The 144,179-nt window shown below is 41.0% G+C and overlaps 1 protein-coding gene across 4 annotated transcripts; it reads right to left on the reverse strand.

Annotated features, from left to right (window-relative positions):
• Positions 1 to 3,367: 3,367 nt before the first annotated feature.
• On the reverse strand, positions 3,368 to 92,198 carry LOC125453645 (beta-galactoside alpha-2,6-sialyltransferase 2-like). Of its 4 annotated transcripts, XM_048533468.2 has the most exons (9): positions 74,421 to 74,723; positions 68,743 to 68,877; positions 52,777 to 52,880; positions 51,237 to 51,468; positions 46,624 to 47,616; positions 26,891 to 26,988; positions 17,488 to 17,589; positions 14,023 to 14,197; positions 3,368 to 9,813 (listed from the first exon to the last, which is right to left on the reverse strand). In XM_048533468.2, exons 5-9 carry the CDS (start codon positions 47,555 to 47,557, stop codon positions 9,563 to 9,565), a joined length of 1,560 nt encoding a protein of 519 aa, XP_048389425.1. In that variant the 5' UTR covers positions 47,558 to 47,616; positions 51,237 to 51,468; positions 52,777 to 52,880; positions 68,743 to 68,877; positions 74,421 to 74,723; the 3' UTR covers positions 3,368 to 9,562. The 4 variants fall into 4 exon arrangements, with proteins under 4 accessions (XP_048389425.1, XP_048389423.1, XP_048389426.1 ...); XM_048533466.2 differs by lacking the exons at positions 68,743 to 68,877; positions 74,421 to 74,723 and adding an exon at positions 91,944 to 92,198; XM_048533469.2 differs by lacking the exon at positions 68,743 to 68,877 and having other exon boundaries at positions 46,624 to 47,277.
• Between the last annotated feature and the right edge of the window lie 51,981 nt (positions 92,199 to 144,179).

Below are 144,179 nucleotides of genomic sequence, written 5' to 3' on the forward strand. Positions count from 1 at the left end.
TTAAAGTTTAAAAATTAATAATATTTTGTATAAGCCTTGTAGCTGGTCCTTGCCTGGTCAAAGGTCCTCAAAGCCACTAATGATATTCCTACAGTCTTGGGGTATATTGCAATTGTCCATTCATTGAACATGGCCATTACGGTATAGACATGGGTGGCTTAGCAATCAGTGAGTGCAGATGGAACTGGCATGCTCAGAACTCAGAGTAAGCTTGTCTTGTTAAGAGATGCCTTGGAAATTGTTCAGCATTTTCGCTAGATGAGTTGAATGCAAGAAACCAGTTTTGAAAAAGGAACACCAATTCTCACCACATGAGGAGTTTCTGCTGATTAGTTGGGCCAATTTTGGAATGGAAATGTAGCAGGAGTAGTTAACTGATAATCTTAGTTGTCAGCTAAGACTGATTTCTTGCATCTTCATTCTGATGACTGCAAGATGAAAAGCTTTGACATTTTGTTTCATTTTAGCAATGCTTAAGTTCTTTGCTGCTAATTAATCATTCTAATCTTGTGTTGGGAATACAGTTTCGGTGGTGATGAGATCTAGCTGGTGTCAGTCTTAGTCCTGACTTTGGCTCTCTCCTGGGCATTTTGTGCTATAGTTTGCTCTGAAAGAAGATGCTGGTTACACAAAGCTCAGGCAGCAGCTAAGCTCAAATAGACTCTGCCTGAGGCAGGAAGGCCATTTCTCATAGCTTACACCCAATCTTGTGGTGAAACATCCCAGTAAGTAAGGATGTTATGACTTCAGGATTTCGTTAACGGCAGTATCTACTCCTCTTGGGCTGGTCTTTGCCCTCTGTGTTTGAACATAGATGCTCACGAGGTTAACTAGTCAGATTTGAGTTGAGAGGTGGATGTAAAAGAAACAGACTAAACCATTTCTAGGATTTCTAACATTGACAGTAGCACTTTCCTTAAAGCAAAGCCTATATATTGCTCACATCTTTTTATTTAAACTTTTCCCATGCTAGATCAGGGTGAAATGTTTATTTATTCAGGGACCTACAAGGTATCTTGTAGAGAAGTTATGATAATGTTCAGCCTATCAGGTCCCATGTTGATCAAGGCTGTCTTGTACATATTATCAGCTGTTATAAGCCCTCTGTGCATAGAGTCCTGATGTTCCAGTTAGTCAGTTAAAGGCATCTTCCCTTGACTTTTATTTTGTTTACTTGGTGCATGAATTCTGCCCACTTATTGAACAGAGACTGTAAGCTCCAATAGCCAGTGTGACAGATCTAACCTGGCAAGGCAGCAATTTTACGACCAAACAGCTGCCTGATTTGAAGTTGACGATGGCTGACCAATGGGATACAAATGTCTCTCCCAGTATCCACGATAGCCGCAACACTACAGAATTTGCATTTATCATTCATAACAGCTGTCTCTTGTGTTGCATTAATAGTCTTCAATGAGCTGGAATATCTTCCCAAGACTACAAGCCTGGACTGAATGTTTGTAATCTTTGGACTGCCCAAACATCCAAATCTGCTCTCAGTGTTCTGGTTGAGTCTAAAGAGAATGCAAAGCACTATGTTTGCCATTGGTTTGGTTGCAAGAGTTGCCACAAAGATGACATAGATGGACATTAGGATGTCTTTGGGATCCACTCCCATGGAGCTATAATCATTTGTTGTAAAACCCATCCTGTTTTCTAATGTTTTTAGGGAAGAATGGCTGTCCATCTGGCCTGCTGTAGCCTACAACTGACTTCAAACCCTCGCCATTTGATTGACTTTTAATGTTGGTGGGCCTGCATGTTGCACATCTAGTGGTCAAATTTGCTCTGGGTTCTTCTGAAGCTTTGGACTGGCTCTGTCAGAAACCAAGTTTCTGTGTGACACTACGAGGGGATATAGATGAGGACAAATTGATATTGCAGGGATTGTAAGGTTGAGAGGAGATCTGTTGAAAGCTTTCAAAATTATCGGAGGTTTGGATAGAGCAGATAGGGAGAAACTGTTTTAGCCCGTAAAAGGGACAAAGTGATCTACAAAAATGTGAAGTGACGAATACATTTTCATCCAGCGAGTAGTTATGGTATGGAATGCGTTGTCTAGAAAAGTGATGGAGGGAGGCATTAAAGAGGGTATTAGATGATTATTTCTCTGAAAATAACATGCAACAGCATAACGAAGAAGTGGGAGATCAGCACGAGGTAATAATGCTCATTTTACAAGCCTGTATAGGCATGTTGGGCCAAATGGCCTCCTTTTGTGACAAGACACTACATTTCTGTGATTCTGTGATTTCAATTATTGCATCATTAAAAATCTAATTACATATCACTTAACAAAGTGTGACTTTTAAAAAGTGTTTTTCAAATATTGTTAAGGGCAAGTGGGTGTGACTGGTGAGGCAACAGTTAAAGGTAAACCCATTTGCTGTGATTCTGTAATCACATTTTGACCAGACTAGCTAAATATGTCAGATTTCCTTCCTTAATGATCATTCGTGTACAAGATGCAGTGTTTTTGTGCACTATAACTGATGATAATTAATTGTCAGCACTACTGAGCCTGATTTTCCATTCTAGATTTTATTAATTGAATTTAAATTCCAATAACTGCTACTGGAGATTTTAATTTAGACTAACAGTACAGAGGTACATAGTGTCATCTGTTGATTCTTTTCCATTGGTTACAGTCAGGGCTGCCTCAACAATGCAGTTTAGACAGAAGTGTGAATCCACTGACACTAATTCTTGATTACTGGGAAATCCTGTGCATGTACCAACTCTAGAAATGGCTATCAGTTTCAATGGTGTAATAAAGGCAACATTTTTCAGTTTTTCTGTCACTTCCATTGCAAATTCCTTATGTATGTTTTGTGTCAAAGACTAGTGTTGACTCTTTGAAGTATTAAAGTGAAATAACTGCACAGAGGTCAGTATGCTAGACACCAAGTCACCCTTTATTTACATGTGCACAGTACTTTGTAGCTGGTCAGCTTGGAGTCTGTCCCCTGAGCTGAGGAGATTCTAAGTACCCTATTTATGCTGGACAGACAGAGCTTTCTGATTGGCTCAGATTAATAAACCAATCAAGGATCTCATAGTCGACAAGGTCCGCCCAGTTCCAATCGCTATATAAAGTAAACCCCCTTCCCTTATTGTCTTGGCCATAAACTACTTTGTTCAGCACTATTTCTTCTTTTACCACCTCAGAAGACATGATGATGTATGATCAAAATTTGCCACATTATTGTATCAATCTCTGACTTTTAAAATGAATATATTCAACAGACAGATGGTTTAGGATAAAAATGTTTATTTACAACAAGTTCTATTCTGTATGTTATACATATAAAATATATAAAACCAAAATCTCAAAGAATGAACATTGGCATTCATAGATAAGCATGTTTTTAGTTTGCTAATCACCAATTCAATGGAATGCGCGCTCATAAAAAGCTGAAAACACAATTACAAAAATTAAGCAGTTTGTGAAAATTTCAGATTGTTGTAAAATATTATTGTATTTTTGCACCAAACATAATTATCGCGCCAATTATTTAAAAGAGGTCTGGTTTGGGTATTGTTTTTATTTTGTACAATTCACAATGCAAAACATTTAAAATAGTCACAAAATCTTCAAAAATGCCTCAGGTTACTACATGTTGAGCTGAGCAGATCATGGAAAAATTGGACTTTTAAATAAAGTTACATAAAAACGTTCAAACAGAGAAACATCCTTCATACTAGCATCTATATGAGTGTACTGCTGCAATTACAGCAATCCCAATATTTTAACCCACGGGCTTTTCTTGAAATGGATCATTCAGTCCAGAATAGTCATCATAGTTGGAAGACTGTATGGAGTAATGTTAAACAGTCTGTGTATCCTCAAATAAATAAATTCACGTTAAGTTGTTAATATTTGAATATCGTGCATCTTGATGGCAGCATCTCAAACTTTAACATTTTAATTGCTGAAAGAAATTAAAGACTTCAGGTGTGATCTGGCAAAAAGGGATTATCTGAAATTACCTTTGATAGTTGAAATTTTCAGTGTGCAAATATTACTTAGTTAAGTTTAAAATGATGCTCATGACTGCTGTCATTTTGCAGTTAAGGACATTCATAGAGTTACAAGTTCTCTTGGAAGTAATACTTTTGAAAGTGCTCTTAAAATACACAATGATAAAGGCAACAGTGTTATTTTTCTTACTGCTGGTCTATTTTCTCTTCATAATAATCCGTCAGTTGGCAAGCTGGAAACTTCCCGTGCTGTAGTTTCTTTCATGGAATTTAATAACAATGCGCATTTGAATATCACTGTTGATTTTGGCAGTGAGCAAATGCTTATTGGTTTCATGGGTAATTCCTGTCACTCATTTAACGGTAATACTTAAAATATGGGAGTTCTAAACTAGGGGGCATGTTTTTGAGGGGAGATGAGAAGGATTTAGAAAGGATATGGGGGGGGTAACATTTTTACACAGAGACTAGTTAGTATTTGGAATAAACTGCATGTATAGTACAACATTTATAAGACATTTGGATAAGTACATGAATAGGAATAGTTTGGAGGGATATGGGCTAAATGCAGGCAGTTGGGACTAGTTTAGTTTGGGGAACATTTGTAGGCATGGACTAGTTGGACTGAAGGGTCTGTTTCCATGCTGCATGACTCCATGACTCAATGACTTAACAAAGGATTTCATGTGCATGTATTAAGATTATGAAATGTTTCCATTAATTTTGTCAGTGGTCATTTTTATACATGAATTTTATAAAAAGGAAAGAAAATGAATACATTGAAAAAAAATCAGCTGAAATGAAGAGTTATCTTGATATAATAAAGAGTCATAAAAGTCTCTTCAGATCAGAAAACACAGGCATCCTATAGGTCAAATAGTAATGTATATGCACAAATATAAGTATTTCTGTTAGTACAACAACAGAAGACATATTATTAAGAATAATGACGTCTTCATAATATATGCTGATGCAAATGTAGAATCTGATTTTCAGACAGCCTTAAAGGTATTTTTTTCACAAGTTCACTGTAGACACAAATTTCAGGCTTTATATTTTATCCTCTAATGAACAGTAGTTAATAGTTTGACTGAACAACTCTTCAGCAATTATATTGTTATTTCTGAGAATGAACCATAAGATAAAATTGTGGTGCAACCAAACATTTTTAGGGTTTTCTTTGAAATACAACAGGTTACAATAATACTCATATGACTAATACTGCTGTGAGCAACTGTGGCATGAATTTTCATAAAGACAGAGACAGTCTGTTGTTTCACCAACATGGTAATGGAGTCCTGATTCTGGCAGTCTTGCCCCCAAACCCTGCACCACCATTTTCATGATGGTGTACACAACATGACTTGTTTGTTTTATACTTTCTAGGCTAAGTTCTAAAGCTGTCAGTTATTAGGTGAGATATGATATCCATTTATAGGTGCAAAAGGCAGATGGGAGAGTGTCCTTTAGAAGAGATCAAGTCTGTTGGTTGCTAAGAATAGACATGAATATGTATAAAAAGTGGAAACAGTCCTTGGAATTATCAAGCTATCTAGGAAACTGCCAAATTAATTGAATCTGTCAAGCTGGCAAACTAATTAAATCCAACCTTTTTTTGATAAAGAGCTGTCTGCAGTGTGAACACTGTTTTACTCTGTTGACAGCTATTATTAAAAATTTCTGCTGCATGACTGATCTCACAAGGTTTCATCACAGTGGGGTAACTGTCAGTTCACAGTTTGAGTGGCAGCTCCAAATGCTTATAAAGTATTTTTATTGTTCTTATGAAAGTTAAGTTGTTGAATGAACTTAGCTGTCATCGATGGGATTGAATCAGCATTTCTTTTAAATAGAAAACTTATCAATAGATACTTAAGAATCTGATCTTCTTAATCTAACCATGGGTCCTGATGTGTGTCCATGGTGGTACTGAATAGGCTTGCATGGAGTTTGTAACTCAAGGGGTGGTGGGTGGGAGTCATGAGTTGGCACTGCTACATTCAGTAGGGATATAAGATGTTCATCTAAGGCAGTTGAGGTCCTTATAAATATGTGTAAATCCACCTGATACGTGCAAGGAATACAAATTATACTTGAACAAAGCCGGAACAGGTAAATCTCTAAAGCTTTTGTGGCAGCTGAAAAGACGACTGCACCTACTCTGATCCTGTGTAAACCTTGAATCAAAGGACAGGCATTGATGGTGAATGAGGGGTAGCAGCACCCAGCTGCTTGAACTTTCTCTCCTGCCTTTTAGTCAGCTGTCACCTTTTTGGAGAACGCAACTAACTGGTGGTATGCATGTGCAGCTCAGGAGGCAGCACACCCATCAAATGTGTCCTTTGCAGTCAGACATTAGCTAGAGTATCTTTGCTCAGACAAAGAGACTGAAGGTATTCACAGTTTTCCAGCCGCCTCTTTAAGCTGCCTGCTGCAATGATCCCCTTAAGCAGCTGCAGGAAAGCTGCTTCCTTTTAGGTAGTGACCTCCCACAGCCAGGCTCCACAAAATGCCTGGTGCTCTGTAAACTGGCCTGTTATGCCTTATTGTAAACAAATTGGTTTCCTGCGTCCTTGGAAAATGCAACCACTTTGCAACTGATTCCCCTGCTGGAAAAATACTCTGGCAATGAGTCTACACAGGGAGCTTTCTTCACCTGATTCTTGCTATTTTGCCAGGCCCTTGCTTCATAGCCGTTTTGCAAGGACTGATAAAATTTTATCGTTGTGGATTCTGAAAGAACATTCTGCCTCTACAAAAATTATATTTTCACCTTTCTAGTTTTGTTCTTTTTCAGCTGGACTGCAGGTTAAACTAAACTACATCTGGTGGTATCTTTTAGATTGACTGTGTCAATTATAACCTTTCCAAGCTATGAGCAGGCTGTTTAATTCTAATAGCCTATCATAATTGTTTTATAGAAATATATTCCTGAAACAGGCTTCAAGTGATAAAATGGGTTCCATATTTCAGAGGGCATAAATGCTGTCCCACATATAAACTGACATTTCTAGGCAAAATTTAAAATTACAGCACATTGTATCTGTCATGATACAAAAGCATGCACTTTCCAAGGATAATGCCAAAACCTGGACTTTGATGTAAAAAGGAATTTTACAAACAGATTAGAAATTTGGTTGAGGTGGCTTATTCTCAGCTAGATCCCTTTTATGTTCAAGTTGACGTTGTAAGTCCCAACCATTATACTTAATAAGGAACGGATGATATAATGTCCAAAATTGTTAGCTGACGTAAAACGTTGTTACATTTGATGACAAACCAAGTTCCTAGGAGATGAAATGGGTCTTCACCAGGACTGTGGGTGAACTAATGGTGAAACTGCAGCACAGTTTACCTGGTGACCAATTTTCCTGTCCAGTTCATGAGTGAGAAAGTAGGCATAACTTACTTTCATCACCAGTTGCAACTAATTTGTCCATTAAATGTTAGTTTTTCAACTAATCTTGTGCTAAAGGTATATCCTTTAATTCAATCGAATCATGTTATTTTTGATGTCATGGAATCAATTCATTGAATATTAAATATTTTGGCATAAGTTCTGAAACCAAATATTGAATGGCTCCTTTAAGGATGTTTTTGGCTGTATACTCCCATTTAACGCATTTCAACCCACACATTGATGCACGCAGAGGTAATACTCCCATTTAATGGCATTTTAGTTACATCACTACTAGAGGGCGGGGGTAATGTTTACATCCTTGTTTCTCAGTCTGTTTGTCTCCAAACCTGGTGGACATAGTTCACAAACATTTGGTACACAGCTAGGGTATGGAAGAACTGATTAATTTTTAGCAAAGAATTTGTGCTGGATTCAGATGCTTGAAATTTTTAAATGATTTCCTAACTTTGCGCAATAGAATGCAATTACATTTTTCAAATGTTGTGGGTTGAGTTACTTAGAACGCTTTTGATTGTTTTAGAATGTTTTGGATTGTCTCAATTGTTGTGATGGAATTTATCACGGCTGTTAAAATGTGAGCACGGTTTTCAAGTCAGGGTATTGCATGTAGATTCACCTAAAGCTTTTTCAGTGCGATAGAAAGTCTTAATAATTAGATTTCTTTTCAGCTTTGTGGCTGCAGAACACCAACTAGGATATAAGTAAGCCTAAAAAAAGTTCATAGTTGCAATATGTTGAGGAAACACTTGGCACATCTTTAATAAAATGGTTAACATTTCCTAAAAAACTTTCTTGTAGGTCTGCTGAGGCATCTATAGTAGCACTTTTACAACGTTAACAGAACCATACAGAAAGTCAGTTATTGGTCACTGGTTTCTCATCTCACTCTATGAAGAAATGCTTGCCTTTCACTGGAATCCGACAAGCCCCACCTTACTCCAGTTCATCATAGAACACAGTGGCAAGTTATGGGTTTGAATAACATCCCAAAATGTTGAGGTATTCAGAACTCCAACTCATTGTTATGTTTGGCAAGGTACTTTGGCTTGATGTGCTGTAGGTTTTAATGAACTGCAGCAGTAAAAGATTAACATTCAGAGTAACAGTGAGATTTAAGTTCGCACAGCAAATTATTGAAAATCATTGGCGTTCAACAGGAATTAATAAAATTTAGTAAAACCGCGGTACTTAAGAATTCATCTAAATCAGTTCCACATATTTGCTGGCACAATATTTAAATATTCCTCTGCATACTGTTTATATTTTGTACATTCATACTGGCTTTTTAAAATGTTAACTATGTTTCTATTTAAAATATCAAAACTAAACTGTATTACCAGCTGAGCAGAAATGTAAGTAAATCACAAACAAGCCAGCCACATATTTCACTACATTCTATGTTCCTGTCATTTATGCTGAACTTTAGGAGTCATGTTTCCAAAAGGAGACTGCTACTCACTGCAAAGTATTCCACAATGCAAAACTTAACTTCTGGTAGTAATTACATATACATATTAATCAATTAAAACTTCTAACTGATTAAAGATTTAACAGCATCTTAGATTTGTTTAGTATGTCCTCACCAGTGGTGTGACCCTTTGATCTCTTACTTATAAATTCTGTGTCTGATACTACCTCTCTCACTAATACCTGAAAAAGGAGTAAGGCTCTGAAAGCTCGTGTGTTCAAATAAAACTATTGGACTATAATGTGGTGCCATGTGATTTCTGACCTTGTCCACCCCAACCCAAACTGGCACCTCCACATCTGGTGGTAATTGCCACTGAGCTTAAGTAAGAAATGTAATTGTTTACAATATAATCTAACCAGTGTTACAGCAAAACTAACCACCACTTTTCTTAAAGTATACAGGCTCTATTCATACAACAGTGTGTTACTGGTGGCATAGGAGGAAAGGAAAATTCTTTGTAAGTCTGGTCTTTATCTGAAATTTGACTTTACTTGCTTAGGCATGTGTTGCAATACATCTGTGTGATACAAAAGCTTCATAATGATGTGGTAGGATTGTTTTGTAGTTAAAGGCTCATTAACTTGCTGTTACCCTGAAATTGGTCCTACATTGTCATTTCAAGTATCTTTTAGATTTTGCCATACTATCACATTCTGTATTGTAGCACTTAGCCAACAGCGCAAAGTTCATTACTCTCCAGAACACTTCATAGTACCAAAGCCAGGCAGAATAACCTTTCCTTTTGTATATAAGTCTGCTTCCATTCCTTTATTCATGCGTTGTACCAAAAGTTTCTCATAAAGCAAAGGGTGGTAGGCACCCAAGGTACAGGCAGCATCATAGTATCGCTCATGGTAGTGACAGAGATCTGTCTGTCTGATGGAAGGGATATACTCATAGATATTGACATTGTCACACAAGGACATCATGATAAGGATTCCTGGAAAACATTTCCAAACAGGTGATTATTTTATCGAGTCCATCAAAAAACTTTCAAAATTACATTTTGATTACTCCATCAACTTAAATATTATTAAAATTACTATAAAATATCAACTCTCCAGTCAAACATTCAGTGAGCATTCTAAGTGGTAATTTAAGTGTTTAAACCTGATCCGTTCCCATCACTTGCAAACTAGAATTCCCTGGTAATGTGATGATCTATCACAGTGTCGTTCTTGCTCTTACCACCAGACAGCACGTTTATCAACAATATCTGAAATGTTTCCAATACAATTTCTTTCAGTAAGTAAAGTAACTGAAAGTTTAAACAGAAGTATAAATATGTCACAGCAGCATGTTTATTTAACATATTGTCTCATGAGTTTTTGGTGCCTACATTACATTTTCAAATAAAATCCTAAGTGCTTCTCAAAAGCCTCAGCCTCATTTGGCTACTTTAGCCTATAACAGCTAAGATTGAGTTTAATACCAACTCTGAACATGTACAGATTATAAACATATGACAGCTTCTACAAGAGTTTGTATGATACAAGAAAAAAACAAATAATTTCTCATTTCTTTCTTTTATTTCTCATGTCATTGTCCTCAACAAGTTGATGCGTCACTTTATATGATGTAATAATGAATTTTCCCCAACACCTTAAAGATGCTGATAAAATCTGTGAAACATGTCAATCTGAGTAATTGAAATTTCAATTTAGAAATGAGATATTACAATGATGTTAATGCTCCCTTACTGACCATTCTATTAAGCCCACTAGAGAGAGGGACTGACAGGGGTTAATAGGACTGTATCACTGTCCCATATCTACTTCCAAAGGATCAGGAGCTGGTTATTAGTTTTGGAGTCGGGCCCTTGATACTGGGAGAAGTTTTGAGTGTTAATCCCTTGTTGCACCATTGTGAGATCTTTGTAAGAGATAGACAGTTTTTGCCCTGAAACCATGTTCCATCTCCAATTAAGGCCAGTCAGCAAGCACCCAAGGCTGGGAAGCCAATAAAAGGTCTTCCACCAATCACAAATTAACTATGCCGAAGTGAAACCACAATGAATTTCTGTCTGAAGATAAATTTTCAATTTTAAAAAGGCCAATACTAACAGGCAATCTTCATGGTGGGCAACTCTTCCAGAGTGGTCAGAGATTGCAGATGTGATCCGACCACCATGGCAGGTTTGGGTGGTGGTATCTAGCAGATGGAGTATTTCCTGGTAAGGTGGTGAAACGTAGTTGGGTTAGTAAGAATATGGATTTGAGGCCACAAATCGACAAGATATTTTTCTGTGCATCAGGGAAACATAGAAACTTAGAAAACAGCTGTAGGAATAGGTCGTATGACCCTTCAGGCTGACCCAGCCATTTAATATGATCCTAGCTGATCAGCCAACTCAGTACCCTGTTCCTGCTTTTTCCTCATACCTTTTGATCCCTTTAGCCTGAAGAATTATATCTAACTCCTTCTTGAAAGTATTTAATGCTTTGGTCTTAGCCACGTTCCATGGTGCAGTTGTGTTTTTTTGACATATCTCATATGCAAGATTTCTTTAAGAGATGCACTGATGATGTCATTACTGTATCATAGCATGTGATCTGATTTTGGAGAAGTCTAGTCTCCATCTTACTGATCCCTGTCCTCTTGCAGCATGAAATGCTGAGCAATGTGTGAATCATAGAATCCCTACAGTGTGGAAACAGGCTTTTTGGCCTAACACGTCCGCAACGACTCAGAGCATCCTGCCCAGACTTATCCCCCTATAACTCACCTATTCTACATATCCCTCAAGATGGTGGGAAATTTTTCATGGCCAATCCACCTAGCCTGCACATTTTTGAACTGTGGGAGGAAAACAGAGCACCCAGAGAAAACCCACACAGACATGGGGAGAATGTGCAAACTCCACACAGACAGTCACCGTAGGGTGGAATTGAACCTGGGTCCCTGGTGCTGCGAGCCACTGTGCTACCATTTATCTTGGGCCTAGACATGCAACGGTTGCTGAATTTATGTACATATAGATATTGAGAGCTGTAATGAAACTTTGTTGAATTCTTCAGTACGTTATTACCGACATCTCATTCTTGTGTTATGGGAGCTAACATTAGTGCCACATTGTGATTGTTGCAGATCAACAGTATATCAGTATATAATGGTACTGTAACTTACATACAATAGAAGCATGGAGTCTCTGCAGTGCAGTAAGAGACCATTTGTCCTATCGAGTCTGTACCGAATCTCTGAAGACCATCCCATTCAGATCCAAACTCCAACCATAGCCCATAACCCTGCATTCCTTCTAACTCTTATTCTGTCTGAGCAACAGCTTTTTACCTGAACCTTCAGTCAAATTCTCCGTTTAATTTTATTTTCACAGTATGGCTAAATTTACCCACTAAGCCGCTGTAAGGCATCCTACTGAATGTCCATTGAATGTTTACTGCATTATCAATATCTATGCAATTCAATATTTCTTTTAAAATTCTCTTTTGGATATATCAAAATGACTGTTCTGAAAATTCCTGCTGATTACCCAATTCTAAATTCTGACAAATGTTATCTTAAGTTATTAATTCTAAACATTTGCCGACAGCTGAGATTAGACTAGCTGGTCCAACGTTCATTGATTTATTACTCTGTTCCTTCTTGAAGAGGAGTGTTACATTAGCTTACATGAAACAATTTGTATTAACGGCAAATTGAAAAATGTGATTAGAGTCTTTGATATCATTTCTGATCTTTTTATCCTGTCATCATGATCTGGTGAATTAATCAGCTGAAGTTCTTCTCATTTTTCAGAACAAATTCATTTTCTCCTGCATCTATCTACATTTTAACTTCCACCTTTATTTGTATATACCAATGTTAGACTTCACCTCATTGGCATCTTTTCATGTAATCAATAACACGTAAATTATCATATTGTACAGTACATAACTTTAGTCTTAAAATCTCTTATTGGGATGATTTGTGAATTTTCGAGTATATTGTTAAGCAAGTCTTAATGTTGGCTTCTCTGTATGTGCCAAATACTGCGATGTACTTTTGAGAAAGCTTCCTTGTGTCCTTTGGGAGTGAACTGACGTTACAGTGAAGACATATTTATACATTTGGGTTCCAGCAAGTCTGACTTAGCTGTAAAGAGAAGCTAAAGCTCCAACACTGACTGCCCAGGAAGCTATTCTGAGAATGTGATGTTCTAATGCATTCAGTCAGAAATGCAACTTAGAAAATCACAGCTACCAGGGCATCACGTCTGCTAAAATGGTCTTTATGGTCCTAGAATTTCTCTGCTTAGAGATACAGAGTATATTTGGAACGCTGAGATGATGCTAGGAGCATGTTAAAAGTTAGTAGATGCATGCATCCAGATGCACAAAATTTGTTAAACGTTGCAATGGCACCTACGATAAACACAAAAATTCTTTGCTTTACCATGGTCCTTGCACCTTCCAAGTTACAATTTGTTACAGGACACTTGCTGTTTGGAGCAGTAGTACACTTGTTGTGAGACCATTTGCATAAATAGGGCACTTGCTTGGAAGCTAGCAACTGCATAGGACATTGATAGTCAATGGATATTAATCATAGATTGAGGGGGTGTCATACAAAGTATTTGTCTTAGTATAGTGCCTGTCACATGATGATGGATTGCCGTAGGAATCCTCCATTGGAGTGGATTAGCATGGCCCGATTACCAGGAGTGAAATAAATTGTCTTCAGAGGGAGTGAATAGAAAATAATATAAACGCTTAACTAGTGAGGAATCGTTCAGTCAGCTAAAGTCTAGCTTATAGCAGTCATTAGTAAATTTTAGTCATTTTAGGATTAGAAATGTTCAAGAGATCAGGTTCAGGCAACAAAGAGAAGACCTCAGAACATCCAGCATCTACAGGAAAGACAACTAACATATGTTCAACTTATGATCGTGCCATGTCTTGAACAATGACATGTTAAGTAGTGATGCTCATTGTCTAAAAAAATTCAGCAATTTGCATTCTAGATCAATGATTGTTATTTTTATCAATAAGGCTATTCTTTGACATTTTTCTTTACTTTGTGGTTTTGTATAGAGCCCAAATCTCAACACCAGCATGTACAATTTGTAAAGAAACAAATTAAAGTTTCCATTTATGCTTTATGGTACAATTCAGCATTATGACTCACAGAGAAAGAGGACAGACAAACTTACCAATGAAGCCTGAGGAGGGAGGGTTTGGCTGTATGTTTTCCTGAGTGTTTTCCTGGATTACATCCCAAAGCTGCCAGACAAATTTTGGATGAAGAATGTAGAAAGGCTGGTCAGGATTCTTTCTTCTATATCGCAAATAGGGCATGAACAGGTTGTAATCTGGTTTCTTGTACCACTGAAGAAGAGTGTGTGCATTAAAAGAGGATCAAAATGTTCAATTTCAGTGCTTTCAGCATGATGTCAGAAAGAAACAAGACTTTCTTTTAACTATTATCAATTTCAAAACTGACAGACAAAGCAAATACTTTAAATAAATCTTGAAATCAGAAAATTACCCGGCAATTTCTTTTGGTCTTCTGGATCAAATGTTGATTACATGGTCAAGTTTCAACTAATTGTTATTGCTGTTTACTTTAATCATTGCCGAAAGTTGGTATCGATATTTAAGAGATAGCAAGAACTGCAAATGCTGGAGTCAGAGGTAACAAAGCATGGAGCAGGAGAAACACAGCAGGCCAGGCAGCATCAGAGAAACAGGAAAGCTGACATTTTGGATCGGGAAAATTTTCTGAAATGTCATCTCCACTGCTCCTCTGATGCTCTCTGGCCTGCTGTGTTCCTCCAGCTCCACACTGTTATCTCTGAAAAAATTTAAGCTTGTTCAAAACATCAACAAATATTTATTCGCGTCCTATTAATCTGTTATTCATTTTGCATAATTATACCAAAAGCAGATGAGTTAGTGGCAGCAGTTCTTCATATTCACATTAACATCAGAAGAAAAGTAATAGATTTGATTTCTATTCAGAGACTCATAACGTTCATGAAAAGACACAGTTTACCACTTTGTTAACAAAACACAGCTCTGTTATGTTGTACATTTGTATCAAAGTATTCTCCATCAACATAACATACCCTCTGGTTAGGGGCTGGGGAGGAAGGGAAGATATGAGTGGCTGGAAGGGTGATAGTAGTGATGGGATCTGATGAAGTGTTGCAGAGCTCAAAATATTAATTCATTCTTTTTTAAATTATAAAATCCCAACAGTGTGGAAATAGGCCCTTCGGCCTAACAAGTCCAAACTGACCCTCAGAGCATCCCACCCAGACCTACCTAATCTACACATCCCTGAACACTTTGGACAATTTAGCATGGCAAATCCACCTAGCCGGGACTATGGGAGGAAACTGGAGCATCTGGAGGAAAACCATGCAAACACGAGGAGAATGTGCAAACTCCACAGAGACAGTCACCCAAGGGTGGAATTAAACCTGGGTCCCTGATGCTATGAGGCAGCAGTGCTAACCACAGAGCTACTGTGCCATCCAATTGGATTAAACTGAATTAATTCTGCATTCTTCCCCAGATGCTGACAGACCTGCTGACTTTCTCCAATTTTTGTTTTTGTTTCAGATCTCCAGCATCTGCAATTCTTTGTTTTATTACAGAGTAAAATAGATCTTGCTGTAATTGTATATGGTATAAGGTTTTGATGGGACTATACCTGAAGTACTGTACACTGCTTTGGTAGTGGTTGAGCAAATAATCAGTGATAGCTTCCTAGGATGAGGCAGTTGTCTGATGATGAGAGGATGTGTAAATTGGCCCTGTGCTCTCTGGCAAATGTGAAGAATAGTTAAACACCTACAGTTAACACAGACACTGTGGAGGCCAACTGGAATTTCTCATTTAGCTGCCTACAGGTGACCTACCAGCAGCCAGCCAGATTCAAGATCCTTCTGAGCTGCTTGAGCACAGTTGTTGCTGTCAGCCATCCAGGGATCTAACTCCTCAGCAGGGGCCTACATTCTTATTTACATTCTCAGTTTACAAGTTTAAAAAGTCACACAGAGGTTGCCTCGAAATGGAGGCTCCTTCTTTCATTCTTGCCCACACTGCAGGCTTTAGCTCTTTTGGAGATGGAGGACGTTCTGTTGGTTCTCCAGCTCTGGAAGCCCACCTACAACACTCCCTTGAACATTGAGTCCACCCTCTAGCCACAGCTGTAAGGCTATTCCACGCTCCATGTGTCCTCTTGATTCCCAGTTGACCCCAATGTTTGAGCCAGAAGCTGAACCACATTTTGTGTCAGTAGTCAATTAAGAAAAGGTCAAATTTTGGATAAGAATCCCACCAGCAAACCCTGACCAACCCCCTGCACACCACCCCGCCCACAAAATAAAACAACTTTGAAAATTCTGAAATAAAAGCATGTTCTTGCTGTAATGATGTGATAATTGTTATCGCTACTTTCAGTTGAGAAAGAGAAGCCATTAAATGTTGCACATGGAGCATGGTATTAGAATTGTGCCATTGAAGTTGTAGTGGTTTGACATTAGTAAGAGACACAGCAGCTGTAAGAAATGGCAAGAAAAATGAGCACTCAGCATCATCCTGTTGTAATGATCTGGTTAGGGACCAACAAAGTTTATGTTTACAGTTTACAAGGTGTGAATTCTTGGGAATTTACTAAGAGAATAAAGCCACATAATTCCATAATTTTCAACAAACAATATAAACATAACTATTGAAAGCTAGAAAAGTGAAACAAATCTACCCTATGTACATCTTTAATTTAGAAAATCAAGGCAGATAGTTTCTATACTTCCAAGCACCTCAGATAGTAATGCAATTAAATTCCAATCAAATCTGTTTTTGTTGAATAGTAAAAGGTGGTCCAGGCACAATAACCTTCCGCCCACCCTTGATATTTTCCTACCTTCAGGCCGTTGCCACAGTACTGGGTGAATGGCAGGTGGCTCTTACAATCAGATGCCCTCCCTGCTACTGACCTTCCCCATTTATCCAGGCTGAGAACTAGCACTGATACATATGGGCTTGTTCACACCAATGGCTGGGTTCTTTTGTTGCCAACTAATTCTGGAGCAGAATATGAACTCGGGGTGTTCTGTCTCAGAGACAAGAGGGTGACTCATCATAACACTCCAGTTCCTTTAGGAGGGCACGGAACTCTTTTTGAAATAATGCTGCATGATCTTTTAAATCCACTGGACCTGTTGACTATTGCAAATGTCTCACTTTGAAACATCTTTTAAATACAGAGGGGTGGTAGACATCCCAGACTAATAGTCCGCGGATTTTAGGCAGTCTGAGCAATATGTGATTCAAGAACCACTGAAATGTGGCTTAGTCTTAAAAGCACACTGAAATGACCATCCATTTCTGGAACGTTTATGAATGAGCAACCAATATTGCTCCTTCCAATGATGCCCTTATCCCATAAAAAAAATGCAAAAATTCAGCATTTTCCTGGTATTGCAATGAAGCATTGATCTAGATTATAAAATCAAATCCTGGAATCGGATTTAGAACTGGTAATTAACAGCCATAAAAACAAAAAGGCTATCACTGAGCCATACTGAACCCTTTACTTCATTGTGCCTTTCTAGAAATAGCACTACGTTCACAAGTACAACAGAAACATTTCCATCAGTTGCTCTTACCTTAAGGAGGTTTACTGAGTATGGTGCAGGATCCCAGGCCACTAAAACCACATTCTTAAATAGTACGTTATTATTAAATTTGTGCTCTGGGTTAACAAGTATCTGCAAATCATGATGAAAACAAGACATTACTTCAAAAAAAGCATTGAGTGAAATTGAGGTGTGTGGTAATTCAAATTACCCAAAGGTATTGCACAGAGAGTTAAAAGGTAGAAATTTATTTGCAAAAGGAACTTAAATATTCCAGAAGCAGTTGAACAGCAACAATGCATACATTACATTTGAAGAATAGTAGCAATTAGGCAAGTTATTCATGATCATAGATAAGGTTGATACAACAAAACATTTCTACTCCTTCACAGCCTAACTAAAGCATTCATAAAGCTATTACAATCCTGATCAGAGATATTTGCTTGATTGTCATTTAATATGGGTGCTGGCCATAACGTGTTGATTTTCAATTTGTTAAAATATACCCACAATTCTTAAATAGAGATAATTTGAGTATTAGTTATTGAGTGAAAATTGATTTGATTTGCCATTAAAAAAGAATGCATTTATCCTTCTCACTTCCCACCTACATCCACAATTCCTCTGACACTATACGTCAGTTTTAGAATTTCCAGTTCACAGACTCCAGTGGTCTCCTCTTTACCATGGACCCGCAATACTTTTACACATCCTTTCCTCAACAGGATGGTCTCAGGGCTCTCCGTTTCTTCCTGGAAAAAATGGCCTGAACCATCGCTATCTACTGCCACCCTCCTCTGCCTGGCCAAGCTTGTCCTTACCCTGGGCAAATTCTGTAATTTCTCCTACTTTTTTTAGGTCAAAGGGGTTGCCATGGGTACCCACATGGGCTCCAGTTACGGTTGTCTCTTCGTGGGTTATGTGGAGCATTCCTTGTTTCAGTTCTAATCTGGCCCCCACCAGCAACCCTTTCTCCTGTAAAGCAATGACATTATCTGTGCTGCTTCCCTTTCTCATCCAGATATGAAAAAAAAATCAATTGCACTTCCAATTTTCAACCCGCTCTCATCTTTGCCCGGTCCATCTCTGATTCCTCCTTTCCCATCCTCGACATCTCTGCTTCCATTTCTGAGGCTAGGTTGGCCACCAATATCCACTCAAAGTTTATAAAATAATGAGGGATATAAATAGAGTCAATGGCAATTGTCTTTTTCCTAGGATGGGGGACTTCAAGATTAGGGGACGCATTTTAAGGTGAGACGAGAGGGATCTAAAAAAGATATGGGGGCAATTTTTTTAGAGAGAGGGTGGCTCACATATGGAATGAACTTTCTGAGGAAGTGGTGGATATGGGTACAATTACAACGTTTAAAAGACATTTGGATAAACACAAGAATAGGAAATATTAAGTGGGATATGGGCCGGGGAGGCTGGTGGGATTAGTTTTGTTTGGGATTATGCTTGACAGGGACTAGTTAGACTGAAAGGTCTGTTTCTGTGCTGTATGATTCTATGACTCTATGAGTGTGACTCCCACAATTATCTGGACTATAAATCCTCACACCCTATTCCCTGTAAAGACTCTATTTCATTCTTTCAGTTCCTCTGTCTCCTTTTCATCAGCTCTAATGATGCCAAATTTGACAAGTGGGCATCTGAAATATTCACCTTCTTCCTCAACCTAAGATTCACCAGCATCGTAGCTAATAGGGCCCTCAGCTGAGTCCAACCCATATCCTGCACCTTGATGTTCGCCTCATCTCTCCCTCCCCCTCGTCCCCATCTACCACCCCACCAACATCCAGAGGATCATTAGCTTTCAATTCCACCACCTCCAGTGCCAAGCACATATCCCCCTCTTCTCCCTTGTCAGCCTTCTGCAGGGACACCTTAGTCCACTCTACTTTCACTCCCAAAACGTTCCCTGCCACCCACAGCCCCAAAGCACCTTCCCCTGTAACTGCAGAAGGGATAATATCTACCCATTCACTTCCTCCCTCCTCAGCATACAAAGGCCCAAGGACACGTTCCAGATGAAGCAGTGCTTTACCAGCACTTCACTCAATCTACATTGGCTAGGCCACTTTTGGAGTGCAGTGTGCAATTCTGGTTACCCTGCTTTGGAAGGGTGTTGCAAAACTTGAAACGGCTCAGAAAAGATTTACAAGAATATTTTCAGGCTCGGAGAGTTTAAGGATCGGGCGATGCTGAATAGGCTGGGGAGATTTTCCCTGAAGCATTGGACACTGAGGGGTGACCTTGAAGAAGTTCATAAAATCGTATGGATTGACCTGCCAAAGGAACTGGTAGAGGCTGGTACAATACAATATTTAACAGGCACCTGGATAGATAAATGAATAGGAAGGGTTTAGAGGGATGTGGGCCAAATGCTGGCAAATGGAATTAGATTTACCTCAGATTTCAAGTCGGCATGGACGAGTTGGACCAAAGGATCTGTTTCCATGCTGTACAGCTCAATGACTTTATGACTATGATCACAATGTGGTCCCCTCTACAATGGGGAAACAAAGTGTCAACTGGGTGACTGCTTTGCAGAACACCTATATTCTGTCTGCAAAAAAAGATCCTGAGCTTCCAGTTGCCTTCACTTCAACACACCACCACGTCCCTGGCCAACATCTCAGTCTCAGGCTTGCCGTAGTGGTTCAGCGAAGCTGAGTGCAAGCCGGAAAAAGACAGCCCCTCATTTTCCACTTGAGAACTTTACAGCCTTCTGGACTCAATATCAAGCACAACAATTTTAGGGCTTGAGCATCTTATCACCCATGTCCTTACTCCAACCCCCACATTCCAGGCCTTGTTATCACATGGGCTATTGCCGCACACAACCCATCGTCAGTGGCTAATGGACTCCACTAGAATTAGAATTATATTTAGATTTTATTGTCACATATACTCCAGTACCGAAGTACAGAAATAGAGAGAAATTTCATCATTCAGATGGAAAAATAAGGAACGAAGTTAAAAGTTATACATTACAGTCCTTAGTATTAAGTAGAAACATAAAGAAATAAAGTTGAAAGTTCAACATTACAGTCTTTCTTAAGTGCTTAGCCATGCTGGGCTCACACTCCCTACAAAGCTCTATCTCCTCCACTTTGGCCAACTCTTTGGGAGACCCTTAGCTGCATTTCATGCTGCTGTAGATGCTGGATGACCTCCCTCACATTAGGATTGCTGTTCCTGCACTGGCTTGATCTCTGAATGTTAAGATCCATCCCGACACCTAGCCGCTGCCACACTCTGGACGTTGACGAAGCTGTGATGCCGTTGCTGCCTCCATGACTGAGCTCTCTCTAGTGAAGACATCCATTAGCAGATATTTATTTTCCCTGGCTGACCTTCACCCAGCACTTTGTCTGTCGAACTTTTCTCTCTCTCTTTGGGTTCCATCCCCTATCGTTTACACCTTCCCCTAACCCTTCATCCCATCTTCTGCAGAAAAACCAAAATTTTCTGTTCTGAAGAAGGGTCACTGGACCTGAAACATTAATGTTACTTTCTCTCCATAGATCCTGCCAAACCTATTGAGCTTCTCCAGCAATTTGTGTTTTTATTTCTGATTTCCTGCATCCGCAGTTCTCTTAGTTTTTTTTACATTTATCCTTCTCATTCTTGGCAGTTTAAATGACAAGGAGCATTGCCTGATAACATGTAAGAACCAACACTTTAAGAAAAAAATAAAGTTGTCTCTCGGCAAGCTTCAATAATTCTGGGCAATCAAAGCAATTTATGAAGGACCTCAAGTACAGAAGTAGTCTGAAAACATGGAAGCCAAAACTCTGAAGAATAAGATAAATAAGCCAGAGTTACTGGTCAGAATCTTGCAACTCAATTCTACTTTCCCATATAATCCAAAGTTAGGAAATGATAAAAGAACAGCAATGGGTTGCGAAGTGAAAATATCACTTAATGAGTCATTCAGAGGTCTAAATAACCTGGAGGCATGGGCTTGAATCATAGTTGATGGGATTTATATTCAATTCTAAAGTTTAAAAATTGGTCTCATGATGATCACGAAACCATTGTCAATTCTCATTGGCAGCCATCTGGTTGACTAATGCCCTTTAATAAAGTAAATCTGCAGCCTTTACATAGTCTGGCATGTGTGATTCCAGACCCACAAAGCTGCTTGACTCTTAAAAGGCTTCTGAAGTGGCCTAACAAGCCACTCAGTTGTACCCAACCTCTATAAAGTTAAGGAAAAGGAATCAAACTAAATGGACTGCCTGGCATTGACCTAGGCAGCAGAAATTATAACAGTAAATGCAGCTAACTCAGCTAATATTCTGCGTTTGAATCCCACTACAGATGACGGAATTTGAATTCAATAGAAAAAATCTGGAATTATGAATTGACTAATGACCATGAAACCATTGCCGATTGTTGGAAAAACCTACCTGGCTGACAACTCTTCTTCATGGAAGGAAATCTGCCATCCTCACCTGGTCTGGCCTACATGTGGCTCTAAACCTGCAGTAATTCTGGTTGATTCTCAACTGCCCTCTGAAATAGCTAAGCAAGCAATTTGTTTGTATCAATCACTACGAAATCTCAATAATTAAATGAAACAGGATTGATCACCTGGCATCGACCTAAGGACTGGAAAAGACAATGGCAGAAACAGCCCTGTCGACCTTGAAAAGTCCTTCTTACTAATGTCTGGGGGCCAGTGCCAAAATTGAGAGAACTGCCTCACAGACTAGTTAAGAAACAGCCTGACGTAGTTATACTCACAGAATCATACTTTGCAGACAATGTACCAGGCACTGCCATCACCGTAGCTGGACATGTTCAGTCCCACCAACAGGACAGAACTGGCAGAGGGGGCAGCACAGTGGCATTCAGTTAAGAGGGTGTTGCTGTAGGAATCCTCACCATTGACTCCGGATCCCATGAAGTCTTACGGATTCAAGTTAAACAATGGCAAGGAAACCTCCTGCTGACTTCCACGTACCATCCTTATGAATTAGTACTCCTACATGTAGAACAATACTTGGAGGAAGAACTGAGGGTGGCAAGGGTGCATGATGTACTCTGGGTGGGGGATTTCATTGTCAATCACCATGATTGGCTCGGCAGCAGTACAACCGATTGAGCTGGTCGGGTCCTAAAGGACGTAGCTGCTATACCTGGTCTGCGGCAGGTGGTGAGGGAACCAACAAGAGAGAAAATCATACTTGACCTCATTCTTACAGCTGCAAATGCATCTGTCCATGACAATATTGGTACGTGACCACTGCACAGTCCTTGTGAAGACAAAGTCCCACCTTCACATTGAGAATAACCTCCATCGAGTTGTGTGAACCATGTTCAACGGGACAATCTTCGAACAGATCCAGCAGTTCAAAACTGGACATCCACGAGGAGCTGTGGGCCATCAACAGCAGTGGAATTGTATTCCAGTACAATCTGTAACCTCATGGCCTGGCGTATACCCCACTCAAATCCCCCACTCAACCCTGTTTGAACGGAGAGTGCAGGAAGGCATGCCAGGAGCAGCACCAGGTATACCTAAAAATGGGGTGTCAACCTAGTGAAACTGCCAAACAGGATCACTCGTCCACCAAACACCACAAGCAGCAAGCGATGGGCAGTGCTAAACAATCCCACAACCAATAGTTCACATCTAACCTCTGCAGTCTTGCCATATCCAGTCATAATTTGTGGACAATTAAACAACTCACGAAGGACAAGGCTCCACAAATATCCCCATACTCAATGATGGAAGAGCCCAATACATCAGTATTGGGCATTCACAGCAATCTTCAGCCAGAAGTGCTGAGTGGATGATTCATCTCAGCCGCGTCCAGTGATCCCCAACATTACAGATACCAGTCTTCAGCCAACTTGATTCATTCCACATGATATCACAAAATAATTAGAGGTACTGGTCAGTGCAATAGCTATGGAGCCTGGCAACATTCTGGCAATAGTACTGGAGACTCGTGCTCCAGAACTTGCCACTCCCCTAGTCAAGCTCTTCCAGCATAGTTACAAAACTGGTATCTATCCAACAATGTGGAAAATTGGCCGGGTATGTCAGCACTAAGTAAAGCAGGTCAAATGCAAACCAGTCAATTACTGCCCCATCAGCCCAATTTCAACCATCAGTATAGCGATGGGAAGTGTTATCAACAGTGCTATCAAGCAGCAAATGCTTGGCAATAACTTGGCCAGTATTACAGTTTCAATCTCTGCAGGAACACTCAGCTTCTGGCCTCATTACAGCCTTGCTCTAAACATGGACAAAAGAGCTGAATTCTAGAGATGAGGTATGAATGACAGCACTTGAGATCGAGGCTGCATTTGACTGAGTGTGGCATCAAGGAGCCCTGGAAAAGCTGGAATCATTGGGTATCGGGGGCAAACTATCCAGTGGATGGAGTCATACCTGGCACACAGGAAGATGGCTGTGGTTGTGGAAGTTCAGTCATCGCAACTCCTGGAGTTCCTCAGTGTATGATCCTAGGCCCAACCATCTTCAGCCGTTTCATCAACGACTTTCCCTCCATCATAAGATCAGAAATGGGAATGTTTGCCGATAATTACACAATGTTCAACACCATTCACGACTCCTCAGGCACTGAAGTAGTTCGTGTTCAAATGCAACAAGATCTGGACAATATCCAGGCTTGGGCTAACAAATGGCAATTAACAATTGTGCCACACAAATGTTAGGCAATGACCATCTCCAAGAAGACACAATCTAACCACTGCCCCTTGACATTCAATGGTGTTACCATCACTGAATCCTGCGCTATCAACATCCTAGGGCTTACCATTGACCAGAAGCTCAACTGGACTCACACATAGACACAGTGGCTAAAAAGCAGGTCAGAAGCTAGGAATACTGCAGCGAGTAACTCATCTCCTGACTCCTCAAAGCCTGTGCACCAACTACAAGGCACAAGTCAGGAATGTGCTGGAATACTCCCCATTTTCCTGGATGATTGCAGTCCCAACAACACTTGAGAAACTCAACACCATTAACATCAAAGCAGTCCACTTGATTGGCACTGCATCCACAAGCATCCCCTCTCTCCAACGCTCAGTAGCAGCAGTGTGTACTATCTACAAGACGGACTGAAGAAATTCACCAAAGATCCATGCTTTCCAAGCTCATTACCTTTTCCATCTAGAAGCATAAGGGCAGCGGGTACATGGGAATGTTACTGTTTGCATATTCTCCTGCAAGCCACTCACTATCCTGAATTGGAAATATGTCACCGTTTCTTTACTGTCACTGGGTCAATATCCTGGAATTTGCTCCTTCAGGGCATTGTGGTCCACCTACAGCACATGGTCTACAATGGTTCAAGAATGCACTCACCACACCTTCTGTAGGGCAACTAGGGATGGGCAATCAATATTAGACTAGCCAGCGATGCTCAAATCCCATGAGTGAATAAAAGAAAAGCCATCCAATACTGCTTAACATCTGGGGTCCAGTGCCAAAGGTGGGATGGATGAATCAAGCAGCACCCTGACATTGTCATACTCATGCCCATCATGTCTTAGACAGAATGTAGAAGACAGCGTTCCACAATCTCTGGTTAAGTGCTGTCCATCCAGCAGGACAAACCTAGAAAGGTGACAGTACAGTGGTATATAAGCGGGGGTGGGAGTTGGGAAGAAATGCTGCCAGCATTGACTCTAGATTGTGTGAAATCTCACAGCATCAGGTTAAACTTGAGCAAGGAAATGTCTTGCTGCTTACCACCAACTGTTCCTCCGTCTCAGCTCCTAAATTTTGAATATGAATTGGAAGAATAGCTGAGGGTCTTCAGAGCAGAGTAAGTGTTCTGGGTGGCCTACCTCAACGTCTGTTGATCAGAGTGGCTTGGAAACACCTCAAGTAAAAGAACTGGCCAAGTCCTAAAGGTCAAGGCAGCTAGATTGAGTCTGTGGCAGCTAGCGAGGGAACCACCAAGAGGAAAAAACTTCCTTTGACTTGTCCTTACTAATCTACCAAACGTAGATGTATCTGTCCATGACAGAATTGGCAGGAGTGACCGCTTTACTGTCCTTGTTGTGATGAAGTCCTGACTACGCATTGAAGATGCCATCTAATATGTTATGTGGCACTACCACTATGCTGCTTGGAGTATATTTTGAGCAGATCTAGAAAGTCAGAATTGAGTATCCATGAGGACAGTGGACCATCAGCAACAGCAGAGTTAGATTAAAGCAAAATCTGTAATTTATCTGCTTGATGTATCCCCTATTTTCCAATTACCATCAAGTTGGAAGATCAACTCTGGTTCAATGAAAAGTGTAGGATGGCATGTGAGGAGCAGCCCCAAGTTGAGGATGATGATTTGTTCGCTGAGCTGGTGGGCTGGTTTACAGATGTTTCATCACCATTCTAGGTAACATCATCAGTGTGCCTTCAATGAAGCATTGTTGGTCTGTCCCACTTGTTATTATGTGAGTCCAGTCTGATGTGGTGACTGGCCTCATTTCCAGTTCTGCTTTGTAGTCGTTGATATATGGGGCCTATTTCCATATGTTTGTTGGTAGAGTTCCGGGTTAGGTACCAGGCCTCTAGGAATTCCTGTGCATGTCTTTGGTTGATTTGTCCTGGGATGGTGATCGTGTCTCAGTTGTGGACCATTAAACAGCATAAAAGAGGAGGCAGCTCCACAACTGTACTCATTCCCAATAATGGGACAATCCAGTGTATCAGTACAAAAAACAAGGTGGAAATATTTGCAAGAATATTCAGCCAGAAGTGCTCAGTGGAAAATGCTGCTCAGCCTCATTAAGGTGCCCCCAGTATCACATATGCCAGTCTTCAGCCAATTCAATTCACTTCAGATTATTTAAGAGTCACATTATTTAACACTTCTTCAAAGTAATGTTCAACATAGCGAACTGAACCTTCACCTGAGGTGGCAGGTGGGATTGTGGCAGGAAGCATGTGGTAGCATCTAGAATAGATACAGAATGATGATGAAGGAGCCTGAGACTTTGGTTAAACGGTGTGTTTTCCGTGAGTATGATTACATCAGGCTATTGTTTGACTGTTCTGCAGGACACCTGTCTGAATTTGGCACAAATCCCCCGACTGTCATGGGGAGGACGTTTTACACTCAACTGGAATTTTTGTACCTTTGTCCAAGTTTGCATCTAATACTCATTGGGATTGTCAACTCATTTCACATTCCTAATACTTTGTCATATGAATTAATCAAATGAATAGCTTGCCAAACTAATTCAGGGGGCAGTTAAGAATCAAACACATTATGCGAGTCTGGAGTCCAATGTAGGTCAGACCTGGTGAGGATTACAAGTTTGCTTCCATTAGTGAACCGTTAACTGGGGAAAACATTAGCAGAAGAAACACCACGTATTATAACTAAAGTAACATTGTTTGAAAGTAAGTATGTGATGATACACATTGACTCACTTGTGAATTAATAACACGAATTGTGGTTTTACTCCCAACATCCTTCTCATAACCTCGTGTAGGAGCAGCATTAAATCTCAGCACTGCATCATGGGAATCTGTAAAAGAGGAACATGTCAATGATTATCATATTTGGTTTTATGAAATTTAAGCAATTGGAACTGTGATATGCGATTTTAAACGTCTGTACCCTCACACTGTATAAAATGGGGGATTTTATAATATTGAATTCATGGTATTAATTTAGACAGAAGGGCTAGCAGATTGAATTGGGATAACTATTAGCAGAATTTTGCAGGGTTGATTGGAGCATTCATAAGGGTGGGTGAGGCAGCTCAGTTGGGTGGAAGCAAAAATTCAGTTTCCCAATATTGGAGTGAAGTTTTGCCATATGTTCTCAGAATTCTTCTGTCTAATAAATTGAACTTAGCTTGCATGATTTAACATATTGGCCCAGTTAACAAGCCTGCTCAATCAAGACAACCATACTAGTGGAGTGCAGAGGAGAGAATCAAAGTGATAGCAGCAAGACAGGCATGGAGGTCTAGCACATCTAGGATGGGGAACACAATGGGGTATTGAGAATTGACCCAGAGGTGGTGTAGGCTACGGCTGCGTACAAGAATCTGGGTGGGAGTGGTCTTAGGAGGAAGAGGAGGAATATAAGAGAGATTGTGAAAAGGCTAATAATCATACAGGGGAGATTTAGGAAAGACAGAGGGGATACCTGAGGAAGGGAGCAGGCCTCCAGTAATGAGGAGAGAAATTGTAATGTAAAGAAGAAAGATAGATGATGAACAAATCAAGCAAAAAGTTAACAATTACCATCTCTCTCTTAAATTGTTCTGAAATAGAAAGCATCCTAGAGAATGTGCATGATACATAGGAGGGACCTGAAATCTGTTTACGCATGTTCCTCAACAATACAAACACATCCAACTGAGGAAATTGGAGCAGAAGTTGAAAAATACTACTGTCTGAGTGTTCAGTTAAGGTTTTTGCACTGAATGGAAGCACTCACTGCAGAGTAAAGGTGAGTAACTTCTTTCAAATCCTAACATTAGCATCTCAACATGTTCAGTGATTTGTCTACCTCTGTGAAAGGTGCCCCACGATGGTAATGATGCTGCATGCAATATTCCACATTCAGCCATGGAGGAACGTTTATATGCCAATGTTAAGGACATGAGAATGAAACTGTCACATAGGCTGTAGTTTGCAATGATGCAAGGTTATATCACAGGGGATAGTGAAGGCCTCCAAGAGTCAGGTTGAGATAATGCATGGAATGCTGTGCAAAGATCAAAGCCACAAAGATTTCCCATGTGGTAACAGAGGGGAAAACAGTCATGGGACATAAAGGATTTAGAGGTGTCTGTAGATCCACTTTTCACCCAATGCCAGAGCTGCCTGAGTATGGGCCTAAGAGTATACTGATTATGTCCAGACTTCAGATGGAAAACAAACATCTCACTGCTGGTTTTTCCTCACTGATCAGTACTTCCCTGCCAGCTTGACCAAGTTAACTCAGCAGTTTTCTTGGCATGGCCTGAGGTAAACAATGAAAAGGAAAAGGAAGGAAGATCCAGAACCCACAGCAAATGGAAAAGCAAGACTCAGGGCTGCAGCTGTGGACAAAGTGTCTAAACAGCAGAACCAGGGTCATGCAGTGTATAAAGGAGGTGAGGCTATCTACGAATGAGCTATAGGCAGTGCTGGGGATATTTTTACAAGCCTCGATCTGTACCTCTTGCTGGCAGATCGGAAGTCACTTGGGGGAAAGCTCAATGTCACTGGCAGTGAAGATCACAGCAGCATTGAACATCCTTGCTGCCTGCTCTTTTTAAACCTCAGCTGGGGAGATATACTATATTGTACACCCCACTACAATCATATGTTCACCAATGTCCTTTACAACAAGGTAGTATGGCTTACCCAGTTAAACATGGACTCTCTGAGAGCCAAGGTGCCCGAGTCATCAAATTTGCACCTGTCATTGAGTTGGGCCATGAAAGGGGCATCAAACTGTACACATACAGATCTCACCAATGGCTTCATTCAGACAGGTTCCTGAGCAGAAAGGGATTTCACTCCTTGAATGTCCAGTTAGCTTTGACCACAAGGAACAATTCCTAAACATGAGTGCTCACTATCCAAGGAATTGTCACTACACTCATTTTTTGCACATATTCCAGGTTTCTTGAATAATTGCTCCCTGGTATCAAAAATGCTTTCACATGACAAGTGGCTTGGGTTTGTAATGCTCTGCCTGGAAGTGCAATGGGGGAAGGTTCACCTGAGGCATTCAAGAGGGCAACATATGCTTATTTGAATGAAAACAATGTGTGAGAGTACAGGTAAAAAGCAGGAGACTGGCTCTAAGTCATTACATTTATTTGGAGAATTGGGGCAAATGACCTCCTTCTGCACTGTAACATTTCTGTTACTTCCAGGGCTGTCTCATCAGTGACAATGAGTAACTTCAGAAGACATGGTCAATGACCCTAGTGCACAGGACACAGTATGAAGGGTGACACTGTGCACCCAAAGTGACTTCAATATTGTTTAATCTTTATTTTTCTGTTGGTGGCACCACGGCAGCCAATGCTGAACTTGCAAAAGACCACTGGCTGCTTTGCTGGCTTGTCTCCAACAACTTTGATGGGTATCCTCTGGTGGTCCAGGACCTAGAGTTCTCCAGCCTGTTCAAAGGTCACTGCTTAGGTGTAGTTCCACAGTCATCAGCCTGAACGGATGGAAGTAACTACAAATAGGAAAAGGCAGGGTGGATGCAGGGAAGATGTTTCCTCTGGTTGAAGAGTTTAAAATCAGGGGCGACAATTTAAAAATTAGATCTGAGAGGAGGTTAAATTATTTGATACCCAAAGTTATGAGCCTTTGGAATTCTCCACCACAGTGGGCTGCGGAGGCTCAGTATTTGGCTATGTTCAAGGTCACGATGGATAGATTTCTGATTAGCTGTGGTGGACAAGGTTACAGAGGTGGGATGAGTAAAAAGCGTAAAGATGTTTGATCGACGATGATTGCACTGAATAGCAAGGCAGACTTGATGGATTGAATAGCCTTCTCATATTCCTAAGTATTTGGGCCATTTGAAAGAGCAGAGGCGGTGTACTCTGGAAAATGCTGAGATAATGATCCGGGGTGCACTATCACTGCTCCCTCCTGTCAGTGTTCAATGACGTTTCCCTCTGCCTTTGAGGAGATGGGGTGGTTGGAAGTGGTTAATGGGTTAATGCCTTTAGCCCCCTCTTGCCCAGCCACTGAACAAATAAAAGTCTCTGTGTATGTTCTCCTCGTGATGAGGGGTAAGTGAGATGGTGATGTGTGAGCTATTGATTGTTGTAGCTCCTTATAAGTTTAATTGTGAATTCTGTCGGAGATGTGAGAGGCAGAATCGCTGGGATGCGGCAGTGTGTACAGTGTACAAGATGCACTGCAGAAATTCACCAAAGATCCTCAGACAGCACCTTCCAAAACTCCCATCTATAACGACAAGGGCAGCTGTTACATGGGAACACCACCTGCAAGTTCCCCTCCCAGCCACTCACCATCTTGACTTGCAATTATGTCACTGTTCTTTCACTGTCACTGGGTCATAATCCTGGAATTCCCTGCTTGACAGCATTGTGGGTCAACTTACAACGTGTGTGAGTGGCTCATGAAGGCACATGACCACCAATTTCTCAAGGACAGCCAATAAAAATCCTGTCCAGCCAGTACTGGCCAGGTCCCGTGAATGATTTAAAAACATGTAATGCTACAATGGCACTTACAGTGAAGGGATGTACATGGGCTCCATGATATATCTGATGGAATCGCCTTACACCCATCTAGTGTGTGACAGTCCTCCGCAGTGACAACCTTATTAAGCTAATACATACGCATGGGCACATGAAACAATGTGTAGACAGGTGGAGCCCAGCAGACTATTCCTCCTCTTATGGCACTAGAGCTGTGAGTGCTAACCTCCTTTGGCTGCTCTGTCCAGGCTGCCTTCGTCATTTGGGATGGCCTGCTTGTTCCCATCCCTTGGGAAAAGAGCTGCCCTGCTCACTTGAACAGATTCAGGAGGAGCCATGGTTGAAGTGTGGCGCCTCTTTATGCCTAGTTTCTGACATTTCCACTGGTGGGTGAGGGGTGATGAGGGGAGGTTGAGTGATATTCTTGGGTTATAGAGCCATGAGTGCTGGTTGGGTGCCTTTTAAATATGGAACCCAGAAGGTCTTGGGGATTCAGAGGTGGTGGGGTTAGGGAGGCAGGGTAGGAGGGAGCTTCCTATCTGTCTGCCCATAAAGCTCATAGTTCCTCATGCATTCATATGTAATAAATTGTGAGTGACATAACCATGTGACAAACCCTGACCCGTCCCCCGCAAGGTGAAGTACCTCACAGTTTTAGGCTCAGTTGCCGCATTGAGTGATTAAAAAACAGCATTCCACCTTGGTCAGAATAAAATGTTTCCATTTCTTACTTTCTTCTCACCACCAAGAGCCAAGGAATGTTTGTGCCATTTATTGAATTCTCTGCTGAATTTACTTAGATATTCCCTTTGTAAAAAAAAAGTGTATACCAAAATTTACTTCATAGGCTTTTGTAAAAGAATTTTCAATTGCAATAGAGCTTCCTCTAGATTGCTATTTTATGTGTGAGGCAGTATACTCCCAAATAATTATCAAAAATCTATCCCAATTCATTTTCCTTTCCATCTTTGCCAATGAATAGTCCACATATATTAATTGTTATGGTCAATATTTCAACATTCAACATTTACAAAATAGTACCAGTAAAATATGAAAGGTATTAATAAAAAAAAGTATGTGAACTAATAATCCATTAGTGCTTAGTTTATGCATTGCACATTGGAGTGGAGATTTGAACTTGCATTAGTCAGTCAGCTAATCTTATTGGTGTCTGATCTGATACTGCACTACAGAACTGCTTGGAGTGTGGCAGAATTTCAAATCCACTTGATTAATTGATGTGAACAGCATCAATTTTCCAATTAACACTGAATATTATTTGAAATATACACGATGTATGTAAATTTACATAAATTATGTGCTGCTAAGCAATTATTGTGTAGCAAATACCGACATAAACATTTGTGACCACAAGATGGCAGAGTGCATCATATTTTGAATGTTGTTTAATTTGTTCCTTCCAGCGGTGTTCGGCAACTTCTGTGTCAAATTTTACTCATAAAACATGGTGACACTGAATAAGACTTAAGACTTTTACCGAATTGAGGTAAGCATTCTCACCCAGATGTGGGTGGAGAAATATACTGTCATAAAGGCATTTATAACTTTAAAAATACTCTAAAGGTTGTGCAGGGCCATAGAGGACTGGGGGTATATATGCATAAATCATTGAAGGTCAGAAGTGATATGACACCAGGTTATAGTCCCACAGGTTTAGTTGAAAACACAACCTTTCGGCGCCTCAGTCCGTTTTCAGTTGTTAGTGAGCGAGGTGGTATCAGACACAGAATTTATAAGTAAAAGATCAAATTTTACTTATAAATTCTGTGTCTGATACTACCTCTCTCACTTACCACCTGAAGGAGGAGTGAGGGTCTGAAAGCTTGTGTTTTCAAATAAACCTGTTGGACTATAACCTGATCTCGTATGATTTCTGACCTTGTCCACCCCAGTCCAGCACCAGCATCTCCACACTAAGTCATTGAAGGTGGATAGATCAGGGAACCACAAAAACAGTATTCTGGGCCATTCTAAGATAACAAAGTGTGAAGCTGGATGAACACAGCAGGCCAAGCAGCATCTTAGGAGCACAAAAGCTGATGTTTCGGGCCTAGACCCTTCATGAGAATTTTGGGTTCATAGAGTACATAGGCAATGAGGTTATAGTATAAGATATGAGTTTGACCTGAGCTGAAGTATTTTGTATACTTCAGGGCATTTGGATGCTTTGGAGAGAGTGCGGAAGAGTTTATAAGAAAAATTACCGGAATAAGAAACTTCATTTCTGAAGACAGACTGGTGAAGTTGGGCTTTCCTTCTTGGAGAGGAGAAGGCAAAGAAGAAACTTATCAGAAGTTTTGTTCCCCTTATCTAAGGAAAGATGTACTGGTATTGGAGGCAGAGATAATGGGAACTGCAGATGCTGGAGAATTCCAAGATGGAAATCCTTTCTTACCTCAGAATAAACATAATGAGCCTTCTCTAAACTGCCTCCAATACTAGGATGATAAAATGTGAGGCTGGATGAACACAGCAGGCCAAGCAGCATCTCAGGAGCACAAAAGCTGACGTTTCGGGCCTAGACCCTTCATCAGAGAGGGGGATGGGGAGAGGGAACTGGAATAAATAGGGAGAGAGGGGGAGGCGGACCGAAGATGGAGAGAAAAGAAGATAGGTGGAGAGAGTATAGGTGGGGAGGTACGGAGGGGATAGGTCAGTCCAGGGAAGACGGACAGGTCAAGGAGGTGGGATGAGGTTAGTAGGTAGATGGGGGTGCGGCTTGGGGTGGGAGGAAGGGATGGGTGAGAGGAAGAACCGGTTAGGGAGGCAGAGACAGGTTGGACTGGCTTTGGGATGCAGTGGGTGGGGGGGAAGAGCTGGGCTGGTTGTGTGGTGCAGTGGGGGGAGGGGACGAACTGGGCTGGTTTAGGGATGCTGTAGGGGAAGGGGAGATTTTGAATCTGGTGAAGTCCACATTGATACCATTAGGCTGCAGGGTTCCCAGGCGGAATATGAGTTGCTGTTCCTGCAACCTTCGGGTGGCATCATTGTGGCACTGCAGGAGGCCCATGATGGACATGTCATCTAGAGAATGGGAGGGGGAGTGGACATGGTTTGCGACTGGGAGGTGCAGTTGTTTGTTGCGAACTGAGCGGAGGTGTTCTGCAAAGCGGTCTCCAAGCCTCCGCTTGGTTTCCCCAATGTAGAGGAAGCCACACTGGGTACAGTGGATGCAGTATACCACATTGGCAGATGTGCAGGTGAACCTCTGCTTAATGTGGAATGTCATCTTGGGGCCTGGGATAGGGGTGAGGGAGGAGGTGTGGAGACAAGTGTAGCATTTCCTGCGGTTGCAGGGGAAGGTGCCGGGTGTGGTGGGGTTGGAGGGCAGTGTGGAGCGAACAAGGGAGTCACGGAGAGAGTGGTCTCTCCGGAAAGCAGACAGGGGTGGGGACGGAAAAATGTCTTGGGTGGTGGGGTCAGATTGTAAATGGCGTAAGTGTCGGAGGATGATGCGTTGTATCCGGAGGTTGGTAGGGTGGTGTGTGAGAACGAAGGGGATCCTCTTAGGGCGGTTGTGGCGGGGGCGGGGTGTGAGGGATGTGTTGCGGGAAATACGGGAGACGCGGTCAAGAGCGTTCTCGATCACTGTGGAGGGAAAGTTGCGGTCCTTGAAGAACTTGGACATCTGGGATGTGTGGGAGTGGAATGTCTTATCGTGGGAGCAGATGCGGCGGAGGCGGAGGAATTGGGAATAGGGGATGGAATTTTTGCAGGAGGGTGGGTGGGAGGAGGTGTATTCTAGGTAGCTGTGGGAGTCGGTGGGCTTGAAATGGACATCAGTTACAAGCTGGTTGCCTGAGATGAAGACTGAGAGGTCCAGGAAGGTGAGGGATGTGCTGGAGATGGCCCAGGTGAACTGAAGGTTGGGGTGGAAGGTGTTAGTGAAGTGGATGAACTGTTCGAGCTCCTCTGGGGAGCAAGTGGCGGCGCCGATCCAGTCATCAATGTACGGAGGAAGAGGTGGGGTTTGGGGCCTGTGTAGGTGCGGAAGAGGGACTGTTCCACGTAACCTACAAAGAGGGAGTTCCACTTCCTACAGACTAAGGGGGTGGCCATGGGCACCCGCATGGGCCCTAGCTATGCCTGCCTCCTTGTTCGCTCCACACTGCCCTCCAACCCCACCACACCCGGCACCTTCCCCTCCAACCGCAGGAAATGCTACACTTGTCCCCACACCTCCTCCCTCACCCCTATCCCAGGCCCCAAGATGACTTTCCACATTAAGCAGAGGTTCACCTGCACATCTGCCAATGTGGTATACTGCATCCACTGTACCCAGTGTGGCTTCCTCTACATTGGGGAAACCAAGCGGAGGCTTGGAGACCGCTTTGCAGAACACCTCCGCTCAGTTCGCAACAAACAACTGCACCTCCCAGTCGCAAACCATTTCCACTCCCCCTCCCATTCTCTAAATGACATGTCCATCATGGGCCTCCTGCACTGCCACAATGATGCCACCCGAAGGTTGCAGGAACAGCAACGCATATTCTGCTTGGGAACCCTGCAGCCCAGTGGTATCAATGTGGACTTCACCAGTTTCAAAATCTCCCCTTCCCCATCAGCATCCCTAAACCAGCCCAGTTCGTCCCCTCCCCCCACTGCACCACACAACCAGCCCAGCTCTTCCCCCCCACCCACTGCATCCCAAAACCAGTCCAACCTGTCTCTGCCTCCCTAACCGGTTCTTCCTCTCACCCATCCCTTCCTCCCACCCCAAGCCGCACCCCCATCTACCTACTAACCTCATCCCACCTCCTTGACCTGTCCGTCTTCCCTGGACTGACCTATCCCCTCCGTACCTCCCCACCTATACTCTCTCCACCTATCTTCTTTTCTCTCCATCTTCGGTCCGCCTCCCCCTCTCTCCCTATTTATTCCAGTTCCCTCTCCCCATCCCCCTCTCTGATGAAGGGTCTAGGCCCGAAACGTCAGCTTTTGTGCTCCTGAGATGCTGCTTGGCCTGCTGTGTTCATCCAGCCTCACATTTTATCATCCTAGTATTGGAGGCAGTTTAGAGAAGGCTCATTATGTTTATCCTGAGGTAGGAAAGGATTTCCTTATGAGGTGAGGTTGTGTGGTTTGGGTCTATACTCATTGGAATTTTGGAGAATGAGAGGAGACCTTATGAAAAATTGGGGAAATAATGGTATGTGACTTTCCTAGCAATCGAACTACAGGCCAGTGTTCTGGGCGCAGGAATTCGAATCTCACAATGGCAGATGACGACATTTGAATTCTCCAAATTAGTGATGCCCAAATTTTGTGCACCTATGTGAAGAACACAAAAAAGGTAAAATTCTTAGGGAGCTAACGGGGTAGACGTACACAGGCTGTTTCTCTTTGTGGGTTAGTCAAGGACCAGAGGGCATAATGTCAGAATAATGGGTTGCACATTTAAGGTAGGGATGAGGAGAATTTCTTTTCCTTCAGAGGGTCGTGAATCTGTGGATTTTTTTTACACAGAGGAATGTAGAAGCTGAGTGACTAAGTATATTCAAAGCTGAGATAGACAGATTTTTAATCAGTAGGGAGTCAAGGATTATGGGGTGAAGGCAGAAAGGTGGAGTTGAGGGTTATCAGATCAGCCAGGTTATCAGTGAATGGTGCAGTGAATTTGATGGGCCAAATGGTGTGCTTTTATTCCTATATCTGATGGTTTTACGTTTTCAAAATCATAAGGCATCTGAACAGAAACTGTTGTCACCTTGTGAAAGCATTGAGGATGAAAAGCCCAGATTTATAGTAAAATTTGCTAACCAAGACAATTGGCATCTGAAAAAACATTGGTCCATACTGCTAGTTTGGGTCCAGAATGCACTGCATGGAAGCATGGTGGGAGCAGATTCAGTCAAGGCATTTAAGAAGACATTAGTTAATTACTTGAATAGAAACAATGTGCAGGATTACAGGGGAAAAGCAGGCACTGCTTGGCCAGAGAATGGCACTAGATCATAATGCTCATTCAGAGAGGTGGTAGTGACAAGTCGAGCCAAATTGTCTCCTGCTACGCTATAAAAGTTCCATGATTTGGAAATAAAAATCTTTTGTCAATTATTTAGCTCAAAGTTGCTACTGTTAGGTCATAAAAGCTTTGCATCAGTTCAGTTTTGAGTCAAAGATGCACTGAGGGTTTCACACAATAGTGTTTTCAAATTCAAATCATATTTCAGCCTTGTTTACAGCCCCCTGTTGTGACCCAATAAACACTCAGCATGGTGTTGGACTGTTAAAAATGCTTTTGTTTCAGACTGTTCTCCCAAAGATATAATTCCTGTATCAAAAATGGAAGTGGAGTGAAATTGTTGCTGTATGCTTTCCACCATCAGTGGGCTCATCTAATGATTAATTTCAAACATGCGTGTACAAGATACAGCACTCCCACTGTGGTTGACATGGTGGAATTTGACTGAGCTTAACAACTTAAATTAAGGCTTCCTTGCTTTTCAAGGGCAGGCTGCTTGTGTGCTGGGAAAAATATCCCCAATGTTTATAACTGGAGTTTCATTGTCAGCCTATTTATATCCAATTGACCAAACTTTATGCAAAGTCCAATGAAGGAACAGTTTTGCAAACCATTGCAAAAATGTGACAGTTTAATAAGGGACCCAATAAATGCACAATATAGCCAATCCAAGCTTAGTAACCCAGGGGTTAAACTGACCTGATCTTTGCCAGCAGCACAATATGTGCCATAGCAAGTTGCCAACCAACTTGAGCCATGGCTGGAGGCACTGTTGTGCATCCGAGAGGCAGAGGACGATATTGATGGCACATCCAGAGAACTAGCCACACAGCAGATTAGAAGTGTACCGGCAAACAGGGAATAGGTGAATGCCAGGCAGTCTCAGAAAACCAGGCAAATAGTGCTGGAGGCCCTCTGTGCCTTTCATTCTTGCTAATTAGTATTCCATTTTGGAAATTGGTGAGTGTAATGGATCATCAGGGTAGTACAGCCAGAGCCAGGCCCATGACACGATGAGAAGGGAGAATGGAAGAACAGTAACGATAAGGGGAATTCCACAGTCAAGGATCAGACAGATATTTCTGAGGCAATAAACATGATTTCAGGATGGTGGGCTGTCTCACCTAGTGGCAGGCTGAAGGGTGGCATAGAATGGCTATAGGACATTCTTCTGTGAAGGTGGATCAGTCAGAGGTCATGGCCATGTTGATACCAATGCCGTAGGAAGGAAGAGGGATGAGGTCCTGAAGGTATATCTGGGGGCTAGGAAGGAATGAAAAAAGCAGGACCTGAACAGCAGTAATTTCAGGATTACTCCCACTACCTTGTGCTCATGAGCATAAGAACAGGAGGACTGATACCGGTATAGGATGGAAGGCATCAGATTTCTGAGGAATTGGGACCATTTCTGTGACAAGTGGGACCTGTATAAGTCGGAAGGTTTACACCTTAATTGGGCTGGAACTGAGATCCTCACATGGAGATTTGCTGGTGCTGTCAGGATGAATTTAAACTAGATTGCCAGAGGATGGGAATCTAACGGGTAACATGAATTAGAAGGAAGCAAAGTTGGAAACATTAAGTCAAAAAGATGCTAGGGAGAGGAGGAGACAGACAAAAGAAAGATGAGTATTGGGTATTCTTTGAAAGTAGAATGATGTCACAAAGTTAAGGGCAAGCTACCTGAAAGCATGCAGCATTCGTAACAATGGAGGCATACAAAAGGCACAAACAGCGATGCATTGGTCTGATCCAATTGCCATTGTTGAAATCTGGCTGCATGGTGACCAGGAAAGGTGATGAAGTTGTGGGTATGTCATGTGTCTGGTAATCTAGAAATCCAGACTAATGTTCTGAGGACATGGATTCATATCCTACCGTAGCCATAGTCATACAGAAAAGAAACAGACCCTTCATCCAACCAGTCCATGTCGAGCACACTTACAAACTAAACTGTTCCCACCTGTCTACTCCTGGCCCATATCCCTCCGAACCTTTCCTATTCATTCACTTACCCAAATGTCTTTTAAATGTTGTAACCTTAGCCACATCCACCACTTCCTTCAGGAGTTTCTGTCTTTATAAAATGTTTCTCCTCTCGCCTTAAAAATGTGCCCTCAACTCTTGAAATCCCCCATCCAAGGGGAAAAAAAACAACTACCATTAACTCTACCTCTATCTCTCATTATTTATAAGCTTCTAACAGGCTGCCTGTCAACCCCCTAAACTCTAGTGAAAAAAGTCCCAGCTTACCCAGCCTTCCTTTATAACTCAAACCTTCCATATCCAGCAACATCCTGGTAAATCTCTTCTGAACATTCTCCAGCTTAATAATATTCTTCCTATAATTGGACAATCAGAACTGGAAACAGAATTCCAGATGAGCCCTCACCGATGTCCTGTACAAACTCAGCGTGATTCCCCAACTCCTAGACTCAAAGGACTGAACAATGAAGGCAAGCATGCCAAACGCTTTTTTACCACCCAGTCTATGTGATATAAAGGAAGAATGTGTGGCATCTGTTTAACTCTAGCCCAACTCTATCACATCTGATTGGGTGCAACAGATCAATATTAGATCAGCTATGGTTGTATTGAATAGCAGAACAGGCTCAATGAGCTGAATGGTCTACTCTGAGTCACGCACTCCTAATCCTTCATTGTGCCTGTCTTCTTTACACTGATGTGTTTACACTGAAGAACAATGCCCTGATATTCAGATGGCCTGATGGTTGTTTCTGAAGTGTAAATGGGAATATCACGTGGGAATCCCCATTGGAGCAGAATTCAAAGGAATTGCCCAGGAAGTTGAAAATTCTCCTGGGCAATTCCTCTAGGTCCAAAAATGCCCAAAATAATCCATTGAAACCAGAGAATTCTGAGAGTCTTGCTGAAATTATAGTCACCTGGGAAAAGATACAGTCTTGGATAACATGTCTAACTCATGACTATCTAATAAACTGAACCAAAACTTACATTGTACACACTTACACCACCCCCAAACCCCTTACACCTCCTCTCCACCTTTCCTCTCTGCATGACCCTGAACTCCTCCCTCCCCACCAGGTCCTGACCACCACCATTGGACCTGACACTCCCCCTTCTATGCCTGGGAGCCAACTAATCCTCTGCCACCTGATGTTCCTGTTTGCTTTTCGATCTAATGTCCTCCGGTCCTGATGACCTGCTTCCCCTGCTCTGGATCCGACCATCCTCACATGATACCCAAAATGCCTCACATTTCCTATTCTAGATTCAACCATCCTCCTACCCCAACTCAAGACTCAACTAAACCCTTACTTCCCCTGCTTTAGACCCAACCACCCCTAATGCTGCAGATAGGATGTAACAGATAAGTAGAGTGCTGGGGGCCAGGGGGGCCATTTGGGCATAAGGCCAAGGTGAAAGGTGGCAAAAGACCAGGTAAGTGTTTCATTATTTAGGGTAGGTTGAGAAAGATGGTGGAAACTTAAGATGGTGGTGAGGGAAGGTGCCTATCTGGTTGGGTGGGGTTGTGGAGTGGGGGTGTTAGTATGGCAGCAGAGGTAATGGAGTTTGCTTCTGGGCATGGGAGGATAGAGGGATGGGTGTAGAGTTAGATCAGGTCTGGCAGAGAGGAAGTGGGGTCATGGGTCCTGGAGGAGGTGGTGCCAGATTGGGTCCAGAGCGAAACAAGGGGAAAGCCTGTCTCCTCACGAATGAAAGGTGTCTGAGTTCAGAGCAGTGGTAGAGCAGTCAATCTGGGATCATCAGATTATGGTCTGGAGGGTCTAAGTGGTCTTTGAGAGTTGTCTTGATGGGGGTGGGGGTGAGGTAAATATGCGGTCAGTTTAATAGTTACACAGGAGTTAGACTGTGTAGTTAATGGCTTATTGTTCCTGAGTAAATACTTAGTTAATTTAATCAGGTCTTTCTGCATTGTCAAATTTAATTAGAGACTTCTGGAGGACTCCAGGTGTAGATAAATTGATCTACAGTATCTTCAATTTCCTGGGAAATCACTTCAGAGTCTGCTACACAAGGGATTCCTCAGGGTCCCTATGCACAGGTTCCATCTACACCAGAATAATGACTATCTGGTCAACTAAAAATCCAAAACATGATCTATCATGTCAGGTATCATTCTGGGATCTGAATGTTCAGGTATACCATCAGCAATGATCGTAACACTTGTCAAGTGCCTTCAGCATCATGTATGTTATACTAAGATCATCTCTCATTCTTCTAAAATCAGAGAGTATAGGCCTTATGATTCAACATTTCCTCACAAGATACCTCCATCCTAGGATTCAATCCAGTGAACCTCCTCTGTACCGCTTTCACTTCAAGTATATCTCTCCTTAAGCATGGAGATAAAAACTGTACTCATTACTCCAAAGGCAGTCTCCACAATGTTCTGTCCAATTGTAGCAAGCTCTTTGACTTTTTCCAACCATTCTATTTCAATAAATACTGACATTCCAATCACTTTCCTAATTAATTGTTGCTGTAGAATAGTAGTAGCAGCAAATGCATGGAAACACCAGCACCTGAAAGTTCCTCTTCATACCAAACGGCATCCTGATTTACAAATTATATTTTCATTTCTTTACAGTCACCTGATCAAAATCATAGAGCTCCCTTGCTAACAGAACTGCAAAACAATGCCACATAGACCTGCAACACTTCAAGAAAGCAGCTCTCTATTACCTTCTCAAGGGTAATTAGGAATGAGCATTAAATGCTGACGTAGCCAACGATGTCCACATCAAAGAAAGAATATTAAAAAGAAATACATGCTTACATTTTGTGATTAATATGTAAGGACACTCAAATCGTCTGGGCTGAAGTGTTCTGCAGTGTCTTTCTATTTAAATAAAATTCTGTTTTCCTATGCTTGTCAAAGTGGACAACCTCACATTTTCTCACACTATACTCCACTTGCTAATCCTTTGCTCACTCACTTAATCTAACAATTCCTGTTGTAGAGTTTCTTTTTGTGTCCTCCTCACAAATTGCTTCCAACTAGAAAGTTCTGAGGAAGGGTCACCGGACCCAAAATGTTAACTTTGTTTTTCCCTTCAGACATGCTACCAGACCTGCTGAGCTTTTCCAGCAACTTTGTTTTTGTTCTTGATTCACAGCATCCGCAGTTCTTTTGGTTTTTAGTCAACAAGTGTTGATCTGTCAAGAAGTTTTGACCTGTCAAAAGTGTCATAATGTGTATTTATGAATGAAATGCTTCTCTCATGCGGTGTAGTCTATAATATAAAAATGTAATTAATAGAACCATGGATTGAATCATATAGAGATCTGAACACGATGGGCTTTGTTGAGATATGTGATAAAATTGGCCAACAAGTGCAGTTGGGCCCATCCTGACTTTGACAGAAACTCACACCATCTTTTAAGCTTTTCATAAGTGGTGTACGAGATTCTCACTAGACAGCGGCGAGATGAGTGGAAATGAAAACACAATAAACACCATGTTTACAGCCTGACTTACCTCACTAATATTCAGTCTCCTATTTTACTAAACTCTCCAGACAAACTCGAAGTAAGGAAATCTCAAAGGAAATCAGCGTGTGCACCTGGCAGATTCAGCTCACCATTTACTTCAACATTTACTTCAATTTACTCAAACTGGGCACCAACATATCAGGACATGCTCCATGGGCACCAGCCACATGCATTCCATGCCCATGGACATTGAGATCTCACAGGTGCCTGTCTGTAAGACCATTTTTGGCATATCTCTGATCCACTTACAGGATACCTCAGCACGTGACGCTGCACTGGTAACTATCCGTGACAATGCTATCGCAAGGACACTCTTGGGTTCACATATCCAGTTGATGGATCTGCCTGCATCTGTAGGCTCTTCACTTGCTTTCATACGTTCATTCACTCTGAGCCTACCTGAATGCCCCTGTCTTGCATTATCCTTTTGCAGTTTTCCACCTTAGCCAGAGATTCCAGGCTTATCTTGCCCCACCTTTAATGCAGGCACAAAGCCAGGAAGCCAGTCATAGTGCCAGCAGATGTCACTCACAGTTAAGGGGTTTCAAACATTTGTCCGGGGTTTAGGAACTGTTAGTCAATGGCACCCTCTGAAACCAGTCTAGGTCCTGCATTATGCGATCAAGGCCAGGACTGTTTCCTCATAAGGGGAGAGGTGCAGTACGACAGGCAACATGCAACCTATCGTGAATCCTTCTGATCTATCGTAGGCTGTTTTCATCAGGGAATGACAGAGAGGCAGGTTACTACCAGAGATGAAAGTGTGTGGCACAGTTATTATTGTTGGTACAGGTTGGGAAGTGGCTTGAGTGAGTGGGTAAGCAGCACAGAGGGCATGCGGGATTAGGGATGTAGGGGTCAAGATGGGTGAGTGTGAGTGGGCAACAGGCAGGCAACAGTAACAAGTAGTGGAGTATGAAGGTGGGTACAGTAGCACAAGTAGATTGGCTGTGAGATATCAGAGAGAAGATGGTGACAGAGTGAAGAAGGAGAATCTTCTTCCTATAAGACTAGGTATTCTTCCCGATGGCAGAGGCTGCAATACCCAGGTGACAATTTCCGATCAGGGTGGCACAATCTTGTGTCATGGCCTCTGCTGCTGGTACTAGAGGATGTAGAAGCTTGTGTTAGCACCACCCCAGTCAGCATGACCTCTAAGTCTCTGCCTGTGAAACAGGGCGATGGTTTCCCCCGTTTGCCATGTCTGAGGCAAATGTCAGGAATTGTGCAGGGCAGCTCTAGACTGATGGTGCTTGTCCGCGTGCAAAACATGCTTTTAAAGATGGCATATACCATGTTGGATACACCAACTCTTTTCCGAATATTTAGGGTGAGTATGACTTCTTTAATAAATAAGACCATGAAACTTGAGAGATAAAAAAAAGAGGATCGAGGGATAACTGTTAAATTTTAAAAGCAGAAATAAAGTAGTGATTGTTGAATTTCCTAGCTTGATGGATGCCTTAAATCAACAGGAGAAACATAGGCAGGAAACTTTCTCCTACATCACAAAAAGCATGAAAGAAACTATGTCAGATAACAAGGTGTAGAGCTGGATGAACATAACAGGCCATGCAGCATCAGAGGAGCAGAAAGGCTGATGGTTCTGGTTTGGACCCTTCAGAAAGAAACTATCCAAGTAGCTTAACTGGAGGTAAGCTCTGTGACAACGATACTGTGGCTTCCATCATATATAATAAGCAAATCACATTGATACTAATGTGCTTGTTGTAAACGGCAGGGCACGTGTTTTGAAGAATACAGCAGTCCTTCTCAACCTCCTCACTACTATTTATCCTGAAACAAACTTCACTGAAGAAGCTAGTTAACTGATCTTTTGCTCATTGCTATTTGTGGACACTTAATGTATTCAAATTGACTGTTACATTTCTTATTATAACCGTCACAACAATTTGAAATGATTTGGAATGTTCTGAAGCCATGGAAAACTTGTTATGAATGTAAGTAATTTGTTTTGCTTACTGAAACCTGTAATCTAATATTACATCATTATATAATGGAATCAAATGTATTCTTTCTGTCCGTAGTTGACTCTAATTATTTCCCTGATCAGGCTTTGCTGGAATGCATGGTGATCATAAACAAATACAGTAAAACATTTGTAAATATGCAGCAGTTATTTTAAAACTTCATTTCTGTTTTAAGTTTGCAGTTGTGGGGAGTTGAATAAAGTGGATGGAACAGCTATGCCCCATTGTGAGCAGAAGGAGAATAGCCAGCATGTAAGTGCAATATTACAGCATAACAAATGAAACTGGTTGGGATGTTCATGTTACATTCACACTGAATAACTATATAAATGTAGAAATCCGAGACATAAGCACATTGTTCAAACAATAAAACAATTCTAAAAATTATTTTTGATGTGGATTTATTTGCATTCCCTTTTTCCTCCAGAATTATCAATCACCACCACTGCTGCTGGAAATGCCACTCTGACCAGCTAGCGCAAGATGTACATAATATAGTCAATAAGTGCGCAATGGCTTCCTATATAATTGATAACGTTGAAATTTTCTTTTCACAAGGCCAGGAAAGAAATCAGTCAGCATTAGACTGTTTCTTGCCATTAACCCAGCTCAGACCTGTGTGCTGCCTGCATATATAGAAATCAAGCAGCTCTCAAACGTAGATTCTTCCACAAAATTTCGACCCACATTGAACAGCCACATAATATGTCCACATGACTATTGTGATGAAAGGGATGTGATTATATATGTTATGGAAATCAGAAAGCTTTTGGGTTCAGTTTGACAGGGACCTGTCAGGACCTTTCCTAGGATAAACAGATTGTTCAGAGCTGTTATGGGAATGAGTTACCTCAGGGTAAGAGTTTACATGTGAAACTTCCAGACCAGGAATATTTGGTTAGGAATCTGCTGATTAACAAGACACTGGGAAAGTCTGAGATCTCAGTTGTGTGAGTATTTCAGAGAAAAGGCCTTGCATCTCACAGGCCTGAAACTGTGAAGAAACAGTTAAGTCAAAACTAATATAAGATAACAAGGTGTAGAGCTGGATGAACACTGCAGGCCAAGCAGCATCAGAGGTGCAGGAAGGCTGATGTCTTGGGCCTAGGCCCTTCTTCAGAAAGAAAGGTTTTCTGAAGAAGTGTCTAGGCCCAAAACATCAGCTTTCCTGCTCCTTTGATGCTGCTGGGCCTGCAGTGTTCATCCAGCTCTACACCTTGTTATCTCAGATTCTCCAGCATCTGCAAGTCAAAACTACTATCTCAAGTCAAAACTAATAATCTGATAGGAAAGGCATTTCTGAAGGCTTTTGAATAACTCTAAATTGATGGTGTCAGTGAGTAGATGGAATTTTGTTTTGGTGCATTTCAAACTGTAAAGTTTAAACAGCTTGGCATGCTTTACTTTGTTTTAACTCCTTTTAGGCAACAAACTTCTATTCATAAAACCAAATCTGCAGCCTTATGTGATTAATGGTTCAGTGGAAGTCTGCCATATTATAATAAATATGGTCAATCAAGCCAGATTTTATTCTGCGATCTGACTTGTCCCGTGGTAACCTCTGCTGGGGTCATAACAGTGTTCCTGTAGAATTTAGTATATGACTTGAATTTTTGAGTCTCTTGCCCCATCAGAAATATCACATATGGTGTATATGATTACAAAACAACAATGTACATTTGATTTGTAGGATTGTCATAGATATTGGGGGAGGTGATGGCCTACTGGTTTTATTGCTGGACTGTTAATCCAGAGACCCAGAAAATGTTTGGGGGATCTAGGTTCAAATCCCACCATGGGAGATGGTAGAATTTGAATTCAATTTTAAAAAATATCTGGAATTAAGAATCTAATGATGACCATGAATCAATTGTCAAATAAAACCCATCTGGTGTACTAATGTTCTTGAGGGAAGAAAACTGCCATTCTTACCTGGTCTGGCCTACATGTAACTCAAAGGCCACAGCAATGTGGTTGACTCTTAACTGCTGTCCGGGCAATTAGGGATTCGCAATAAATGCTGCCTAGCCAGTGATGCCCTCATCCCATGAACAAATAAAAAAAATTCCTGGCTAAGTCAGTACTGCAAATGATCGTTAGGATTGTCCCTGGGAAGAAAATAAATGATAGAGGCATGATTTATGTTCCAGATGGAAGGATGCCCACTGGATTTGATTGCTTCAACTGTGGTGGCTTCAGTTAAAAAGAACAGAATGGTTGCTTGGTGATATATTGGAAAATTATCACACAAGGAATTTACTCTGGCATTCAGGAGGACAGAAATTATAAAAACATGGGAGACAAATGTAGTTTTCATGAGAAACACACAGATGCAACCATAACATAATACAGGGACCACTTCAATGAGTAAAAGCAACCTTCCAGAAATTTCTTTCACTTTGGATTGACTGATTGCTCATCATACGTCTGCAAGCTGAAATTTCCAGCCAAGAACACAAACTTTACTTCAAAAGATAAAAATTCTGTTCCTACCTATTTCTTCGCCAAGGGAGGAATTCAATATTGAACCAGCAGAGGTGACTACAGCACAATTTCTGTACGACTGTGTGTTAGTCCTGATCTTGTTCAGTGGTATTTTAGGAAAGTGTTTTTTCCATCTAGCTGTAGAAAATGGAGCCTCCTTCCCATCTAAGGTTCTTACTTTGATTTTATCTTTTAGCTCACAGAGAAGCTTTTCTCCAATCATCTTTTCCATGCCACTCCTCCTTTGAAACTGGACACCATGTCTGTTTTCATTCATATAGTCTTTCATAGCTTTCTGTAAGCGAGGATTTAGCATCCCAGAAGAAACATTTCCTCTCCACAGACTGGCAAGCACCGAACTGGATTTGGAAAACTCCAAGTCCTCTAGGTCTAAGGAATCTAGATTTTCAAGGAATGGGTCTACTTGATAGTTTGGTTGTTTCTTATTTTTCATTATCCTTTGGTGATGTTTAGATTTACTATCTTGAGTAATCGTTTCCTCATAAGTATTGCCATCTTTAGCAATTTTAACTATCGTATCTATTAGCTTGTGTTGAATTTGCTGCTCGCTGGCAATCTTCATCTTCTTCATTCTTATCTTGACTTGAAGTTCACCACTATCTTCCTCTTGGGTCCATTTTAGATTTCCATCATTCCAAGAATCTAAATGCAATGAATGCACAGAATCTTCATCATTCTCAAAGAAAAGGCTATTTTCTCTTTGACTTGCTGAGACCTTTGGATTTGGGAAAGCCCCCATAAAGACTCTCTTTTTACCCTGTACGGGGAAGAGCCTTCTCGTCTCAGTGAATGTGAAAGAGCTGGCCGGACGCTCATCTGTTTTGAAGTCTGTGAAATATGTAAACAGCAGCAAGAAGACGAGTGCCCATGCCAGTATCCCAATCAGCACTAGCTGCTTCCACTGCTTGGTCTTGGCTTTCATTGTCCAAACTGCACCAAACTCCTCTTGGATTCAGCACAGCTGGAGTGTGAAAAAGCCAGCTAAAAAACAATAAAATAAAGGACAGATTTGATTAACAGAGAAGCATCACAGTGAGAAAAGTAAAAAAAAGTTAACAAAATCAAAAAAAACTTATTTTAAAGAAGGAATTTCTGGTAACACCATTCTTTTAAAAGGACACTGCCACCATTTCTCAGAAGAGGAGCAAAATACTTGAGCATCTTTGTTGTTACATGACATCACAAAAAAGGGGCAAAAGACATAGCATTACAATGACGCATTGGCACATATACTTGCCAAAGTCTTTGCAATAGATATTGTACATTTTAAAAAAAGCATGATTAACTAATTTTTTTTCATATAATACCTTTGTGGGATGGGGAACAACATGCTCCTATGTGGCACTTTTGGCAGTATGTATGTGACCATGGATAATTAACACTGATCCATTCATTTGGAGTTTAGCACCTGAACATGATGTTCAAAATGCATCTCCACACCTCAGTACTGTACTGAAGTGTTACCCTAAAATTTGTGCTCAAGTCTCGAGTGGGGCTTGTACCCACCATTTTCGACACAGAGATAAAGAAGCTACCCCGAACCATTGCTGGCACTATTGATAAAAGAAAAATCGAAAAAAAAAATCTTTAAGAAACCAGTTGAACTGAAGGCATTTGACATCTATCAGTAAAATAAGAAATACTGAAAATAGAAGTACTCCTTCACCAAGAGAACTCAAGAAAAGGCGTCATTCACATCATAGTGATCAATGGCTTTGTACAACACGTTCGAAAATGATACAAATAAATCAGAATCAGGGTCTATACATTTTTATAGAAAACAGAAGTTACGTAGAATTTATAGCACAAAAACGTGTCATTTGGCCCAAGTAGTCCATTTATGTCATTTACCCTCCTTCTATGCTGCTTCATCAAACTGTCAGTATAACCATTTATTTTATTTCCCTCTCATAAATGCAACTATGCCCTACTGCTCAACCACTTACTATGGTAGTGAGCTCCCATTCCGACTAATCCCTGGGTAAAGACATTTCTTTAAAAATTCCTTGGTTGATTTCTTGGTGACAATCTCATATTGCCTTTTGTTTTGCTCATTCCCATGAGCAGGAATACTTCCTTTCTGTCTGCACCATCAAAATATTTTGTAATTGGAAAGAACCCTGCCAGCATTATTTCTTCAAGAGAAAAGAGACCTGATGTGTTTACACATAACCTATGCTTTTGATATGATGCATCTAGATTTTTATTACAGCCTAACTCATGCTTCTATATCACTTTTTTAATATGGCAATCAGAACAGCAAACAACATTCTAAGTCTTACTACGGTTTGGTATAAGTTGAGCATAATTTTTCTACTTTTGAATCCCACTCCTCTCAAATTAAGCCCTCTAGTGTTCTGATATATTATTTAGGATACCATGCTAACCTGCATCACTACTTCCTCTGAATTTATGAATTTCTCAGAGTCTCCATGTGCAACTCTCATGCACACTGCAGAACTGACTATCTGGTCATCAGAAAATCTGGGCCATAATTTCTAACCTAATGTTCCAATGTCACGTCCATCAGATGCATCTCTCTGTTAAATACTGAAGGAAATAATTATTTAACATTTTAACCTTTTATCCTTTGTATCCCATCGTGTTTCTAAATCCATTTCAATATTTTTTTTCACTTATGCACCTATAAAGCATGCAGTACTATTTTATGTTTCTTGACAGTTTAAATGTTTTGTCTTTATCTTCATTCCTATTCTTAACACATTCTCCATTGTTATACTCTCTCCTGCTGCCCATGTACTTCATCTGTTTTTTTCCTTGCCTTCAATTACTGTTAGGAGTTACAGAAGGAAGAGAAGACATATATTAATGCCTGTTGTCCATAGCTCGCTTTTCCTCAAACAGGTTACCAGTCTGGAGCCAGAAGCTATAGCTTGAGGGGCTTTAGTCAACATGAAGACTGGCTGACCTGGTGGATCACCCACCCTAACTGCTTTCCATTGGAATGTTGGTAGGATTGGCAGGTTGACAATCAACATGACCATCAAGTGCTGGACGGGGACCCGAATACAGGACCTCTGGCTACCCAATGTGTTATGTTTTTATATACTTGTGATGTTTCAATGCTTAATCTGTTCTTGCTTATTGGTAGAATATCTTTTTCCTCAACTTTATAGAACCTGGTAGCAGTGGCTGCTGCCTACGGGCCTGTGAAGACTTCACTTCAGTGAGAACGGGATGTGGTTTACAAGGAGGAATTTGGGGGAGGGAGGAATAGAAACAAGGGCAGGAGGTATCTTTCATTCACTCCTTTCATATTTGCAAATTCGGTTCCTCACCCTGACAATGAGGGACGTATCTTTCCCTACCAATAGACTTTGCTGGCAGCTTCAAGTTGCTCACGAGAGGTGCGTGCCTCCACTAAATCTTTGATCTAGCCTTAACAAAGTTGATGGATTCGTGCAGCAGGGAGGGCATGTTTATTCACTGATTGGAGATTGGCACATTGCTTCTTCCATAGGCCTGATTACCATGCTTCCTACAGGAATCAATGTTTCACATTGATAACTTCCACAATGAAAGGTCATTGAAATTTAACGTTAAATTCTTTTCTTTGTCCACAGATGCTCCCTGATCTACTTTATCATGTTTTGCGCCTTGCAGAATGCGTATATTATGGTCACTCTTACCTAGATAGTCAGCTAACTTTACTTCTCATATCGCTGAAATGTATTAGTCTGTTCTGACAGGTGCTGTTGGAATTTCTGAGTATTCCCAGGATTTTTTTTGGGCTTTTCTTTCAGAGTTTCAACACCAGTAGTTGTGTTGTTTCTTTGCCAGGTTTCTTTCATACTTGTTTAGGAAGTAGTCCTAAAGACATTGAGGGAGCTTTATTGCTTTTTGTATTCCTTAGGGTTAATTAGTTTTAGTGTGTTGGAAAATTCATTTTCTTTAACTCATTTATCAATTTTTTGCATTTTCTTTCTCCTTCTCCTATCCATGGTTTGGAGTCTGTATACTATCCCTATTAGAGTGATTGATCTTGTATTATCTTACATCTTTGGCCATATCAACTCTACTTCAGCTTTACTGATGGTGCATTTATTTCTAATGTCATTATAATAACTTTAATAAGTACAGTGTCTTCACATCCATCTTTCTGTCTTCTCTAAATGTATTATGCTCTATGGCGTGTTGTTTCCATGCTGATTTTCCCATAGCTATGCCTCAGTAATGCTAACTATATATGAATCATTAAAATGAATGATTGCCTCCAGTCACCCATGTTTTATTACAGAATTGTGTACTGCTTTACAGTTTAAATTATTAACAGAAGCAATTCCTCTCACTTTATCATAGCCATCTTTTTATATTCCTGTTCTAAAATGCTATTTGTTTCTTGGCCATTTATGCCCTCCCTTAGCTTAGTATCCCATAAAAATGCCTTTCCTGTTTCATTTATAATTTATTTATTTCAATTCTTGTAGCTTCACTATGACTTACTAATTTTAAACATTTGTTACCTCCCTTTGTACTCTTCCAGTTCAGATGGAGCCTATTCAGGTTCAGTCAAAGGAAACCTGCCTTTAAATAAAGGTCAGCAAGTCATTTTTATATTAGTATCTTTAAGAATGATTTACCTATGTTTTCAGCCACAACTGGCTCTTCAGGGGATGAAGTCATACTAGTCTTGAAGAGGTGGAAGATGACTGCAGTCAGCAGTGGTGGCAGGTCTCAATTCTAACTCTATATCAACACCAATATCTCAAGAACAATGAAGAGTCCAGAAGAAGTAAGAGCAGGAAGCCGTCTGCTGGTTAGGATTCCTTGCAGTGTCAACTCTATGAAAGGAGCAAGACATTCTGCAAAAAACTGGAAGAAAGGAAGTTACATCCGTCAAAATGAACAGTATATGGACTCCTGATTCCTCTGTTAGTCATTAATTAGTCAGAAATAGTTATTACTGCCTAAGAAGGCCTCCTGAGAGGTTACCACTTATGTAGAATATTCCAAATTCTTGGGTGAGAAATTTGATCATCTATCTCTTCTCATAGTGCTGTTTAGATGGCATATATATGTAATGCTGATGCAAAATATAGTGCAGTAACTGACCGAATCAGTCTGATGTCTACCACTGACCAGGCACTACATAACTTTATCAGAATGTTAATATAATTTTCTGTGATACAACTTTACTCCCTCTTCTTAAATTTATTACTGGAAGGCAGGTTATGTTGACCCCATAGTACAAGTGAAAAGGTTTTGTTAACATTGTAGTACATTTACGGTTAGTCGGCCCTTTTCATTTGCCTTCTTGGCATAATGCTGCTCTACTTCTTAATAGTTAACAGGAAAAGAATAACAGTGAATTCATGCATCTGCACAGGGTAGGATTTTGCAAACAGCCTGGGACTTCAAATCGCAATCACAATGAATACCTAGAAGGAATAGACAGTAGATACAAGCCTCGACTGTCCTGTTCCTCTTAAAACAACCCATCTATTCCAAGTACTAATCCAAAAAACCTTCTTCAAACTGCTTCCAATGCAATATCCTTCCTATTTCAGATATGATCTCATCAATGCCCTTATTGCTGAAACATAACCTCATGACTTTTTAATTGAATTCTCCATTCTATAAATGATTGCATTCAATGACCTTTCCTAATTATTTACTGTTCTTGCATACAAAACTTCTGCAAATCATGCAGTGAAACAACTAGTTTCCTCTGCATCGCAGAGCTTTGCAATCTCTCACCATATAGACAATATGTTTCATTTTCACTCTTCCTGCCAAAGTGGACATCTTTACATTTTTCAATATTTTGTTTTATTCATTCATGATATATGGGCATCACAATGCCTTTGTGTACAGGATCATTGTGCTCAGCATTGCCACTGCTCAGAAAACTTAACAAGCTTTCATTTAAAAAAAAGGGGTAAATGGATAATATAAATTTATGTGCTAAAAATGTAAATATTTTAGTAAATCATTTAATGTCATGTCTGGAAGTGCTGAAAGAATATAATTTGAAGATTCAGTTTTGGTAATAAGCAGCACAGGTTACATTGTCCACAGTGACATTCCAGGTTGTCTCCTTTGACCCTGCCTGATGACTCCAATTTATGTTGAGACAGCATGTTTTGCAGTAATGCAATGAACAGACTGACATAGACCCACCTGGTTCTTGACTTGATCACACTTTGTTGCAGCACAATCACATTTAGTTCTTGCATTGGTGTCAATTTTTCGACATGCCTATATTTGGTGAAGGTTCCTGTAGACTGGAAAATAATGAATATATCTCCATTATACAAAAAATGAGGGAGACAGAAAACAGTAAACTACAGGCAAGTCAGCTTAACATTTGTCATAGGTAAGATCTTAGAAGCAATTGTTATATACATTTCTAAAAGGAGACAAGAAGATCCATAAACACTCATTCCCTCCACCACCAACACTCAATAGCAGCAGTGTGTACCATCTACAAGATGCAGAAGATTCACCACAGTCCCTTAGATTGTACCTTCCACCCAGGACCACTACAATCTGGAAGGAAAAGTGCAGCAGCCATATGGGAACACCACCAACTGCAAGTTCCCTTCCAAGCTACTCATCACCCTTACTTGGAAATATATCAACGTTCCTTTAATGTTACTGGGTCAAATTCTGGGAACTCCCTCACTTCTAGCATTCTGGGTCCACCTACATCAAATAGACTACTGTGGATCAAGAAGGCAGCTCACCACCACTTTCTCAAGGGCAGCTAGAGATGGGCAATGAATTCTGGCACAGCCGGTGACCCCCATATCTCCGAATGAACACAGAAGTACTTCCCCAGCCCGACATATTGCTTGTTGAAGAAATGCACAGCACAGTGTCCCTCATGATATCTGTTGGCATAAACTTTGGAAAAAACAGCACACACTCTTTGTACAGTATTAGTTGCTATAATTTGTCTGGCAAGTTTAATGCTCGCTTTCTTCAGCTAATGGTAATGAATGGGTCAATGAAATGGCAAGTGAAGTCACAAGTAATCATTTTCAAATGAGTGGGTAGCCCAGGTAGTGGGTGGATGAGATGGATAGCTGTGTAAGTGGATGGATGGATATACAGATGAGATGGTATGTGGCTGAATGGCCAAGTCAGCGAGTGGGTAGGGGTGTTAGCAACTGGGTAATGCATTGAATGGTCAGGTCCATTGGGGGGAATTTATGTGGGGGCAGGATCATAATCAGATCTAATAGAGTGGTGGGTTGGGTCAGGTCAGGTCAGTCAGGTGGTTGGGCTGTGTGCTTGGGTTGTCATGGTATAACTCAGCATTTAGATGTGTCAGCTGATTGTCAGGTCCAGTTGTGGCGGTAGTGAGTTTGTCTCGAGGTTAGTAGAGTCTGTCTGGAGGCTTAGTTAGAAGACAGGCACAGCTGAAAAGATTTCTCATAACCTTGTCACCCACAATAAATCCCAGCCAACATATTCTCCCCACCCACCCCTCACACCTAAACCTTGCACTTCCAGATTCTAGTATGCTCTAACAGCTGCTAATCTCCTAGAGTTATCTACTTGTTTTTCTCAATATTCATGCATAAAGTCCTTTTCTGGTTTGTTTCATATTTAAGGAAAACAAGTTAGTGGAAAAGGTCAGTTATCATAAATAATGAAAGATTGATACTTATGCAGAACACTCTGCTAACAAATAGCAGTTAAATGTGACCCCCGTTAAAACTTGATTTACTGAACAAAACATCGAGTGTATTTAATTCCTCATAATCATCTTAATTAGCATGTTTATCAATTTGCGTTATCCTATTAAGGTGTGTTTAGTACAGAGATTATCAAGCTTAGTTATTGGCAGTGTTAACACACCACACAAAGTTGCAAATATGAATACATGAAAAGAATTCTTGTGCTATATTTTAAACAACATTTTTATTTACAGTAAAAACATTAGTTGGTTCTGTCAATGCCCCCTTCCCTCATAATACATTGCTTCGTACATGTTTTAGAAAAAAGTGACTCAGTCAGAATCTAAGTTAGCAGTTTCTGCCTGGCAAGCAACAATACATCCACAGGATAATTCATGGCTATGACGTTGTTATTTTTCTTTTGGAATATCTTTCTTTGAACTCTGCTAACTCCTTAACAGTGGAGCGGGTGGTGGTTGAATTCAGAGGACTGCCAAACGATGTTAAAATCAACCAAGACGCTCCAAGAATCATTTTATTCAATTTGTTTCCATAATACTATTAGCTTCAGGTTTTTTAAAAGAGCTTTTATTTTCCTTTTGACAGCAATCCATTTGTTTGCTCTGCTGAGTGTTCAGACACATGTGCAGAAATGATTACCAGGTTTAGAAGTCTCCAAACCAAACCACCAAAATATTTCTATTTGCATAACGCAGAGTACATAAAAATACCCAGATGAACTGACTATTTACATACACTTTGAGAATTTGTGCATAGTTTAACAAGAGTGACAGATTAAAGATTTATAAGTTAACAAGCCTTAAATATGCAGAGGAATGTGCTGCATTTTATTTATCTAAAACTGCAGCTTCTTCACACAGAGCACTATAACAAGCATACTGCTTGTGAAGCTTAAATGGCTGCTGACATTACAAAAATGTTTTACTTGTTTATTTGAACAGAACCAGAGGAATCCCAGAACTTAATGACAAACCCACATCTTCAAGAACCAATAGGCAGAAGCAGCAGGACAAGTATCATTTGTACTTTGACGTACTTAAAATTTGCCTTGCTCGGATATCCGATTGCAAAATTTGCTGCGGTGTTTTAATTCAATTCTCCCATCAAACAGCAAATTACCTTGGGGTGAACTCAATTCCAAGGAGGTGGCAGTTCACCCATCCCCCAACAAGCAGAATAGTCATTAACTGATTATGGTATAACTGATACCTCTAAGTGCACATCCCAGCGAGGCAAACGACAGATATCACAAACTCAAGTTACTCAAGTAACATGAAAAAGTGCTATTGAAAAATGTGCGTACACTACCAATTGCAATATGGACATTCTAAAGATCCCATTAAATTTTGATACCCCTCAACAACTTAAGTTGACATTCAACTATCAGTGAGCTTGCAATCACTAAACTGATCCAAAGACAACTTACAGCAAACAAAATTGATTCAAAAGGCATCTTAAAGGAGAGAGAAGGTGAGAGGCTGAGAATTGTTGGGTGCAAAATCTAGTGCTTTGGGCCTAGGAGCGTAAGGCTTGGCTAACAATGGAAACATTGAAACTGGAGATGGGGAAGTGGTGATCTTTGAGGGCTGAAAGATTGGTAATGTTCACCAAGATAGAAAAGTGTAAGATCATTCCAGGATTTGTATTCAGTGTAGGATAGCAAAGGGTGGTGAATGAATTGGACTTGTGTGAGTTAGGATGTGAGCAACAAATCTTTGCGTGTTCTCAAGTTTATGTAGGTTGGAAGATGACAAGATAGCCAGGAGACATACAAAATAGTCAAGTCTGGTGGTAGCAAATGCACACATGAGGGTTTCAATAGTGGATAAGCAGAGGCAGTGGCTGAGCCAGGTGAAACATATGGAAGATGTGGAAGTATATGGTTTTCATGATGCAACAGAATTTTAAATCTTCCTTCATGGTATATGCATATTACTGGTCAACATTTATTGTCTATGCCTCAATGTCTTTCAGAAGGTAGTAAAGAGTAGACAGCTTGAATTGCTGTGGTTACAGTGTTGTTCAAGAGGAAGTTACAGGATTTTGACCAAGAAACCACAAAACAAAGGTGAGATAGCTCCAAATCAAATGACATTTGGCAAGGAGACCTGGCAAATTGCTGTGGTGTCTCTTGAAGACAGCCCAGACAGCAGTTACTCAGCATCTGTGGTAGAGAGCACGGGTGTTTGGGAATGTGATGGTAATCAAGCAGGCTGTTCTATCCGAGATGGTGTCACGCCTCTTCAATGTCATTGGAACTGCATTTGTCCAGACAAGTGGGGAGTATTCCATCATCCTCCTGAGTTGTGCCTTGTAGATGGTAGACAAGCTTTGGGGAAATCAGGAGGTGAGTTACTAACTGCATATTTCATAACCTTTAACCTGTTCTTGTGGTTACAGTATTGAAATGGCTATTTAAGTTCAGTTTCTGTTAATGGTAACTGACAGGATGTTGACAGTGAGTATTCAGTGATGTTAATGTCATTAATAAGTCATTGAGCTTCCAACTCAAACATGGATTGCTTCAATATCTGAGGAGTCACAAATGATACTATATATTATGCAATTATCAGCAAACATTTCTAGACCTGAGGTAATGATGGAAGGAAAGTCATTGATGAAGTAGCTGAAGATACTTCGGCCTGGGATGCTACTGTGGAACTCTTGCAGAGACATTTTTGACCTGAGATGACTTACCTCAAATTGGATCCAATGGTTGTGGAACAGTCCATCACTTGCTGTTTATGTACTTTGGCACACATGTAGTTCTGCTTTGAGGCTTCACCAGGTTGACACCTCATTTTTAAATGTGCCTGGTGCTGCTCCTGGCACGCCATCCTGCACTGTCCATTGAACCAGGGTTGATCCCCTGGTTTGATAGTGATGGTTGATTAGGGATATGCCAGGCCATTAGGTGGTACATTGTTTTTGAGTACAATTATTCTGTTGTCAATGGCCCATAGCATTTCATGGATGTCCAATTCTTTTGTAGAAAAAATATTTAATGGACTCTGTGATCCCTGTGAGCGTCCTCCTCTTAGAATTGATTTGTGCTGCTGTAGGACTTGTACTTCACTCAATATCTTAATAGCTTGCTCTAGAATCAGATCTTCTTTGGTCTGCAATAATTCCGACAAAGACTCATCAGCAGTTCCTACAACAATTGAGTTTTGTATGAATTCTGATTGTACTTTATGACTAATCTATAGAGATTGATAATTAAATATTATGGATTTCTCATCAATTCAAAGCTCTTTTATTGAAACTTTCTCTTTCAAGAGTTTTATTTGTTCTAAGGTTTAAGTAATTCTCAAAGGCTTTCAGTAACTCTTGAAAAGTATCTGTGGCTTCTTTTACCCCTAGGTGGGCAAATTGTGTCTAGTCATATATTTACATCTTCAGCTTATGATCAACTATCTCATTTGGATATTATTTGGTTTTTCAAAAATTGCTTTCACCAAGATGTCCAATTCTATGTCCTATTTGGCTCAACTTAAGTCTGATGCCATGTTGTCAAAATGCCAAATATATTTTGATTTCCTAAAATACAATTATTTTGTAGTAGCAGCAGTTCTGTTGCTCTTTCTCTAAAATTCATTCAGAGGATATAGGTATTGCTACCTCAGTCAGCACTTATTGTCTGCCACTAATTACTCTTGAGAGGCTTTTTGAATTGCAGTGGTAGTAATAGATCTCTAATGCTGTTAGACAGGGAATTCCAGGATGTTGATCCAGTGACAGTAAAGTGATAATGATATTGTTCCAGGTTAGAAAAATGTGTAATTTGGAGAGGAACTTGCAGGTGGTGGTGACCTCATGTATTTGCTGCTTTTATCCTTCTAGATGGAGGTTTTGCATGTCTAGAAGGTACTACCAAAGCATCCTCAGTGCGTTACTGCAGTGCATCTTGTAGACAATACATATTACTGTCATTATGCATTAGTGACGGAGGCAGTGAATGTTGAAGGTGGTGGATATGGTGCCAATCAAGTGGGCTGCTTTGTTCTGGATAGTATTAAGGTTCTTGAGTGTTGCCAGAGCTGCAATCATTCAGGCAAATGGGGCGGATTCCACCACATTCTGGACTTGTGCCTTGCAATTGGTGAAGAGGCTTTGGGGAATCAGGAAGCATGTTGCCTTTAGCCCGCTATCAAAGCCATTGCATTTATATGGTTAGTCTGGTCAGTTTCTGGTCAATGGTAATCCCAGGATGCTGATGGTGGGAGATTCAGTGATGGTAAAGCCTTTGAATGTCAAGTAGTGATATTTGGATTTTCTCTTGTTATTGCATGGTACTTGTGTAATACAGATATTACTTGCCACTTACCTGTCAAGCCTGAGTGTGTCCAGATCTTGCTGCATTTGAGCACAGCATACTGATTTGCTGCTGTGTGGCAGGTTTTCCTATGTTTTGCAGCTAATTGGAAGATTTTGATCTATTTTTCAGCTCCACAGTATGAATCCCACTGTTCACACCTTATTAATGATTCCCACTTTGATCAACAGTTTTACTGTATCACTCCTGTTGCTTCTGGTTTGAATAAATGATTCCTGTCTTTACCATGGTTTTTATTATGGATGACTGCCTTTTCTACAGCTTGACTAAAGTCTCCTAAATGTTCTGTCCCAGATCAGCTTAGACTTTTAATCTGCACAACAGCTTTACTTGCTGTCTTCAGAATGTCCCCAAGTCTGTGACCTCAGGTTAATATTCTTTACCTGGTCCTTTACTTTCTCTATAGTTGCTTTACCTCATGGTGCTCTGGTGATGTTCTCCTTTTGAGCTTGAAGTAATTTTATTGTCTTCTTACTTTTTCAGTTCGGATTGCAGCACGTTTCTGAATGTGTCACCAGGGATTTTAAGCCTTATTCACAGATCCTCTGATAATAATTTGCTTACCGCTCAATTTTGAATTGTGTTCACTCCCACAGACCACAGCTTTAGTGCTGCAGCCTGTATTTCTTTTGGCGTTACTAATTCACCTTTTCCAGGGAGTTGCTAACTCTCCAGTGTCTCTTTATAGGTCTGAAATGCTTTTATTTTATCAGTTGAGGGCTGACATGAGGGGTATTTCTTTAGGGTACTTAGATCATCAGCTCTTGCCAGCTGCTGACTGGGCTGGATGACCAGACAATTTGAAGCTGAGTCTGAAGATTTCACAGCACTGCTCGCCACATTGTGGAGGAGCAGCAAAATCAAATGCACAACACCACCTTCCATGTTGTATGGGGATGTCAGTTCACTACATTGTCTGGACACATGATCCTGGTGAATGTGCCACCTTTCTCTTTTAACTGTCTGAAACTACAGGACATGCTTAGCCTAGTACACTGCAGCAATAAGAGGAGTCTCTTGTACTGATAAGACTTTGTTTATGCATGTTAATTATTAGTTGCTGGTCACAATGATATAATAGATGTTGTTCAGAGACTTTGGAGAGGACCAAATGCTAGGTCTCAGTCGTTTGAGATTCTAAGGTGTTCTGCCCACATGTCTATATGGCACCATCATAACAGGTTGTCTGATGGTAGTCCTTACTTTTTTTTATTTATTCATTCACAGGATATGGGCATGATTGGCTTGGCTACCATTTATTGCCCATCCCTAATTGGTCCAAAGACAACTAAAAGACAGCCACATTGCTGTGTTTCTGGAGTCACATCTGGTCCAGGCCAGTCAGGTCAACAATTTTCTTCCCTAAGAGGTATTACTGACATAGATGGGTTTTTCTTGAGAATGGTTTCTAAATTCCAGACATTTGTTTTATTCAAATTCTAACATCTGCCATAGTGGGATTAGAACCCAGGTCCCCAGAACATTGCCTGGGTCTATGGATCAATAGTCTAGCAATAATCTCACTAGGCCATCACCTCCTCTTACAACAACCATCACCCTTTCTGTTCCATGTACAACAACGTCCCTTAAAATGTTTCTGATAGTTCATTATCTTGGGTAAAATCCACAAAAAATGTCACATATTTATGTGAGTCTGACAAAAGGCGTAGATATAACATGCAATCTGTTAGATTCATGCTGAGCATAGATTCTAAATGCATTAAAGAAGCTGAAACTTCTGAATTGGGTAGCATAGTAATTCACTGTACTATCTCATGCTGCTTAATTGCACTGTGGTCGATTAGTCACTAGGTGAGGTGACTTCTTAAATTCTCACTGAATAATTCACCTTGCACAGTTTCAAGGTTTGCCAATTTTCTGAAGCTGCCTGGCAAAACATTGCGGGTCCTATTTAGGAATATTAGCAGTAAAATTAATAACAGGAACATGTGTCCTGTTAGCCACCCCTGAAGGATGTTAAGGTTTTTATGGAAGGTATCTGTGGAGAGCAACATGTATTGAGCTCCTTCAGAACAATCCTCTTCCATCAATGGTTTTTCAGCATGTTGGATGGATGGTGACTGCAGAGCTCCGGATATACAAACGTTTCTAATAAACGATCATTTGGTGCTTTCTGCATTCTGTTGCAAAGTATGCTTTTCTCTCTCAAATGTGTCCACAAACCACTATTTCACATATAAAAACTATTCAACAGCTGATGCAGGACAAAATAGTGATAGATAGATATGTCAGGCACTATTTTTGCTTCAAAAAGCATGACCAGGTACTTAGCAAGCCTTATCCTTTATACATACCCTACATTTTAGTTTGTTTATTGTTACTGCAAAACGTTTACAAAATATCTATTTTATGAATAAAACAAGTTTAAAAAATGTGGGTAGTTCAACTGCAAAGAGCTCAATCGCATTTCTCCAGGATATATTTTACTGAATTTTTTATTAGAATGAAAATGAGGTACATTTGTCATTTTTTTCCTCATTACTATTCTCAACATTTCATTATAAAAAAAAATAAATTGCTCGTTTTGTCTGTACGAAGAAAAAATTGCTGCTCAGTACATTTCAGATTTCTTCCATTGAGTATACTTTGACTCCTGGCAAATAGAAGGTCAAAACTGTTATTTCTTTAAGGCTTCAGTTATGCTCAGGTGCCTTGTCTTTCTGCTTAACCTCTGAGAAATTTCTTACTATCCTCCATCTTCTACTTCTATACAAACAGGAAGCCTACCTTTGATGTGTTAGTCTGTGTTTCATTCCCCTTCCATTTTAGCTTCTAACCCCTTTTTCCTCTGGTTCCAATCAGGCTCTAGTCATTCCTCACCTAAATCTTCAACTTTGATGTGCTTTCTCTCTCTGCTTGCTGCTAACACTCAACCCATTTGCTGTCCCTTTCTTTCAATTCTTTCATGGGATGTGGCATCCCTGGCCAACATTTGTTGTTCATTCCTGTTTGCCTGCAAAATAACTGGCTTGCTTGGCCATTTCTGAGGGTGGTTAAGAGTCAATCACATTGCTGTGGATCTGGAGTCACATGGAGGTCAGATTGAGTAAGGACAGCTAACTTCCATCCCCAAGAGGACTTCAGTGAGGCTGAAGGGCTTTTACCAATAGTCCACAATGGTTGCCATAGTCATTATTACAGAGAACAGCTTTATATTCCAGGATAATTAACTGAATTTGAATTCTACCAGCTGCCTTGTGCCAGATTTGAAGTACTATTCCCAGAGCATTTGCTCTGGGTTATTAGCCCACTGACATTACCACTATGTCACCTTCCCCATGTCATTCACCCGAGTTGACCTAGAGACTGCATTTGACCTTGTCTGCTGCTATGTGACCCAGTGGAAAGCTGACTATTAAAACTATTATCTCTCCATGGCTTTTTATTAACTATTTCTATTATTAATTCAAATATCCACATGCTTTGAGGAAATTAATAAATTGTAATTAAGCTGTAGGTAAAACCACTGGAATTGCTATAACACCATTACTGGAAGATCATTGTGTTTAAAGTGTGAAAATCTGGCATAGCAAATTTCAGTTCTAAACGTGGACTCTCATGTTGCTGAACTAATTTAGAAGTAATGATCTGAAGGTGAGCACAACTTCCACCTCCCAGCTGGGGATTTTAAATTTAATAAACAAATCAATCCAGAACAGAAACACTAATGCCTTTGAGCAAAAGAAATCTACCATCATAACTTGGTCCAGCCTTTGTGCCTCTAGAATTACAGCAATGTTGCTGACTCTTAAATTTCCTCTGAAATGGTTTTGCAAATCCTCAATTACTAATTAGTCACAAACAATAAATGTTAAGCCTGGAGTTTCATCTAGAAGGGACGAGTTTTGAGTTGGGGCATTTGCCAACATCATGATTCTGCTTCCTAACTTCAGTACCCACTCACATTGTTCACACTGGGTGATGGATGCAGGCTGAAGTTGGGATCACCACCTCCCGAAATAAGGCAGAAGTAGCATGGTGGTAGGTGAATGCCAAGATAGGCAAGTTCAAAGTTCCACCTCAGATTTGTGGGACATCAGCCCAGGTTTATACATGAGCACTCTAGCTCTCACCCCCTCATCCACTATATTTCCTCCCCCTGCACATGTTCGCACACCCTCTAAAGCCCACTCACCAAGTGCCCACTATGGGCAGAATGCATGCATCTCATAATGAAATAGGGAAACCTTTAATATGGTCATGAAATTTTCAAATTAAACAGTCCCTCAAAAACTACTTGGACTCATTTCCTGACTTCCCAAAGTCTGTTCATAGTCTACAAGGTACAGGTAAAGAGTGTGATGGAATACTCCCCACTTGCTCTGGATGGCTGCAGCTCCAATGATGTTCAAGAAGCTTGACACCATCCAGGTTAGAGCAGCCTGCTTGATTGGCATCACACCCACAAACATCTATTCTCTTCACCGCTGACAGTAGCAGCAGTGTGTATTATCTACAAGATGCACAATAGCAATTCACAGAAGATCCTTAGACAGTGTCTTACAAAGCCATGGCCACAACCATCCAGAAGGTCAAGGAAGCAAATACATAGGAATGCCACCGGCTGGTAGTTCCCCTCCAAACCACTTACCATCCTGACTTAGAAATATATGGCTGTTCCTTCCCTGGCGCAGGGTCAAAATTCTGGAATTACTTCCCTAATGCATTGTGAGTCTACCCACAGGACGTGGACTGTAATGCTCAAAAAGGCAGCATACTACCACCTTCTCAAGGGCAGCTAGAGATAGATAATAAACGCCGGTTGAGTCAGCAACATCCACATGAAAAGATTGAATTAAACAAAACCTTAATCCACTTAGGAGCTCATAAAACTGTCAAAATAAATAACGGTCAATCAAAGGCCTTTTCAATAACATAGTCCTCATAAAATTGTTGATCCAAACCAAGCAACAGTCACTTTGACAGCTCTATGAAGAATCCTTGTTGAGTTGAGATAATTTTTGATATTTAATAGAACTGACAAGGTAACCTTCCCAACCAGGGCATTGTGTTCTGTCTTGCAGCTGAAGATTGTCCTGAGGCTTTCGTATGACAGATAAGATATGTATCTAGCTTTACAGATAACAAGTAGATCACTATAATAGAACTAGCTGCCTTGTTTTGTAAATTTGGCACAATTTTTTTGAAACAATCATCTCACAAACATAAAACAGGATAGTTAAAAATATATGCAATATTTGTTGTGTTACCACATAGATTCCAGACCAGACAAGCAGTGTACTTTTGAGCCAGTTCATGACATTATGGCATATAACATTCTAGAATAAAATGTATTTCCTGTCTTTATTCAGGTCTCACTACAATGGAGTCAGTGTAGTGTGTTGTCATAGAGTCGGGGAATTATACAGCATGGAAACAGACCTTTTGGTCTAACCAGTCCATGCTGAACATACTCCCAAACTAACTTAGTTCTACCTGCCTGTATTTAATGTACATTAATATCAGTAAGCATGGAATCCAGGCTATGTGAAAGTCAGAGATATCATAACAGTGTAAATAGTTAGTGTTGCTTACAAACCTCAAGACATCCATATCAGCAAGAACTCTGTGGTATATGTCTCATGAGTTAACATAAAGACAGCCTCAGGCCATATCATCCGTGGTGTATTTGATTCAGGAAACTAGGTCATAATCTTTTCTATTGGATTTATACTTTCAAATCAAATCGATTCAATTTCTTCATTTACTGTCATTAAAATATATGTCAAAACAACAGGACATCACAAGTGCTATAACTGAAAAATTGCAAGCATTGCAGTTTTCCTTAAGAGATATTTTTAGGCAACCTTTTCACATAGAAGAGGAACTGCAGGAGGTCTTAAAATGCATAAATGTAAATAAATCCCTGAAAATTGATCAAGCGATTCCCAGAGCTTTGTGGGAAGCTAGGCAGGAGGTTGCTGTGCCCCTTGCTAAGATAGTTATATCATCAATAGTCTCTGGTAAGGTGTCAGAAGATTGGAGGTTGGCTAATGTGGTGCCATTATTTAAGAAACGCTATGAGGACAAGTCCGGTAACTGTAGACCGGTGAGCCTTATGTCACTGGTGGGTAAGTTGTTGGAGGGGATTCTGAGGGAAAGGATTTACATGCGTTTGGAAAGGCAAGGACTGATCAGTGATAGTCAGCATGGCTTTGTGCATGGGAAAGCGTGTCTCATAATGATTGAATTTTTTGAAGAGGTGACAAAGAAGATTAATGAAGGCGGAACAGTAGATATTGTTTGTGTGGACTTCAGCAAAGTGTTCAACAAGGTTCAGCATGGTAGACTGGTTAGTAAGATTAGATCACATAGGACCCAGGGGAGCTAGCCAATTGGTTAACAAAAATGCTTGAAGGTAGGAGACAGAGATTAGTGGTGGAGGATTGTTTTTCAGAATGGAGGCCTATTACCAGTGGCGTGCCACAAAGATCAGTCCTGGGTCCACTGCTTTTTGTCATTCATATAAATGATTTGGATCTGAATATAAGGGGCATGGTTAGTAAGCTTGCAGATGACACCAAAATAGATGGTGTAGTGGACTGTAAAGAGAATTGTCTCAAAGTACAAAAGGGCTTGATTAGATGGGCCAATGGATCAATGGTTGGCAGATGGAAATTAGATAAATGTGTGGTGTTGGATTTTGGTTTGTCAGGTTGAAAGAGAAGTTAATAAAGCAAACAGTGTTATTGGCTTTATATTTAATGGCACATAGTACAAGAGCAAGGAAGTGATACTGAACTTGTATAAGACACTTGTTAGATTTCAGCTAGAGAACTATATCCAGTTCAAGGTGCCACATTATAGAGAGGAAATGAATGCAAAGGAGAGCATGCAGAAACAATTTACATGGATAGTTCCAGGAATGAGAAATTTCAGTCAAGAGGACGGATTGAAGAAGTTGGGAATGCTCTCCTTGGAAAGAAGAAAACTGAAAGAAAATCTAATAGGGCTTTTCAAAATCAAGAGTGGGCTAGAAGGAGTAGATAGAGAGAAACTACACCTGCCTGAGAAGCTCAGATTTAAAGCAATTTGCAAAACAAACAAATGCAAGGTGACAAAAACATCTTTTTAACATAAACCTTTTAGTATGGAATGCTCTGCTTGAATGTACAGGCAAGGTAGGTTCAATAAGGCATTCACGAGGATATTGGATCATTATTCAGAAAGAAATAAAGTACAAGGGTCTGGGGAAAGTAAGAGATTGGCAGTAGCAACATTGCTCATTTGAAGATCCAGAGCAGATATGATGGGCCAAGTGGCCTCCTTCTGTTCTGTAACACTTTGGTAATTCTGTGGAAAATGAGACAACTAACTTAATTTTCTACCATTAAGATTTATCTGATACATGATAATCAGCTAACAAGGGAAAAGATTATTTTCAGAGACACATTTAACAATACTTACACACTATTAGCTGCAGAGGGACCAACTCTTAAATGAATTTCCAATTATCACTTAATTAACCATAGAAGTAAAGTGCTTTTAACTTTCAATCAACATTCCTTTTGATATTCCTTTTTACTTCTTGAAAGAAATCAAATGACCAAGATTTTCATTAAAAATATCATCAATAGATATAGTCATTTGGGTTATATGTCATTTGGGTGTAAGAAAAAAAAATCCTCAAATTTAAACTCAAATTCATTCCCTAGAGACAAATCTGAAGGTCACATTGCATCAACACGTTCTGCCCAATAAAAACTGAAAGAACTGCAGATGCTGTAAATCAGGAACAAGAACAAAGTTGCTGGAAAAGCTTAGCAGATCTGGCAGCATCTATGAAGAAAAAATCAGAGTTAATGTTTCGGGTCTAGTGACCCCTTACCTCAGAATGGACCTGAAATGTTAACTTTGACTTTTTCTTCACAAATGTTGAATACGTTCTGTCTAGCTGTGAAAGACCTTGGATTTATTTTTAATTCTGATTCAAAGGCAGCTCCTTACAATGCAGTCACTTTTTGTAAAGGGCAAGTGCAGGACAACTTGGGAACTGCCTCCATAGTGCATTCTCTGTCTCCTTGCATTGCTATGGATCAGCTATCTAACTACTTGTCCAAAGTTGCTTGCAGTTGCCGGCTGAAGGAAAATAAAGAGAAACCACAGTGATGAATCATCTGGAGAACATTACACTGGTCCTGGGAAGACGTTTTCACCCAGCAATAAATATCAAGGCTAGGGCTGGGTGATGGGGGAGTCAGGGAGCCCCAGGAGTTGATGTGATAAATGGAGACCTGGTTGTTGTTCAGACTGAGCAGTGAGAGCTGAACCAGGTTGATCCATGGCACTCTCTGGCCATCCAGTGTTTTTCCATATCCGCCTGTATTATTGCTGCTGTTTTCACTCTGGGCCGGTTATTCAATGAAAATGGCACTCACAAAGTGATAACGTAAATTATAAGCTGAGGCACAGCAGACTGCATTGTTTGTTTTATTGGTGGAACTGAGCCTCAACCTCAAAGAGAGAAGGATGTCAAATTGAGAGTGAACGCTGCTTCAAAGGCGTTCGTATTTTCAAATGCCAAGCTGTTTTCTTGAACCTCTGCCATCCATATGTTGTAGGTAAACCCACAATGCCGTTAGGGAGCGAGTTCCAGGATTTTGACCCAGTGACACAGAAAGGACTGTGAGGATGATGAGAAGCTTGGAGAGGAATTGGTAGGTGATATTGTTCCCATGTATATAATGCCCTTATCCATCTAGACAGAAGTGATCTTGAGTTTGGAAGGTCTAAGGTAAACTTCTGCAGTGCCTTGGTGGTAATCATCTGGTGGCTTGAGGTCTAGAGGATTCTGTCCTTGTGAGCAACTTCTGTGTAAATGCATCCTCACCTACTGGAGGCACTGGGGTCACTTTCCGAGGAGAGGTGCAATAACTGCTGCCCCTTGGTAACCCCAAGACAGACTGCGATGCAGGAGCCATAACCAAACTCACCATTTGGATAGATTCCTTAAGCAATCACTCAACATTGCACATTGTCTCATACCTCTGTTAAAGTTTTTCCTGCCTGTCTCTACATGTCGAGGAGACTTCTTGTCTCCTTTTCAAGGCTGGCCGAGAGTCCTTAGAAAATAGAACATGTAATCAGCATGGAACTTAGCATATTAGATTAGATTAGATTCTCTACAGTGTGGAGACAGTCCCTTTGGCCCAACAAGTCCACACCACCCTTTGGAGCATCCCACCCAAACCCCTCCCCCTATAACCCACACACCCTGAACACTATGGGCAATTTAGCATGGCCAATCCACCTAGCCTGCACATCTTTGGACTGTGGGAGGAAACCGCTGGAATTGAACCCGGGTCCCTGGCGCTATGAGGCTGCAGTGCTAACCTCTCAGCCACCATGCCGCCCATGAACCTAATCCTCAGCAATCTTCTAACTGTAAGGGGCAATGGCCAACTCATCCTCCATAACTGCCTGAGACATGATCGCCAGATTGTATCCTTGACCCTAATAGTCAAAGCATTCCTGTTGAAGTAACCATTTCTATGCTGGTGATGGGCAAGATGCAATGATGTGATGCCGCATCCTCTGAGTGTTCTGTGTCCTCATCCTCAGAGCTCAAATTTTGGGTCTCCTGATTATGAGGACTGTAATGGAGAATACAAAAAGTTAGCTTGAGACTATGCACAATCTCAGTCCAGTCTCAAATGTTGCCTCCTGTATGCCCAGTTTGGCCTCACACTCACAAATGAGTGTCTGTCCTGCCCTCTAGCATTTGCTCCTCTGCAGGGTCACGCAGAGGTCAGAGATACTGCCACCAGTCCTCAAAAGCTCCCTGAATGTTATGTGCTCTCTTGTCCTTGAGGCATTCGGAAGAATTGCATATTGTTTCAATAGACAGCAAATCCCTTTAAGAACATGCAGGTCATTTTCCTAATGAATGTTCCATGCATGCATTCTCTGGCAACTGCTACAATTTTCACAATGTGAATTGCTCCCTTATATTCACTCCATAGATTCCATCTGGTGCTGAGGTCAGGAATCCTAATTTCTGTGTGGTATAATTCTCCACTCACATTTACATTGCTTGATGCTATCGTGAGTGCCACTTTGTGATGACTACACCGGATCAGTTACCTTGGAGATGCAGGAGGATGTTGGCAGTTTTGCTGCGTTGGACTCAGTTTTGCTTTTGACAGCAAACTGCTCACTTCTGCTGCAGTCTCTGTCCAGGCTTCCAAGGTGATGTGGGAGGATCTCCTGCTGCCATCACTGAAAAACAAGTTCCCAAGAAGCCCAGAGAGTGAACTACAAGCAACGTCACTAAACTGTGGGGCCGCTCACTCTTTGTACCGACTTTTGAATTGACTGATAACCAGTTATTAGGATTGGCAGATGGGACGGGGGTAGCAGCTTCAGGGATTTAAGTGCGACAGGTGGGGAGGAGGTGGAAACATCTACAACTCAGATTGTTCCTCTTAGGCAGGCAGAATGATGATTTGACTTGCATGAGAGATAATGGGAACTGCAGATGCTGGAGATTCCAAGATAATAAAATGTGAGGCTGGATGAACACAGCAGGACAAGCAGCATCTCAGGAGCACAAAGGGTCTAGGCCCGAAACGTCAGCTTTTGTGCTCCTGAGATGCTGCTTGGCCTGCTGTGTTCATCCAGCCTCACATTTTATTTGACTTGCATGAAGTTGTTTGTTCAGGTGCCCAGACGTTTGACTTCACGAGTTCTTGCTCACTCTGCTACACCACTGGCTGGGTCCTCAAGCAGCATGGCTAATTGATGGGCTACCACGTGATCTGATGGCTAGCCACACGCAATCTTTAAGTCTAAGTCCCACTCACTTCTGGACCTACTGTTGGGACACTCATTACAACAGATTTCCACCCTGTGAGATAACAATGGTGTTGGGGTGGGGGAGGATGAATGATCACAATTGTACAACGTGTGTACAATGCCAATGTGAACTGGCACTTCATGGGAGGGAAGATCATGTTTATGCTGCACATGTCTGAACAAATACGTTATAATTACACCTAACTGCAAAGATGCATAAGCTACTTCTTTGTATCGGGTGTTTTCGTTTATAGAAGCTAATGAAAGCTGGATTAGCACATAACACCAGCTTACATTATCACTTTCAATGCACAACTACTTTGGTTTTCTCCATTAATTTCTATTTTCTGCCCTTAAATCCATCTTACACCAGGAGAGATACAATGAATACTTGATTATGTTTTGGAAATAACCTCAATAAGTGGGGCATGATAACTGCATTGAATATTTCAACTGAAATGCTTACCTCTGACATTTACTATAGAGAGAAAGCAGGAACCAATTTTGTCTTAACTGTATTATTTGCTTTCTTTGAGGTGTTTCTCATAAACAAAATTATCTACCAAGTATTCTGAAGTACCTGGGTCATGCTGTGGTGAAATGCTTCTTGGAATATTATACCAGAGAAAGGAAAAAGTAAATGGAACCCTTAACCTACCTACAAAGCCATTGGAATAGATTTGCTGTGACATTTATGGTATTAGTTGAACTGGAATGACTGAAACAGCAGAAATTACAGAGGGGAACACAGAAATGGTAGTGATATTAAATAGTATATCTCCCCCACAAAAGACATTAAAAAAGCCCACATACCAGAAATAATGGCAAAAGAAAAGATCCAATGATAATGCAAATCTTTTAGACAATCCTCATTCAAGAACAAGTACAACAAACTAACGGAATTGAAAATGCCAAATGGCTTGCTGCATTCCATTCCAATTCAAATTCTACTTTTAAAAATTTAATCCATGCTTTCTAATCCTTCCTCATCTTCCCTCCATATCATTGTAATCTTTATCAACAGTACAACCATCTGAAATACTGATGTTCTTCTAATTCCACTTCTTCAGACCATCACTGGCAGCTTTGCCTTCGCCTGCCAAGGCCCCAAGTTGTGGAATTCCCTCCCTAAACTTTTCCACTTTGCCACCCCTCTATCTTTCTTTCAGACATTTATTAAAAGCTATCTGTTTGACTACGTCTATTTTGTCACTTGTCCGATTATTTATTGATGGGGATCAGTATCAACTTCTGTTTGTTAAACCCTTTTAGGCACCTTGAGATTTTTTTTACTTTCTTAAAGGTGCTACATAAATGCAAGCTGTTAAAAATGGGGCAACAATCAAGGAAATTGAAGCATTCAATGTTACTCAAAATGAAAGAGTAGGGGCCTCAGCTTACTGTCTCATCCAGAAGAATGCTCATGATAATGCAGCATTCCCTCAAACTATACTGTACTGCATTGAATCTGAAGCATTGCCTCTGGGCTGCATTTCTGTCATAGAGCCAGGTACTGGATGTTAGGAAATTTTCCAGCAGCTTCAGAGACAAGGACCCAAACCATGCACTTTTCAATTCAAGGAGGTGAATGTGGATAGATTCAGACTGTGTACTCTTGAATACAGGTGACCATTTAAACAGCTTGTGTCAAGGTAATGTGATTAAGAGACTCTCCTCAGCTCCCTGGAATTTCATCCTAGTTGTGTTGTGAAATATTAGGTCCTCTGAGACTTAATCTCAAATTTTCTCATCCTTCACCCTGTATCTGGATCTATGTCAACAGCGCCAACTCATGCCAGTCTCTAGTCATCTCCACTCCCAATTCATTTCCATGGGCTTTTATAACCCAATGCCAACTTAATGCCAAATCATGATTCCTTGCACTGTCCTTTGGCTTTCCATGGCAACTTTAGTATTCATCATGGATTTCAGGAACCATTCTGGGATTAAATAAGTTAAACTTTAGTTTATCTATTACTTCACTACATAAAATTAGTCCTCTATTTTACTAAAGTTCATTCAATACATTTAAATCCCTCAAGTACTGAAACCTTTAGGAAAACGAGCGTTTGCGTTCATAACTGCACATCAAAACCATCTGATCCTTTAATGGTCTCTCAGAGCTGTTAATCAAACTGGAAACCAAAGCTTGTGATAATGATAAATTGTGGAAGTAGTGAAAAGCTAATAATACATATGTGATAATCAGTCACATGCTGAACAAACATGCACAGAAACTATAAGCATGGATATTTTTCTACTCTCAGAGACCATAGGGAGGAAAACAATGGTTTTAAATTTAAAGGACATGGAATTTACATAACTTCATATTTGACAGGTCCACATGCCTTATTCCCACCTCAAGAACACGTACTTCTGCGCCATAAAGTTGTGAAGCATGCACTACTGGATAGTCCAATTATGGAGTGAAAGTTGTGTCTGCTTGTTAGAAACTTAGAAACATAGAATATAGGAGCAGAAGTAGGTCATTTGGCCCTTCGAGCCTGATCTATCATTCAATATGATCCATGGCTGACCATCCAACTCAGCACCTTATTCCTACTTTCTCCCCATATCCTTTGATCCCTTTAATCCTCTGAACCATATTTACATCTTTCTTGACAGTCTTTAATGTTTTGGCCTCAACAGTTTCCTGTGACTGAGAATTCCACAGGTTCACCATTATCTGGGCAAAGAAATTTCTCCCCATCTCAGTCTTCAAAGGCATGCCCTTTATTCTTAGACAGTAACCCCTGGTTCTGCACTCCTCAGTCACTGAGAGCATTCTTCCTGTGCTTACGCCCTCTAATCCTGTCAGATGTTTGTAGGTTCCTATGAGATGCCCCTCCTTCTTCTAACCAGCATAATCTAGAAAGTCCTAAACTATCCAGTCTCTCTTTATAAGTCAATTCTGTTATCCCAGAAAATTTAACTCTTAATTTCTCACCATAGCCAGAATACCCTTCCTTTGACGAGGAGACGATAAGTGCACACAATACTCCAAGTGTGGTCTCACCAAGGCACTGTAAAGTTGCTCTTGTACTTGAATCCTCTCGATACCAACATGCCATTTGCCATTTTGAGGCTTGTTTAAACTTCATGCATGTACTGTGTGTTAAGTTTAAATGATTCAGCAGAGTTCATATTTCCCTAATGTGTACTTCATGCCCTACAACTTTTCCCCTATTTGTGAAATTCAGAGCTGCTATAAATGAAGATCCTATAAATTCAATCGGATATGTTCAAGATTAAAGTTGGGTTACATTCTCAAACTGAACTTTTCTGACTGAAGGGAATTGTGCTACAGCTAAGTGTAGAATTACTTAGCACAGATGCTCCCACGTCAAGCAACCTGCTAACACTCATTACTCGAGATCAGAGAAGCGCAATAGCTACACTGGCAGGGCATAGAGTTACCATCCTACTGCTTCTGAAATTGGATAATTTATTTTTTTGGACAAAAGCTACTAAGCTGTAAATCAAACTGGAGCCAGGTTTTGAAAGGCTATAATTGTGTTTTCCACTTAATTAAGTTTACAACGTGAAGGTATTAACATTTCTGATGAACGTTCACTGACTATAAGGAAAACATCCAACTCAAGCTGGGTTCAAATCTTCATTCTGTCATTGTCCTACCTCTTACTTTTGTATTGGACAACTATTCATGAAGTACTGGAGGGTTGTATAAATTTGAGCCACAATGGAAAGTAATGGCTTACTAAGAGTTAATGTTGGAAACTGCATTCAGACCCAAACCATCTGATGATGTCCTACAATCTTGGCTGGACAATTGAAGAGACCAGTCCTAGATCTCAATGTGATCAGCCACCTCATCTCTGGGGTTCTGAAGAAGATTGTGCGTGGACTCAAAACATTAACTCTGTTTTTCTGACCACAGATGCTGCTGCTCGTGCCAAGTTTCTGCGTTGCATTCTCTTTTTATTTCGGATACTTAGCATCCACCTTACTTTGCTTTTATTTTAGTGTCATCTCTGGTTCTGATAACCTTTGTAATTATGCTGAACTAAGCAATGCAGTTTGTTCTGATTGAATTCAAGCAATAAAGTACATCTTGTTGTTAAGAGGCATGCATCTTCTTATTAAGACTCACAGGTTTTTAATCTTCTACTTTTAACTAAACAGTTCTTCAGATACAGTGTAGAAGAGAGGATTGGTAGCAGCCTCCTACCCAACCAAAAGATGTCAGTGGTTGATTCCACAAAAATATGACATGAATAATATCACACAGCATTCAGGAGAGAAGAAAGGGGAAAAAAGAGCTTCTTTATATTGGATGCAATTCTGAACAATCATCTAAATTACTCAAGAGCTAACATTTAGCACGTCAAAAAAAGATGCAACATGTTTCAAGGATTTTTCTTTTCAATGAAATAGTATCCCTGGGATGACATTTGACCTGGAGAGCTGGCATCAGTATAACTCTACATTCCCGAAGTGTAGCAGGCAGCAAGGTGCATAAATAATTTCCCCTCTGAACCTCCTTCTGAACACAAAGCTGGAACTGATTGTTTACAGAACATTAGCCATAAGGGGAAGTGCTATAACTCACAGTAGGTCAGTATGGTAAATGTCCTGCTCCACAGAGTGCTACAGAGAGTGAAACTCATTCAATGTAAAAGAATTCAGCGTTCAGAAAATATTGTAAAGGCTATACCTAAAGTGCATTGTCTAACTGTACAAAACCAGCCAGCCATTATCACATACCACTTGCTGGTAAAAATCAATGATCTGTTTAGTGTGTTATAGCTTAAGTATCTTTAAAGTAGAAAACCCATATTTACTAATCTTTAGCTCTGCATCTGTTATCATTCAAAAGACCCTTAGTCATTGGTCAGACCAATTTCAATCCTAGAGAAGGATTTTAAGCTTCTGGCCAACATGCTGTTGTAGACAGAGCACCACACAGATTTTTCGCTCAGATACAATTGAGAGACTATTGAACTTACCTGCAAGTAGCAAACACCACCGTCTTAATGTTTCAGAGATCGAACTGGACTTGATATTTTCCAGCACGCGTAAGCCACACAAGCAGGGAAAGTATGCCCCTTGGAATACTACCAGCACAATTCACTGCCTTGCTTGTCATTTCTTTGTTCTCTTTACACTTGCCTCAGCAGCAACCATGCTGTTAGTGGGTGGAGATTTGCCTGCATTCAACTTCCTGTTATCAGCTCTAAATAATAGCTCACTCACACCCTTCTTTCATAAAACAGATGCCAGGGAAGTACAAAATGCATGTACCATAAAAATACCAGCCTTCTCACAGGCGTATGGCAAATGTCTCCAGGCTGTCTGCACAGGCAAGCATTTCAAAATGACGAATGGGCACTGATTGACATTTCACTGTTTTATTCTCTCCCACTATTTTACAGCTTCAGTCTTTTAATGAGCTGGAATCATATCCTTCAAGGGAAGCTAGGCACAGCTGACAATTGTTCCTTTAGAATTTAATTCACATAGGTAGATAAAATTGCAACAAAATGTCACCAATATCAACAATTTTTAGCCCCTTTTCATATTCAATACTGAAGCTGAAGCTGTTCTGAAGGTGTCCTTGAATAAGGTTGGAGACAGTGTTACATTTATGGTAAACACAATGGTAGTTTAACCAATATAATGAGGAAACAAAAAAAACTGCAGGTGCTGGAAATTTGATCCAATACCAGTAAGTGTTGAAAACATTTAATGAAACAAAATAAATAAGTCAACATTTCTGGTGTGAGCAACGTTAAATTGTTATTTTAGGGCTTTTATTTTAAACACTGCGTGTATATAATTTGATACCTTCAATTATATACTTTAAGTTCACTGCTGCTGCAGTTATATTTCTGTCACATTCTTGAACTTTACTATCTTACCCAGTCATCCCCTAACATACGCGTACCACCCAAATTCTAGTCCACTGGCATTGGCCTCTTATTCATCTCCTCCTTTTAATTCACTATTGTGCTCACTGTAGCCAGCCAGCATCACAAATGATCCACTCATTGTCTCTTTGGGAGTCACGAAACCGTGCTTTGTGAAAGTTGGCTGCCACATCACTTCATTGCTTATAAAGTGTTTTGAGATATTCTAAGCTTGGAAAGGTGCTACATAAATGCAAGTCTTTTCTTTCTTCTAAGTACTCCTTCCTCAAGCTGCAGTGTTACTCCTAGTCTTATAACACTCTGCTTAGAAACTACCCCTTTGAAAAAACTTTTGATTGCTACTTTTAATTTAGATTTAACACTGTCAAAAAATTAGCATCTGCTGTGAATTCCCACAGTATTGTAGTGGAATGTTAACTTAGCTTTTTGTACTCAAGTCTTTGCAGTAGATCTCGATCCTAAACACATCTGACTCAGACTGAGAGAGCTACAACTAACACACAGCTGAAACCACACATCCAGTTAAAGGATTTGTCCTTTACTGCGGAGCACTACAAAGAGCATTCAAAGGTACAAAACAAGATGTGGTAAATCAAGAAACAGTAGCTGAGAGATACCACAATTGCGTTTTAGAAGCCTGAGATTGCGGTAAAACAATATATAAGGTGAGCAAAAACAAAGTTGCTAGAAAAGCTCAGCATGTCTGGCAGCATCTGAGAAGAGAAAACGGAGTATGAATGTTTCAGGTCTGGTGACTCTTCCTCAGAACTTAGTATATAAGGTGATATTAGTCTGGCACAGATAAAACTACTGTAATTCACACAAAAGGTAAGCTAGCTCCTATTCAATCAATTTGTACTTCCCTTTCTTACAAACCGCACTTGAGGCAGCCTGTTTATTTATTAAACACAAGTGACTTACATCATGTAAGATATTTAACAAATTTAGCATCTGTTTATTATTGTCATGTCTGTTAATATATGAATTATATTTCAGTGACAATTTCTAATAGCTGTCAGTGTGAAACTGTTTTCCAGAATATGTAATTGCACGAAACAAAACTAACAGAAAACTACAACTCTCATTGAGATCACTATATTGTAACTATTTTACTCTTACTTTTCTCAGGAATCCACTGACTGAATATGGTGGAGGCAGGTTCACTCAAAAGGGAATTAGATGGTTAGTTGAAAAGGAATAGCTTGCCAGTTATGGAGTGAAGACAAGACTGAAAGTGATGTCCATTTGAGAGTTGGCACAGACAAAATGGGCTGAATGGTCTCTTTCTGCACTGTACCAATGCTTTGATTTTGTAAGGTTTTTAAATAGAAAACTGGGAGTTTAATTCAACCTGAGAACTGAAGCAAAGATAAATTGTCTCCTCAATGTAATTTAATAGATTTTGTCTGGTTCACACGCTTGTATAATTATTCATAATGCAAGTTATACATTTGCACATGTGCAGAGAGAATCTAAAGTATTGAGAATTAAACAGGAAGGGCAGAATAGAGGGAAACAAATGATTGCAGCATGAGGAACTACCTTCTGGTCGAATTGGAAGAGTCACTTGTAGGTAACAAGACACAGTTTATTGCATGTTAGCAACTTGTTAAATGCTACAATAATTTGGCAGATTTTGTTACAGAGTGTTTCAAGAGGACCAAATGTTTGCGCTCATTCGACCAAGATCCTAACCTGTTCTGCCAACAAGTCTGAATGACAGCATCATAATGGGAAGTGCTTATGGCCTTCCTCAATATTAATGCTTTTAGACCAATTTCCAATACCTCCCCTACTTTTTTCCATTACTAATATTAAATTTCTACGTATATCATTATGTTTACCATTAAGCTTCCAGCCCCTCATCTCTGACTTTAAAAAATCAGAAACAGCTGGAGGTTTAATTACTCTTCCTGAAGGCAATCTTTTCAAACTTGGAAAGCTGATAGTTTGCTGTGTGAACAACTGTTGCCTTTGAGAGTCTTCCTTGAAGTCTGAGGACTGTAAATCCCTTTAAACTGTATACCTATAATCTTTTGCTTCCTTCACAGAGAAAATCTTGCTGCTGAAGTGAGCAATTTCTTCTTTATAGCATCTTGAATCATTGAGCATTTGTTGTCCCTTCTGAGCAATGGCTTCCATGGAGGTGTATGGACCAATTTTCAATTTGTGTCAGCAGATTTTTATTCATAAGCATGAAGTGTGTAAACCTTTTACTTCGACTTGTTGATTAGTTTGGACATTCTTCTTTGTCCCTGTGATCATTTGGTTAATGGGACTAATGTATTCACTTCCTCAGCTCTGCTATTTGTCAGTTACTTCTGGCTGATAGGATCTCTGTAACAGTTGCTGAGGATTATTCCTAGGAAGATAGGGAAGTTGAATATTTTATGTGAACTTGCCTCTACCAAGTTCAGCAGCTAACATTAGACCTGTATCCACCGTAGTCATGTATTTGTTATGCTTTACGCTTTGAGTTACATCAGTTTTATTTTGCTAATTTGCTCATTTGGGTCTGCTGTTGATTGGTTATCTCAATCCTTACTTTTCCTTGCAAATTTTGCTGGTTCTTGCAGGCTGAGCACTTTTCAGTGTTGGTTGCAATGGAAAACATTTGTGCCAATGCAATATGGTCACAGGTTCCCATCTCATTTGTAAAATGAAACAAATTTCTTATGCCAACATAATTAATCTCAATGGATTCTGTTTTTATCTTAGATTCTGCAATGAGCCCAGAAACCTATATGAAATATTCTAATAGCTGTGCCCAGACTAATTGTTCCTCAACCAGCTGCTCCTTCACTGTGTAAGTTAGTTCCTTTTAACATTTAAAGAAGATTGACGTCAAGGTATGCTTGCCTACACAAGAATAAGAATTGTTGATCATCAGGATTGATAGGTTTTCTATTATTTGGTATCCTCCACATTGGAGCCTTGATTGTGTCATACCTTCAATCTTAAATGCTATACCTTTGAGATGTATTGCAAGCTGAGGTAATTTTCTTGTACCACGATTTATTATTTCATAATATAGTGACTATTGACATAAATATCAGCTTGTCAAAATATAAGATCTGGGTGATATATTTCCAAATGGGACACTTTAGGTTTTTCTTCTATAGTTGAGTTCTCTATTGTGTTAAACTCTTTGTGTGGATGGCTAGTTGATTTCTTGCTTTTGTAAGACTATACAACACACCGGTGCATTTTCTGAAAGTAACCTATGGTGTGATAGATAAAGCATTCATATGTAAAAGCTGGGCATTGTCTTTCAATTCCTCCCACTTCCTACAGACAAAGGGGTTGGCCATGGGTACCTGCATGGGCCCAAGCTATGCCTGCCTCTTTGTATGTTACATGGAACAATCCCTCTTCTGTAGCTACACTGGCTCTAAACCCACCTCTTCCTCTATTACATTGACAACTGCATCGGTGCCGCCTGAAGCTCTCACGAGGAGCTTGAGCAATTCATCCACCTCACCAACACCTTCCACCCCAACCTTAATTTCACCTGGACCATCTCTAACACCTCTCTCTCCTTCCTGGACCTCTCTGGACAACTCAGCCTCGGGTGACTGTCTGTGTGCAGTTTGCACATTCTCCCAGTGTCTGCGTGGGTTTCCTGCGGGTGCTCCAGTTTCCTCCCACAGTCCAAAGATGTGCAGGGTAGGTGGATTGGCCATGCTAAATTGCCAATAGTGTTCAGAGGTGAGTGGGTTATAGGGGGATGGGTCTGGGTGGGATTCTTCCAGGGCTGGTGTGGACGTGTTGGGCCGAAGGTCCTGTTTCCACACTGTAGGGAATCTAATCTGATCTAACACCTCTCTCTCCTTCCTGGACCTCTCTGTTTCCATCTCTGGCAACCACCTAGAAACCAATGTCCATTTCAAGCCCATTGACTCCCACAACTATGTAGAATACACCTCCTTCCACCCAACTTCCTGCAAAAGTTCCATCCCCTATTCCCAATTCCTTCAGCACCACCGCATCTGCTCCCAGGATGAGGCATTCCACTCCCGTACATCTCAGATGTCCTCGTTTTTCAAGGACGGTAACTTCCCCCTCCCCCAGTGGTCGAGAACGCCCTCGAACATGTCTCCTGCATTTCCCACAACTCATCCCTTGCACCCCCTGCCCGCAATAACAACCAAAACAGATTCCCCCTCATCCTCACGTGCCACCCCACATCCAACGCATCATCCTCCAACACTTCCGCCATCTGCAATCCGACCCCACCACCAAAGATATTTTTCCCTCCCCACCCTTATCTGCTTTCCAGAATGACCACTCTCTCCATGACTCCCTTGCCCGCTCCACACTTCCCTCCAACCCCACCACACCCGGCACTTTTCCCTGCAACTGCAGGAAGTGCTACACCTGCCCCTCCACCTCCCCCCTCACCCCCATTCCAGGCCCCAAGAAGACTTTCCACATCAAGCAGATGTTCACCTGTGCATCTGCTAATGTGGTATACTGCATCTGCTGTTCCCGTTGTGGCCTCCTCTACATCGGGGATGCCAAGCGGAGACTTGGGGATCGCTTTGCAAAACACCTACGCTCAGTTTGCACTAAACTACTGCACCTCCCAGTCACGAACCATTTCAACTACCTATCCATTCCTCATTCGACATGTTCATCCTAGGCCTCCTGCAGTGCCACAACGATGCTATCCAAAGGTTGCAGGAACAGCACCCCATATTTCGCTTGAGAGCCCTGCAGCCCAATGTTATCAATGTGGATTTCACCAGCTTCAAAATCTCCCCTCCCCCTACTGCATCCCAAAACCAACCCAGCTCATTCCCGCCTCCCCAACCTGTCCTTTCTCCCACCTATCCCCACCTCCCACCTCAAGCCACAACCTGATTTCCTTTCTACTAACCTCATCCTGCCCCCTTGACCTGTCCATCCTCCCTGGACTGACCTATCTCCTCCCTAACTCCCCACCTACATTCACCTTTACTGGCTCCATCCCTGCCTCTTTGACCTGTCTGCCTCCTCTCCACCAATCTGGTCCTTTATCCATCTTCTATCCACCTCCCCCTCTTTCCCTATTTATTTCAGAACCCCCTTCACCTCTCCCATTTCTGAAGAAAGGTCTAGGTCCGAAATGTCAGCCTTCATGATCCTCTGATGCTGCTTGGTCTGCTGTGTTCATCCAGCTCTACACTTTGTTATCTCATTGTCTCTGCCTGTTACGTTTCTTTCCTCTATAGCACTATCAAAATGTTTTTCTGTCTGGTCCTACTCACTATATTGGTTTCTCATGTCTGTCATTTGTAGCTTTTCACCTTAGGAGCTGAATAGTCTCTGATCACCTCTGGAGTAGTTGAAGTTCTCCTCTTAAAATTGATCTGTATTGCTTCTGGACTTCTGTCTCATTCACCACCTGAATGACTTTCACACGGGTCAGCTGTTGTTTGGACTGTAATAAACCTGACAAAGAATCAATAGCAATTCTTACAACTATTCTGTCTCTTATGAATTCTGACTTGAAGTCACCATAGTGACAAAATTCGTATTAATCACTAATCTCAAAAGATGTTCAATGAAATCACTTTTGGATTCTTCTGGATGTTGAAATTTTTAATTAAATCTTGTTTTTTTTTCAAAAATGTATTTACTTTGAGATTAAGGTAATTGTTAAAAGGTTTCAGTATTTCAACTTTTTTTGTCACTTCTCTTACACTCTGAGTAAGCTGTAATGTCATCAGACAGATCCCAAGTGTGTACAAATGTTACTTGTCCAGATTCTGATTTCACTCTTATTTTGCTAGCTATTGTCTATCTTAAATACTGTTTTATCCAAGATGTCCAATTGGATGTTCAATTTTTCATCAATTCTGAAATTATGTCTTCATAGCAAATTATTTCTGATGCCATGTCCTCCAAATACTATGATATACTTTGCTTATTAAAAATACTTTTATTGATCCGAATAAATGCCAGACCAGGCTTGGGGGACCATATGGCCTACTCCTGTTCCTATTTCTTATGGTATTACAATTCACATTCATAGTAGTTCTCCTGCCCTTTGCTGGAACTTTGCTGGAGTATTTTCTAGCTAAATTGGAGTCATCACACCTTCACACAGCTAAACTGGATGAGCATACCTTTTACAACCAGTATGACGGATTCATGTTCTTGTTCATGGGTAAAATGTAGAATTCTCAAATTTTTGTTGTAGCTTCACTGTCAACATCCTACCGTTGGTGGCTTTAATATATAATTGATGCTTCAATCAGTTTGTTTGAACCATTCTTGCTCATTGCAGTTGAAATAAATGATTCCCACCTTCATCATTGCTCACATGAATGATCACCTGCCTTGTTTCACAGCTTGAATAAAGTGTCTCAAACTTTGTGTTACCTGTTGACAAGGTCTGCTGAGGATTTTAATCTGTCCAACATTGCCGTTTTAAAACTACAGGCTTTGAGATGGTTCTTTGCCTGCAATCTCAGATTAACATATCTTTTGCAGTCCTTTATTTCTATTTCTGGATTCATGCCCCACAGTGCCCAGCAGCAATAGTTGTGATACTCAATCTGAGTTGTAAGTAATATTTCAACTCCTTGCTTCTCCAGTCTGAATTACTGCACCATCCTAAAGTTTCCCCAGTCCATCAGTATCTTAAGCTTTATTCATGGAACATCACTGCTGAACTCTGATTGGACTACCCCCACTGACTTTCTGGCTCATTAGTCTAGGCTTTATCTGCTTCGGAACTACATCTCAATTTCTCCAGGGAGGTGCTCACTCTCCTGTTGAAGCAGATCTCTTGTCAGGCCTGAAATGCTTTTACGCTAGTATTTTCTTCCTAGCTGTGGGTTTCTTCTGTAGGATTCATAAATCTTCAGCTCTTCCCCTCTGCTGTCTGCGCTTTATGGGCAGGTGTCTCTAAATCACAGCTTACCATGTGCTGTATGAGGAGTAAAGTCAATTCTGCACCACTGTCTGCCATGCTGCCTGGGTGTAACAGCTCATGGTGACATTTGCCTGAGATGCTGCTCATGATGAACATTGCTTCCATGATCATTTTTAACTGTAGGAAATGACAGGGCTTGCTTGGTATGGTATGGTAGAGGAAAACCACCTCTGGGCTAACTGAAATTCTCTTATAACTTATTGTTAGCAAGCAGCCATGAGAATTTTGAGGAGGATCATATCCTAAAGTGTTCTCCTCACAAGCTCATTACAACATAGTGGGAGGTGCTTATGGCACTCATCATTATTAACACTTTCAGACCCAAGTACAAGAGAGGGTGATGCTGCTTGCTCCTTCATGACACCATCTCTATGGCCATCCAGCATTAACAGACAGTCATATATTGTATCTGTATTATTGATCCTGCTCCCACAGCATAGCATGAGAATTGGAGACTTTGTGGTGACTTTCAAATTAAATAAATTGACACCTTCCTCCATAATTTTCAGTTTGAGCACATTGACTTGTATTCACAGCTCACGCCTGGTGAGTTCTGACTTGCCAGGTGGATTTTTCTTTTCCTTCTACACGAAGCATATCTATTCAAGCATTGCTACTGTTAGTGCTGGGGCAAGGGACCAATTGAGCGAAAAAAGCATCGTAACAATTAGCAGAAAGGCTAATGAAAACCAAACTGGCAATGGAGAGAAGGAAGGTGGATTAAATTAAGAAAATCAGTGCAGAAGTGGTCTTAAAGCCGTTAATTGTTTCTTTTTCAATGAATGCTTTAAATGAGTTTCTACCAGCAGCTGGCTGTTTGACACCCCTGAATAGCCATTAAATATAAACAAGCTTCAGAAATAGAACAACAATGGTGTAATGGCTAGACACACACCTGGAAAACATTGTCATCATGTTATAAAATTCAGTCCTGTTTCTAACTGGGCCTATGCTCAGCCAAACATAGTCCAACTGGAGATAACAAAGTGTGGAGCTGGATGAGGCCAAGCAGCATCTTAGGAGCACAAAAGCAGATGTTTCAGGCCTAGAATGAAGGGTCCGGGCCTGAAACATAAGCTTTTGTGCTCCTAAGATGCTGCTTGGCCTGCTGTGTTCGTCCAGCTCCACACTTTGTTATCTCGGGTTCTCCAGCATCTGCAGTTCCCATAATCTCTGATACAATAGTCAAACTGGAAGTGCATGTCACGTGTGAAAGAGGACCAGCATTGGCAGATCTCAACAACAACAACAACAAAAACAGAAGTTGCTGGCAAAGCTCAGCAGGTCTGGCAGAATCTGCGAAGCCCACCCACCTCTTGGCCCACTCTTCCACATCACTCCAAGCCTTCCCCCGCTCCTTAGGCTTTTGGCCCATGCCGTCAGCCCTCCTCACACCTTGGTCCTTTCTCTCAGCTCCTCTGCCACTCTCCCTGTTCTTAATCTGCTCTTTCTTCAGCTTCCCTCCCAATAACCCACCTCTGCTGCAACCACACTCTGGGCCCCCACCCCACCTAGCATTGTACTAACTCTCCCAGCACTCTCTCCACTTTCCTTCTGTTCTCCGCACCTCTACCCCTCTTTCTCAGTTCTTCACTCCCTATCTCAGGCACTTAAACCCTCTCACCCTGGCTGAGAGGACATTTTTGTCAGCTATTTCCAACCCCAACCCCCAACTTCTTGCCCCCTTGGCAAGCTGTGCCACTTCAGTGTTGCTAGGCCTTAGACCCTTAGACCCATCTCCATTCCAGCCCTCTGCCTACCCTGTTGGAAAGTAAAGGTGAGTGAGTGAGGGAGGAGGTGTAAAAATGGGTGGGTGAGTGATTTCATGAGATGTAAAAGTGAATGAGTAAGTGAAGGTGAGGAGAGTGAGGATGAATGAGTGAGACTAAGTCAGGAAGTGAGTGTGGGTGAGTGACTGAGCGAATGAAGGTGAGAGTGAGGCTGTGGGTGAGTGCTAGGGCAAGTTAGGTTGGTGCCCAGGAACAGTTGGCTCATTCGAGAAATGTCCTCCTCAGGATCATCTTTGTGCTGTCTGTCATCCACAGCTAAGTCCTCCAATTAGCTCTGTAGTCTCCTGACCGTCCTTCTAATTTTCTTCCTAATCTTCTTTGACAGCAACCTTTTCCTGATTCTCTCTAAATTCCATCTCATAGCAACACAGACTGTGTGAAATCGACGACCTGTGTAGACTTCTGGTCAGCTGCTCTCTTCAAGGAGTCTGTACCAAAGTGGAGATTGGGAGACAGACTGACTGAGTTGGTAGGGAAGGCTACAGGACAAACAAGATTAATCAGTTTGGAAGAAAGGGCACTGAATGCGAAAATGTTAACTCCTTTTTCTGTCCATAGATGGTGCCAGCCCTGCTGAGTTTCAATTTTTGTTTGTTGACAGCATAGGTATTGTCAATCATAAAATCCCTACAGTGTGGAAACAGGCCATATGGCCCATTGAGGCCACACCAACCCCTCTGTAGAGCATCCCACCCTGACCCACTGTAGACTTTATGGGCAATTCAGTGAGCCCCATCCACCAAACCTGAACGGCTTTGGAGTCTGGGAGGAAACCAGAGCACCCTGAGGAAAGCCACACAGACAAGGGGAGAATGTGCAAACTCCACACAGACAGTTGGCCAAGGCTAGAATTGAACCAGGGTCTTTGGTATTGTGAAGCAGCAGTGCTAACCCCTGAGGCGCCATGCCATCCCATTGCATTCACTCCATCCATTCTGCTGATGTAACACAGTTTTTGGGGAGCGAATTAGGCAAACATAGACAAGGTCCCGTTAGGGATAGACTCTCTGACTCCTGATGGCTATAATTGTGCCAAACCCGTTAATGTTAATTTTGTTTATGGCTTCAAGTGCCTTCTGCCCAGGAGATGTATTATAAATTGCTGTACAGGTTGGTTGAAAAAAAATAGAAAGGAAGATTGGTCTCAGTGAGATACTCCAAGAACTAGCCAATGGTTGTTGCTACCCAGAGCCCGATATGACAGGCATCTTGCACCAAGTGACATGACTTTTTGTGGTCCAAATAGTTGTTAACTCAGCCGCATCGCTCCCAATTATTTCCTGCGTCTTTGTGTATGGGTCAGCAAGTGAAACTCTCCATGGATCAAAATGCTTGCACCTCAAATGTATTTTCATTTTAATTGTGATTATTTCTCTATCCCATGTACTGGGAATATTGCATGCTAAATATGTGTCCCATTCCCTTTAGATATAGGTTTGGCAACCGCCCAGTGCTAGCAACATTCACAGACTCAGATTTTAATGTCTCTCCTCTCTTACTTCCTACTTACATAGCCTGAAATACTGTGACTTGGCATTTATTCTCATTATATGCCCAAAATGTCACACTTATAATCCAAAAGGTGTCTCCATTCAATGCATCAGAATCCCAAGTGTGAACCAGGTCAATCTAGTCACTTCTTTTGGGAAAAAAAAGTCAACATGGAACGCCTGTACGATTATCCATAGTGAACATTGTTTCATGTAGCACTGAACCTGCGCATTTTGGTACCATGCAATGTCTTCCTCACAAATAGATAAATGGGGGGTGTGAATGTTACAGTCAGCACTATTGTACTATCTATTTCCACACTATTAGGGCAGCATGGTGGGTCAGAGGGTGGCACAGTGGTTAGCACTGCTGCCTCAGAGTGCCAGGGTCATGGTTTCGATTCCAGCCTTGGGCAACTGTCTGTGTGGAGTTTACATATTTTCCCCATGTCAGCGTGGGCTTCCTCTCAGACTCTGAAACATAGTGATTATAATGAGGTCAGCCAGGTCTGCGTCTGTCAGCCAGACCTCAGAATATGAGTTAAAAACTGAAAGAACTGCAGATGCTGTAAACCAGGAACAGGCCTGGCAGGAAAAAAATCAGAGCTAACACTTCAAATCTGGTTCTGAGGAAGCATCACTGGACCTGAGCCAGCAACTTCTGTTCTGCCTCAGAATATGAGATCCCTGACTGGGGCTGCTGATCTGGTCCAGTCAAGGAGCGCTGGCTGACAGTTAAAAAGTGGAGTGTCAGGTAATATAGATCGAAGGATTTTCTGCCGAGGGAATATGAGCAGCTCAGGGCTAAATAAAAAAAGCAGAATTAAAAAGGTAATAAACAAATTTTCACAGGGTCAACAAGATTAAAGAGATAAATGGCCATTGTCGATCACCACAAAAACTGGTGTTTAATAGAAATTGAAGTGCATTTTGAAGCTTTTACAATCCCACTTATAGTGAGTGAAATCATCAGGTTTACCTCCCAATTGTCAAAATAGTAGTTTCCAGTGATAAGATGATCAGTTCCTGCAAGGATGAAGAGGTCTACACCCAGAATACATGGATATGGATATGCCAGAGGAAGTGATGGAGGCAGGTACAACAGTAATATTTAGAAGGCATCTGGATGGGTATATGTATAAGAAGGGTTTAAAGGGTTATGGGCCAAATTATAGCAAATGGCATTAGATCAGTTTAGGATATCTGTTCAGCAAGGATGAGATGGACTGAAGGATTGGTTTCTTGATGATTTTGTGACTGTCTGAGATGTCATGTCCTATTAATAGTTACCTAGTTTGCTTTTCAGGTACTCAATGCACTGGCTGATTTGGTCCTTGATTTTATTACAAATGTTTGGACAGTAGAGCACTTCTCTTGCCTTCCTCTGACTAGTCTCAATTTTTGCATGGATGGGTCGGTCTTAGCATTATTAACATCTTTCCTCAAAGTGCCTTAGGGATAATAACCCTATTTATTTTGTATAACATGCCATCTAGGACTATCATTTTACCCTTGTATGCCCAATACACTCATAAAAAGAGGCTTCATGATGCTTTCAGGATCTCCTGGCATCAATGCTTCTCAGAATTCTTGTAGAGTTCTATCTGTTGGATAATTTAATTGTATAGACCAAAGTGCTTGTCTGTTGAATATGATGTCTTTGCTCAGTTGGTAACTTCTAGTGGACGTCGAGCTTCTTGTTGGATCTGAATGTATTAATACTCTGTCCAGTATGCTCTACATCCTTCATATGGAGTACTGCTCCCAACAGCATGTAGCAATGTACATCTGTTTCCTTGGCTCACATGTCATGTCCAGATATCTCCATTATCAGAGTAACATTCTTTATAGATGTTGCAAAAGTGAATAGCTCCTTGAGGGAAATGCTTTGAATTGGCATGTGATCAGACTTGTTTGTTACTTTGTCTCTTCCAAGTAGGCATTCATGAGACGTTTCATAAGCAAAGACAGTGGCCATGTGTTGTTCCATCATGTTACCACTCTGGATTTAAATGCAACCAGGTTTCTTTGTTACAGTAAGGATGCTCCAAGTCCGGGTTTATTTGGTGTCACACTGCAGAGTGATGTCATCATTTATATCACGGTATTTCAGTAGTGATGCCATTTGTTGTTTGATTTTTGTGAATGCTGCTTCTTGTTCTGGGCCCCAATGTCACGGCAGCTCTTGGCAATGAGTTAGCGTAATGGTTCACAATCTGATAATAAATTAGTCGAAGAATCAAATAAATCACCATCCTATTTTATATTTATCATTTGCTGTATTGCTGCTGCAGATCTCACCTCTGTGGGATCCACATGAAAACATTTTGCATGTGCCTACTTCTTTAATACATCTTTAATTGCAATTTCTTTTCTTGTTTAGATTCAAGGTCATCTGGTAAACTGTATCTCACAGTTGCACCAGCCGTCCCTAAGAAGAGAGAATCTGACTATTGTTCAATGATGTTCAGTGATATTGTCATTGTTGAATCCCTCATTATCAACATCCTGGGATTTATCATTGATCAGAAAGTGAATTGGAATAGTCATATAATTCTGTGCCTGCAAAAGAAAGTGAGAGTATAGAGATTCCGCAGGAAGTCACTCACTTCTGATCTCCCCAAAACCAGGTCACTAAGTACAAGATACAGATCAGTACTGTGATAGAGTACTCTCCTCCTGCGCGGATGGATGCTGCCACAACTAAACTCAAGAAACTCACCATCCCCGACACACCAATGTTATTGACTAAACTCTGAAATGCCTGACAGGCCATTTGGTGTATTAACCGCTAGGAAGGGAAAAAAGAAATGAAAACAAGAAATGACATATGTTTGACTAAGACAGTGGAAACGACAATGACAAACACAGCCCTATTGATCCTGCAAAATCCTCCTTACTCCACCCAGAAGATAACAGATAAATATATCACCATTCCTTCAGTGTTGCTGGCTCAAAATCCTGGAACTCCCTTTCTAAAGGAATGGTGGGTGGATCTACACCAGACCGGCTGCAGTAATTCAGGAAGGCAGCTTCAACTAGCTCCTCATGGGTGGGGAATAAATTTCAGCCCAGCCACTGATGCCCACACCCTGCAATGAATCAAACTGACAAAAAGTGCAGATCGTTTGGATGCAGTGAGTACTTTGCTTGTTGTGAATGGCTGAATGGGTATGCTATTTGATATGACCCACCAGCCTGGCATCAAACTGGCACTGAAGTTCGTACACAACATTACTCATTTGTGTCATTTGCAAAATGACTTTTTAGCTTACAGGCATCATTCTGTTAGTGGTGAACACAGATCATGTTGCTATTGCTTTGTAGCAGTGTGTAACAGTTAGTATTACCTGCTGCTCAAATTTTTGCGATACATTGCCCATCCAGGGTAATTTGAGATAGATTTTACAGTATTCAGGAGGAGGAGTGACTACTTTAAGGCATTTTGTGTCTATGTATGAGATATAATGATCAATGATCTGATCATTTTAGGCATTATCCTGCAGGGTGACTTTGATTGGGTCATTCACCTTTACTGGCTCCAACCCCGCCTTGTGGACCTGTCTGTCTCCTCCCCACCTATATTCTCCTTTATCCATCTTCTATCCGCCTTCCCCTCTCTCCCTATTTATTTCAGAACCCCCCCTTCCCCTCCCCATTTCTGAAGAAGGGTCTAGGCCCGAAACATCAGCCTTCCTGCTGCTCTGATGCTGCTCAGCCTGCTGTGTTCATCCAGCTTTACACTTTTTTTTGTCTCAGATTCTCCAGCATTGGCAGTTCCTACTATCTCTCCTTGAAGTGTCAGTTAGTTTTTGGGCAACTTGGTATTTTTCTTTCTTTCATTGGGAAATCATAACCCCGACATTTCTTCCAGTTTCCGTCCCTCTTTTCAAAAAGCTGCTGACTTACTGGGGAGGGTTTCACAGCTGGTGGGAATTATTACCTTGTGAAACTGCCGTGTTGCCATGTCTAGTCTCAGACAGTGAATACTGGTGGTTATGCAACAATAGACGACATCACAACTGAATTCATCTCATCCATTGTTATTATGTCTTTTATTTAATATAATAGTACAAATATTCTGTCAGAAATTCTTTAGACTATCATAACAATGAGTGCTAGTACAGAGAACTGTAACAATGTTTACATGAAACATTCAGGTTCAATATTTGCAGGAACAGAGCAGAGGAACCCAAAAGTGCACAGAAATCCCAGAAAGGTGTCTGGTTGATTGTGGAAAAGTGAGCAAGTGACAGCTACTGTCCAGGTCCACTGCTGGCATCATGGGGTGGCGGGGGGTGGGGGGGGGGGATAGCGGTTCCCAGTAAACAAATCTATTTTGGCTGGAAACTCACAGCCCCCAGGCAGAAATTGGCACAGCATTGACCACCATGATATTGGCATGGGTCTGCTACTTCTCAACTTGCCAGTACGCCAAGTTAAGCCTAGAGTTATTTAGCACATTTCAAGACCTGAGGGCATCCCAAAGGGCTTTACAATAAATGGTATTCTTTTGAATTGCAATCACTGTCAAAATGTAGGAATTTCAACAGTGACAGCATCTTTCACTTGTTCATTTTTCCAGGCACCTTTCTGGGATTTCTGTGTACTTTTGGGGTCTTCTCCTCTGCTCCTGCAAATATTGAACCCAAACATTTCATGTAGTCATTATTACACTTCCCTGTACTAGCGCTCATTGTCTTGATAGCCTGAAGAATTTCTACAGAATATTTGTACTATTGTAGTAAATGAAAGATACAATAATAATGGATGAGGTGAATTCAGTCGTGATGTCTTCTTTTGTTACATAACCACCAGTATTCACTGTCTGAGACTGGACAATGAAACTAGGCAGTTTCAGAAGGTAATAACTTCCACTGTGTGTGAAGCCTTCCCCAGTAAGTCAGCATCTTTTTGATAAGAAGGAAGGAAATTGGTAGAAATATTGGGGTTATGATTGCACAATGAAATAGAGAAAAATATCAAGTTTTCCCATAAAGTAAACTGCATTTCAGGGGAGCTACTTCACACTGAGTTACCGACTTATCCATGCTCTGTCACAGGGTTAGTAATTTACTTATTATATTTCAAAAATGTTTTTTTTTCTGAATGTGCTGACTCCCACAATTGTGCAGCAGTACTCAATGACATTGCCAGATAGATTCATGAATGGAATGTTGCCCAATCCAGATAACTCATCATATTCAGTTACTGTAAGATCAGACATAACAGTGTTGAAAGCAGTGAGCATAGCAACAATAACATTGCTTAAACAAATCCTATGCCCCAAAATATTTGGTAATAGAATACTGTCTATTCAAGAGGTATTATAGACCACAAAAGACAGCTGGAAAATTCAATTTTATAAAACTCCGATTTATATTCCTATTTTGGAATAATTTGTTTTCTCATGCTTAAGATTCTCTAAAGGCCATGGTTATTTGTACGTCTGGCTTCTATTTAATTCAGTTTATACAACTACCAGAGAAAAACATGTAATTAAAGGAGTTTCTGTGCAATTGTAAACCTTTTAAATGCTTAATATGAGATGATGCCTAGAGCTGTGCTAACAGCTGTTTCTTATGACGTGCTTTGTGTGGGTAAGGCTGAAGAGAATTTGAACCGAGTGTTAAATTGCCTTTAATGGAGTTCTGGTACAGTCAGAACTCAGCATAATATTGCCAGATTTACTTACAGCTTTGCTTGATGAGGAGCTTTAACTAAGCCTACAACTTTTACCTGGCATGGAAACATTTCCACACTGGAAAACCTAATACCCCAGTAAATGCAAAACTATAAATCAATCAGGGCAGGAATTGGGACAAACAAGCTTGAGGGATTTTTTTAGGATTAGCTCAAAATTAACCTTAGTAACTTGCAATAAAACTACATTCAAATATGCACAATTGATAAGGTATACTAAAAATATTCAATGATGAGACTTTCCTATTCATAATTATGCTCTCATATGAAAAAACTACAATGTTTGTTGCACCCCTATAGTGCACTGATCCTCTAAACAGCATCTCATCCAGACCCAGGCCCCTGGCCTAACCCTCTAACCCTGAAATTACCCCAGTTAATCCGCCTAGCCTACATTTGCCTGGGCACTATGGGCAATTTAGTATGATCAATCCACCTAGCCTAAACATCTTTGGACAGTGGGGTAAAATCACACCCACACTGACACAAGGAGAAAATGCAAACTCCACACAGACAGTCACCTAGGACAGGAATCAAACTTGGCCGCTGGCACGTGAGTTAACAGTGCTAACCACTGAGACACCATGCCACCCAGAATTGCATTCATTCTGTCGTTAGTTTAAAGTCATGTCCATGTCACAACAACATAAACTCAACCGCAGAAGTAGCAAGAAGATAACTTTCAAATCCAACCTACCTGAAGCAGGGTCAAATTGAGTTGCCTCTAAAGTGAACATGCTGTGGAGGTGCCATGTTGGACTTAGTTAGACAAGGTCAGAAGTCTCACGACACCAGGTTACAGTCCAACAAAAACAAAAGTAGAAGTTGCTGGTAAAGTTCAACAAGTCTGGCAGCATCTGTGAAGAGAAAACAGGTTAACATTTCGAGTCCGGCCATTCTTCCACAGAACAGTTCACCTGGCAAAGGAGCAGCACTCTAAAAGCTTGCAATTTTAAATAAACCTGTTGGACTATATACTGTGTCATGTGACTCCTGACTAATGTGATCCATATCAAGGTTCATACCATTGATGAGGACGTACTAAACAAACCTAAGATGTTGTTAAATCTTTAATCAGTTAGAATGTTTTGGTTGATTAATATGTGTATGTAAATCCCCGAATTCCTTTCAAGTCATGGTCCTGAGAGAACTAAAGTTTTACCAGTGCAAAGAAGAGATGACATGTTGGGTCAGACAATGCATGAGGCCTTGTTTAGAATCTGTTTTTGTTTTAGTTTGGGGTCAGACTTGTGCTATTTCTAAAGTAGGAATTTATAAAATGCCAAATTGTGTGTTTTTTGAACAAAATAAAATGTATCTGCAAATACAGATTCAACCCACAGGCTATTGAGCGCGCGCGCGTGTGTGTGTGTGTGTGTGTGTGTGTGTGTGTGTGTGTGTGCGCGCGTGTGTAGTGTGGTGGGGCCGCCTGTAGGCTGTTGTCACGGGTACTGAGCTTGGCAATCAGCCTCTGCCCCGCCACTCTGCATTGTTGCGTATCTCAAAGTCCGCCTTGGGAGGGCGTTCACCCGAAGATCTAAGGCCGAATGTCCTTGACAAGTTCTATACATGAGAGTGAACTAACGTTTGTACTTAACAACTTCACTTTTTACTGCTTTGAAATAATAGCCAAGATAAACAATGAGGTAATTTAATTAAATCCTAAATGCAGCGCTGCTGATGATCTGACACACCTTACATTTGTTTTCACATTCAATTTTAGATGCTATAGTTGATAAAAACTCTCTACACTCGAGGTGTTGCTGATTCAACACACAACAGTTCAGGAGAGGTGTGAATTAATTTAGTGCAATGTCTATTTTGATTAGAATCTTTCAGGTCCGAGTATTTATACAGACTAGGAATGTCCTCACATTGAAGGTCAGACTGCACCTATCTTCTCCTCTATCTATCTTCAGTCCGCCTCCCCCTCTCTCCCTATTTATTTCAGAACCCTCTCCCCCTTCCCCCTTTTCTGATGAGGGGTCTAGGCCTGAAACATCAGCCTTTGTGTTCCTGAGATGCTGCTCGGCCTGCTGTGTTCATCCAGCTCCACACTTTGTTATCTTGGATTCTCCAGCATCTGCAGTTCCCATTATCTCTGAAGGTCAGACTGTGTTGAATTAGTTAATTAAAGTAGAACTGCACTTGGAATGTTACAGTTGATTTAATTTGCACAAAACAGTGGAAAAGTCAGCCAGACATCCCATCGCGATCATGAGTCAGTATGTGTAAATGTTGTGCAAAGATATGCTTACAAAAAATCCAGAAAATGCTGTAACTCAGCACAACAATCGGTATCTGTGGACAGAACAGACCTTGATGCTTTATTTTGAGAGAGTAAGGACTGCAGATGTTGGAAAATAGAGTCAATAGATGTGAGGCTGGAAAGGCACAGCTTCCGAGGGGCAGGAAAGTCAATGTTTGGGCCAAAGCCCTTCGTCAGGACTTGGGAGAGGAAGGGGGGCCCAGAAGTAAATGGAGGGAGGTGGGGCTGGGGGAAGGGTAGGTGAGATGGTGATAGGTGGATGCAGATAGGGGATTATTGTGATTGGTCAGTAGGAAGGATAGAGCAGACAGATGAGCAGGAAGATGGACAGGTTAGGTCAGCTCAGGGAGGTGAGGAAGAGGGGGAGAGCTGGACCTAGGATAAGGCTGGGAGTGAAGAGATTTTGAAGCTGGTGAAGTCAAAATTGAGACCATTGGGCTGTTACCTCCCGAGGTAAAATATCAGGTACTGTTCCTCCAGTTTACATTTGGCCTCACTCTGACAGTGGAGGAGGCCAAGGATGGACATGTCTTTGGGGAATTGGGAGGGGGGATTAAAACAGATGATATTTGAAAGGTTGGATTGTTTGATGCGTGCAGAGCACAGATGCTCCACAACTGGGTCCCTGAGTCTGCGTTTGGTCTCACCGATATACAGAAGACCACGTTGGAAGCAACGGACGCAATAGATCAGGTTGGATGAAGTGCAGGTGAATCTCTGGTGACGTGTCCATCCTTGTCCTCCTCCACTGTCAAGTTGAGGCCGAATTTAAACTGAAGGAACAATACCTGATATTTCACCTTGGGGTCTTGCAGCTCAATATTGCCTTCACCAGCATCAAAGTCCTTCCACCCCCAACCTTATCCCATGTCTGACCCTCCGCCTCCTCCTCACCTCCCTGACCTAACCCGTCCATCTTCTTTCCCACCTATCCACCCCAACCTTCCCATTGACCTATCGCTATGACCTCCTCCATGCACGCACCTGTCACCATCCCACCTTCACTTCCCTCAACCCCAGTCCTGACGAAGGGTTTGGGCCTGAAATGTTGACTTTCCTGCTCCTCGGGTGATCTTGATGCTTCATTTGCAGGTCTTTTCATTCTTTAAAATATTCAGACTTCTAACTTGAGCAATATTTTGCTCTTAGATTAGATAGATTAAGTCTAGATAACTGCTAGAAGTTTAACACAACATAAACTGAAATTTTCAGTCGAAGTGTAAAGCTGAATAAAGATGAGAGGTGACTTGATAGAGGTGTACAAGATGATGAGAGGCATAAATAGAGTGGATAGTCAGAGACTTTATCCCACAGCAGAAATGACTATTACGAGATGGCATAATTTTAGGGTGATTGGAGGAAGGTATAGGGGAGATGTCAGAGGTAAGTTCTTCACACAAAAGGTGGTGGGTGTGTGGAATGCGATGCCAGCAGTGGCAGTGGAGTCAGATACTTTAGAGACTTTTAAGCAACTCTTAGGCAAACACATGGAGGATAGTAAAATGTAGGGTATGCAGGGTGGATTGATCTTAGTAGGATAATAGGTCAGCACAACATCATGGACTGAATTGTGCTGTACTGTTCTATGTTCTGTGTTCTATGAATAAAGCTAATGGGTGAAATATGCAGTTGAACAATAAAACAAGATTCGACTGCAGGGAAACAGCCCCATCGTGCCTCATTGTAAAGGCAGTGAGTGATCGAGTTATTCACAGTTGGAAATGAGGTGAAAGAAAGAATGACCACAATGGGCCCTAATGATCCTGGTTGAGAGGAGGGGCAAAGTCTGCTTAGGTTTCTGCTCGTGTATGGTACATTCACGTCGGCTTTGAGTAAGGAGAGGAGGAGTTTGCTTAATTGGAGATCTCCATGTGATTCAATACCTTTCCAAATCCATACTGTTTAAATCTTACACATGGGACTTGGCCATGGGCTCCTGAAGAGTTGCATCACTGTAGAACAAAATATAAATTGGGGAAAAAAATAGAAGTGCATAAGAAGAACACTGCAATTGTCATGGGTGATTTTAATCTGCATAGTGACTGGACAAATCAAATGGGCAAGAAAAACATGGAAGATGAATTTGTAGAGATCATTAGGGATTCTTTTCTTAGAGTAGAATGTAGCACAGACTACCTGGGATCAAACTAATTTGATTCAGCATTGTATAATGAGGTAGAATTAATCAGAGATATCTAGTTTTGGTTCCTCTGGGAAGTAGCAATCACAACATAGTAAAATTGCAAATTCATTTTGAGGGAGTGCGACTTGGGTCTCAAGCCAGTGTCTTCAACTTAAAAAAGAACCAATTACACAGGTATGAGAAAAGAGTTGACTAGAGCAGGCTGGGAAAACAGACTAAGCAGAAAGTCATGCGTGAGCAGTGGCAGACTATTAACCAGATAGTTTATAATGCTCAGCAAAAAATTTATTCCAATCATAAAGGACTCGTTGAGAAGGATGGGCTGCTCACGGCTAACATAGATGATCGAGAAGAGCGGCAAATCAAAAATTAAGGTGTATAAAATGGCAAAGATTAATGGAGGTCAGAGGATTGGGATGTTTCTTAGGAACCAGAAGGAAAAATGTTAATAAAGACAGAGAACATTGATTATGAAAGCAAATTGGCAATAAATATTAAAAAAAAATCAAAATACAGAAGCATGAGTTCCTACAGGTAGATGAAAAGAAAGAGATTAACCAGAGGAAATGTGAGACCCTTGGGAAGGTTCAGTTAGGAAATGGTAAATAACTTAAACCAGTACTTTGCATCAGTCTTCTTGAAAATGCCAAAGATATCAAATAAGCAAGGTGCTAATGGGAGGAAAAATCTTGCAGCAATCATTATCACATGGGACAAAGAATTTGTAAAACTAATGGGACTAGAGGCAGACCAGTCATAGAGTCATAGAGCTGTACAACATGGAAACAGACCCTTCTTTCCAACTTGTCCAAGTCAACCAGATATTCGAAGTTAATCTAGTCACATTTGCCAGCATTTGGCCCATATCCCTCTAAAGCCTTCCTATTCATGTATCCATCCAGATGCCATCTAATTGTAATAATGTTAGCCTGCACCACTTTCCTGGCAGCCCATTCAATGCATGCACAACTTCTGTGTGAAAAAGTTGCCCCTAGGTCCCTTTTAAATCTTTCCCCTCTCACCTTAAACCTATGTCCTTTAGTTTTGGACTTCCTTACTTTGGTTAAGATCTTGGCTATTCACTCTATCCATGCCCTTCATGATTTTATAAACTTCTATAAGGGCACCCCTGAGCCTCTGACGCTCTGGGGAAAATAGCCCCAGCCTATTCAGCCTTTCCATGTAGCTCAAACCCTCCAAACTTGGCAACACCCTTGTAAATCTTTTCTGAAGCCTTTCAAGTTTCACCACATCTTTCCTAGAGCAGGGAGACCAGAATTGAATGCAGAATTCTAAAAATGGCTTAACCAATGTCCTGTACAGCTGCAACATGACCTCACAACTGCTATACCCAAGGCACTGACCAATAAAGGCAAGCATACCGATTGCCATCTTCGCTATCCTGTCTACCTGCAACTCACTTTCATGGAACTCTGAACCTGCATCCCAAGATCTCCTGTTCAGCAATCCTCCTCAGGACGTTACCATTAATTGTACAAGTCCTGCCCTGATTTGCCTTCCCATAATGCAGCAGCTCACATTTTTTTCAATTAAGATCCATTTGCCACTCCTCTGCCCATTGGCCCATCTGATCAAGATCTTGTTGCAACAAAGTGTGGAGCTGGATGAACACAGCAGGCTAAGCAGCATCTTAGGAGCACACAAGCTGATATTTTGGGCCTAGACCCTTCATCAGAAAAAAAATCCCATTGTACTCTGAAGTAACCTACTTCACTGTCCACTAAACCTCCAATTTTGGTGTCATCTGCAAACTTACTAACTATACCTCTTATGTTCACATCCACATAATTTATGTAAATGACAAAAAGCAGTGGACCCAGCATCGATCCTTGTAGCACAGCGCTGGACACAGGTCTCCAGTCTGAAAAGCAATCCTCCACCACCACTCTCTGGCTTCTACCTTCAAGCCAGTTCTGTACCTAAATAGTTAGTTCTCCCTGTATTCCATGTAATCTAACCTTGCTAACCAGTCTACAATGAGGAACTTTGTTGAATGCTTTACTGAAGCCCATATAGAACATGTCCACCGCTCTATCTTCATCAGCCCTCTTCTTTACTTTTTCAAAAAACTCAATCAAGTTAGTAAGACAAGATTTTCCATGCACAAAGCCATGTTGACTATCATGAATTAGCCCTTGCCTTTCCAAATACATGCCAAGTATATCCCTCAGGATCCCATCCAACAATGTGTCCCTCCACTGATGTAAGGCTTACCGCTCTATTGTTCCTTGGCTTTTCTTTACCATTTTTCTTGAGTAGTGGCACCATATTAGCCAACCTCCAGTCTTTCAGCACTTCACCTGTGACAACAAGATATCTCAACAAGGGGCCCAGCAATCAATTCTCTAGCTTCCAATACAGTTCTAGGGTACACCTGATCAGGTCCCAGGTATTTATCCACCTTTATCCTCCTCTGTAATATGGATATCCCTCAAGATGTCGCTATTTGTTTTCCCACATTCTCTAGCTTCCACATCCTTCTCCATAGTAAGCACTGATGCAAAATAGTCATTTAGTATCTTCCTCAAGTGAAGTGGTTCCACACATGGGCAGCATTGCTGATCTTTAAGGGGCCTTATTCTCCTCTAATTACTCTTCTATCCTTAATGTATTTGTAGGATCCCTTTATCACCAAGACCCGATTGTCTTGTTTTTAAAGAAGTGGCTCCAAAGATAGTAGAGGCATTGTTCGAAATATTCCACAGCTCACTGGATTTGCAGAAAGTTTGAGAGAATTGGACAGCTACTAATGTTTCAGAAAGGAGGGGGACAGAAAATGGAAAACCAAAGATCAGTTAGCCCAACATCTTTTTTTGGGAAGATGCTGGGCTCTGATATTAGGGAAGAAATAGCAGGACATTTAGAAAAGCTTAACATAATCAGAGTGAATATAGGTCTCTGGAAGGGAAACCAAGCTTGACAAATCTGCTGGACTGTATTAAGGAAACAACAACTAGGGCTGATAAAGGAAAACTAGTAGATACTGTGTATTTGGATTTCTAGAAGTCAGTTGATGAGGTGCCATATAAAATATTATTGTGCAGGATTGGAGTTTATGGTATGAGGGGGTAACACATCAGCATGGATTTAAGACTAGTGAACCCACTGAAGATAGAAAGCAGGTATTAATGGGCCTTTTTCAAGTTGTAAAGTCTTACCTAGTTGAGTACCTTGGAAGTCAGGCCTAGGCCTGCAATTATTTACTATCTATATTAAAGACTTGGAGGAAGGGGCAGAGTGTAATGTATCCAAACATGTTGATGGTAAAAATATAGATGGGAGGGAAAGTTGTACTGAGGACATAGGAATCTGCAGGAGAACAGAGGTAGATTGAGTGACTGGGCAAAACTCAGCAGATGGAGTTTAATGTGGGAACGGAAGGTCATGCACTTTGGGACGAAGAATAAAAAAAAGACTATTATTTAAATATAGAGAGACTTCATTAAAATGCAGGCACAAGTGGATATGGGTTTTTTGTACTTGATACACAAAGTTCTGGCTTGTAAGTGTAGTTGGTAATCAAGAAGGCAAATGAACTTTAGCCTGTATTGTGAGGGACTGGAGTTAGGAATGCCTTGTTACAACTGCACAGGGTATTGTTGAGGCTGCATCTGGCGTTCTCTGTGCAGCTTTGTTCCCCATATTTAAAAACGGACGTATTGGCCTCAAGGATACTTCAAAAGAATTTCTCTTGGCAGATTTCTACGATGATGAAGTTGATTTATTAATGTCTAAACAGGTTATACATTTATTCACTAGAATTTAGAATAATTGAACAATATAAGATTCTGAAGGGTTTTGACAGGGTATTTGTTGTAATAATATTTCCATTTGTTGGGAATATTCAAAGTATGGAACCTTGTAACAGAATAAGGGATCACTCATTTAAAACTGAGATGCAAAGGAATTTCTTCTCTTAGATAATGGTTGAAAATTCTCAAACGCCTAGAAAATTGTGGAAGCTGGATTACAGACTGTATTTATAGACGTTATAAACTTTTGAAATACTGGGGAGTTGGCATGAAAGACAAGTTGAGGCCTGGGCAGATTAGCCATGATTTTGTTGAATGATGGGACAGGCTTGAGGGGCTGAATGGCCACTTCATGTTCTCATTTCTTATGTTGGTAAGTGGGAAATTAGTGAGCAGTCATATATCAAAGCAGGAATCAAGGGCCATCAGAACAGCAATGGAGAAAGCCTTGCAGGGAATGAACTGCAGTATTGAGGCAATTTTTAGACAAAAATGAATAAGATGGTTCACAATTGGATTCGTGAAGATGCCAATTGCAATAAAATTCCTGTCTTCCAGCATTTTACTCAATCAAGCCTTTATCTGTGCAATTATGAAAGTCTATACAAAAATTGTAGAAATCCTACAATGTGGAAACAGGCCAATTGGCCCAACAAGTCCACAGTGTCCCTCTGAAGAGCATCCCACCCAGAATCATTCCCTAACCCTGTGTTTTACCATGTCTAACTCACCTAATCTAAACATCCCTGGACACTGTGGGCAATTTAGCATGGCTAGTCCATCTACATGACTCATCTTTAAACAGTGGGAGGAAATTGGAGCATCTAGACAAAACCCACTGAGGCATGGAGAGAATGTGCAAACTCCACATGGACAGTCACCTGAGGGTGGAATTGAACCCGGGTCCCTGGTGTCCTTGGTGCTGTGAGGCAGCAGTGCTAACCATTAAGCCACCATGCCACCTGCTAGTTGTTTCTTTTTCTCATTTTAGACAATAGACAATAGGTGCAGGAGTAGGCCATTCGGCCCTTCGAGCCAGCACCACCATTCATTATGATCATGGCTGATCATCCACAATCAGTATCCTGTTCCTGCCTTATCCCCATAACCCTTGATTCCACTAGCTTTAAGAGCTCTATCTATCTCTTTCTTGAAAGTACCCAGAGAGTTGGCCTCCACTGCCTTCTGGGGCAGGGCATTTCATATATCCACCACTCTCTGGGTGAAGAAGTGTTTCCTCAACTCTGTTCTAAATGGCCTACCCCTTATTTTTAAACTGTGTCCTCTGGTCCTGGACTTACCCATCAACAGAAACATGCTTCCTGCCTCCAGAGTGTCCAATCCCTTAATAATCTTATATGCCTCAATCAGATCCCCTCTCATCCTTCTAAACTTAAGTGTATACAAGCCCAGTCGCTCCAATCTTTCAACATATGATAGTCCCGCCATTCCGGGAATTGACCTTGTGAACCTACGCTGCACTCCCTCAATAACAAGAATGTCTTTCCTCAAATTTGGAGACCAAAACTGCACACAATACTCCACATGTGGTCTCAGCAGGGCCCTGTACAGCTGCAGAAGGACCTCTTTGCTCCTATACTCAATTCATCTAGTTATGAAGGCCAGCATGCCATTAGCTTTCTTCACTGCCTGCTGTACCTGCATGCTTGCTTTCATTGACTGATGTACAAGAACACCTAGATCTCATTGTACTTCCCCTTTACCTAACTTGTCTCCATTGAGATAGTAATCTGCCTTCCTGTTCTTGCCACCAAAGTGTATAACCGCACATTTATCCGCATTAAACTGCATCTGTCATGCATCCGTCCACTCACCTAGCCTGTCCAAGTCACCCTGTATTCTCATAACATCCTCCTCACATTTCACACTGCCACCCAACTTTGTGTCATCAGCAAATTTGCTAATATTACTTTTAATGCCTTCGTCTATATCATTAATATATATCGTAAACAGCTGCGGTCCCAGCACTGAACCTTGTGGTACCCCACTGGTCACTGCCTGCCATTCCGAAAGGGACCCGTTTATCACTTCTCTTTGCTTCCTGTCAGCCAGCCAATTTTCAATCCAACTCAGTACTTTGTCCCCCATATCATGTGCCCTAATTTTGTTCACCAACCTCCTATGTTGGACTTTATCAAAGGCTTTCTGAAAGTCCAGGTACACTACATCCACTGGCTCTCCCTTATCCATCTTCATAGATACATCCTCAAAAAATTCCAGAAGATTAGTCAAGCACGATTTTCCCTTTGTAAATCCATGCTGACTCTGACCTATTCTGTTACTGCTATCCAAATGAGTCATAATTTCATCTTTTAAAATTGACTCCAGCATCTTTCCCACCACAGATGTCAGGCTAACTGGTCTATAATTTCCTGTTTTCTCTCTCCCTCCTGGCCAAATCCACCTGGCACCTCAATTTCCCAGCTTCCAGTTCATTCATCCCAATCACAAATAACAGCACTCATATATTCCACTTCTGAGCTGTTACCCCTTCAGGATATGGAGGTACTGGTGTAGGGCTTGGGTGGACAAAGCCAGAAGTCATGCAACACCAGGTTATAGACCAACAGGTTTATTTGAAATCACAAACTTTTGGAGCATAGTCCCTTCACCAGGTGAAGTGACAGTCACTGAAAATGCAAGATGCCAAGCTACCATCTGGTTTAGTTTGTGATAATGCATTTCTGGGGGAATAAAACAGCAAAAATATTAATTTGCTGCACAAGTGATTGTCCTCTAGGTTAAGCCACAGAAGATTTCTATTCCATCTTGTGTCTGAATGATTAGCATAGGTTTTAGCAAAGAGGCAAGTGGTGTGGCTGCAAGGTTATTTAAAAACATGTTTTGATCATTATCGTCTCTTGGTTTCCAAGAATTCCTAAAAGAAGAGTTAATGTTTCTGCCTTCATATCCAGTGTTTTGCTTCCCATTCCCCACAAAACATATTTGAAACGTTCACTCAGTAAAGCACCTGGAGACGTTTTTTTTTAAGATGAAGAGCTCTACAAGAGTATAAATTATTTATTACTGTGCATAGAAGTAATGAAAAGAAATGTCTGGGATCTCAAGGGAAAGAGCAGTTGGGCTGTATATCCAGTAACTTCTCAGGTTTTAATGACCATTCCACGATGAATTGTTAGTGGTGCAGTGATGCCACGTTAAACAGTCTCAGCCAGGAGAAAATTGGATAAGAAGTGTAATTAAGTCCAAAAACATTTCTCTTGATGCAGTTGTACATATGCTGAATTCAGGAAATGACCAGCTTCTCCTCAGCTATTGTTCCTATTATGATTACTTATGGTACTGGCACTCGCCTAGCGTAGCCACCAAGTGAAGTCAGTGGGTTGAAATATTAAAAGACTTCTATTGCTAATGGAACCTAATCCCAGCACAAAGTCAATGTCAAAGCGCAAGATAAAACAGGTGCAGAAAGGATGAAAAAAAAAGAACCATTGTTCTCAGCATAATTACAGGCTTCGAAGATTTCCACAAGATTAGGAGTTAGTATCTTACAAGAGAACATAGATTAAAATTGTCAACAAAAATCCATTGAAGCACAATGTGGATTGTCTGCTCATCAGTTAATAAATCATTTGGCCACATGACATACACCTAGCAAAAAGGGAAATGAAACACAGAAACATTGGAAACAGGAGGAGGAGTAAGCCATTAGGCCCTCTGAGCATCTTACACCATTCATTTTGATCATGGCTGATCGTCCAACTCAATAGTTTATTCCTGCTTCTCCACCTTCCTTCGATTCCTTTAGCCCCAAGTGCGATATCTAATTTGTTGTTGAAATCATACAATGTTTTGACCATGAGATAGTAGGAATTGGGTCCAAGCCCAAAATATCAGCCTTCCTGCACCTCTGATGCTGCTTGGCCTGCTGTGTTCATCCAGCTCTATACCTTATTATCTCAATGTTTTGACCATTCTGCTTTCTGTAGTAAGTGAATTAGGCTCTCTAGATTAAGAAATTTCTCCTCATTTTAGTCCTAAATAGTCTACCTTGTATCCTTGGACTGTGACTATTGAATCTGGACTCCCCAGCCATTGAGAACATCCTTTCTGCATCTACTCTATCTACTCCAGTTCGAATTTTACTGATTTCAATGAGATCCCCCCACCCCTCCCCTCATGGCTCAGTTGATAGCGTTGTTGCCTCAGAGAACAACAGCCTGGGTTTGACTCCAGCCTCGGGCAACTTTCTGTGTGGAGTTTGCACATTCTCTCCATGTCTGCATGGGTTTTCTCCAGGTGCTCCTGTTTCCTCCCACAGTCCAAAAATGTGCAGGTTAGGTGGATTGGCAAGGCTAAATTGCCTACTGTGTCTAGGGTGGAAAATATAGGGATGGTGTAGGGATGGGTTTGGGAGGGATGTTCTTCGGAGAGTCGGTGCTGACTTGATGGGCCGAATGGCCTGCTTCCATGCTGTAGGGATTCCATGGATCCTTCTGAAGCCCAGTTAATATAATCCTAACTGATTCAACCTCTCTTCATGCGTCAGTCCTGCCATCCCAGGAAGCAGTTTGGCAAACCTTTGCTGCACTCCCTCTGTTGTAAGAATATCATTCCTCAGATGAGGAGACCAAAACTGCATACGATATTCCTGGTGTGGTCTCATCAGCACCCTATACAATTGCAGCAAGATATCCATGCTTCTGTACTCTTACTGTGAAAGTCAACATACCGCTTGCCTTCCTCACCATTTGCTGCACCTGTATACCTTCCTTCAGTGACTAGTGTATGAATACACCCAGCTGTCAATGCACAGCCCCCTCTCTCAATTTATAGACATGAGCAAACCTTTAAATCTAAATCTGCAAGTGGATGAAAGGGAGCTCCTTCACTATTCTCCCCTCCTAAACCACAGTGACCTCCGCAGTATGTGACAGAGATCATAAAATTTATCGGAAAACCAAGCAGGACAGGCCATTCAGTTTTAATCATCCCTCACACGCGCATGGATGTGAGTAGGATTGGCAGCTTGCCTCTGCATACACCCATGATTGGCTGCCAGGCATTTCCATCACATGACACATCTGTAAATTACTGTCTATCTTTTCATTGCATCTATCTGTGTTGTACTACTTGCACCAGAGAGTTATGACCTCTTTCCCATATTCCGGGGGTCACTCTTAAAATAGGAAAGGAGCTGCTATGCTCAGCAGCTTGTGTAACACAGCCCACTGACCTTGCTTCAGATCTCTGTGAAGCTGCATATAACCAAACTTCTCAGCAATTCCATATATGGGACAAGGGCATCACCACCACGCCAGGTTTTGGGTTGGGCACCTCACATGAAAACCAAGCATGCACACCAGATGATGCCTTATGATTTCAATCATCTCCAGCCCTTAACCCACCCACAGCCATTCTTTAATCAGAACACTCTGACTCAACATCCCCATACCTCATGTGTTTTGCAAGTGCCACACAGCAGCAATTGCAGCTCTAGGGATTCACATCTCGATCTGTTTTTATCGGTGTGGGTAAATTGTTTATGTACCCAAGCTAAAGTCATTGAATATCTTCATCAGTAGGAGAAGGTACATAATGACTAGGATTACGTATACTTAAGGGGGGCAGAGTGCAAGAAATCAGGGCGCTCACAACACTTAAAGACCAGAATGCCAAGGTGACAATAATGCCAATCAAACATTATGCATGAGCAGGAGGGGAAATTGGATATTTGCTGCTATCTAGTCAGAAAACTGCTCCCAACTACACATCAAGCACCAAATTCTTAATAACGTCTAAGGTAAGGAAGGTAAATGGACTCCATCTGACAAAGGAGCAGTGCTATGAAAGTTTGTGATTTCAAATAAATCTTTTGGACTATAACCTAGTGTCATGTGACTTCTGACTTTGTCCACTCCAGTGCAACATTGACACCTCTACATCATATCTAGAGTAGGGTCAGCACCACGATCTGAGCATAGCTCTGACCTGGGGCCTGATGTTCAAGCATAAAGAAATGGTTGAAGTCTCTGCTCTTCACAGGAATATTGGAGAACAGGAACAAACTGTGCACAGTACAGACAATGGGCCTCTTGACGTGACCATTAATGAGGTGATGGAGATCCAGAGACAAACAAGGGAATGTGTGGCAGAGGTGCAGACTGGAGCAAAGTGTAATGGAGTCCAGCCAAGATCTATCAGTTGTCCTACCTTTGGCTTGTGAGCACATGGCTGCCTCCAAGGGCCAGATGGTACCCAGTGTGGAATTCCTGATCTAACAAAAGAGTCAGTATCTACCCTTGGACATCAATTCTACTGTTTAAGGTATGGATGCATTAATTCAAAAGCTCAATGAGAGAAGGCCAAGTGACCTTGACTTCATTCCAAGTGGCCATTTCCCCTCAGATTGAGGGAAGTGCCGTCGTGCACCAACGAGGAGGAGGAATTACAGTCATACACTATTGTTCTCTCAAGGATTTGCAGAGCTGTCCTTTTGCACTACTTCTTCTCTCTTACCCAAGGAGCTCAATAAGACTATTAGCCTTGGCCAGTGAGGTTTCTCCTACACTTGTGTAGAAGGCCACCAGTGGACCAGTGCATTTTATGCCCTAGCCTACCAGAGGACAGCCATGAAAGTCTCTGTGGCAAAGCTGCAAAGCAGTCTGGGAACTTCCACCAGCTCAGCCTGAAGTTCCAAGACACAGTGGTTGAATGGTGAAAGCAGCTTGAAGTCACTTCAGATGCATGATTGTCTAGTTTTGTGAACCACAGAAGTGTAAATAAATGAATCATCATTTTCTAAATTCCTTGTGTGATTTCTTGATACTTCTAAAAGTTTTAAATTTCCGGCTTGAAAATGCTGAGATGCACTGATCGTGCTGAATGTTTAGTCCCAGTGTTGTGAAGAATGCTGACCCTTTCATGCACACATCTCATTTAGGGAGAGGACATTCTAGGAAGAGCTTCCCCTTCCTAAATGGTTGTGTTCCATAAGTTAATCAGCATGGTAGCGGTCCTCTACAGGTCTGTGATAGATGAATATCCGTTACAAACAAAAGTTTTTGTTTTGGTTCCCAAATATGCTCCGGCCATCAAAATGAACAGAGCTTTGTTGGTGCAAAGGAATTAAAAGAAATACAATGCATGGAAAGCAAAGCAATGAAATGGTTCCTTTTATCATACAAGTATTCCCTTGGTGACGGTAAGGGCCATGCTTCGCATCTGGCTTTTACTTCTGAGGGTCCACAGATGTTCATGCAAAATCTTTGGTCCTGAAATTTAGGCACTGTCCACTTTTCACAGGCCTGACTGCCTTGTCTTCCAACGACACGAGTTTCCTTAGTGTCTATAATACCAGTGTTGACTCCCTCGGATTGCTGATAAATTATCCTTCTTCCTTATCTGAAGAGATAACTGCCCGGGTCCCTCTCCCCCTCTCACTTCATTGCTGAGTTTTGTTCTGTAGAGTGCAGCAAACAATTGTTATTCTGGAGACCATGCAAGGCTGGTATAGGAGTGCTCCTATAAAATTACCCAAACAATGGAAGTCCATCTCCAGAAGATTCAATGTCAGTACAATGATGGCCCTGGAAGATGCATGGGTAGTTTTGTTAGAGCAGTTCAATGTCTACCTAAGGATTTCACATTGGGGTATTAGCCTTGTCTTTTGAGGTACCTCTTGTCACCCATGAATCAGCCCTAGAGATGATTCGGGGAGGAAAACATTCACAGAGGTTAAAATAAAAACAGAAATTGCTGGAAAGGCTCAGGACATCTAGCAACATCTGTGAAGAGAAATCAGAGTTAATACTTTGGGATCAGAGACGCTCCCTCAGGACTGATGGTGGCTAGGAAAAGTTTGGTTCTTATGCAGAAGATAGGGTGGGGGTAAGGAGTAAACATTAAAATATAAAATGTAAGGAGTAAACATAGTTAGATTTTGAACCCCAATTGTCCTCTCGGAATGAAATGGGCAATAAATGCCAGTCTGGCTAGTGACAACCTGCATTCCATGCTCTAGTTTGAGAGTTCACAATGCTTCTGACCTGTGTCTAGAATTGTACCATCCCTGTCCTGACATTTCCCCACTTGTGTTTTATTTTTGTAGTCTTGAGCTTGGCTTGTGGATACATTTTAAAACTGGTACCTCTATTTAACCTCCTTCCCACTAACAATTCAGCTAGTGAGCACCCATTCGTGAATGGTACTACTCTGTAACTGAGTGTGGCTACTTCCCAATCTATTCATCAGTGTCTTTATGGTCTTAAGTGCGGTCTTTGAGTTTCCATTCAACAGAGGACGGATTGGCAAATTTGTCACCTGGCCATATAGGCCTTTCTATAATCCTCATTCACAATTTGGGGCCTATTGTCCAATTCATGATCTTCAAAGAAACTATGCATAGAAAGATTCTTCTTGGTATCTCATCACTGTATTTGCTTTTGTTGAATGAAATTTTGTCACTTCAATCCGTTTTGAATAATAATCTACTGTGACTATTTATATCTGCCCTTTCAATTCAAACAATTCGATTGGCAGCCTGTCGCATGGCCTTTCTAGAAATCTTGAGAAAATTGTTGTCTCTGTAGTTACTCTTTATGTATAGTGCACATGTGGTACATTAAAATATAAATCTAAACTTCTCTCAGGAAGCCTGGTCAACAGGTTGATTGTCACAACCCCCAGATGTCACTTATGGAGCATCAGTTAAATTTTTCATCTCAGCCACATTAGTAAAATCATTTAATGGCTGCACACTAATAGGTCTTCCACCTGTGCAGATAGATTTGTCTGAGCATTGTGCATATAGCTGAATGGTCAAAGAAGTCGCGACAGATCCAGACAGCTGTTTTATTTTTCACACGCTTACCTTGGAATGTTTCCATATACTGTGGTAAGCCAAACTGGAGTCAGTCATCAAAATGGATTGAAGTCCTTTTGTTCCACATCTTTTGACATGTCCTTTCTTTTAGCTTTTTCTGTGACCTTCATGCCTTGGCCGATACATTTCCCAAACTGTGAATAATGTTTAATTTCTTTTTTCTTGTTAGAATTTTGAGCCGCACAAATTTCTCCAATTTTGCCCTTTTTTTTCGCTCGTGGGACATAGGTCTTGTTGATTTTGCCAGCTGTTACTGTCAGTCCTTAGTAGCCCTTGAGATGGTGGTGGTGAGCTGTGTTCCTGAACCACGCAGTCCTGATACTGTAGATACACCCACAATGCCCTGAGGGAGGAAATGTCAGGATTTTGACTTGGCGACAGTATAGGACCAGAGATATATTTTCATATCAGGATGGTGATTGGCTTGGAGGAAAACGTACAGGCAACAGTGTTCTCATGTATCTGCTGCCCTTGTCCTTCTAGATGGATGTGGTTGTAGATCCAGAAGGTGCTTTCAGAGAAACTTTGGCAAATTTCTGCAGTACAACTTGTAGATAGTGCAAACTGCTGCTACTGAGTGTTGGTGGCAGAGTGTGTGTGGATGTGATGCCAGGCAAGTGGGCTGCTTTGTCTTGGATGGTGTCATGCTTCTTGAATGTTGTTGGATCTACACTCATTCAGGCAAGTGGGGAATATTCCATCACAAAACTAACTTGCACCATGTAGATAGATGATGGACAGGCTTTGGGGAGTCAGGATGCTTTTTACTTGCCACAGAATTCTTAGTGTCTGACCTGCTCTTGTAGCCAGTATATTTATATGGCAAGTACAATTCAGTTTCTGATCAATAGCAACTCTCAGGATGTTGATAGTGGGGAGATTCAGTGATGAATCAAGGGGTGGTGGTCGGATTGTTTCTTATTGTACTTGATAATTGCCTAACATTTGTGTGGCATGGATGTAATTTGCCACTTGTCAACCCAAACCTGGGGGGATATTGTCCAGATCTTATTGCATTCGAACATGGGCAGCTTCAGTATCTGAGGTAACAAGGTGTAGAGCCGAATGAACACACCAGGCCAAGCAGCATCAGAGGAACAGGAAGGCTGACGTTTTGGGCCAAGAAATGCCTCCTCCCTACTAGCCTCATCCCACCTCCTTGACCTGTCCATCTTTCCTGGACCGACTTAACCCCTCCCTAACTCCCCACCCACACTCACCTTTACTGGCTCCAACCCCACCTCCTGGATCTGTCTGTCTCCTCTTCACCTATCATCCATCTTCTATCCGCCTCCCATTTTCTCCCCATTTATTTCAGAATCCCCTTCCCCTCCCCATTTTGGAAGAAGGGTCCAGGGCCGAAATGTCAGCTTTCCTGCTCCTCTGATGCTGTTTGGCCTGCTGTGTTCACCCAGCTCTACACCTTGTTGTCTCTGACACCTCAAAGAGTCTGTTTCTGAGAGTTTAGAAGACTGAGTAATAATCACATTGAGGGGATATACAACAGATGCTGCTTGGCCGGCTATGTTCATCCAGTTCTACACCTTGTTATCTCAGATCCTCCAGCATCTGCAGTTCCTCCTGTCTCAGTATCTGAGTTGTTGTGAATGGTACTGAATATTGTGCAATCATTGGTGAACATTCCCACTTCTGGCCTTAGGATGGAGGGAAAGTTATTGATGAAGCAGCAGAAGATTGTTGAGGGCCTAGAACACTACTCTGAGGAACTCCTGCAGAGATGTTCTGGAGCTGGGATGACTGACCTCCAACAACCATGGCCATCTTCCTAAGTGAAAGGTATGCCTCTACCATTTGATAGTTGTCTTCCAATTCTCATTGACTCGATTGTTATTCAAGATGGATTAATGTGGCAAAAATTCACTCTGTGATGAGACACTGCTACGTCTGAAGCATACTCCAGAACAGCTAGTCAGAATTACTGGCTAGTTGCCAATAAAATGTTGTTTCTTCCAATAGAATAAGACTCCACTTCTTCGAGAAAGACATGATTTTATTTTCTGCTTGATATATTCCTGAACTTGGGAATGCATCTACCATTATTTATGCTTTGCCTGGAACATTGATTGTTTCATTTTTATATTCTTCAGGCTGAATCTGAACCTCTGTTGGTTTAGAGGCATTTTTGAGATCGGCCAGAATGGTGTCTTAATTGTAGTCAGCAATTTTGGCTCTAAGGATGTCTGCCAGAACTCAGAAATGCTTGCTTCCAGTTTTGTGCAAAACCTGCTTGTTGTCAAATTCACCAAACTATTGTTGACAGTTGAAATGGGATGCATGCACACACAATTTTAGCGCTCCTTTGGCCATGGAAACAGTTACCAGCCCTGTCCACCACTGCATCTGTTGTGTCACTGGTGATATGATCCTGCTTTCAGTCATGCTGTCTTAATTGAGATTTTAAATTTTCCATGATGAGTAATTTTCCTTAGAGTATAAAAAAATGGTTTAGTATCTTCTTACAGAGTAATGTGATACTTCTGCTTCAGTTTGCTTTAAGATTTCAACAGCTTTGGAAATTCTTACTGAAATAATAATCTCCCATTTTCATTCTGGAATATTGAGAGATCATATCTTTCCCTGAGAGATCTAGCAGAGTGAATACATTTCTACTTGACAAAGAAGCATGCTGATTCTTTCATCCTTAGAGTATTTTACTGATATCCCATCCTTTGCCACTATGTTTTGCGATGATTCGCCCATGCACCTCAAGATCTACACTGCTCTGCCATTGGAGTTTTATGTTTGCCAGTCTAACTTACACACTCATCAACCATGGCAAACTGTCTGTTAATATTGTAACAGCTCCTCTTTTAAATACCATTTCAAACCCTTATTCTATCAATTAATGGTCTAGAATCTCTGTTGCCCATCATTGACCTCCACACAAAATGTTGTCTTCATAGATAATGGGAACTGCAGATGCTGGAGAATCCAAGATAACAAAGTGTGAAGATGGATGAACACAGCAGGCCAAGCAGCATCTCAGGAGCACAAAAGCTGACGTTTCGGGCGTAGACCCTTCATGAAGGCCTGAAACGTCAGCTTTTGTGCTCCTGAGATGCTGCTTGGCCTGCTGTGTTCATCCAGTTTCACACTTTATTATGTTGTCTTCATGTTCGTCCTTCAACTTTAATTCCTTGAACTTTTTCTCTGTACGATCCCATTTCTCTGGAAATGTTGTATTTTCAAGACTTTTCTTTTGTTTTGAAGTGATGAATGTGCTGCTAACTTCCTGTGTTTCTTCAAATTCCCAGTTGGGTACTTCAATAGCGCTCAGCTCCCCCTATTGGCAACATGTTGTACTTGTGTTACTGTTTTGACCCACCCACATCTTATAAATGCGATCATGGTCAATGATGTTGATTCTCCCTCTTATAGTGTTTTGGAGGGTTTTCAGGAGGGTGACAAGGCTGTCTTGGAATCTAACAACTCAGCTTTCTCGGAAGAACTCCTAAAGTTTCCTCACTGAACTGACTGATTTTGGGCTTTGATTTCTGCCTGGCAGTGAATTAGATTGCTTGTTCCAAAATCAAATTCTCTTTGAATTGATAAAAAGCTTGATAATTTCTCATCCCTCACACTGGCTAAGATGCAGTCTCTAATTAATTCATCCTTTAAACTTCAACTAGTTGACTTTTGGCCTTAGCGCCAAGTAAGTCCCTCCACTTCTCTTATTTCTGATTCCCTGCTGCTTCTTTGTTTATTCTCCGCTACTCAATGTAACTTCAGGCTTTTTCAACCTACCTATACTGTACCACTGGACTCGCCATCTACTACCTCACAGCACCAGGGATCCAGGTTCAATTCCAGCCTTGGGTGACTGTCTGTGTGGAGTTTGCACATTCTCCCCATGTCTGCGTGGTTTCTTCCGGGTGCTCCGGTTTGCTCCTACAGTCCAAAAATGTGCAGGTTAGGTGGTTCGGCCATGCTAAATTGCCCGTAGTGTTCAGGGGTGTGTGGGTTATAGGGGGATGGGTCTGGGTAGGATGCTTCAAGTGGCGGTGTGGGCTTGTTGGGCCGAAGGTCCTGTTTCCACACTGTAGGGAATCTAATAAAAATAATAATAAAATAGTTCTGTGTCCTTTAATAAGCTTTCAACCACATTCAGGGTCCCTAGAGATTTTGGTTACTAATCCCAGTTGTAGTTTTATTTTCCATACCAAGTAAAGAGTCAGTATCCTTTCTCAGCTTCTACTTCTGGTTTCCTTTTTCAATGAGATTGTGTCCCAAAAATTACAAACTTTTCTCAGATCCCATCCCAATAATGAATAATAAGTTCCTCTTTCTGATTTGATTTGATTTGATTTGATTTATTATTGTCATATGTACCTAGGAACAGTGAATGATTTTGTTTTGTGTGCAGTACAGGCAGATCATACTATACAAAGTGCGTTACAGTAATGGAACAGAGTGAAGAATGCAATGTTATGACTGCAGAGAAGGCGCACTGAGAGTGAAATCAACATTAAATTTAAAATTTGAAAGATTCATTCTGAATTCTCATAACAGTGGGGATGAAGTTGCTCTTAAGTCTATTTGTATGTATATACAAACATTTATATCTTCTGCCTGATAGAAGAGGCTGGAAGAGAATATAACCGGGTGGGAAAGGTGTTTGATTATGTTGGTTGCTTTTCTGAGGCAGCAGGAAGTATAGGCGGAATCAATGGATGCAGTTAATGGATGGAAGTCTGGTTTGTATGATGGACTGGGTTGTGTTCACAACTCTCTGAAGTTTCTTGCTGTCTTGGGAAGAGCAGTTGCCAAACCACACTGTGATGCATTCAGGAAGAATGCTTTCTATGGTGTATCAATAAAAATTGGTGAGAATCCTTGTGGACATGCCAAATTTCCTTAACCTCTTGCGGAAGTAGAGGTGTTGTGTACTTTCTTCGCCATCATGCTGACCGAGGTGAACAAGGGCAGATTGTTGATGATCATCACTGCCAAGAATTTGACGCTGTCAACCATCTCCGCCTCAGCACTATTGATGCAGATAGGGGCATACCCTCCACTCCGTTTCCTGAAATCAATGACCACCTCCTTTGTTTTGCTGATGTTGATGGAGAGATTGTTATCTTTACACCAGGCTGCTAAGCATTCAATCACTTTTCTGTACTCTGTCTTGTCTTTGTTTGACATCTGCCCTGCAATAGAGGTGTCATCAACAAAGTTGTAAGTGGAGTTGGCCACACAGTTATGGGTATATAAGGAGTACAGTAGGGGATTGAATAAGCAGCCTTGTGATGCACTAGTATTGAGGGTTGAGGTGAAGGAAGTGTTGTTGTCTATTCTTACAGGCTGCCTATACTTATGGTTTCATAAGAATGGCATTTTGTTATCTCTCATGTTTGCGTTAGGCGAAACATGTTAAAATCCACTGTGGAGCACCGATTCAGCAGAAAAACATCGAATAATCAAGCTCTCAAGCTTATGAAAGCTGTAGCATAATTAACTGAGTTGAGTCAAAAGGTAATAATGCTCACCTCTGTATGTGCTGAATTCCGACACTATTACGGCTGCATCGCAACAAGATTACATTAATCCATCCAAGGGGTTGTGAATCTGTGGAATTCCCTGCCCGATGAAGCGGTTGAAGCTGTCTCACTGCATGTGTTTAAGGCAAGGCTAGATAAATTATTGAACAGTAAAGGAATTAAGGGCTATAGTGTGCAGGTGGGTAAGTGGAGCTGAGTCTCAAAAAGATCAGCCATGATCTTATTAAATGGCAGAGCAGGCTAGAGGGGCCAGATGGCCTACTGCTGCTCCTAGTCCTTATATTCTTATGTAATTATCTATTTGGCATCATCAAAAGAGGTAGAATAGTCCAATTCATTAATGCTGCATTCTGGAGCTGATTCTGTAACAGTAGTTCAGAGGTTGTGTCTGTATTTGAAAACTTTAACAGAAAGATCAAGATCAGGTCTTCTCTTTGCTCACGTGTGGATTAAAATTTTATTATAGATTTGAAGTTCCTGAAATTTGTTTCAACAATTTGCAAATGCCAGGAATTGAACGAAACACCCGACATTCTTTGAGTTCTGAGGAAGGGTCACTGGACCCAAAATGTTAACTCTGATATTTTCTTCACAGATGCTGCCAGACCTGCTGAGCATTTCCAGCAACTTCTGTTTTTGTACCTGAAATTCTTTGATCGTTGGGAAAAGGAGATAAATAAAATTGACTGTTACAAATTTCAATCATCGTACTCCATGTTAATCAACCTTTGTAAAATTTACCTATTTCAAATATTTGCTTTTATTCCATCACTATTTCGCGAGATGCTATTTGAAATTGAAGCAATGTTATACCCATCTAACGGAAAGCTGTTTTAGGTTTAATAGAGACTCTAAAAGTGATGTCATTTCCTGAGAATGTTTTGTAACTTTATGCTATGAAACGAAACGGAAAGAACTGTAAAATTAGGGGGAAAAAATGAAAAGGTCCTCATAAACACTGAGGGAAACAAACTGTCCTCTTGAATGTGTTAATGTTTTTCGTTATTGCTTGCCCTCTCCGTTTACACGGCTCACAATTTGAATCTCTCTTGTATTTTCATGGTCTGGATACTAATATTTAAGGCTTCAGAGGAAGAAAAGCGACATTAGAAATGGATGTCCCAACTAAACCACCAGATGGAAAAAAATATAGCAAGTAATAGCTGACAAGGTAACGTAACGATCCATAAGCTACCGCCTCAATAAGGCAACAACTGGGCTCTGAAGGCTGCTTTCACGAGGTCTTGATGACTGATCTGAGCTCATGCTGTTGGCTTGAGGTGTCATCCCTTTCCTTAGTCTGTTTTTATTAATGCGAGCGGCTTCTAAATCAAGGCAAAATGCTTGCTGACTTCGAAATCTCTAAACAAATTTGCAAAATTGTTGCTTCTGACATGAAAGGTGTCAGATTAGTTTTAGGAGGCAGCCTGACTAGAGTTCCTGCAAAAGAAAACAAGCCCCAACCTATCCAGCCTCTCCCGATAACTCAAACCCTCAATTGCCGAGTGAATTTCTGCTGAAGATAAAGCATTACTGAGGAACATCTCAGTGTACTCAATCCATCAACAATGCCCAGGGTGGTCAACATCTGTGGTCACAGACGTGTTGCCTATGAATAAACTATATCTTTTATGAATTTTGCAATGAAATCACTGAACAGTTTTTGACTTTCATCAGACTTGCAAACAAGGAGAAAGTCTATTTCAATAATGGTTGCAGTCTCTCCTGGAGATGGAGTACAAGTATTAGAGAGGTACAGTTGTGAGAAGAGGGTGAAGGAGAAGGATTGTCCATAGAAGGGCATTATAGTTATAGTCAGGGGCAGTGAGAGAAATCACGGACCTCTGTGCTACTCCTGGGTTAGGTGCCCAGTCGTGCTCCTGGCTTGCAAATCAATTAGAGTCGACCCACTCCCAGCTGGACAGCAGCACACCCCCTAGAGACCTGGACCCCTAATATACCCCTGTTCTAGAACCTGGTTCAGTCCTTCTTGGGGTGCAACATAATATGGAAGTAGAGCTCAGGCAATTGAGTGGGGAAACAATGCATATAGATTGAAAGTTGAAGAAGAAGAGGTAGCAAGGAGAAATACAGTATGTTTTCAATCTGGATGAACTGTTGGTGAGCAAATTCTGAGATTCTTCGAAGGTGTCATCCCAAAATAACAATTGCTTCAAAATTCTCCCTCTTTCTGTCACTCTCCTGTGGAGACTCCCAGCGTTCCTTGGCCAAAGCCCTGAAAAAGAAAGCCATTTCTAAAAAGTTGATCCAACGACATTCCCAATTAGACATGCAGGGGTCCCCAATTTACAAATGCTCAACTTCCAAACGCTAGTATTTACAAAGGCAATCTCATGCAAGGGTGTAATTTTAAAGACCCAACATACAAACATTTCCTATACTTATAAATGGCTGCTTTCCATTGTCCTGCAGTGTGTGCCACTGCGTATGAATGGACTTGCAAATGGACTCCAGAACCGAACCTATTCAGAATATAGGGCAGCCTGGACAAATGAACTATTCATTAGATCGCATTTTCTTAGCACCTCTTTTACCACTGGCCTAGCACTTCCCCAGTGGCAGCAGCGTAGCTGGTGCAATTAACTATGGCATAGTTATTCTCAAGATACAGAAAACCATCTCCTTTAGAGGGCTCAAATGATACAGTTTTGCTCTCTCCTCCACATGTTTTTCTCTATTCCCTTCTATCAAGTGCCACTCTAACCTCCAACAGAGTGGGAGGAATGGAAGTGATATTAAGTTGTTTTATGTTTGGGCTGTCCAGGCTGAATTGCTGAATGTGTGTGGAAGAGGCAAGACATGGCTGAGGGAGTGAGGGATCAGATTGGAGGCATTGATGTTGTGTGAAGTGAAATATTTCAAAAGCAGGTTTGAGTACTGATAGAGATCACAGATGGGTAAATCAGAGAGCCATGTTGTTTTAAGCAATGTAATAGATTGGAGATACAATGGTTCGGAAATAATGTACAGTCATAGTCATAGAGTCATAGAGTCATACGGCACGGAAATGGGCCCTTCAGTCCAACCAGTCCATGCTGAACATAATCTGAAGTAAACTTACCCCACCTGCCTGCTCCTGGCCCATCCAAATGTTTTTTACACATTGTAATTATACCTACATCCACCACTTCGTCAGGAAGTTCATCACACACAAGAACCACCCTCTATGTAAAAACAAATTGTCTCATGACTTTTTAAAATCTCTATTATGAAGGTGCTTTTGCTAACTTTGATTACGAGCATCACATGGTTGAGCTTCTTGAGGCATCCCAGTTTGGTCTTTGTGGAATTCCGAGACATTGATCTGGCAAGCCCCTCATCTTCGGCCTCCTGTTTCTTTCACTTTCCTTCTTGGGCCATACCTTAAGGACCTTTTATTTTCCTGTACGAATATTGCATCCTTCCTCTCTTCCACTTCTTGTACTAATACACCACATCAACAAACCTGGGAACATGCCTTTTTGCCTGTTGCTCTGTTCTACAGGGTTTTGCTTCTTCCAGGACTACCACAGCAGTCCGTACTAATTTCCACAGAATGTTAATAGCTTCCCTTTAAGAACAACAGGCTTCTTTTAACCCATACAAGGTCATTAAAATGCTTGCTAGCTACATGTTACAGAGCCCTTACTTCATTGCACAACCATTCAGTAGTGCATTCCGTATCCAGAAGATCATCAGACACCATTTCCACCACCTCTAGCAAGATGCCACCCCCAGACACATATTCCCCTCCCCACCCTTGTCTGCCTTCCGTAGGGACTGTTCCCTCCAGGACACCCTGGTCCACACTTCCTTGACTCCCAACACCAACCCCCCCACAGCCCTACAGCACCTTCCTCTATAACCACGAAGGTGCAACACCTGCACATTTACCTCCTCCCTCCCCACTATCCAAGGGCCCAAACATACCCTCAAGGTGAAGCAACACTTCACCTGCTCTTCCCAGAATCTAGTCTACTGCATTCACTTCTCACAATGTGGTCTCCTCTACACTTGGGGAACCGAAGCGTAGACTAGGTGACTGTTTTGCAGGATATCTACATTCTGCTTGCAAAAAAGACCCGGAACTACCCATTGCATGCCACTTTAACTCACCAACCTGTTCCCTAGCCAACATCTCTGTCTCTGGCTTGCTGCAGTGTTCCAGCGAAGCTCAACGCAAGCTGGAGCTAAAACACCTCATTTTCCACCTCGGGACCCTGCAGCGCTCCGGACTCAATATCGAGATCAATAACTTTAGGGCCTAAACTCTCCCATGTCCCACCCTCCCATCCCAAACACCAGACCTTGTTACCTCATAGCTGCCATTATATACCCTCTGTTGTTAGTCACTAACAGTCCCCATTAACAACTATTCACCTTGCCAGCCTGATTGTTATCAACTCTTTATCTGTTCATCTGCTCTTCTCTCTCTTTAGGGTCTAAGTTATTATTTACTCCCTACCCCATCCACCTCCCTTTTTTCTGCATGTAAACTGATGTTTTTCAGTCACCATCAGTTCTGAGAAAGGGTCGCTGGAACTGAAATGTTATCTGTTTTCTCCATCACAGATGCTGCCAGGCCTACTGAGCTTTGCCAGCAACTTTGTTTTTGTTGTCCATTCCACATTGGGCTGCATATTGCAATCATTTCAATGAGCAGACAGCAGGAAAAGAAGTCTCTTAATGATATTGTTCATCACCACCAATGCCCGCCAACACCCCCACAAATTTTCATGTAAATACTTCCAGTTATACATTACAAGGGATATATAAGGGATGCATGATTTCATGCTGTGAAATGAAATAACTGAAATATGAGTCAGATTTGTTTTACTTTTCAGGGGATTCTGCAAGGGTGTGGAGTTGAATTTAAAATCAGCCATGATTTGATTTACTGGTGGCTTTGAGAGGCTCTACTCCTTTTCCTCTTTCTTATGTTTGTAACTGTTGTGGTAACAACACTACTTATAATTCCTCTCTTGTAAAGGTTTCGAATGAAAAACAAGGTCACAATATAAATAGCTACAGCAGCCCCCTACAAGCCAGAAGTCCAGCAGGACCACATGGAACAAAGCAAGTGTGAGAGTTAGTCCTTCATCTATCTTACAGGTGAACTAAATATTAATGATTCAAGAACACATGGTGCTTAAAATATGATTGAGGGCAAAAAAAATAATTACTTTCCACCAGACATTACAAGCAACTAAACTGTAGCAGAAAATGACATGCGGACGCCCAGTCAGATCAGCTGACAGCTACCCTGTTTTTTTTGCAGACTGAATGTTTCCAGAAGTATCCTCCAGGCTGTTGTTTCTTGTTTAATTGTACATTAGTAATCTCATTGGATAACAAAATATTCCACACGTTAAGAGTTAGTTACATTACAAAGTTTTTTGCGATTAATTATTTACTGGCAAAAACAACAATTACTATGCCAATATAAGTGTTCATTTAAAAAAAAATGTTAGGATTAGCTTAATTTCTGTTTCCCAGGAGTGATGCATGAAAAGATTTGCTGTGGCATCTGTTGACAGCAAAACACAACTGGAATAATTTAAATGAGTGCCACAAATAATAAATGCTACTTCAATGGTACCTTTGTCTTTCAAAATGACAACATTTAAATCAAGACAAAGATGTTGGCCTCACTGTTTAACCTACATCATTTGTCAATTTTTGCTTGAGATTTCCTGCCTTCCAGCCTAAAGGTTGTAAATGCCAACATTTGTGATCCTTGCTAGCAATTCCTCAAGGATTTTCTTCGCTATTTCCAAGTAATTTTGTAAGTGTTTTTATCTGCACCCTAAAATAGACAGGAATGCATCTGTCTTCACAGTTGTCTCTTGCTTTTGGGACAGCAGCAGTGCTCGTAAATCCCATTCTATAGTTGTAAAGGGAGAAATCAAAATGCCAAGATAAGAAAGAAAGGTAGATAAAAAATCAGGAGAGCAGGATAAGAAGAGAGACTAGATGCACCTCGTACTACAGTATCGTATTTTCAGTCTGTGTATACTTTTGGATATAACGGTCTCCATCCACAACTGATATTTATACAGACACTTCAGCACAATAAAACATTCCAGTATTTCACAGGAACATTATAAAACTCTGAGCCACATAAGGCATTATTACAGTAGATTGCAAAAGCCAGGTCAAGGAAAGATGTTCAAAGGAGCGTTGTAAATAAAGTGAATCAGAAAGTTGATTGGCGGAATCTTATTGACATGTGAATGATGTGGGCATGTGGGCAATTGAAGAACTACCTCCGATACCAGTTCAGACCCTGCTTGAAGTGATCAGAGTCAGGATTATCTCAAGAGGTGAAGAGTTGAATGAAGGGCAGCTCCCTGCCCATCTTACCATTTTCTGCCAAATTGTGGGATGTTCTCCTGGAATGAGCGAGAGCCAGGTATTATATGAGATGAAATTGGTTGACAGAGCTGCTGCTGTTGGTGCAGGTTGGGAGTTGTCCTGAATAGGTGTGTAAGCAGTGCAGAGCGTTTGGCAGGATTAGTGGTGTTGCGGGTTTAAGTGAGTGGGGAAGATGTTGCAAACAATAGTGAGAGTGACAGAGCATAAGCTTTGGTGAGAGGTGGGCACAGTGGCAGAGATGGAGTGATTTTCAGGTATTGGAGACAAGTTGGTGGAGCTTACCCCAGCAAAATGCAGAAAGACATCAAACTTCTTCCTTTGGTGCTGGGCATCTCTCCAGATGGCTGAGATTGTATTAACCCAGGTGGCAACCTCAAAGAAGGTTGGCATGGTCTGTTGTTGTGGTTTGACTACTGTTCCTGAGGGAAGAGGAATTACCAGGTTGGCACCATCCCATCCAATAAACCTTCAACGTTCTACATCCAAACTTGGGCATCAATTTCACCCTACTACCACTTCTGGGGCTAAAGTCAGCAACGAACAGCACTTCACTGGGCGTAAAAGGGGCTTTTAATGATGGTATAATCGCAAGGGATGCCCATAAATTCTGGGATAGCCACTATTATAAGAAGAGAGACTAGATGCAATTTCAAGTGTAAATTTCAGGTAAAATATGGGTTAGAATGGAGTAGAAATTGTATGTGAGACTGTATTGGGTCACGATAGGTGACTAATGAGGTGGGTTTGACAAAAGACAGTGAAAGAACTGATTCGACTCGGCAGCAATAAACTCTCCGAAACCTCAATACAACCGGATTACAGAATTTAGGTCCTGAGCAGCTGAAGACACAGCAATATTGGAGCAATTCAAATTAGAGGGAGCTTAAGAGGCACAATTCAATGACTGCAGGTAGCTCAAAAGCCTCTGGGGCTGGAGGAGATTACAGACATTGAGGGAGGTAAGGTAGGAGGAGGAGCAAACAATGAGGGTGCAGCAAATTGACTGAGCAGGACAAAGGTAGCCTAGCAGAATGAGCAGAAAAGGCATTTGGAATTTAGTGCAGAGAAATGTAAAGTGATGCAGTTTGGCAGAAGGGATAGGGAAAAGCAAATATTGACCAATTTGCAGTGCTAGATATATCTTTGAAGATGTTGGGGCATTTTGAGAGCACATTACTGAGGCTAACAAGGAAAACAGAGCTTTAGAAGTAAAGGCATTAACAAGATTAATGTCCATGTTCCCTCAGCAGAATCACTTTCCAATTTACACTTACCTTGTGGGTGCTGATGAGAACCAGATTTTCCCCTTCCAACCACAATTCCTTCTCCAGGCTGAAGCAGATATCCAGAACCTTGGCGCTAATGGCTCTTTTGCTCTGACACCCTCCTCTTTAATGGCTTTCCGTACCATTACATCACAGTCAGTTAGTCCATCCATCCTGTAGACTTTACTTTCATCCAAACAAGCGGAAAAACCTTGAATAATAACAGAAAGTGCAGGTGAAACTCAGCAGGTCTAGTAGCATCTGTGAAGAAAAGGTATAAGGCTGAATCTTCCTAATTTTTGACTCAATCTGAGTTGGATCAAGTTTTCGGAGGGATTGTGCGGCCTAATAGGTTTTCTTGCTATATCTTGCCAAACACAACTCATTAATTACCTACCCACCTGTATGATAATCTCTCACATCCAATTCTGGTCCCATCACTGTTCCCAGAGCAATTCACAACCCAGTGAATGTTCACCAAAAGACTAGCATTTTTTTATACCTTTACCAAGCAGCTATGCATCCAGAAAAGGATTCCAAAACTGCCCTGCTCAGTCATGGATAGAACTTAATGCTGGAAAAGGGGGATGATGGTACAATAATTCTCCAACAGAGTCGGTGGGTGCTAGTCTAAGGGCTTATGCAGTGTGGATGAGTCATCTTCTGAGTGTGATGAAACTGTGAATTTTTCTATACATGCACTTTAATACCATTTCACACAAGTTTGGATTCTTGGTACTCAAAGTTAAACATAAGGGTCAATCTGTACATTTGGAATTAACATTCATCTATTAGAAATTACAATGCCCATAATTCCAAGTATGAGGAAATTACCCTGCATTCCTTGGGAACTATGCTTCTAGTCAGTCTATTCAGACATTTAGCCTTCAAGCCCTCTGCAATTTAATATTATTGTGGTTAATTATTCAACTCAGTACCCTGTTCTTATTTTCTCCCCATAACCCCTGATAGCTTTAACCCTAAGGACTACATCTAACTCCTTCTTGAAAATCTTCACTGTTTTGTCTCAGCCGTTTTCTCTGTCTGTGGCACAGAATTCCAGGCTCCCCCAATCTCTGGGTAAAGAAATTTCTCCTCATCTCTATCCTAAATGGCCTACCTCTTACCAAGGACTAATACCAAAGAGAAGATTGAAAATGTTCATATTTTGTAATGTAAGAATATGTAAGGTATGTAAGAATATCAACAAAGTCCAATAGGTATTTGCAACATTACAACTTGCAGACCCCAGTCAGACAGTTCATGTTATAAACATGCGCAGACACCATCAGAAAAGCTGGAGGCTTCACCTCAATTACAAAGGTAAACCCCAAAATGAATAGACAGCATCCAGTACATAGCAAGTTGACATGATGTTGGTGCAAATATCCCGAAATGTACCGAGGACTGTAATGTACGTAGGAAATTAAGCATAGCCCAGGGAAGTCCGCGCAAGATAAGCCAACTGCTTACAAAGGGTCCTGTATTCGATGCATTACCTGTCTTAAATGCCAAATGGCTTCTTGGGTTGGACACCAACAAACATTTGCATCATTGTTCACAACTAAGCAGAGCAAAATATATCAGCTGATGGCCAGAAGCAGCAGCTCAGAAATGTCTTCATTGAAGGGTGGCATGAATTGATCCTGAGCTACTAATTCATTTTGGCCATTCAGAGGTGATCCAAGACTCTCCAAGAACTTAATTTCCAAAGGCAAGCAAATGGTAATTCCACAAGCTCTATGTCCATGCTAGATCATATATACATAGATCATTAGGTGCAGAATAAACTCAGAGCTCAATATCTGAATCCAAATGTCAGCCTGCCAACAACAAGGGCATTAATCAACTAAACAAGTCATGGTAAAGATGTCAATTCCATCAACCTCAGTGATCTAAAGTAGTTCTCCTTCCATACAGGATTCCTTCTGAGCTGTGATGCAGGAGTATGACTGATGTTTTCAACATGCAAGGACATAATTTCATTCCAGTCATTGATTTTTTTCACTACATCCTTTTTGTATGACAAATTAAATTCCACAAAAAATGCAGTTGTTAGCACGTTGACCACCACATGCAATGCCCCTCAGCAAATTGTACCTGACATCAGCCTGTAATACACTCATGCACCCCTCCAAGACACATGCAGAAAAAGGGATGCTTAACTTATCACTTGTTCATTCTCGCTACTTTCGATCAAACTGTCTCGCAGAATGCACTGTTTGCAGCAAAATCTTTGAAAATTAAATGTAAGGTGACCTGCCAAGATTTTTGTATCTGCCCATGTTAAAGCTACACCTTACCCCTCTGGGTGATGGTTTATCCTCACAAGCAGCTTTCGTATTTGGGAGACCCACCCAGAAATACTTCTCTCCCACACCATCACTAAACAAACATGTACATGATGCATTGTTGGAAAGAAGGGAGTAAATGGTACAAGAGCATGCTTAAGGCGACCTTGGCAGTTCTCCCAAATTATTATTGCAGGTGGGGGATAGGTAGCATCCTGAGTGAGTGAGTGGGCCATGTAGGATTGGTGGTCTTCATGGGAGATGTATGTAGTCAAAGAGTTAGAGTGGGTGTGAGGTAGCAAGGTGAAGATGGTGGCACTTACCCTTGCAGAGTGCAAAAGGCCATTTGCTTTCTTGTTGCATTGCTAGGAGTTCCTCCAGAGCATCGAACCAGCACTGGCTACAGAGCAATCTTGAACTAAGCTAGCAGTACCCGGTAGCACAGTTTTCTGTTCTGGCTCTGAGGGAAGAGGACAGCTCCCCTCAGCACTACCTCATCTTCCAGGATCTCCTGGATCCTGTGAGCAAAGTGGGGTGCCAATTTCTCTCTGTGCAACATACCTGGGGCAATACACATGGATTGCTCAGGGCAGCTCCACACTGACGACATTCATCGTGTACATGGTTTGGGTTGCAAAACATGACCAGTACCAGGGATCCCTGGAAGTACCTGCAGTAGCGAGTTGTTCTGTCTTTGATGAATGGGAGAATGCAATGAATGGGACGTCATAGGTGCCTGGTATATAGTTAATGAGGCGAGCTTGGTTCGATCATGTGACAAATCTTGCTAGGCCTTGCAGAGGGAAAACCCTCCGTGAAATATGCAAAGAATTGGCACTTAGCTAACTTCTGGTAAAGTTCAGCCCAACATATTTAACTTGCATGTACAACTATCGAAAAATGAATACTGTTACATATAAGCAATTGTTAACAATTCAATAAGTAGGCAAACAAGTAAAACAGAGTTTTCATTTTCTATCTAAGACAACAAAGTGTGGAGCTGGATGAACACAGCAGGTGGAGCAGCATCTTAGGAGCATAAAAGCTGACGTTTCGGGCCTAGACCCTTCATCAGAAAAGGGGGACGGGGAGAGAATTCTGAAATAAATAGGGAGAGGGGGGAGGCAGACTGAAGATGGATAGAGGAGAAGATAGGTGGAAAGGAGAGTGTGGGTGGGGTGGTAGGGAGGGGATAGGTCAGTCCGGGGAGGACGGACAGTTCAAGGGTGCAGGGTGAGGTTAGTAGGTAGGAAATGGAGGCGCAGCTTGAGGTGGGAGGAGGGGGTAGGTGAGAGGAAGAACAAGTTAGGATTTCACCAGCTTCAAAATCTCCTCTCCCCCCACTGCATCCCAAAACCAGTCCAGCTCGTCCCCGTCTGCCTAACCTGTTTTTCCTCTCACCTATCCCCTCCTCACACCTCAAGCCGCACCTCCATTTCCTACCTACTAACCTCATCCCACCCCCCTGACCTGTCCATCCTGCCCGGACTGACCTATCCCCTCGCTACCTTCCCACACATACTCTCCTCTCCACCTATCTTCTCCTATATCCCTCTTCAGTCCGCCTTCCCCTCTCTCCCTATTTATTTCTGAATCCTCTCCCCATCCCCCTTTTCTAGTGAAGGGTCTAGGCCCGAAATGTCAGCTTTTGTGCTCCTAAGATGCTGCTTGGCCTGCTGTGTTCATCCAGCCCCACACTTTGTTATCCTGGATTCTCCAGCATCTGCAATTCCCATTATCTCTTTTCATTTTCAATTGTATGTTTTTAATCAATTTGTTGGAGACAATTTTTTTAAAGTCTTCATTCCCATGAAGGAATACGAGCAAAGTGTTGGCAGCATTAGCAGGTAATCGACAATTTTGAGCTACATCATGAAAATGTCTCCTGTTGGCTAGAAGTCCAGATTTTCAGAGACAATACTTACTGAGCCATAAGATCTCAAATGATGTGTTCATAAAGGATGTCCAGATTGACTTTTTTTTAATCATAGATGTCATTATATTTTGCTGGGCTCACCTGAGGAAGCCTGTTATGCTCAAATCATCACTCCTTTTGGCTTAACAAAAGTATAATAGAATCAAAAAAAAATCTAGAAAGTGTTCCTCAAAGAATGGGAGGTTTGTTGTATTACATTAATATTTTCCACCAAAAGGGAGTTAACATCTAATGGAACAAATGCACAACAAATGGAAATGGATATTTGATTTGGCACTAAATGTGAATTTTTTTTAATTTCCTCACTTGTGACACACAATTACATATCTAGGAGCCTGTCCTTTTCAGGATACAGTTACCAGAGAATCATAAAGGAGCAAGCTCCTAAAAATTCATACCACAGCAAAAATACCATGTAGTTCAATTTATTTTTATCTGGCTATATTTGTTGAGCCAGAAATTCAATGTAGAGCAACGAATCCGTTGAATGACTTCCAACCGAATTCGAAATGATGGCCACTGCCTGACATGCAGGGCTGAGCATTTGGATGCATTTTTCTACTGATCAATATTATGGTGTTTGAATTTTTAAACTTACTTCGAAAAACTCTTCTTTCATAGAATGTCAATAATTAAATCTCAGAATCACTTCTGAATATATCAGAAGGATTGGTTTAAAAATAACACTAAGTAGGTGCTGCGACACTCAAGGCACATTCAAAATTAAGAACAATTTCAGTTTACTGGATTGGAAATGATCATTTTATTTACTAGAACACATCAGCTCTTACCAATTAAGCTGTGACTTTTTTCTTACCTGGGCTGTAGTTTGCAAGGCCAGTTTCTTTGCTTCATTTCATAGCGCTCTGGCCGATGAATAATTAATACGTCAAGTTTGATTTCCTTTGAAGCTGCAAGTGGATTGACCAAGAAAACTTGCGAGATAGTTATTGCTGAAGGGCTGTTATTCACCCTTAATTGTGAGATTTTGTGTGAGCAGTGGTTTACAGTGCAAACACCTCTGTTGTTGTGAACAGTGAAGTTTGAAATTGAAACAGCTGTACAAAACATTGGGTAATTTTCTCTTTTAGTGAGAATGCTTGCAGCAGAGAATCTATTTTGAAGTAGAAGCTATGTACCTGAAAAAACAGACAGCGAAAGCAGAGTGAATCAATGTTCCTCCTGGAATGGTAGAACCTAGAAACAAAAAGGGGAGACATTTTTAGGTTTTTGGAGGTTTGCCAAGGGCCTGTAACCTCCATTTCTACCTGGGCTATAACATGAACAATCCTAACTAGAAAACTGTGATATCATCCTCTGTTCAACAGAGTTTGATTCATGATGATCTATGTGATATCCTTGACATCCAAAATAAAACATTGACCCTGAAATGAAATCACATTGCACTCAAACATTGTCAAATTTCAAATGTTAATTTGACAATAATCCAGTCAACAGCATTCAACTGAAATCATTGCCAATCACCTGACACAGGCTGAAGCTGAAACAAAAGCACAAAAACCATTCCTCAGCCCTGAAGTGATCAAGGAAAAAAACATTTTAATCTAGAGACCACAAGGCTTCACGCGACCTTCTAAATGCCAGCAGCAATGGTCTATGTAGTCTATGATTGGTTAATGGAGACAAATAGACTAGTGAGTTTTGAGAAGATTTGTAGCTCAGGTTGAGTTTCTGGATGTGAGTTTGCTCGCTGAGCTGGAAGGTTAGTTTTCAGACGTTTCGTCACCATTCTAGGTAACATCATCAGTGAGCCTCCGATGAAGCCTTCTCTTTTTCCATCGTCTTCTTGCCCTATTCCTTGCTGTGACCACACATCTTCACTCCACCTGTCTCTTGTCTCTCACCCACTAACTCCTGCCCCCTCTCCTGACCCTTTACCCTCCCTCTCTCTCACCTCTACCATTGTTCTACCCATTTTCTCCTTCCATTCCTCTCCCTCCCTCTTCCCTCCCTCGTTCCTTCATCTCTTCCACGATCCACCTTCCTCCTTGTCTTCACCTCCTATATTTCTGTCACTCTCTCCCTCTCCCCTTTACCTCCTTCCCTCATGTCTCTTTTTTTTTCTAGTCATTTGTGGGGTGTGGGCATCGCTGGATGGCAGTTATTTCTTGCCCATCCCTAGTTGCCCTTGAGAAGGTGGTGGTGAGCTGCCTTCTTGAATCACTGCCATCCTCCTGTTGTGGGTTGGCCCACAATGCTCTTAGGGAGGGGCTTCCAGGATTCTGACCCAGCGACAGTGAAGGGATGGCATTATATTTCCAAGTCAGGATGGTGAGTGGCTTGGAGGGGAACTTGGAGGTGGTTGTGTTCCCATATATCTGCTGCCCTTGTCCTTCTAGATGAAAATGTTCGTGGGCTTGGAAGGTGCTGTCTAAGAATCTTTGGTGAATTTCTGCAGTGCATCTTGTAGACATTACACACTGCTGCTACTGAGCGTCGTTGGTGGAGGGAGTGAATGTTTGTGGACGTAATGCCACTCAAGCAGGCTGATTTGTCCTGGATGGTGTCAAGTTTCTTGAGTGTTGTTGGGGCTGCACTCATCCAGGCAAGTGGGGAATATTCCATCACACTCCTGACTTGTGCCTTGTAGATGGTGGACAGGATTTGTAAGTCAGGAAGTGAATTACTCGCCTCAGTATTCCTAGCTTATAGCCTGCTCTTGTAACCACTGTGTTAATGTGGTGAATCCAGTTGAGTTTCTGGTCAATGATAACCCCCAGGATGTTGATAGTGGGGTTTCAGTGATGGTAACACTGTTGAATGTCAAGAGACGGTGGTTAGATCGTCTCTTATTGGTGATTGCCATAGCCTGGCATTTGTGTGGTGTGAATGTCACTTGCCACTTGTCAGCCCAAGTCTGAATATTGTCCAAACCTTGTTACAATTCAACATGGACTACTTCAGTGTCTGACGAGTGACAAATGGTGTTGAACATTGTGCAATTATCGGTGAACATTCCCTTGGTTACCCTCCTTTCTGTCTCACTGTCTCTTCCCTCTGTTCAACCCATCTCCCCCTCTCTGTAACACGCTGCTCACTCTCACTTGTCTCCCAAAGTTCGCACTTTCCCACATTTCCCTCTGTTTCTCTCTAAGCTTCCCTTCCTCACCCCATCCCTCTCCCAAACCCCCGGACCCCACCCTTACTCCCTCCCACGTCCTACTCAGGTCAAGTACCGAGCACCGTACGGAATAGGGAGTTATGCCAGAGGCCTATGCCAGTCCCAGCTTGGGAAATCACACAGTGACAGTGACAAGTTAATGAGCTCAGGCAGTGCAGGGCAGAAAGCAGGATGCTGGCTGAATGTTCAGGGAGTGGGAGAAAGTTCTGGGAGGAAGATGAGATTTTGCAGGGAGTGAGAGTTCAGGCAGAAATTTCAGATTGTGGAGTGAGAATATGCGGGAAGAGCATTCCCATGAGGAAGGGTTATTGGACCCAAAACATTGACTCTGACTTGTTCCCAGAGACGCTGCCAGACCTGTTGAGCTTTTCAATTAATTTCTGTTTTTGTTTCCCATTTTCCAATACTTGGCTTCTAACCTTGTATAAACTGGCATTTCAAGTATTCATCTAAATATATTTTATATGTCTTGATGGCTCCTCCTCTCAAACCCTTTTGGACAATGTGTTCCAGATACATCCACAACCCTGAGAGTGAGCAGTTTTTCCTCAAATTCCCTCTGAACTTCCAGCTCACAGCTCAGTTATTGACCCCTTGACTATTCAGAATTTGTGCACTGCCTGTGCCTCCAGAAATTTGCATACCTCGACCAGATCTCCACTCTGCCCCCTCTGCTCGAACAAAAAGGACCCCAGCCTATCTCATCTCTCTTCATAACATTTATCTAAATGCTGAGACTTGCAGAATGCTGAACACTAATGGAGTCCTGGTGCATGAAATTCAAAAGGTTAGTATTCCGGTTACAGCAAGTAATTAGGAAAGCTAATGGATTGTTCTTATTTAATGTGAAGAGAGTCAGAATACCAAAGGAGAGAGGTTACGTTTCCATTATATATGATCTTTATGAAACAACATTTGAAGTACTGTGTACATGTTGGTCGATTTAAAAATGCTGAATTCAGGAAAGGAATGGAATTGGTGAGTTGTCTTATGAGGGAAGGGAAAGTTGGGTGAAAACGTTTATGTGCTGGAGTCTAAAAGAATAAAATGGAACTTTATTATTTCCTGAGGGATCTTAAGAGAGTTAATGAGGAAATTTGGGCAGCGCAGTGGCTCAGTGGTGAGCACTGCAGCCTCACAGCACCAGGGACCCGGGTTCGATTCCAGCCTCGGGCGACTGTCTGAGTGGAGTTTGCACATTCTCCCCGTGTCTGCCTGGGTTTCCTCCCACAGTCCAAAGATGTGCAGGCTAGGTGGATCGGCCACGCTAAATTACCCGTAGTGTTTGGAGGTGTGTGGGTTATAGGGGAATGGGTCTGGGTGGGATGCTTCAAGGGGCACGGTGGACTTATTGGGCCGAAGAACCTGTTTCCACACTGTAGGGAATCTAATCTAAAAAAATGTTGCTTCTACTTGAGGGAGATGGTCAATGTTTAAAAATAAAGGTTTACCTATTTAAGACAGAGGTGAAGATATTTATTTTCCTTACTGCGAGTGGTAAATCTTTAGAATTCTCTTCTGCAAAAGATGGTGGAATGTTTTTAAAAATAGAACTACATATTTGATAAGCAAGGGCTAGAAGGATATCCAGAGTAGGCGAAAATGTGAGGTAATCATGATTTTATTGATTGGTAGAATAAGGTCAAAGGACCCGAAGGCCTAGTATTGCTCCAAGCATGTTTGTTAATGTTTGTAACACAATGGTTTCATTGCAGAAAAGCTGCAAAGCCCGCTGATCTTGGAAGGGGTACTTAGAACAGACTCTATCAGAGAAACCATACGTACATTGCACTGGAATTGATTTGCATATGGATGTATGCAAGCTTTCCATGCATACAGAGATTTGCCATTGATAACACCTAATTTCTGATGTCAGGACGCCTCATGTGTGCTTTCATGAGTTACAAGATAACTCTTAGCAATTAGCAATTACTAGATAGATAGCAATTACTTCGGAGCATTAGTCTATTACCACATTTCTATGGATGATCTGTTATATTACCAAGTAGAAGATGCACAACTGAAACGATCATGAAAGCAAAACAGTTGGTAATGTGAATAATTCTGTATTATATTTTGCACTTCGTTTCTGTTTGAGATTTTCTTCTTAGAGTGAAGGTAAGAGATATTTTAAAGAGTGAGAAATGTTAGGCTGGAATAGCATGATAATTAATGTACACTAGAAGAAAATATATGGCATAATATTTATGGGGGCAATGTGCAAAAGTTATTTGTATATGGAAGGAGGCTGGGAATTTCTGGAAGTGCAGCAAACTTTGTTTTGACTGGTGCCTTAAGAACCAGCACTCTTGATAAACCAGCAAAAATTATATACGAAGGTTACTGTATTATTTCGAGTAGTCAGTTAAAGAATGCGAGTGAAAAGGGTCTCTGCTGGTAAGTTTTATTTAAGGCAAAGTTGCATTATTATTTAAGTGACTTAATGCTGTAAATAAAATATAAAAGTGGCATGTATACCCCACACACTACTTTTCTACCACTTAATGTGTGTTTTTACATTTATTATGTTGACCTCAGAATATTTGACAGACCAGCACACTTCTGGTCCCATAGGTGCTGGATAATAAAATGCTGTAGTTATCTGCATTGTTTACCTGATTATTGTCCATCAGACCTATTATGCAATCTGTGTTATTTCTTCCTTGTGCTCCTCTTAATTCTAAAATGTGAATTCTTTATGTTCTGTTGCTTTTTTCTTCTTATTTGGAGAGGTAACAAAACATACTAATTACTGATCATGAATAGCTGTGTGGCCTGAGTAGCCCACACAGTGGGATCTCTGCTTCAGTACACCAAATATGAATTCTATCAAAATTCTAGTTGTGCTGGTGCTGTGTTACAGTTGTTGTGGTAACATACACTTTAACATGCAGATGGCAATATGGATAGTCATGGTGGAGGTTCTAGTGTTTTTTCCATATCATGGATGATTAGGAATCCCTCCCCCTCTTAACATTGATCTGTGTTTGAAAGATTTATAGATTAACACTCAACCTGTTCTCACTGCATTCAGGTCTAAGGGTGGGGCTTAAACCTGGCCAAGATGAAGAAGCATTCACCGCTGCACCACAAGGCTTCTTTAATGTTAGTTGTACCAGGTTATACAACCTCTGTTGTTGTTTGAGAATTTCTCACTGGGATCGTCAATCAAGGCTACAAACAGTATTACTCAATGCCAAGCAGCCAGAAACTAACCCAAATAAGGCTCCCCTCCTGTCTTATTTGCTGATAAAAGCCAAATGAGCTCTGGACCTTTTTTTTAGAAAAGTAAGTTTAATATAGATTGAATATGTCTGGATATTATACCATACAGTACCTCACTTGATGATTTGGCTACTGTGTCCTGAAATCAATCAACTTAAACTTTGCAAAATGTTTTTACATTGCGGTTATTACTGCTGCCTGAGGAATTTTGCATGCATTCTACAGTTGTGTGGCAAACAATTTGCCAAGCACATAATAAAACTATTGCAAAAAAAATAAAAGAGGAATTTTGAATAATTTCAATTCTCATCAATTGATAGAAAAGAAGCTGATAGAACAAACTGGAGCAGCTATATTTCCTGCTGCATTCCAGCTGATTTCCTATTTCGGCAACATTGACTTGAAAAGCAGATATGCCCCTAATAGATTTATAACAGCGAGTTTTAACCTTTTCCTGAGCATGTTTACCCTGCTGCCAGCAACGCAGCAAAGACTTGGCAAAAGCTGCTCTGACAGATCTTAGCAGCAAAGTGGAGTTTCACAGGTTCTGGACAGGGCAGAAAGCTAGTACTTCCCATTAACTGCTGCCTTGGGATAAGACTAGGAGATGGACCCAGAAACCACACAGTACAGTTTATTATTGGGGTTTTGGGACACTAAATCAGCTAAGTTAGTTAGCATTATTTAATGGGTCCAAATGAAGCAAGTGTTCGTCTGGGCCCCGCAGAAAAACTTTGGGCCTTTGATAATCCTAGATTACCTACCCCAACTACAATTCAGGGCAGATACCAAAGAATGATGGCAGCCAATGACTTCAGACAGCATTTACCATTTTACTGGTAGACGTGGTACCAGAAGTAGACATTTGGAAAAATACCATAACTAGTAAAATTTTTGCAATTGGTATCTAAGCATATGAGGAAGAGGACATGATAGTGATTTTGCATAATCTGCTTTATGTTCAAAAGAATAATTTATCTGAACGTTACAAACTTGATGCAGATGCAAATTATATGTGCCTTCTCATGCATTAACGATTGTTTTCCATTCTGAATTCAAAAATGTAAAGTGTAAGATTTTACAACATGGCTCCTGTGTCTGAATTCAAGAGCAGATTTAGGAAGAACATGTCATTTTAGATATGACAAATCTTTGGTGCTTTCCAACAAAACTTTGGGCAAGGATTACCTGGAAGGTACAGTGATCTAAAGCAGAAAAGAGGCCAACACCAGTCAGACAATATTTTGTTCAACTATTTGCTTTTATTTATTGACACTAATTTGATCTTATGAATGTTGCCAAGGAAAAGGAATGGAAAATCCTGCAGGTATTGAAAGAGAAAAGCATGCATGGCAGAGTTGGAAGCTTTCCATAACTGCAGTCTGTCTCCCTGTATACCATATCAGTTTGTTTCAAAAATGTCAAAAGTGTTCTCAGCACTCTCAGAATCATGTTATTCTCAACTGTGGTGGAAAACAGAAGTGATTTGCATGATAGTCACTGAAGTGTTGATTTCCAGCCTGACTTTGAGAGCCAAGATTGAGCAAACTGACGGTGATATCTCTGCAAAAAAAAACCTGAGGGGCTTATAGGAAAGAAATATTGAATTAGTCGTTTCTATTTTTCTTCCTCTGTCACTCCTCCTGTTCTGAGATTATGTGATTTTCTTGCATTTTTTCAAGGTGCATTTAGTGGCGTTTTAAAATTTCCTCATTATACACATGCTGTTCAATAATATTCTACTCACCGCTGGAAAATATTATGAGAACTGAGATAGTAGGAACTGCTGATGCTGGAGAATCTGCAATAACAAGGTGTAGAGCTGGATGAACACAGCAGGCCAAGCAGCATCAGAGGAGCAGGAAAGCTGGAGTTTCCGGTCTGGACCCTTCTTCAGAAAAAATTCTCAAAATACTTGTTTGGCTATGAACTACCAAGGAATTCAATTTTAAAAGAATCTATACAATAGTTAGCAATGACAAATATTTGAAGAGATTTATCATCAATGAACCACACATACAATTTAAAAAAAAACAAGTCTATTGAATCTTGCAAATTCCTTTTCACCTACATTTAATACTTGCAAATTATTTTAGGATAATTCAACATCTTTTTTATACCCACTTCCTAATGCTGACTCACAAGTTAACAGTGTTTTAAAAGTTTTTATGTCAATTCTTTCTCTACAGAGAATTTCAATTCACAGCATCTATGTTGATGGTCTGGTATAATAATTGTACCCTATTTCTATCCTAGAGTGTGCATCAATTTTTTAAACTTGTCTTAAAGTCACTCCAGATTCACCTTTCCACAAATCAACTAACCAAAACACTGCCGCAGGTATTTTGTCAGCACTAAAGTCCACCTGCCTAATATTTCAGTCCTTTCTGACTTATATTAGCTTCCAATTACCCAACATCCCAAATGTAAAATCCTAATACTTGATATTAAATTAGTCTAAAGCCTCACAGCCAAGCACCTTAATTACCCAACCTCCCTCAAGTGTTTTGTTTCACTGATAATTAGAAGCATCCTGCCAATAGCAACAGAGCCTTCAACCATGAATATCCTACTTGTGAAAATTCTTCCACAAAAAATGTCCTTTCCATCTTTCTCTTTCAAAATCTGCTTCAAAGTCCTTCTCTCCAAGCAAACTCTTTGCTAGCCCTTCAAATGTCTTTTACTGTAGCTCCTGTATTGCATAGAGCTATTCATGAAAAGTGCGGGGACATTCTTTACCTTAAAAGTTATGTTCTTCATCGTGTAATTGTTACATTTGGAGATCTAGCTGTTACATTTCTGGACAGAATGATTGACTGCCCATAAAAAAGCATATTGTATTTCAAAATGTAGTTTACTGTGTGAAAAATATCCAGGTGCTTCAATGTGAAAGGTGCTATATAAATTTAAGCATTACTCATTTTTATTGGTTGATGTTAGCAAATCTCAAACAAATACATTGTTGAATGCGATATTGGTCGAGCAAGACTGAATAATTCATCAGGTCTCTAATAACTTGCCACAGGTTGGCTTAAATCACCAAGTTTCTAAATATTACATGAAGATGAATTGTACCTGATAGAGATTGGCATGGCACATGAGTTTAAATACAATAATCACAGGAATGTCTTTCATGCTTCAGTAACAGATCTAAAAATATATTCACAGTTGGGATGACACTATTATAGAGATAGTAAACTAAACAAGCATTGAACTAAATAAGTAAAGTGTTGGCTTTAGAACATTAAACAATTCCAAAGTAAGCAAGAAATTACTTCTGATGCCTCTATTTGAATAAACTATGAAGACAAAATGCAAATAAACAAATAAAGTTATTAACAGTCATTACGCTTACAAAAATGGTTGGCCTAACATTACTATAAAACTATTATATCCAGTTCCAGTTCTACATTGGGATTGGAAATTTTAGGACGAAAGATTCAGTATGTGATACTACAGGCAACTGTCTTGGTTCCTTTCAGTACATTATTCATAGCAGCCCAACTTAGTTATGCAAATGACATAATTAAATGCAAATCTCTTCCTAAATCATCCAAATAATTTTATTGACTCTATTATAGTCACAAAGACATTGCAGATGAAATATGAGCACTGCAGGGTATTTAATGAAGACTGCAAAAGTGGGAGAGGTGGCGGATGGAGTGACTTAATTATTAAGGAACTGAATGTGGATTCCTATTGGCAGGGTGAAATACGGTAGTGTGGATGTGACAGATCAAGGCCTAGCGTGAAAAATGAAAGAAGTTGAGAACCTCACCACACATCAGTTCGACAGATGAAATTCACGGGCACATGAATCCTCATTTCACTATCTGCTTTCTTCACGCAGTTCATTTGCTGGACTATGTATTGGTCTTATTCATTCAATTGCCACAACCTTCCGCTGTGCAGTCTAAGTTCAGAGCTGGGTGTGGAAGTGAACATCTATCCTACTTAGGAGTGGATTGGCTTTTCTTGTTCAATTATGTGGTTAACAACATAGGAACTAGAAACATGAAGACTTTGTGGTGGGGGTGGGTGGGAAGGTGATGCCCCTGCAATTAGATTAAGAGGTCAAAGATCCTTGTGCTGTATTCAAAGGGCACCAGACAGACATTTAACTGCTGAGAGCCAAGACCAATTGCGATGACCATCTTCAACAAACATTGCTCCTTGACTTTCAAAAACATTACCGTCACTGAACTGAAACTGACTGGGCTAACCATATAAATACCACCCACCATGAGCAGCTCAAAGGCTAGGAATCTTGCAGTAAATAATTCATGTCTTGAATCCACAAAACCTGTCCAAAATCTACAAGCACAGGTCAGGAATGAGACGGAATGCTGCCCACTTCCCTGGATTGGTGCTGCTCTAAGAGCTCTCAAGAAACTCGACATCACTCAGGATAAAAACTGCCCTCTTGATTGCCACCACATCTACTCCCTTGACGATTAGTGTTCATTAGCATCACTATATGCTATCTACAAGATACACTGCAGGATTTAGACAGCACCTTCTAAACCTATGACCAACACCATCTAGAAGGTCAAGGGCAACTGATACATGGGAATACAGCACCCCGAGATCCTCCACAAGCCTCTTCCCATCCTGACTTTGAAATATATCATTGTTCCTTCATTGTCACTGCGTTAAAGTCCTGGAATTCCCTTTCTAATAGCTTTGTGGGGTTACCTACACAAAATGTGCTGCAGTGATTCAACAAAACAGCATACCACCACCTTCCCAAGGACAACTAGTCCGGACAATAAATACTTAATATTACTTAGGTAATTTTAGAATTAGGTTTTATTGTCACGTGTGCTCGATTACAGGTGAAATATTTACAAGGTCTCCACTCACAGTACCATCTTAGATTCAAAATACCAAGGTACAAAATCCTAGGTTAAAAAGTAGAAAAATGAAGAAACAGGTTAAAAGTTCAACATTATGGTTCTTTTCAGTATAAAGTAGTAAATAAGAAATAAAGTTAAAATTCCAAATTATAGTACTTCTTTAGCCATAGGCCTGCAGCCACTCTACACTGGGCTTTCCCAATGAGGGCTTGATCTTTCACCCTCACTGGACTCGATCTCTCGATCCACTCACCTCCGCGCTGCCATCTCGTTGCTGACCACCATTTGGGCTCCCCATCCAATTCCATGATGCCGTTGACTGTCAGTGTTCTGCCCGGGCACACCAACCACCTTGTGGTTGACAGGCAAAATCCCTGCTCTGGGCCCTCAGCCACTGCCATTGCCACCATTGCCCCCATGACTGAGCTCCCTCCAGAAGGTAAGTAGAAAAAAAAACTAAACATAAAAGAAAAAAGCAAGAGAAAAAGCAAAAACAACAGTCGGAGTGGTGGAGATCTGGATCAGGAACCCTACTTGGCCATCATCTTGGCTTCTCCCAGTTGTCTGTCAACAAGTTGTTTAACAAGCAATGATTCATCTTGACTGGAATTCACTGCTGTCCAGCAAGAAACTCACCATGCCACTCATAAAAAACATAGTACATGGAGTAAGTTGCCCCTGACCTCAAGGTGGTCTTGCCAGACTTCTCATCTGATATCTTCACAGATCTCACTACCGTCCAGATCGCTTCAGAGGCTTATAAGATTCTGTCTTATGTCACAGACTATTTGAAGGCATTAAATCACAGATTACATTAGGTCTTTTAGTTTGGAAAGTACTGTTAAACAAATTACTCACTAACTCCATATTGGGAACGTGAGACCAATTTTTCAAGCTTAACAGGAATGGAGTTTTATCCCGACAGTGTTTTTAAAAGTATAGTTTATCAGATTCCTACTCAAAATCCAGTAAAAAAGATGAAGATACTTCCTCTATTTGAATATTGAGAAGACTGAATCAAATGTTTCTGGGCCCTGCTACAAACTCTATTTCATAGCTGCTGAATAGATTGCTTTCCCATAGAACAGCTTAAGTTTGAACCAGCCTGTTTTCAGCCCAAGATGAGCTTCTTACCTCACATTCATGCCATGCCAAATGTAGCATTTTCGTACCTCCATAACATCAGCCAGCTGCATCCCTCTAAGCTTATTTACTCTCATTCATTACTTTGGCAACTTTAAGCTCAACTATTCCAACAGACTCCAGTCTGATCTCTCAGATTTCACTCTCTGTAAACTTGAGGTCATCTGAAACATCTGTGGGGAGAAAGCAGAGTTAATGTTTTGGGTCTGGTAGCAGTTCTGATGAAGAGTCACTCAACATGAAATATTAAGTCTGCTTCCTTCCCATTGATCCTGCCAGACCTCCTGAGTTTTGTCAGCAATTTCTGTTGCTTTTGTTTCAGATCCCCAGCATCCGCAATGCCTTGTTTTATTTCATTCTTCGGAAGCTTTGCTGTCCTTCTATTAATATGCAGCAAGTCTTGTTGCCTTATCAGTCCTGTGTTCGCTACTTTACATTGGCTCCCACAGAAGGGGCTTCTTGACTTTATATTCTTATCTTTGTTTCCAAATACTTACATCCACTTACCACTGTCTTTCTCTATCAGCTCCTACACTCCCAAAACAGTTTGATGGTAGTTTGTCAGAACTAGAATCTAACGATCAGTCACAGACCTGAATTGTTATTTTGCCCCAGAAGTTAGCTAACCTATTAAGTATGCCTAGCATGTTCTTCTTATTTGAAGTTTCCAGAATCCGCAGCATTTTGCTTTCTAAATAGGCCTGGCTTGCAGCTAATGAAGGCATCATTTTTTCAGATTTAATTGTAACCATTTTATGTAGAAATTAATAATTGGACATAAAAATACTCATTATTAACAAATATAAAGTAACACAGAGTCCCATAATGAAAGTAAAAAGTGACATGCCATTTTTTTGTTTCTAATAAATCATCGCTGAGTTGACAAGAATGGTTTTGATGAAAGTGGGTATGTCTTGTCAAAGCTTTTCGTCTTTTACACATGAAGATGTTTCATAAGAATACCAATTGTAGGTTCATCGTTTATAGCGCATGAGAGGACTATGCTGATTAGTTGGCAAGTGGACTCTGATTCGTAGAGGCGTTGCTATGCACAATGTACCCATTAATGCTCACTGACAGTTGCTATGCCATGGACAATGCGCTCATTAATGCTAATTGATAACTAACTGCATCTACCAATCAGAGTCCACTTGAATCAATCAGCACTCGCTTCTCATGCATTATAAATACTGGCTTTCCCCTTGAATTGGTATTCTCGAAAAATGTGCTGATGTGTATAACTCATAAATTTTCAGCAAAATGTGTTTTTTCAGCAATACTCCATTTCTGTGCTACCAAATGGTTATAAGCATAATGTAATGTGAAATGACAGATAACACCGGGAAATCGGGAAACAGCAGGATTGTGGGACTAATTAGATTGCTCTTGCAAAGAGCCAGTGCAGGCATGCTGGTGTGATTGGTTTTCATCTATGCTGCATGAATTTATAGTTCACAACAGCCAATTGTGAACAGCAACATCCTGTGACAGTAACGGAGATGAATGACTAAAAATCTATTTTTAATGTTATTAATTGATGTAGGATTATTGGTTTGGAAATCAGGAGAATTCCTGGATTTTTCCATCCAACAAGTATCTTTGACATCTCCCCTAAAATACAGCACTCCAATCATGTTGTCTTCCTTCATGACTGTTATAATGGCTTAGATTATGGAATTTAAACCTACAAAATCCTGATGCAGAGCACTTGTGTGTGTATGTGTGTACATATATATACGCATGCGTGTGTGCGTGTGTGTGTATCTGAGCACACGCGTTGTGTGTGTTATACATGCGTGCGTGTGCATATGTTGTATCTGTGTGCACATGTATTTGTGTATGTGTATACACATGTGCATGTGCACGTGTGTGTATCTGCACCTGTGTGTGTGTGTGTGTGTGTGTGTGTATCTGCGCCCGTGTGTGTGTGTCTATGTGTGTATGTTCGAATATAGAGGAGAGGATTAAGAAAATCATCTATGTAAAGTACACGTTTCATTTCTTTATCAATTATATCCGTATTTCTAGAATAACTTCTGAACATATGGGAAAGAAGGCATGGTGATATCAAATCACATGGACTGGAGCCTGTGTCTATAAACCTGCAATGATGTGCCCGTACAAAGAAGTTTAAGAATAAAATAGATACAGGCATGAACGTATCAATTCTTTTGAGTCTTTACCATTCAAAGATTCTGGAATGTAGATACTCTTGGAACAGCTTAATTTAGTGCAGCATTAGGAGCTTGAACTCATTAAAACCAGCCAAGAGTTGTAAAAGTCTGACTACCTTAAAGAGATGGAAGCCCAGCGATTAACAGTTACACAGCATGATCAACCCTTACAGAATGAGAAACAAAGGGCTATCATAGTTTGTTAAAAATCTTCTACCGAGGCAGCCAATGTTCTTGTGAAATTGGTACAAAAACATTCAGAGCTCAAAGGGTACTGAAACATTGTGTCAGATGGCAACATTCCATTATGATCAATGCACTTGGACCTTCCTGAAGAAAAAGAAAACATTGGAAGAGAGAATAAAAATCTTCATAAAATGTGACACCTATTCCCCTCTCCTTCCTTGACTGCCTTCTGCATGATCCGTTCCCTCCGGGACACCCTGGTCCACTCTTCCTTCGCCCCTAACATCATGGCACTTTTCCCTGCAACCTGCTGAAGGTGTGACACCTGCCCATTTACCTCCTCCCTCCTCAGTATCCAAAGGCCCAAACATAGCATTCAGGTGAAGCAGCAGTTTACTTGCACTTCTCACAAACTAGTCTGTTGTAATCACTGCTCACCATGTGGGCTCCTCTTCTTTGGGGAAACATAGAGTAGACTGGGTGACCGCTTTGCAAAAAATTACCCTGAGCTTCCAGTTGCCTGTCACTTTAACACACCACACTGTTCCCTGGCCAACATCTCTGTCTCAGCCTTGCTGCAATGTTCCAGCGAAGCTCAGCACAAGCTAGAAAAACACCTCATTTTCCGTTTGGGGACACTGCAGCCCTCCGGACTCAATATCAAGATCAACAATTTTAGGGCCTGAACTCTCCCATATCCTAGACCCCTACCTCACACACCTGACCTTGTTACCACATAGCCTGCCATTACACAGTGTCCATTGTTAGTCATTAACAGTCTCCATTAACAGCTATTCACCACTCTAGCCAGATCGTTATCCACTCCTTTGTCTGTCCGACTGTTTTTCTCCCCTTTGGGCTCTATCTCCACCTAATGTTTACTTCTTAACTCCTCCCTCCCCCAACCCTATCTTCTGCATTTAAACTTACATTTTCCTAGCTACCATCAGTTCTGAGGAGAGGTCACCAGATCCAAAACGTCAACTCTGATTTTTCTTCACAGATGCTGCCAGACCTGCTGAGCTTTTCAACAACTTCTGTGTTTGTTTGTAACACAAAGTTATCCTGGAGAAACAAGACCTTGTTGAGAGTTGCTTCATCTGCAAAAGAAGGTTGATCTTTTGGAAAAAGGTTAGGAAACACGCAAGGAAGTGATCCAACGAGTCATCCAGTGTGTAGACCACAGTGATGTGCAGGAAATTCTTATTGATTCTAATCCAAAAATGTCCTTCATTGCTTGTGATGCCACATTTGGAATGGAAATGATTTGTTGACAGTGAAGTAGTCATCGCATTCCATGAATACAACCATCTTCCAACAATCACAAGGAGCCCATACATCCTACACATTCTCCAAGAGTGCAGGTGGGCGTTTTTGCCCAAGTTGAAGAGACGTATTAAGGGATACAGGGAGAAAAAAGCCATTCATCTTCATGCCCAAATGTCAATGGTTAAATAGGGTACTTTAAAAAGAACTTCGGTCTATTTGTGTGGGAGATGATATTGAGTATAAGGTTAATTATATTTACCTCCTCATAAAACTACTAACTATGTGCAAAAATACATATATCATAAGCGAAGATAAATAAAAAGAACTGGAGCTCATACCTATACACTGCAGAAGCCTGTCCTCTCCTATCAGACATTATAAATAATTACATTAATTAAGTTTCTAAAATTTCATTCATGAGATGGTAGGCTACATCTTCCTACAGTCTAGAGAAAAATATTTTGTGGATTGCCGGCTTCACTATCACTCTAGCCTAATGAAACCATTGCTATGGTGATTTATACCAGAAGTACATGAATGAGATTTCTTTAAACCCTCACAGCAGGAGAAATTTCTATTCATTACGTTCCTAGCAATTAATCATGTGTCATATTTATGTGACATAAAAGGCAAACTCGATTTTGGCAATTTAGAAGAAGGCTGTCTGTGAATCTAACTGTAAAATCTATCACGTGGGATTTGTTCATTTTCAGCTTTCAGTTCTATCACGTGTTGTAAGGCAGACATTGAACGCCTCTGACAACTAACACTGAAATTCCCAAAAAGGAACACCTCACCCTTTAATCTGTACAAGGATTGTGAAAAGTGGTGTAACCTGCCTTTCAGCAACTTCTAGTGGTTAAATAAAATAAATGCCTGGCACTCACTTTACAATCAACAAGCAACAATTTATTTATCTAACTGTAGCACTAAACAAAATAACTAAACTACTAACAAATCGAATAAATCCCTTCTAGCTATTAACTGTTCTGAATAAAGCAAGATTCTAATGGTATCCTGTTCCAATACATACAAATCCCACTTATTTAAATAAAAGAATTTAGTCTCTCAAAATAACAGCTAGGTTACATATCTTCCAGAACATTCTGTGCCTTCTCTATTGATTCTTCTGTCAGGATTATTGACTAGTTGTGCCATTAGTAACACTGGTATTTAGATGGTGCTTTCTCTAAGACATAGAGGAGGCTGTGAGAGCCAGCGATTCTCTTTTGAGCGCTGGGGGCTAAGGATTGGTCCTATGTTGTCAAAACTATCAAATGTAAATTTAATTGGTTTTTGGCATGTAAGTGCTTGGTTCAAATTGATTAGCTAAATCTAAAAGCCTTTGGGTCTTAGTAAAAATTGCTGCTTGGCCTACAAACTGTATGGCCTTTCAAGATAAATGTTTTAATTTGGGCGCTCTTTGTGTACTTGCAAACTTTCAAGCTGCTGTTCACAGACATTTATTTTAATTCTTGAAGCATAGAAAAAGCGCATCATCTTTGAAAGGCCCCATGCAATGCTTTCCCCCAGCATTTTGCAAATGCCAAATTCTGACATCCTGTCTCCCAATCCACAGGTACTCTTCTCAAATTTGTAACTATTGGAATGATGTCTAATGTAAACTTGGATTTTCTCTTTCTAGGTTCTATTTGATCTGCTGTTTATTTGCAACAATCTATTTTTGTTATAGATTGCCATTTTTCCGTTCTTTTCTCTTCTCTGTGAATTTGCTATTCTTTGGAAAAAAGCAAGAAAGATTTGAATTTGATTTCAATTGTATCTTTCATATTCTTGGACATTCCAAATAGCTTCAAAGCCACTTAGTTTAAAAAGCAGTTACTATTGTAATACAGATAAACACAGCACATAATCCATACATACCAACAAATTAAAAACAACTAGAGCTCAATATACAGAGGGCCAGTGGGTGCTCTCACCTACTTTAACAGACCACTGACATCCTAAAGCTGGCTTGCCTGATCAAAGATGGAATCTGATCATTTCAAACAAAGGAAGATGGCGCCACAATTCTCCAACAGTGACCTGAAGGTTCTACAAAGAACAGATTGCCTAATGGACGAAATGCTAGGCCTGTATTCTTGGAGTTTAGAGGATTCAGCTGTAGCTTAACTTAAACTTATAAGATCCTAAGGGGACTTGACCAGGTGGATGTTGTAAAGATGTTTCCTACTGTAGGAGTACCTCAAACCAGGCCTCATTGTTTAACAATAAGGGGTTGCCCATTTAAGACAGAGGTGAGGAAACATTGTTTTCATCGGGTGCTGTGAGACTTTGGAATTTCTTTCTTCAAAAGGCAGTGACACAGAATCTTTCAATATTTTTAAGGCAGAGGTAGATAGATTCTTGATTACCAAGGGGGTAAAATATGACTGGAAGTATGCAGCTACGAGGAACTGAAATTAAAATCAGGTCAGCCATCATCTTATTGAATTGTAGTGCAGGTTTGAATGGCTGAGTGGCCTACTCGTGTTACTTTG

Source organism: Stegostoma tigrinum, chromosome 6, assembly GCF_030684315.1.
Source record: "Stegostoma tigrinum isolate sSteTig4 chromosome 6, sSteTig4.hap1, whole genome shotgun sequence".
NCBI lineage: Eukaryota > Metazoa > Chordata > Chondrichthyes > Orectolobiformes > Stegostomatidae > Stegostoma > Stegostoma tigrinum.

What these genes read in the sequence shown, in the direction of transcription:
- LOC125453645 (XM_048533466.2), bottom strand. Translation starts at nt 47,557, where the DNA reads ATGAAAGCCAAGACCAAGCAGTGGAAGCAGCTAGTGCTGATTGGGATA. An exon ending in TTCGTGTTATTAATTCACAA is followed by an intron (nt 17,590 to 26,890) that starts GTGAGTCAATGT and finishes CATGATTTGCAG; the next exon opens with ATACTTGTTAACCCAGAGCA. An exon ending in TCCCTCCTCAGGCTTCATTG is followed by an intron (nt 9,814 to 14,022) that starts GTAAGTTTGTCT and finishes AATGTTTTCCAG; the next exon opens with GAATCCTTATCATGATGTCC.